Raw genomic sequence first — 144179 nt, 5'->3', positions numbered from 1 at the left:
TGTGAGGAAACAAGAGAGGAGGAAAAAGGGGAGAGAAAAAAGGTGATGGAGAATAAAGTGAAAGGGAGTGTGGCTACATTTTGACAAAGGGTGCGAAATAACATGAATAACAGGTGGATTTGAATGTGCCGTGAATGTACGAACTATACGAATAAATGAAAATATTACCAAAGAGCACAGGGGGAGATATAATAAGAGAAGGAAGGGAGTAATAGGATTGAAGATGCGAAACGGAATATAGAACAAAGGCAGAAGGAATATTAAAAGGCTTATGGAGAGTAGTGTAATATGGAGATGAGAAAGTCTGAATAAGAAGTGAGTGAATAATTAGAAATGGGTTACGCGGATAATGAAATAAGAATGAAGGCGAGAGTATGACTGTGAAGATGAGGGAAATTCGACTGGCGATGGCATAGTGGATGGGATAAAGAGAGAGAGAGAGAGAGAGAGAGAGAGAGAGAGAGAGAGAGAGAGAGAGAGAGAGAGAGAGAGAGAGAGAGAGAGAGAGAGAGAGAGAGAGAGAGAGAGAGAGAGAGAGAGAGAGAGAGAGAGAGAGAGAGAGAGAGAGAGAGAGAGAGAGAGAGAGAGAGAGAGAGAGAGAGAGAGAGAGAGAGAGAGAGAGAGAGAGAGAGAGAGAGAGAGAGAGAGAGAGAGAGAGAGAGAGAGAGAGAGAGAGAGAGAGAGAGAGAGAGAGAGAGAGAGAGAGAGAGAGAGAGAGAGAGAGAGAGAGAGAGAGAGAGAGAGAGAGAGAGAGAGAGAGAGAGAGAGAGAGAGAGAGAGAGAGAGAGAGAGAGAGAGAGAGAGAGAGAGAGAGAGAGAGAGAGAGAGAGAGAGAGAGAGAGAGAGAGAGAGAGAGAGAGATGGGGGAGTCCATCTCTACGGGTTCATATATCTATCTGCCCATGTACCTACCAATCATTGTCTACCCAGCATTCAATCAATCAGACTTATCTATCAATTTGAATCAGTCTACCTAACCATCTATCTATCCATATCTGTTTATCTATCCATCTCTATCTGTATCTGTCTGTCTATCCATCTATCTATCAATATCTACCTATCTGTTTATCTATCATTCTAGCAAACTACCTATGTATTTGTATCTATGTATTTTTTTTGTTTGTCTATATCCTTATGTTTCTATATATCCATTTATTTACTTTTTTTTATCATCCCGGTTTTTTTTTTTAAGTGAGAGGGTTGTTTTAACGGGAAAAAAAGAACCAACAAATATTCACACATTAAGTGCCATAAAATCACAATAATAAGGGCACAATTTCTTAATAACACTAAACCACATTAAAAAAAGGCAATAGTTCCTCTTATTGTGCATGTATTCCAAGCCTCCCCTCGCTGCTCCCAAAGTATAAAGATCATTTCCAGCTTGTCAGTCTTTAGGGAGCACGAGTAACCCTCACCCTCTCTCGCTCCCTCTGCCTCTCTCACTCTTTGCCCTCCTTTTTCAGTTCCCAAAACAGAGCTCGGGGCTGTGTTCAAACCCAGGGCGATTGTGAACCCCCTGAAGCAGCTTAAGAGGGATCACAGTGCCTCTCTTCATGGCCAAGGGGTTCCGATCCTCTCTTCATATATTCCCTTTCGCTGTGTCATGTTCCAGGCCACTCTAACGCCCTTCTCTACATCTTTGTTAACTCCTCCATAGAGCACCTCCGCCTCGGCCTACACTTCACTTCCTCTCACGCTGTTCTCTTTTACATCCCCGTCTTAGTCCTCGTCGTTCTCTTTCTTCTTCAGCTTCGTTCTCTTTGTCCTCGTTATTTCTCCCTTTTTTTTCCTCTTTTCTGCTTTTTCTTGTCTTCGCTCTGTCTTTTGGTCATTTCACGCGTTGGGTAGTTTTTTTTTTTCAAGTAAACCTTTGATTTTATTTCTCACTTGGCATTAAAAAAGATGCTCGTTTTATGTTTACCCTTCAGAACTACTTAATTCTGGGTGCAAACACCCTTATATATCTTGAGAGAGAGAGAGAGAGAGAGAGAGAGAGAGAGAGAGAGAGAGAGAGAGAGAGAGAGAGAGAGAGAGAGAGAGAGAGAGAGAGAGAGAGAGAGAGAGAGAGAGAGAGAGAGAGAGAGAGAGAGAGAGAGAGAGAGAGAGAGAGAGAGAGAGAGAGAGAGAGAGAGAGAGAGAGAGAGAGAGAGAGAGACATGGAAACATGGAAGAACAGGCAGAAAAGAAAGCTTGTTAGCTCCTGACGAGGTGCCTAATTTTAGTGACGTCATGAATTCTTTAGGCGGTTCCTTGACCTGCAGATCAGACTAAATTATTTTATGTACGTGGGGTAACGTTCAGTTAAAACCTCTCGTAATAGAGCCAATGCGATTCTTCATGTGCCCATTAACTATTTCGGCAGGAAGCTTTTTCTAGTGACGGATGATTATTTTCGAGAGGTAGCTCCTCCCGATGTCTGTACTGCATCGCCTAGCTCGTATTGTTTGACCGTGATTTCAAGATATCTGATTAGTGTGGGGTGCAAAAAGCTTGGAGTGATCGACTTAACTGAACTTGTGCAGCCATTTGAAAATCGTATCAGTTACCCCCGCACTCGTTCTCCATTTGATTATACCCTCAACGATAAACGAGGAGGAGGAGGAGGAGGAGGAATTAGACAAAGTTTTCCTCTCCATTTATTTTTCTCCCTTCCAGATTATTTATCGTCTACGGCTCTACGCCCTCCACAGACACACCTCAGAAGAGTGGTAAGTATCGTGTAGTGCTTGGTAGTGTTAGACACAGTGGTATTACTACTACCACTATTACTACTACTACTACTACTACTACTACTAGGTACTGCTACTGGTACTACTTTATTTCCTCCTCCTCCTACTACTACTACTACTACTACTACTACTACTACTACTACTACTAATAATAATAATAATAATAATAATAATAATAATAATAATAATAATAATAATAATAATAATAATAATAATATCTCATGTTGAAAGATCGGGAAGTTTTATCCTGAAAGATGTTAGATAAAAAGAGATTAATCAATACTTTAACTTAAGCAACAAATCACCATTTCAAAAACGCGTTAATCATATGAAGTTCCCCAATCATTGAAGTAATTAGCATGTTTAATTGGATATGACAAAATATATTAAGCGACTAAAATTATGGAGAAATTCTGCACGACAAGGAAAAAAAATGAATGGTGAATGCTGTATAGATTTACACACACACACACACACACACACACACGCACACACACACGCACACGCACACGCACACCCACACACACCGTCAAGTAATTACGTCCGAATTAACCAACATTTGCCTGCCTGTCCGCCTCCCTTTCGTAAACGTACTGAATTATGCGTAATTACTGCGGCCTTCGTTAGCAATGTAAGTGGAACTAATATTAACGGACCACCAATGGGAATACAAGACTCAATCATTGTCACACGAAGTTGACAACAGCGGAAAAAAAAGTAATTCAAGGACTTTCGGAACGTCTCACACATTTCAGAATATATAGAGAGAAATCAAAATTATTCTCTCTCTCTCTCTCTCTCTCTCTCTTTCTATCCATCCTTCCCTCTTTCCGTTCGTCCGTTCCTACCTCCGTTCCTTTGTTATACGTTCCTTTCCTTCGTGTCATCTCATGATCGTTCTATCTTTACATATTACATCCTCTCTCGTATCCTCTTTTTCACCTTTCTTTCCCCTTCTGTCAATTAAAAGAACAACAACCGGAGATAAATAAACAAGATTATCAAATGAACACACACACAAAAAACTGTACATGGGGGAAATTAAATAGGAAATTAATTAAGAGGCAGTAGCAGGTTGGTGGGAGGAGAAAGACTCTGTTGTATGATTTAGACAATACATTAATATCAGTTCATAGCTATATATTGTCTTCAGTAATGTTTTGTTTGTTCATTCACCTCCAATCTAAATGGAGAGTAAAGTTGGCCCCATTCGATGCCGTAATTGTCGGTCTGTTTATCTTTTTGCCAGGAATCCGAACTGAAAGTTAGCTCTCAGACAAGTTAATTCAGGAGGGTTCGACTGTGAATGAGGGATAATGGGGCCGGACGGAAAGGAAGGAAGGAGGAAGACGAGGAGGAGGAGGAAGAAAAGGAGGAGAAGGAAGGGGAATAGGAAGGGAAGGAGATCGTCGCTGAGAACCTGAACAAAGTCTTATCTACACTTTTACTGGCAAACTTAAAGTGCAATGTCAGTTTTAAGGTCCCTGCTGATTGTGACCGCGATATCTGATTTCTCGTGTGTTCGACCTGAAGAGGCTTCCCACGAATGTTTATGGATAGTTACTTCTTCCGAACCCAAAGTAAAAAAAAATATATAAAGGAGGAAAAAGAAGTAGGTAGAGGTGAAGGAACGGACGGAGTAAAGGAAAAGAAAATGATACGGAGAATAAGTTTAGACATAGAGATTTCCTCCTATTGAATATTCATGACAAAACACTGATTAGGATACGGAAGAGAGGGAGAGAGAAAAGGAGAGGAGGAATAAAAAAAATGACGAAGTAAAAGTTTGGAGAGCAGAGAGAGAGAGAGAGAGAGAGAGAGAGAGAGAGAGAGAGAGAGAGAGAGAGAGAGAGAGAGAGAGAGAGAGAGAGAGAGAGAGAGAGAGAGAGAGAGAGAGAGAGAGAGAGAGAGAGAGGAAACAGGGAAAAATTTGACCAAAAAGGGATTAAAAAAATACATAGACGCGCAGAAAAAAAAAAAAAATGTAGTAGACGGAAATAGATTGACTGATAGATACAGGGTGACGCGGGGACTGACAGACTGATAGATTGACGCAGCAACAGATAAACACACACACACACACACACACACACACACACACACACACACACACACACACACACACGCACACACACACACACACACACACTTGTCTATTGGTCTAAATTTAGAATGACAGTGAAAAATGACTCCCTGCTACCTTGTTTTGATGCGTGTTTCTCATTACCAGTGTGTCTGTCTTATTTTTGCTTTTTTATAATATTTTCATGTTTAATGCCACCTATGTTTTCTTCTTCGTCATCGATTTCCTCTTCTCCTTCTTCGTCTTCTGTTTCTGCTTCTGCTTGTTTCCGCTTCTGCCGCTTCTTTCTTTCCACCATCACCACCATCATCATCATCATCATCATCATCATCATCACCACCATCATCATCAACAAGAATGGCGTCGCCCTTATTTTTCTTCTCCTCATTATTATAATTATTTTCATCATCATCTTCATTGCCTTTTCTCTTGAGTCTCATAAAATGTTCTAAGCCTTATGTTGTATGTTTCCCTGATTTCTTTTGTTTTGTACGTTCCCCATTTGTCGCGTTAAATGATCCGTGAATCTCTGTCCATTTTTTTTTCTTTTTTTTTTCATCACCGTGTCCATCTTTGGTACGTCTGGTTTATCTTTCCATTCATCTCTTCCTCATCCTTTTCCTCAAGCTTCCTCATTGTCTGAGATTTATATCACTCATTTCTTTTTTCTTTTTTTTTAGATCAGAGGACACGGCTCAAGGGCAACAAAAAGAGTACAAAAAAAGCCCGCTACTCGCCGCTCCCATAAAAGATAAAAGTAAAGAGTATCCAAAAGAGAGGTCAATGTCGGGTGTCTTCGTCTTCTTCCTCTTCCCGTGTGTTACTGATTTTCCGACTTCTCTTTTCTCATTGTTTTTGCTTACGATTATGTTTTTTCCCTTTTCTTTAATCCTCAATCTGCTTCTACTTCATCTTCCTTAAGCCTATAGTTGGCTCCACTTATCTTCGTCTTTTATTATCCGTCTATATATCATTTCCTTTCCGGCTTTTCTTTTCCTTAAACTTTTTTTTGTTTTTGTTTACGATCATATTTTCACTTTTTTTTAAACCCCCAAGCTGCTTCAACTTCATCCTCCTTAAGCCTTTAGTTAGTGCCTACCTTCATCAATCACTCCATTCTTGTGTTCCTATTGTTATCCTCCTCCTCCTCCGCCTCCTTCTCCTCCCCAGCAACCAACCCTCCATCCGCTTTCCCTGTCTTCCTTCCTTCCTCTCCCTCTCTCCTACACCACTCAGCTAAACTCACTCTTGCTCTCCCTCCCACCCGTCCTGCCTCCCTCTCATCCATCACTTTCCTCCCGTCCCTGTATCTATCACTCAAAAGGTATTAGGCCGATATTCATTCCCTCATATTCTCGATTGTTGCAATAGCGGTAGAAGAAAAAGAAGAAGAAGCAGAAGAAGAAAAATGCGAAAGAAAAAGAAGAAAAGGAAGATTAAGAAGAGAAAATAATAACAATGCATATATTTCTCTCTCTCTCTCTCTCTCTCTCTCTCTCTCTCTCTCTCTCTCTCTCTCTCTCTCTCTCAAACAAGCACACACACACACACACATTCATATACAAGGTCCGTGTTTATTTTCCATTTTTTATTGGGCTTTCCTTCATTTTTTTTGTAATTACGTTTAATAATCCCGAACGATCGTTGCCGTGACGTACAGCGGGGTGGATGATCTATTGAATGCGCCGTTGTGTTATTTGTTTTACATGTTTTATTTATCGTTATTTCTTAGTCACGCGCACTTTTGCTTTCCCCGCCGTGCATTTATCAGGCTTGACTTCAGCTCCGGCCGGTTTGTATCAGTTTTTTTTTTCTTTTTTTCTTTTTTTTGTTTCAGGCTCGTCGTTCAGGTTCAAATGATTCATGAGATTTTTACGGATTAGAGGGATTTATTTCTTGCTGCTTCCATCCCGGTCACTGTTTCGTTTTGTGTATATTTCTATGCTGAGTTATATATGCCCTTGATGCTCTTGCCGAATTTATTAAAAGAAATTCAACTTTTATTCAACATTTTATAATCTCAGATACTATTCTCTTCTCATGGATTCAAACTATATATTCAGATTTTTGTATGAAACCATTTGAATCCATTTTATAAATCGAACTCAATTTATTTTTCTATTCTAAGGCATCTGTTCTGATGGTGTATGTGTTATGTGTATCGCGCGGTGATATACAACTTGTTCATTTCCTGGAAGGTGTTTTTATGAGGCGATGCATTTGTGTGTGTGTAGGGGAGGGGTGGGGGAGGGTGCGTGCGTGCGCGTGTCTCCCCCCCCAACCCCCACCCACCCCTCCGTTCGTCCTTTACCTGATCGCGCGCTGGACTCATGATCACCAGCCATTATCCTCCCGAAGCTGTGACAAAACTTAGGGTGAGGCCCAGTCAGGCAGGAAATCGCACCCGAGACTTCTTGGTCTTGAGCCGAGCGCCCTGACCAGTATATTTCATTGCTCTGTGAAGAAGAAGAAGGAGAAGGAGAAGAAGAAGAAGAAGAAGAAGAAGAAGAAGAAGAAGAAGAAGAAGAAGAAGAAGAAGAAGAAGAAATAGAAAAAAGGATAAAGAGAAGAAGGATGAGGACGAGGAGACGAAGAAAAAGAAAAAAGAAGATAGAAAAAGAAAGGAACAGGAAAAAAAAATAGAATTAAAAAATACAACGAAAAAGTGGAAGACCAATAAGAGGAGGAGGAAAAAAAATAATGAAAAATTAAAAAAAAATAAAGTGGCGGAGGAGGAAAGAGAGGAAGAGAAGGTAGATAAAAAGGAAGAAAAGTGGAACGAGAGGAGAGGAAGGAGGAGGAGTAAGTCAGGAAGTAAAGTTAGTGGTGGTGGTGACGGTGGTGGAGGTGGAGGTGGTGGTGGTGCTAGTGGTGGTGGTGGTGGTCTTGATGGCGGTAGTGAAGCAGGAAAAGGAGGGAGTTAAAGAAGGTGAGGAGGGGAAACTGAGGAGGTGAGAGTGCGCTTTGGAAGAAGAGTGAGGAAACTTGAGAGAGAGAGAGAGAGAGAGAGAGAGAGAGAGAGAGAGAGAGAGAGAGAGAGAGAGAGAGAGAGAGAGAGAGAGAGAGAGAGAGAGAGAGAGAGAGAGAGAGAGAGAGAGAGAGAGAGAGAGAGAGAGAGAGAGAGAGAGAGAGAGAGAGAGAGAGAACAGCAAAGAAGAAAGAGAGAGAGAGGCAAAAAGAGGGTTGAGGAAGAAGGGAAAGATAATCAAGGAGAGTAATCGAGGAACCGAGGTAAAAAGATTTAAGTTGAAAAGACTAATCAGTGCGGGAAGAGGAGCAAAGAAAGTGAATTACATGTGAAAGGCAGACGGAAAGAAAGAAGAGAAGAGGGAGAAACAAAAACATAGACGGGAAAGGAAAATCAAGAGTAACAACATCTCTCACGACTTAAAAATGTACAAAGAAAGAACTAAAATAAAAGATGCAAAAAGGAAAAGATTACCAAACAAGACGACGAAGAAGAAAATGAAAAATAAAAGGAAAAGATGATGGAAACTAAGAAGCAAAATGTAAAAAAATTAAAAATAGAAGAGAAAAAAGAGAAGAAGAAAACCCAGAAGAAGAAAGAAAGAAAGGAAGAAAAACAGAAAGAATGAAGGAAAGAAAGAAAAGAAGAAAGCATAAAACCATTGAAGATGAAAAGAATACGAAAAGGAAAGAAAGTAGATAAAACAATGGAAACTAACAGTGAGGCCAGGGACGAACAGCATGGAAAGAGGGTTGGGAAGGCTGGAGGTCGTTCCAGAAAGTTGTATTCATGGGCGCATTAAAAGAAGAGACGGGCCGGCGGCGGTCCATTCATCGATCTGCCGCCATCCCAAAAACATGCTCCGTCAGGCAGCTAAAGGGCACTCCACTTCACAGAGAGAGACAGACAGACAAACAGAGAGAGAGAGAGAGAGAGAGAGAGAGAGAGAGAGAGAGAGAGAGAGAGAGAGAGAGAGAGAGAGAGAGAGAGAGAGAGAGAGAGAGAGAGAGAGAGAGAGAGAGAGAGAGAGAGAGAGAGAGAGAGAGAGAGAGAGAGAGAGAGAGATACAAATAAACATTAAATTAAAAAAAAAGAGATTGACAAGCAGATAGACAGACACAAACAGACGGACAGGCGGAAATATAGACAGCTCAACGTGAAATAATGAAAGTGAGGCAACAGACAGACAAATAAACAGACAGACACAGACAGACACAGGCAGAAACAGACCACGAATAACACACAAGGAAAGCGAGACAGACAGACAGACAGACAGACAGACAGACAGACGGTAACAGACCACGAATAACAAATAAGAGAAGCAAGCGTGCAGGAGTAGGAGCTTGGAGAAGATGGAGATATATCGTCGGGAGGGAAGTGTGGAAACGAGGGGAATGTGAAAAAATATCAAAGGCGGGAAAAAGAAAGTCGAGGGAGAAGGCAAGAAAGAGATAACCAACGCCGGAATCCTCTCAGAAGCCCAAAGACGCAAAACCAACATGCACAAGCAGATAACAAGCACCGAGACGAAGGAAGAAGCGAAGGAAAGAAACGAGAAAATTTGAAGAAAACGTGAAATAAAGCCGGAAAATAATGATAAATACAGAAATAGAAGCAGAGAGATTAGCCTAGACACGAAGGATGAATGGCGGAATTGAAGAAGATGCAAGAGATGAAAAAAAAGGAAAATTTAGGTTTCTTGGCATATACTGAATAACATAAACATTGATTTCACGTGGAACAGAACTTATCTTCCTCCTCCCCCTTCCCCTGAGGCGCGGCGACCCCCTCCCCTCCTCGTCCCTTTTTCTCCTCCCTCCCTCAAGTCGTCCTCTCCCTTGGGTCTCCCTCCCTCTCCTTCCTTTGGGAATGGGAACAAACCAAAAGCCCTTGAGAGAATGAGCTGTGGAGGCAGGAAGCGAGACGAGAGAGAGAGAGAGAGAGAGAGAGAGAGAGAGAGAGAGAGAGAGAGAGAGAGAGAGAGATAGCGAGAGAGAGAGAGAGAGAGAGAGAGAGAGAGAGAGAGAGAGAGAGAGAGAGAGAGAGAGAGAGAGAGAGAGAGAGAGAGAGAGAGAGAGAGAGAGAGAGAGAGAGAGAGAGAGAGAGAGAGAGAGAGAGAGAGAGAGAGAGAGAGAGAGAGAGAGAGAGAGAGAGAGAGAGAGAGAGAGAGAGAGAGAGAGAGAGAGAGAGAGAGAGAGAGAGAGAGAGAGAGAGAGAGAGAGAGAGAGAGAGAGAGAGAGAGAGAGAGAGAGAGAGAGAGAGAGAGAGAGAGAGAGAGAGAGAGAGAGAGAGAGAGAGAGAGAGAGAGAGAGAGAGAGAGAGAGAGAGAGAGAGAGAGAGAGAGAGAGAGAGAGAGAGAGAGAGAGAGAGAGAGAGAGAGAGAGAGAGAGAGAGAGAGAGAGAGAGAGAGAGAGAGAGAGAGAGAGAGAGAGAGAGAGAGAGAGAGAGAGAGAGAGAGAGAGAGAGAGAGAGAGAGAGAGAGAGAGAGAGAGAGAGAGAGAGAGAGAGAGAGAGAGAGAGAGAGAGAGAGAGAGAGAGAGAGAGAGAGAGAGAGAGAGAGAGAGAGAGAGAGAGAGAGAGAGAGAGAGAGAGAGAGAGAGAGAGAGAGAGAGAGAGAGAGAGAGAGAGAGAGAGAGAGAGAGAGAGAGAGAGAGAGAGAGAGAGAGAGAGAGAGAGAGAGAGAGAGAGAGAGAGAGAGAGAGAGTGGTAAACTCCTGCCACTCTGGTTCGACAGGGCTTTTAGGAACAATAATAAATCACATCTTGAGATTCGGTTGGCTCAGCGCTCCGTCCCGCGTGTTCGAATCCCGCCCACCAGCCGTGCGACCCAGACTGACGGCCTTGTTTCCGCTGCCGCCTCGTCGCAGCGGCTCGGCGGAAAGAGGGACTGAGGAATAATAGTTTTTACATTTATCCCACTGAAAACGTGAGGTTATTTTTATAGTTAGGGAAGCACCTTTAGGCCCCCCAAGAAAGGTTCGCTAAGACACTGATCTAATAAAATAAAACAGAACGAATGGCCAAAAAAGAGATCAATATTAGTGTTTACATTTATACCTTTGAAAATGTGAGTCCTCTAATCAGAAATCAATCTCATTCATGTTAAAATTAATCAAATAAAACTTCCATGCGATATATTTATGCTGTTTCTATTGCCCTTTTTTATTGGTGCACGCAAGTTTTTTTTTTTATAGTAAGGGAATCATCTCAAAGGCAAAAGTAAATAAAAACAAAAATAATGCCCGCCACCACTGCTGCTATGAAAGAAAGCAGAGCGGATAAACGAGAGGGCAATTTCGGATGGAGAGGTGTCTAGTTACTCCCCTATTGCAAGATGATGTATTCGAGGTGAAGTGTCCAAGAGTAATGCATACAACGGCGAATGACAGACAGACACAGATGGGGTTCGGAGGCCATGTGTAGCAGAGACTGATTGCCCGAATGCCTGCCCTTAAGTATGCAAGCGGTGCCGATCATCTCCTGTTTTTTTTTTATTCTCTCTCTCTCTCTCTCTCATTCCTTCACTTGACTTGATTCCAGATTATTGGATTTTCGCCTTTGAGTATTGATTTTTTGCTTTTATTTTTCATCATCCATCAATATTAGCTTTTTCCTTTGCCTTTGTTACTCGTCCCAGATATGAAATTGAAGTCAAGCGGAGGCGATGCAGTTCCTATTTTTTTCTTTGCTTTCTCCTTCACATGATGAGTAAAGTTTTTCGGACCCTGATCTTTGAGTCGAAGATTTTTAGCTCCTGTTCCTCGGCTTCGATCCTTCTTCCACCCGCATGTAGAAATTTCCCTGGAGTAATTTATTAGCGCGTGTGTCAGACCCTTTGCGTGTTATTTTCCCGGAATCTTACGTGGGTGAGTTTTTAAAGTTGCTGAAGGTGAGGGCTCCGGGGGCGTTATTATCGACACACGCACGGACAAACACAAACAAACAAGCAAACAAGCATACTCTCTTTCCCTCTCTCTTGCCCTCTATCTCGCTCGCTCCCTCAATACTTTTTCGTTTCTTTCTCCGGGGATTCGCAGGCTCACTGGGACTTACTGGAGGCGGATCAACAGGTTCACAAAAACAGGTAACTTTTCTCATTAGCTCCGCCGATGGTGCCGACACACAAAGCAGATCACCGGGGACTGCTGGTGGTGTTGGGGGGGGGGGGGGAAGTAGGAGGGGTGATAGTAGGAGTATTCTTGACAATATGTAGGCAGCCGTGGTGGTGGTGGTGGTGATGGTGGTGGTGGTGGTAATGTGGGAAGGTGGTGTATTTTACCTATTGGGAGAACCTAGCAGTCCGTAGTTTCAGTAAGAGACTCGTCGACAAACAGGGAAAGAAAAACCGGTGATTGAGTTACGTGCAGAAGACGAGACCAAATCTGATAACTGGTTGTTGAAAGGAATGTTTTATGGCACCCACACAACTGTATACACACACACACACACACACACACACACACACACACACACACACACACACACACACACACACACACACACACACACACACACACACACACACACATCTACACACACACACACACACACACACACACACACACACACACATACACCTCTCTACAGCAACACACCAGCTGCAGACCTCTACATACACCTCGCTTATGAATTGGAAGTAGATGTTGGTAAGGTAGGTCCTTATTAAGCTGCTACAACAAAGAAAAAAGTCAGGAAATGTACGTTAGTAACGTGCTAAAGAAAGTTTCAAGAATATTATTTTTTTATGGAGTTTAGGAATGTAGGGTGGCGTGACACGATGAAAAGGGGGAAGCGTGGCGTCACAGGTGCCGACCTTTGAAATGTAAAGGGAGACTTATTTACTCAGGTATAAGATATAGTATTTTTGTAACTTTACCAGGAAAAAAAAAATTCTTCCCTGAAGAAGAGGAAATATATCATTTTGACGTAGATACTTTCTCCCTAGAAATGAACAAAAACATTTTTGCTCCATGGATATATATATATATATATATATATATATATATATATATATATATATATATATATATATATATATATATATATATATATATATATATATATATATATATATATATATATAGAGAGAGAGAGAGAGAGAGAGAGAGAGAGAGAGAGAGAGAGAGAGAGAGAGAGAGAGAGAGAGAGAGTGTATCGTTCTTCTTGAATGTCTACTAATTCATAGTGATTGAGATGGATGGTGATGGATTCAGTACCAACCCGTGACTTATATTTGATAGTCTAGCTAGGAATCCACGGACCTGGGTTCGAATCCCCGCGAGTCGGCGCGCGGCTCACCCAGCTGTTCGTCCTCCCATTCAAGCTGATCGATAAATGGGGACCTGGGGAAAATGGGCAGAATAAGCTGTGGTAACCCGGATGGTACACTTGCTCTCTGTCCTTGGAAGCTCAAGGGCCAATTGAACTGAGATGAGCACCGAGGCAACGCGCAGCCATAGCATATACCCCGACTACTTTACCTCACTATTTCATTTTCCTCTTATATTTTTTCCTTCCATTTCTGCGTCCTCTGTATTTTTTTTGTGTGTGTATGTGTATGTTTCCTGTATTAAGTCATTAGAGATATGAATATTTAATACGTTTTGTTTAACAGAGAGAGAGAGAGAGAGAGAGAGAGAGAGAGAGAGAGTACTGGCTTGTGTGACTCAATCTCTCACTCTCTCTCTCTCTCTCTCTCTCTCTCTCTCCTACCATGCGTGCTCCCTTTTAGAATTTTCAATGTGAGTACGAAATGAAAAAAAAATAAGTAAGAAAACCAACTACGAAGGAGAGCAAGGAGAAGAAAGAGGAATTCCCATGGCGTCCCTCCCGCCTAGGAGTGGTCGAGTTGTCGTTCCGCAAAATTAAGTTCTTGGAGAGTAGAAAAAAAAGAAAAAAGGAAAGGAAACAGACTGACGTTCCTTTTCCCATTACTGCGAGTTCGTGTATCTTCTTGGAGGAGCGGAAAAAGGTGTTATCTCATTTACAATTTTTTTTATTTGTTTGAAGCTTTTATTTTGGGATTTTTACTTGCTTGTTTATTTTATTTCCCGTCCATATTTCGTTTTTCAATCATCTCTTTGTGTTACTGATTTCCTCAACTCGTTCATCCATTCATTCATTCAATTATAGATATTTGTTACTATTTTCATATCCATATTTCTTTATTCTTTCCTTTATTATTAGTGTGTTCATTCCTTCCTTCATCCATTTATACATTGTTATAGATATTTGTCCTTTGTTCGCCTGATATTCTATTATGTGTGCGTTGAAATAGAGGATTGAGGGGCGTTGGGAGCTGGAAATGAGACTGTCACGCAAATGATAGGAGAGAAATGGAGGTAAAGGAAGTTGGATAAGATGGAGAATAAAAATAACACTGGCTTAATGATACTGTCGCTCTGTTTTCATGCCGCCTCCTTTCATCCCTTCTCTTGTCTTCCTCACGCAAAACAACTCCTTGGTCTACACTTTTTTTATGAACTATATTTGCACATTGAATCTCCATCACTCACGTTTTCTTATCATATCTACCCCTCTTTACTTCCTTCACATATCCACCTCCACTTCTTTCACATATCCACCTCTTCACATATCCAGCTCTTCACAAATATCCACCTCTTCACTTCCTTCACATATCCACCTCTTCACATATATCCACCTCTTCACCTCCTCCATACCCACCCATATATCACTACCCCTTCCCCACCCCTGCACTCTCTCCTTCACCAACCTACACAAACTACCTCTCCTTCTTCCTTCCCATTTTTTTCTATTAACTTTTTCCACAACTTTTTACTCCTTGCTCTTTGCTTTCCCTCAACCCCACGCACGCAAGTTACCTCTTTCCGTCTTCCTATTGCTTTGCCACCTTTCCGTCAGTTTCAGTCCCTTTCCTTCTCTCTTACCTTTTCCGTCTTTCCATAGAGCCTTTCCTTTAGCTTCAATTCCGTTTCTCCTCTCTTAGCCACCTACGCAAGCTACCTACCAAGCTATCTCCTTCTTCCTATTGTGTTGCACCTTTTATAACAGCTTCATTCACTCTTCTACCTTACTTGCCTTCCTTTCTTACCTACCCACGCAAGCTGCCTCTCTCTCTCTCCGTCTTCCCATTGCGTTACCTCCTCCTACAGCCGTTATCTGCCATGCTCTTCCAAAGGTTTTCATTCCTCCTGCCTACCTTCCCTCCAGTTTCTCCTTCCCCATTGTGTTCTCCTCTCTTACATTCATGCACGCTTCCCTCTTCCTCCTCTCTTACTTGTCCTTGCCACCTTCCTCTCCCTCCTCCTCCTCTTCCTCTCCCTCTTTCCGCAAAATCTTGGTTATAATTATGAAGCGTTTTAATCAAGTCCACGTCACTCAAGGCATACTCATTTGTAGGTAATGATGTGAGGGCTCTTAGTAAGTGTGTGTGTGTGTGTGTGTGTGTGTGTGTGTGTTTGAGAGAGAGAGAGAGAGAGAGAGAGAGAGAGAGAGAGAGAGAGAGAGAGAGAGAGAGAGAGAGAGAGAGAGAGAGAGAGAGAGAGAGAGAGAGAGAGAGAGAGAGAGAGAGAGAGAGAGAGAGAGAGAGAGAGAGAGAGAGAGAGAGAGAGAGAGAGAGAGAGAGAGAGAGAGAGAGAGAGAGAGAGAGAGAGAGAGAGTATAGACAGCTTCCCGACGGCCATTGGAGGATAATATAATCTACGCTTCCTCCTCTCCCCCCCTCCAAATGACGATAATGGCGTTTGAATTGCTAATACTGATGATGGGAATGACGATATGATAGTGATGAAGATGAGGAGGAGGAAGAGACATCCGCAACAACAACAACAACAACAACAACAACAGCGCAACGACAATGAGAGAAAAAAAAGTTGATGACGAAGGTGACGAAGAAGATGACGAATATGAAGAAGAAAAAGAAGAAAAAAAAACAAGAACATGAAGAACGAGAAGCAGAAAAAGAGCAAAAAGCAAGAATAGAACAAGAAAATAAAATGACAAAAAAATGGAGAAACTGAAGGAAGTGTAGCAGGAGGAGGAGCCACATATTCAGCCACAATAACGTTACAATTTTAAGAAGTGACAAAAGGGCCTCTTAATCTATCCCTATTTTCTATCACCGCCGTCTTAACCACCATCACCATCAATGTCATTACCATCACCACCACCAATATCTTCCCCATCATCGTCATCACCAGCATCACCAGTATTATTTTCCCGACAAACAACACCTCCGCCATCATTTGTTAGCGTGTTTTCTTCCTCACGACTGTAATCTAATCAATTACTGACGTGTTTGTCACATTAATATTCATGGCTGCCGGACGGGATGAAATGCATGATGTTACCTCGCTAAGTTGCCAATCAAGGTAACCTATCCCTATTATTATTATTGTCATTGTTATTATTATTAGAGGTAGTAGTGGTAGTAGTAGTAATGGTGGGAGTGGTAGTAGTAGTAGTAGTAGTAGTAGTAGTACTAGTAGTAGGTATATTAGTTGTTATGTTTGTAAGTCATGTTGATATTTCTTTCTCTTCCTTTGACCCCTTCGCCGTTTGCCTCGGGAGCTCTCACCCTGCCCTGACTTCCTGTTACTCCACCTATCGGCGACAATTAGGAGCCGGGGACCAATTTTCTGCCTGGTCCGTTCTGTTCAGTCGCTTCCTCTGTTCGGACCGTTAAAGAGCCAATGTTATTTTCATCAGTAGATTGAATTCCTGTGCCGCCAAAGAGCTGCTATTTACCTGCTGCGTTCCATGTAAAAGTGATAGATATTTTAGGAAGTGATATCTCTGAGTTCGATTTATATAGCTTTTTTTACAGTAGAGGAAACAGCTCAAGGCAAAAACAAAAAGAAAACAAAAAAAGCCCGCTCAGCACTGCTCCCATAAAAGCAACAAAAGAAAAGACCGGTTATATTTTCACCATGTACCCTGCCGAAGTTGTTTTTTTAGTTCATTTGTTTTCGGTAGATAAATACGAAATAAAAGGCACGATAAGAAAAAATAAACGGTGTGTCTGCATGAAGGCAACTCTGACATGAGGCTGTCCAGTAATCCACGGTCCCGGGCAGGTGATATTCATTTACTGTGGCTCCGAAACGTCCATCAAGCACGGCCAGTGTTGAGTGTCCTTGACGTGGCCCGCGCCAGGTGGGTCACGCGGGGCTCCCTCGGTACCCCCCCCCCACACACACACACACACACCGACTGTGTGATGGGTGCAGCCTGTTTCCACCTCACTGTGTTTTTATTTGCTTCGGTGCAGAGAACAGTGATGGCAATGCTGATGTCGATGCAGTTTTTACAATTATTATCTCTTAGTATTATTATCATTGGTACAATAACAAAAAACAACAGCAATATCAACTACTACTACTGCTGCTGCTGCTACTATTACTACTACTACTACTACTACTGCAACTGCTCCTACTACTACAACTGCTCCTGCTACTACTACTACTACTACTACTACTACTACTACTACTACTACTACTATTATTACTACTGCGTGGATATTTAGATAGTCAGAGCAATTAGTAGTCAGGAGTACAAGTAGATGCTGGGTACGGTGTGGAAAGAGGCCTCTCAAGCTAAGGAAATGTCGTGGGGCAAGTTGTGTGAGAAGTTGGACGAAGGAAGGAGAAAAGAAGTTGTTCCTTAAGAGTTTAAATGTTTAGGACCAACTATTTAAAACAACGAGAAATGCGGAAAAGGAGTAAAGAGGAAAGTGCAGGCAGGGGGAGGAACAAGTGAAGAGCCTTAAGAGTGATGTTCGCCAGAGGAGTATACCAGCAAGAGTGAAAGGGAAGAGTCATAAGGGGTAGCGAGACCAGCTATGTAGCGCTGACGACAAGACAGGAAGCGACATGAGTTACTTTGAGAGTGACAAGAACGGACAGGATGGTACACTAGAATATTTTAGAGGGACAGCCCAGGGTAGAAGGTTCGGAGACAAAGTTCGGGAGAATCATTTGGGATGGTTTGGAAATGTGCGGAGGAGAGATTCTAGTATATCAAGAAAAAGGATAATGGAGGTATAAAGCTGCCAGGCAAGAGGAAAAGTGAAAGGCCAAAGGGAGGTTTATGGATGCAGTATTAAAGGGACATGTGGGCGGTTGGCCTGACGGAGAAAGATGCAGAGGACAGGAAGATCCGTTGTGGCGACCCCTGGCGGGAAGAACTGAAAGACTATGATGTTGAAAATAATATAATGATACTAATGATAACAACAATATAATAATAGTAGTAGTAGTAGAACTAGTAGAAGCAGTAGTAGTAGTAGTAGTGATAGGAATAGTAGTAGTAGTAGTAGTAGTAGTAGTAGTAATAATAATAATAATAATAATAATAATAATAATAATAATAATAATAATAATAATAATAATAATAATAATAATAATAATAATAATAATAATAATAATAATAATAATAATAATAATAATAATAATAATAATAATAATAATAATGATAATAGTTAATCATCAACTGTTGCTCATTTACACATCTCAGGCCTAGTTTCCCCAAGGTCATTTCTCTCTCTCTCTCTCTCTCTCTCTCTCTCTCTCTCTCTCTCTCTCTCTCTCTCTCTCTCTCTCTCTCTCTCTCTCTCTCTCTCTCTCTCTCTCTCTCTCTCTCTCTCTCTCTCTCTCTCTCTCTCTCTCTCTCTCTCTCTCTCTCTCTCTCACCAATAATGTTTTTCCTTCTTTTCATGTCCCTTCCTCCCGGCTTCTCTTCCTATATTCCTTTCTCCCTCCATTCTTCCTTCCAGCTAAAAAAAAAAAAAAAAAAAACGTTCATCTTCCCTTTCTCTCCGTTTACGTCTTAATCTTCCCTGTCCTCTGTTCAAGTACGTCAAGACCAGATGCCTCCTCCACCTCCTCCTCCAACTTTTCCTCCTCCTTCTCTTCCTCATATAGCTCCATTCGCTTTCCGTCTTCTCCGTGATAGAGAGAGAACATATTGTATTGCTGAGGCTTGGAGAACTCAGAAAAGGAGAACAGCAGAAATAGTTGGCTTGGATGGTTAAGGTTTTCGGGGGAGGTTGCTTCGCCCGACTTTCATTTGGTAATTTATGCAACTGAAGTTTTGTCGTTGTTGACGGGGTGCTGTAGTAATTGTTTAGATGCTTTTGCTGTATTTTCTTTGGCTATTATCATTGTTGTTACTCATATTGTTTTAATCACTGAAAATTTACCTGTCTTTTTTTTACTGTTTGATTTAACTTTCACGCTAAACAGGAATGCGGGGTCGGGTACATCTGATTCGAGGAACGGAAACATCAGTTAGAAAAAATAAATTCCCCGAGCCCGGCACGTGCCTTTCATCCTCCCACACACCACACATTTCGAAAGCTTTCTCCGTTGTCGTTCTCTTTTTTTCTGCGGCATGTAGCTGCCCCCATTAACCTTGCATCGCTCCGCCAGTCCTCGGCCGTGTAACTAAAAGAATATAATTTCCTGCTCGAGTTTTTTTCCGGTGAGCATGAAAGAAGCTGTTTTAATGTGCTGTTTCCGCCTAAATAGAGAAGGTATTAAGTAGATGAGTTGGTCCCTAATTGATCCTTTCATTCGAGTAAAACAATAACACCGGCATGTGAAAAGTCTACAATGCTATTTTTATTACTTAATTCTCTCAAATTGCCGCCCAAAGTCATTCATTCAATTTGTTTTTCATCCTTTCATCTCACTCATTCGGTCACTTATTCTCGGAAATTTCCAAAATGTAATGGGTCAGGGTTTTTTTCCACGATGCTACACACCACCAGACTTCATAAAAAAAAATGGGCGAATATTTTTTTGGTGTAACGCTGCTAACAGTCAGACAAAGACAGTCGACAAACTGCAGCGAAAACATAATCTCGTCGAACCCCGTTGCCACAAGCTAGCCAGTATGTGAATTTAAAAAAATGGATGTATAAATGCAACTGGTTTTGTTCATACCATAGGGATTTCATTCTGCCTTGAGCGCTGCCAATTTATGCTGCTACACAGTTACAAGTAAGAGCTGCCATGACGACTTTTATATGGTAACGACCTGGTACTCTTCAAACAGAACTCCCCTGCATCCCTGAGAAAGAGTCTGATATAAGTTCACAGGAGGTATAGACAAGCAGTATATACAAGTTGACAGGAGGTTTAGACAAGCAGTATATATAAGTTGACAGGAGCTATAGACAAGCAGTATATATAAGTTCACAGGAGGTATAGACGAGCAGTATATATAAGTTCACAGGAGGTATAGACAAGCAGTATATATGAGTTCACAGGAGATATAGATAAGCAGCATTTATAAGTTCACAGGAGGTATAGACAAGCAGTATATATAAGTTCACAGGAGGTATAGATGAGCAGTATAGAAAGTGGCTTATGAACTATTGAACGAAGCTACACGAACAACCGCCCCTAACTTACACTAACTTAAGCCTCACAGATGCCATACACCCTGAAGACTCGCTCCCTCTCTTCTTAATCCCGCCCTACCAAGCTCTTCCTACCCTCATCACTACCACAAACACCCTCCAAACTTCAACTGTGAGCCGCCGATCCCGTCTCAAGACCTCGTGATTAATTTTCGGCCTACGACACTCCCACTGTGACCTCGATTTCGTTTTTTTTTTCTTTCCTCCTCTTCCTCCTCCTCGTTCTCCTCCTTCTCATTCCATTCTTCTCTCTCTCTTCCTCCTCCTTCTCCTCCTCCTCCTCCGCCTCCTCCTCCTCCATCTGACGGAAAATAAGTAATCATACGCCTGGTGTGAGAGTCCATTCGTCAGCAGAAAGAGACCCCGGAAGAAGAAGCTCCTTACCATAAGAAAGGGAGGCAGGGAGGGAAGGATAATAGGCACAGGGAAGGATAGGAGTCAGTGAAGGAAGCCCGGAAGATATGCATAGGGAGGCTGACAAGAAGTAAGGAAGGTAGGAAGGAAAGAGGTTGACAGGCAAGAAGGAAGGAAAAAAGAGATGAGAAAAAGAAAGGAAGGGATGAAGAAAGAAAGAAAAAGAAAGATAGAAAGAATAAATGAATGAATGAGAGGGAGGGAGGAAAGGAGAAAGCAAACTAGGAAGGAAGGAAGGCAGGAAGAAAGGAAGGAAGGAAGGATTGAATAAGGCAAGAACAGGTGTTTGAGGGAGGGAAAGGAAATAAGCTGTGTGAGGGAGGGTTTTGTAATACGTAGGTAGATAACGAAGAACGTTACGAGAGAGAGAGAGAGAGAGAGAGAGAGAGAATTTACATAGATTTACATAGAAAATCAGACTACATTCTCTCTCTCTCTCTCTCTCTCTTTTTCAGACAATAGGAAAACTTCTATAAACATCAATGAGCGCACTAACAATGGTCCCCGATCTTCACTTGTTTGGCTCGGATCCCACAATGCCGCTCAGACTCCCGACGTTACGAATATCCTGTTGCTTATTGTTATCTTGTTAGATTTCAGTGAATAGCTTTCGTGATCTGTGATGCTTCGTTTTCTATTCTCTGTGATTTGATTTTGCTGTTTTTTTTTTCTTCCGCTTTCTTTCTTTTTTGTTTTTCTTCTTCGTCTTCCTCTACATCTACTTCTTCGTCTTCCTTTTCTTCTTCTTCTTCTAATTCTTATTCTTATTCTTATTATCACCACTAGTTTTATTGTTGTTATCATTATCATATTATTTTTATTAGTATCATTATTTTCATTATCAAACTATTTTTATTATCATTATTTTCTGAGTTATATTATTTACCATTACCATTCTTACTACTGGGCGGACATCCTGACAAGTGTAGGCGGGCGGTGAGGAGGGACACACGGACAGGGGACTCTTTATTCCTGACTACCTCGCTCTCGGGTCTTCTTCAAAGGACGTGGCTCGCAGGCAACCCGTCCAATTAAAGGGACCGTAGAGTTTCTCGGGATGCCTTGGACAGTTCTGATTGGCCCGCGTTCCTGCGCTCACTGCTTGGTTCCTCCGTCGTCATTTCGGAACTGAAGCTGAAGTATGCCTTTGCCGCTGCTACAGGTGGACAGAGGAAGAGTTCAAGGGCAAAACAAAAACAAGAAAAATAGCAGCCTCTCTCAGCACGTGGAATCCTCTCATGTTCTCTCTCGCTCACAACGCTTGGAATCATACACTCTTGCTTGCTTGCTGATCCTCTCATTGTGCCGTTCAGGTTTACAGCTCGTTAGTGTCTGGTGTTCCGTGTGCCGCGCCCGTTAGCCCCGCTCGAACATTGTGCCCCGCTTCCCGCGTTCCAACTTGTGGCATCCTTTGTGTTATGCTTCTAATTGCCGTCAGCTACTATTCAGCCGTAGTGCCTTTGATCTTTCAGTTAAAAACGCTCTTATGACGAAAAAAGTGATGGCCGGGGCAAAAAAAAAATAATAATAATGCGCGCGCGCATGAGTTTGTTTTTGAAAGTTTAGCAGTGACGTGGACAAGATCGAAGAAATTCCAAAACATCATGAGCATGAAAGCAGCCATGAGAGGACTGGGCAATGGCAGACATCAGTTGTTTGTTCTAAAAGATGCAAACGGCATTGTCACAATAATATGGGGAAGGCAGTTAAAATTAGGGAAAAATTCTACACCAAATTATACAGTTATCAGACTGAGTAAGAGGACGGTGGTGAACTAAGTCATGGTCAACACCCCCACAACGAAATAACACCACCACAACACTACCTACAACACAACAGTACCACCACAACACTGGCCACAACACAACAGTACCATCACAACACTACCTACAACACAACAGTACTACCACAACACTACCTACAACACAACAGTACCACCACAACACTGGCCACAACACAACAGTACCATCACAACACTGCCCACAACACAACAGTACCACCACAACACTACCTACAACACAACAGTACCACCACAACACTGCCCACAACACAACAGTACCACCACAACACTGCCCACAACACAACAGTACCACCACAACACTGCCCACAACACAACAGTACCACCACAACACTGCCCACAACACAACAGTACCACCACAACACTGGCCACAACACAACAGTACCATCACAACACTGCCCACAACACAACAGTACCATCACAACACTGCCCACAACACAACAATACCACCACAACACTGCCCACAACACAACAGTACCACCACAACACTACCCACAACACAACAGTATCACCACAACACTGCCCACAACACAACAGTACCACCACAACACTGCCCACAACACAACAGTACCACCACAACACTGCCCACAACACAACAGTACCACCACAACACTGCCCACAACACAACAGTACCACCACAACACAACAGTACCACCACAACACTGCCCACAACACAACAATACCATTACAACACTGCCCACAATTTTACCACAACAATGTCCACAACACATAGCCACAATACCATCACAACATTTCACTCCACACCACGATTCCACAATATGTCCACTACTTTGTCCACGGCATCATTACTTCGCCACCACACCACCACGACACTCCCCACTACGCCAGTTTAACCACACTAACACAGCTTAATCCGAAACCTATTTCTATGTCTTGCTCCTATTTTGTGTTGTGTTTAACATGCCTTGCTAAAAACAGCGGGCCTGTGTTCGAACTGGCCATTTCAGTAACGTTGCATTCCACACCGCGGTTCATACTCTCGACATGGTTGTTTTATGTTTACTTGGGAAAACCTGGGTAAGATAAACTCTGGTAACTGGAATATCACACTTGCCTTGTGTTCAGAGGAAATGGGTTCTTACTCATCACAGGCTCTAGGCATAACGAGACGGAGATGAGCACCGCAGCCACGCGCAGCTATAATGTATGGCCACAACATTAATATTACTATTGCCAAAGTTTCCCTGGGGGCTACGGTGTGTCGAGGATGAGGAGGAGGAAGAGATGGCTAGAACCTCCCCAACCCTACTTAATATTTATTTATAAGCGGCCGTTTAGTCAACGCATTCCTTTGGAGTCACAACTTTGAAGTTCCTAAACCCATTTTCTTTGAACGATAAGGAAATGAGCTACGTTTTCTAAGCCACCACAAAGGATGATGGGAAAGTATTTTTTTCTCATTTTAAACTTCATTCGTATAGTCATACCTTGATTTTTTTGTGTGTGCTGTTAACCTGTGTTTATGCTTTCATTCCAGCTGAAGGTAGAGCATTATTATTTTAAATGTTATTACATGATTTTATTACATCAATGGAACTCGTGCCACGCGCAGATTACGCATTTTTCAGTTAGTTACTTTTTTATCGTTTAGCTGGCTGAATGAGGTCCTTTGTTCGCCTCCACCTGACCGAGGTTACGGCGATTTGGTGTATTTGCATATCGCTGACCATTATTAGTATCAGTATTTGTGATAGTAGTAGTAGTAGTAGTAGTAGTAGTAATAGTAGTAGTAGTAGTAGTAGTAGTAGTAAAAGAATTATCATCAACCCGTAACTGTAACTATTCCTCGCCTTTCTGAGTAAGAGCATTAATATTAACTGATGAAACACGGCAGCAGCAGCAGCGTCAAGTGAACCAGAAACCATTGTGTAAGCAATTGAAATAGTTCGTTTATTAATCCACTGTAGAAATAGTCCATTAAAGGTGAAGTGGCTGTTCAATAGACTTGACACATGTTGAAAGTTCAAAATATAGTGGGCGGAAGGGGTATTTTTATCTATCCGACGCCAGGCACGCGAGAGAGAGAGAATGTTCGAGTTATATTTATTTATTTTTGCCTGTGTGTGTTTGATTTAATGTGTGTGTATGTCAGATTCAATGCATATGTGTGTGTGTGTGTGTGTGTGTGTGTGTGTGTGTGTGTGTGTGTGTACCTCGATCAGACATTTAGCGTGATTGCCTTGACGTCCATTGGTCCATTCCAGGATTAGGGCGCCCAATCCCGTCCAGCGCCTCGCCCGGGCCGGCCAATCAGAGGACGCGTTGCCGCCAGTCATCGCTCACCTCGGAAAGCGTGTGACGAGAGGCGGGTGTTAGCAGAGGCCGAGGTTAGTAATAAAATAAGGTTTACATATCAAGTAGACATTCTCTCTCTCTCTCTCTCTCTCTCTCTCTCTCTCTCTCTCTCTCTCTCTCTCTCTCTCTCTCTCTCTCTCTCTCTCTCTCTCTCTCTCTCTCTCTCTCTCTCTCTCTCTCTCTCTCTCTCTCTCTCTCTCTCTCTCTCTCTCTCTCTCCTCTCTCTCTCTCTCTCTCTCTCTCTCTCTCTCTCTCTCTCTCTCTCTCTCTCTCTCTCTCTCTCTCTCTCTCTCTCTCTCTCTCTCTCTCTCTCTCTCTCTCTCTCTCTCTCTCTCTCTCTCATTTCTGATTCAGCTGTCCCTTTGAGTCAGTGCCGAATAATAATCAAGGTGAGACAGGTGATGCTCCTCCAGCGTACCCTCTCACCTGCTGCTCCAAGGTTGACCTACACTTGGCATGGGACGCAGGCAGTCCAATATCATATTAATGCAGATTTCTTCACACTCATAAGAGGAGAAAAGAAAAACAACGTACATCGATCCTTTGACATACGAAAACGGTGTCGTGACAGAGGATAGACACATCGCCGGATTTCTTAACAGCAGTAATGTCAATTATTCCAATATTCTAAATTACAAATTAACCCCATTCCTAGAAATAATGGTTTACAGATACCGAAGAGGCAAAATGGTCATCCATCATAGAAACAAACTTCCTGATCGTAACTTTAACGTGACGAGCGAATTAAACATTCCAGTACCTACGAAAAGCAAACGCTTCAGTTTGTTATACAGGTCAGGATATTGTGTTTGATGAAAGGAATTAACTATAAAAAGGAGCCTCGTCATAAGCCAACAGGCTTTCTGTTGCCTGCTATTCAGTGTTTCCTTCTGCTCCTCCTCTTCTTCATCCTAAGTCACCTCCTCCTCCTCCTCCTCCTTCACTTCATCATCATCCTTCTCGTCTTTCTTCTCCTCTTACTCCTTCTCCATACATAGCTCTTTCCTTCCCCTTCATGTTGGAAAAGAAAGCCAGCATGCATCAGTCACTCTGGTCTGACAGCGAAAAAGGAATAAGATCAAGTAGGTTAAGAGATCTAGATCAGGATTTTTTTATGAGTCCTTCGGTCAAATCAAATCAAAATGTGATCCATAAGAGGAAAATTTACGACGCATATTCCTGTTGATCTTGTCCCTTCCTCAGTAATGCTTCGTTGGCATTGAAGTCCTCTTTTTTTTTTTATCTATATAGAAAGATCTTAGCGACCTTTTCCCTCCCGTGCCTGAATACGTGTGTCTCCGCTCCAGCCTTCGCCTCGCAATCAAGAGAAGCATTCGAGGAGTTTTTTGGCGAATTTCCGGGGGAGTAAATGCGTGATGTGACTGGCTAGTGTGTAAGGCTGTGAATCCCCCCGCCTCCCCACTCTCTCCCTCTTGCTCTTCCTCTCACTCTCTCTCTCTCTCTCTCTCTCTCTCTCTCTCTCTCTCTCTCTCTCACACACACACACACACACACACACACACACACACACACACACACACACACACACACACGTCTGACCTTTAGACTGTTGTTATGTTTTCTATGATTTTTCACCTTCTCTTTGTTACATTAATTGCTTGACACGTTTTCGTCAACGAGAGGAGAGTGTTGTGTAATAAAGAGGGTGAAGGTAAAATAAAACGCACAATAGAAGTGGTCATCGGCTAGTGATGATTGGCTAAAACTGTTTCCGAGGATGACAATGGAAGACTGATTACTTGTGTGCGAGGCGAGTCTCGGCGCCTCTTAGTGCGCCGGGGAAGAGATGACAGGGCGGCGGGCAGCGCTTTAGTTCACAGCAAAAAAGGTTAGGTATACGATACCTGCGCTACTCAAAAACGTCTTACCTCTCATCCTTAAGAAAAGATACTGCGAAAATGAAATAGAGAGAGAGAGAGAGAGAGAGAGAGAGAGAGAGAGAGAGAGAGAGAGAGAGAGAGAGAGAGAGAGAGAGAGAGAGAGAGAGAGAGAGAGAGAGAGAGAGAGAGAGAGAGAGAGAATGCTGTAAAAAGACGCTTTTATCGGTAAAACCACTGTTCGTTGGCACACATATTGCATATTTTCATTAATAAACGTAACAGTTGCCTGTCAACAGATAAGAGTGAAAATGATTAGTTAAAACAATAAAAAATTATCGGTTTCCACATGTGCTGCGAATGTGTGAAAATACCAATTACCTGGATGCAGAAAATGAATGAATGGAAACACTCCCCATGAAAACAACATTAAACAAAAAGTTGTACTCATTAGCGAGTTTACATTTTCGAAAAGCACAAATACCCAACTAGAATAAAAGAAAATGCAAACAAGTACAACGAGCCTAACACGCAGCCGTAATTTGCATCTGAAAGAAAAATGCGAGTGACACGGAGGTGAAAAAAAAAAAGTTGGTCGTTTACGTTCAACAAGTGGACGCGACATCTTTGAGAAGAAAAATGTACATATAATAAAAGACGAGAGAGAGAGAGAGAGAGAGAGAGAGAGAGAGATAACAAACACAATGCCTTTTTGTTGTCTTTTTGGGAACAACATGCACCAGAAAACAAGAATAGCGAAGACAAGATAAAAGCTGCTCCGTTTATCAGGGGGAAGGGGGAGGAGAAGGGGGTAGGAGGGGGAGGGGGAGGGGGAAGGAGGGGAAAAGAGGGGAAAGGGGAGGAGTTATCCGGCCTCTCGTCATGCACAGGAACGCCGAAGGGGGTAGTGAAAGAAATGTGGAAAGAAATGGAAGAATTGGGATGGAAAGAGACGAAAAAGAAGCGGATTTAAAAGGAAGACAAAGGAGTCTAATGGCAAGAAATGGAAAAAAAATAGGATAAGGAAGAAACTAAAATGAAGCGAATGAAGAAGTGGGGAAAGGAAGTAAAAAAAGAAGATTAGAAGGGAAAAAATTGAGCAGATGATAATGAAAGAGAAAAGAATGAGAAGAAAAGAAGGCATACCAGATGGAAAGGAAGAGAAAGCAGGGAAAGGAAAGGGTATGATGGGATGGGAAAGGAAGAAAATAAAGCAGATGAAAAAGAAGAGAAAAGAGGGGAAAGGAGAGGGGAAAATGGGGTGAGAAGAGAAGAAAATGAAGCAGAAACAAAAGGAAGAGAAAGTAGGGAAAAGGGGGACGAAAGAAAAGGGGAAAGAAAAAGAAAGGACGGGAAAATAAACAAAGTGGAGCTACGAAAATGGAAAGGAAAAGAAAAGGATGGGAAGGGAATGGAAGAGTATGAGAAGGAAAGAGAAGGAAAGGAGAAGGAGGGGAACTGTTTAATATCCTCCCTCATTCCTTCTATCCACTTTTCATTCCCTACCGTCATCTCACTCTTCTTCTTTACGTTAATTTTTGCTTCTTTCCTTTCCTATTCACTCACTTCCTCACTCATTTCACTCCCCTCTTCCTTTTCTTCTCCATCCTCACTCTCCTCTATTCTTTCATCTCTTCCTTCCCGTGGTCCTGCTCCTTATCCATCCTCCTTTTCCCGCCATTCCATTAATTCTTCATCTCCCCTCTTCTTTCCTCCATCCATCTCTTCCTCCATTCTTCCCTTCCTCCTTTAGAACGTAAGCCGCTGCGAGACGGACACAAGGCTGAGAGAGAGAGAGAGAGAGAGAGAGAGAGAGAGAGAGAGATGTGTGTGTCTGCGTTCTTGTATCATATGACAGGACAGGATGGGAAACGCGGCCAGATACGAAAGTGAAATAAATTGTTGAAAGGGTGTATTTATCTCTGAGTGTGTGTGTGTGTGTCTGTGTGTGTCTGTCTGTATGTGTGTGTGTGTGTGTGTGTGTGTGTGTGTGTGTGCAGGCGACAGCAACAGCCGATAAACTTTTCTACGTGGGGTCTGTAAGAGAGAGAGAGAGAGAGAGTTAAAGGTGTGAAGGAGTATTTTTCTTGTTATAGTCACGTTCATGCATTCATTTCTCTCTCTCTCTCTCTCTCTCTCTCTCTCTCTCTCTCTCCTCTCTCTCTCTCTCTCTCTCTCTCTCTCTCTCAGAGCTTTCCTTTGTGGTTGGTCGCTGCTCCTGGTCTTTGTTTTCCCTTCCCTTCCTTGCTTATTCATTGTGTTGTCTTTGGTTATCATTGCTTTTAAATTCCCCTGTTGTCGTGTTGATAGTTTTAATGATATTTTGATAGATAAACATTTTCTTCTTTTCTCACCCCACTTTCCCTTCTCCTCTCCCCTCTTTTCTTTTCCTTTCCATCTGCTTTATTTTCGTCTTTTCCCATCCTATCATAACCTTTCCTTTCACTCCTTTCTCTTCGTTTCCATATGCTTTACCTTCTTTTCTTTGTGTCTGTTTGTATGGTAGCTCTAAAATTCTCAGTTATTATTATTGTTGTTGTTACCCTTCAGTTAATGTTTCCTTTTGTTATTGCTATTGTTATCATTACATATATATAAACAAGGATATAGGGAGACTGTAAGTAGCTAGACGACCTACACATAGCAGTTTTTGAAGATCGGTTATTCACCAAATTTCCTCCCCATTCATAAGTACATCGAACCGCCATTTAAGGCTTTTATTCGTGTTTGCCTCAGCCACATGCCTGCTCTGTTTGTGCCACTCGTCCACCAGTCTGTTGGGTAACCAGTTTTTGCTTGTTTCCTCCCTAATCCTTAATTTATCCAGCTTCTATCCTCTAATGAGTGTTCTCACATCAGTTTTTCATGTGGGTATTTATTTTAAATCGCCCTTGTTAATCCCCTTGTTATTTTATTTAGTATTGGTGTTGGCATTGTTCACCATATGATTGTTAGTTATGGTGCTATTTTATTTATTTTTATGATCATTATTATTATTATTATTATTATTATTATTATTATTATTATTATTATTATTATTATTATTATTATTATTATTATTATTATTATTATTATTATTATTATTATTATTATTATTATTATTATTATTATTATTATTATTATTATTATTATTATTATTATTATTATTATTATTATTATTATTATTATTATTATTATTATTATTATTATTATTATTATTATTATTATTATTATTATTATTATTTTTTTATTATTATTATTATTGTTGTTGTTGTTGTTGTATCATTATTATTATTGATATTAATGTTATACTATTTTATTATTATTATCGACTGCACCACCCGATTGTCATTCATATAAAAAAAGATCAATTCTATTTGATACCAAGCGAATAAACAACGCGGCTTGATGAGACGCTACAGGTAATTTGTGCGCTAATTAAACCCAGCTCAACTTAATATATTTTTGTGTCCCAGACATGAACCTTAAAACTGGCCGCGGCCAGAGACACATTTTGTATGGCGCTGCCCTGAAGTATGGCACGGCGTAATTAGATGACGCGGGGGTCGTCCCTCACCGGCACGGCTGTCAGGGCAATATATATTGGAGCTCCTCACCTTTACTCGGACAATAAATTAAAACGTTAACTAATTATCAAGAGTAATGTGTGTGTGTGTGTGTGTGTGTGTGTGTGTGTGTGTAATTCACCTCTGGGTCTGCTGCTAGTCTCTCTCGAGACAGCCAGCCGTTCCCCTACGGAGGAGCTCAGAGCTCGTAGTACCGATCTTTGGGTAGGACTGAGACCACCCACACACATCACACCGCGACAACGAGGTCACAACTCCTTGCCTGACGTCGCGTACCTACTCACTGCTTGGTGAACAGGGGCTACACGTGAAAGAAGATAAACCCAACTTATCTGTGTGTGTGTGTGTGTGTGTGTGTGTAAGAGAGAGAGAGAGACTTTGTGTATGTGTTTCTGCAAAATAAGAGACACATCAAAGCTAAACTGAGCAAAGCATAGCAGACCAAAGAGGAAGTGAAGGTAAGAGAGGTGCAGTATAGAGAGGGCGAGGCGTAGTGTGTGTGTACCCTGTCTAATCCGTCCGTCTATCTGTGCCGACGCCTGTCTTTGTCTGACTATCCATGCACATGCAGAATTCTTGTCTCTAAGCTTGTATCAACGGTAATCCACTTCCGACGGGGGTCTCTCTCTCTCTCTCTCTCTCTCTCTCTCTCTCTCTCTCTCTCTCTCTCTCTCTCTCTCTCTCTCTCTCTCTCTCTCTCTCTCTCTCTCTCTCTCTCTCTCTCTCTCTCTCTCTCTCTCTCTCTCTCTCTCTCTCTCTCTCTCTCTCTCTCTCTCTCTCTCTCTCTCTCTCTCTCTCTCTCTTTCTCTCTATCTCTATCTCTCTCTCTCTCTCTCTCTCTCTCTCTCTCTCTCTCTCTCTCTCTCTCTCTCTCTCTCTCTCTCTCTCTCTCTCTCTCTCTCTCTCTCTCTCTCTCTCGCTTTGCCTTTCATTCACTCTCTCACTCACACACACACACACTACCCCTCCTTCCCCCACACACACAACCTCCCCCCACGACCCCCCCACCCACACACACACATACACAAACCTCCCCCCTCCCCCCCACCTCACACACTACAGGCAGCAGCAGGAGAATCTAATTGGATTTGCAGGCGGTGGCGAGCGTCCTGGTGATTGGGACGCGACAGTCGGTCTCAATATTGGTGATCCGCCTTGCCGGTGTGTCTGAGGTGCCGGGGCGCTGAAAGGGGCGGGCGTGTGTCTGTGAAGGTTAGCGGATGGGCAGGGACGAGGAATGGGAAGGAGGGGGTGGAAGCTTAGCGAGACTGGCTTTGTTGTGGGTTGTGAAGTGTCTCTGTGGGGGTCGGTGATGGGTGAGGATGAGGTATGGGTGAGTAATGGAATAGGGTGGTTAGAGAAGGTTTAGTGAACAGATAGGTGTAAGATGTTGGGTTGTTCAAGGTTAGTGGAGAGAGAGAGAGAGAGAGAGAGAGAGAGAGAGAGAGAGAGAGAGAGAAAAAAAAAGCGGGGGTGAAGGTTAATGGTGTTGTATCCCTGCCTGGCTCTGTGCCACAGCTCCCTGATTTCGTTGTTCCTTTCTTTATTCAGTTATTGTTCTCTCGCTCAGCAAAGAAATAAAACATATCAAGAGCCAAAACAGAAGCAGAGTACGAAAAAATTTAAAAATACAATAAAAAGTAACTCACCATAAAAAAAAATCCAGTTTTCTTGATATTATCTTTCTTTATTGAATGTAGGAAGGCTGAAAAACGTAGACGGCAGACCATTCCAACGAGATTGCCACTAAAAATAAAGTAAGTAAAGTATTAATTTGAAGCGAATAGGATTAATTCTGGTGAAATGAGCCGTTTTCTGCCGTATCCAAACATGGTTACTCTCCTGTTTTCGGGGCACGGACGTAAAACTGAACATTTCCCATGAAGAATGCAAGCGTGTATCCTCAGCAACACGGAGCATGAACACCATCACCTAAAACTGATTGTAGCATTCGTGTTTGGCAGCGTCGTGCGTGGCAACACATTCAGGCAGAGTTCGCGTTCCCACCCCGCGTAACTTTCGCTCAATGGCTCCGCGTCTGAGATTCACACCGCCTCTCTCTCTCGCTTTCATGTTTATGGCTGAGGTCAAGTGTATATTAGGGCAATCAACCACATTCACTTCTAGAGCTAAACGAGTATAAATTGATAATAGATCGTCAGCCAGACTAGAGATTATTAATTGGGATTGGGATTGCGTTTAGCGTTTGTGGAAGGGCTGTGAGAAGTGAGTGGAGGGTTAAATAGAGTGGAGCTGACAAGATGAGAAAGGCGGAGGGGGAAGTTATAGTGCTTGGGGTGCGCTGGAAGATGCGTGTAAGTGAGATGGAAGGGTCAGTGACAGGAGTGTGGGTGCCGGATGTCCCACAAATCATACGGAGAAAACTTAAAATTGCAAGAAGCTGAAGTAAAATGGTGATTGATATTAACTCTTCAGCGAAAAAGTTGAAAAGGTTGTGGGTGTCGAAGCCAGAACCGTGCTTACAAAAGATGGTCATATGCTACATTCTCTATCAAATTGTTTCTTTCGTTTTTACTTAAATTAGTTTGCGTCTAAGAGGGCACTAAAGGTGTATGGTGGGCTAGAGGGGTGAGTCGAGAATAAGGGGAATGCGAGTAGGAGAGTGAAGGGTACAGATGGTAACGAATGCTGACAAAACGGTGGAAAAAATAGTCAAGCATCAAATTTCTCTTTTTATACAATATCTACGAAACTAGGAAGGTTGAGCAAGTCTTTGAGAGAGAGAGAGAGAGAGAGAGAGAGAGAGAGAGAGAGAGAGAGAGAGACAGACAGACAGACAGACAGACACAAGGAAAGGAGAAAGAGACAGCCAGCAGGAACTCTCTATCAGCCGGACTATCCCCAGCAGTAATAACAGCACTGTCCAAACAGGGAGCAGGGGACGTCAACCCAATATAAAGCTCCGTTGCCTTCCTTTATTGAACGCCTCCTGAATGCTCACAAGCCGCGGCCCCTTTCAGCCCCGGCACCAACACCAACACCGTCCTCCCTCCGTCTGACTCCTGAGACGAATTGACTGGCTCATGAATAGACGGACTTACTGGATTGTCTGCCCAAGTGACTATTACTGAGAGAGGGTGATGTTCAGGCAGGATGAAGAAGGGACAAATTGGCCATGTGTCAACAAACTGCCGGACAGGATTGCTTGACTGATGAGCGAAACGACTTACTGGTTAAAGAAATACCTGACAATAAACTGTTGCCCGACCACGGCTGTTAATAAGAGGGTGATGTTTAGGCAGGATGAGGAAGGGACAAAGTGGCCATGTGTCAACAAACGGCTGGACTGATTGGTAGACTGATGAGCGAAACGACTTACTGGTTAAAGAAATAGCTGTCAATAAACTGTTGCACGACCAAGCGGCTGTTAATAAGAGGGTAATGTTTAGGCAGGATGAGGAAGGGACAAACTGGCCGTGTGTCAACAAACTCGGAGTGGATTGGATGACTGATGAACGAAACTGGTTAACGAAATATCTGTCAATAAACTGATGCCTGACGATCCAGCTGTTGCTAACGATCAGACGGAGGCTTTTAACATAATGCTGATGGACTTGGTGACACAGGGAATAATGGATGAATGATAGACTGACTGACTGACATACCGAGGAGTCCGTGTGACCCAAATATAGGTGTGATGTATCATGGGGTGTGGTTGGGTGTGATGTGTGATGAGGAGTGACTGGGGGTGGAGGCAGGCAGTGACGCCTCTCAAGGTTAAAGCGTCAATACAGGCCTTATAATGCAAAAGTTTTCCTAGATTGCACCACAAAGCCGCTGTTGTGCACAAATTTTCCCAGTTCCTCGGGAAGCCTTGTAAACATACTCCATCACGTGCTACCAGTGTTTGTTGGGTCATTTTCTGTTTCAATACATCACACAAACACCAGAACGTCAGCCGATGCATGGAGATTAAAATGAATAAATGTGGCAGTTTCTAAAAAAAAGTTTGTATCATGTTAACATGAATATTTTTTTCTTTACTACTGTATATATGTTGAGTAATTTTCAGTTCCAACACATCACACAGACACCAGGGAAACACTTTCTATCAACGTCAGCCTATGCATGGCGATTAAATTGAATAAATGTGACAGTTTCTAAAAATAAGTGTATCATATTAACATGCTATGTGGTGTGAGGTGTGATGTGGTTGGGTATGGTGTGAGCCGTGAGGTGTTGAGTGACTGGATGGGATGTATGGTGGGATGCATAGCTGGGCGTTATCGCGATAAGTTATCGCGATACTTTATCGCTGATAACAAAATCGGGTTATCGGCCATCCGCTACTTATTTAAATATATATCGGTATCTTCGTTACTTTTGTAACCAAACTAGGGATAATCGCTACTTTTTTTCCGCCTCTCAGAAAAAAACGTTGTCTCCTTACTGCGCATGTGTGGCCCGGTGTTGTATGAAAAAACTTCGGGGTATGAAATATCTTCGGTGATGAGATTTCATACTTAGATCATGAAAATTAAAACACTAGGTTATTTTTTTTATGCTACTCAAAAATCAATATATCATAGAGAAAAATCATTTAACTTTACCCCAAAAATGATTATTCACTGCCTCAAATTTGATACTCCATATTCGTTTGTGACCATGCCATGATACTGAAGGCACCTGGTGTTGTGTTATTTGGTGTCCCATCGTCAAAAGCTGGCGCTTTTGTTTACAAACACTGGTCTCTCGTGAACTGCGCATGCTCAAACCATTAAGTGTAGACCTGTACAGTCTCACAATGCTTTTTTAACACATTAAGAGTTGCTGGAAAGCTGAATCAAACATACAGTACCACCATCCTTGCTGTTTCTAGAACGACGTACACTCTGTACATATAAATACAACTCGTACAGTGTCGTTCTAGAAACAGCGAGGATGGTGGTAGTGGTACTATATGTCTGATTCATCCTTCCAGCAACTCTTAATTACGGTTTAAAAGCTTTGTGAGACTGTACAGGTCTACGCTTGCTGGTCTGAGCATGCACCGTTCACGAGAGACCAGTGTTTGTAAACAATTTTTGACGGTGGGGACGCCAAATAACACAACACCGGTTCAGGCATTTCTAGTATTACCGTCCATAGGTACGTGTCAACGTGTGGTTTTAAGGTTTTGTAAGTTTCCTAAAATACAGATAATGAAAATTTGAATTCATCAATGTTGTTCTATATGAAATATCAATATAATATCGTTTTCGCCTATCGGACTTATCGCTAGCTAGTATCGGAATTGTGGATTTATATCGGGTATCGGTTATCGGTTATCGCCTATATTTGTGTCTCTAGTTAACGAATATCGGTTATCGCCGTTAAGGTTTTTCATTATCAGTTATCGGTTATCGGGAATAAGGTTTTCTGTTATCGTGCCCAGCTATGCCGAGGACTGAACGGACTGAGTAGATGAGTAGAGGAATGACGAATTGACTGATGGACGGATAGACTGACAAAAATAAAAATAAATAACCAACGTAGCTGACTAGCAAACTGATCGAATGAGTGATTGAAGAACTGAATCAATCAAGCACTCAATTAATCAGTCACTCAGTCGACCTTCCAGTAAATGAATGATGGACATGTTCTAGTTTGTGTTAATGGCTTCCCGGATGTAATTAGAGGCGCTCGTTGACTTAAGAGAAGAATACAAAGGAAAGCTATATATGTTGCTGTTACAGACTCATTTAGGCCAAATACTCCCTTTTTGTTTTGCTTCCCACTAATTTCGTTCATTAATCCCTCTCAGTTTAGTTTCTTTATTTATGTTTTCCTCTTAGCCTTAATTTTACTCGATTTGTTTAACTTTTCCAGTCGCTTAATCGTCTCCTGATATTCTCTCTTCCCACTGCGATTCATGTTTCCAATTTGTGTTTTAGTTGCTTTTTTTCTTTTTCCTGTTATTTTCATCCTCTTTTGTTTAATTATTTCACCTGCTATTTTATTTTCCATTTCAATATTTTCCTTTCCCATTTTTTCTTCTTCCTCCATTTACCGTTTTTTTTATTTTTTATTTAACGTTCATTATTTTCTCTCCCTTGCTCTGTTATTCTGTTAATCTATATTCATCACTCCACAGTTGCCAGATTATCGTACTCGAGAGCCGCGTATTTACCGGTTTATGGCCCAAACTATTGCCAAGAAGCACCAATAATTAAGCATTTAAACGATACCCATATATGGAGGCAATTATTTGGGTGATGGAAGCAGTTTTGGGCAACGTTGCATCCCTCTCCCTTGTTAACCTCCTGATCATCAGACTAATTCCAAATGCGTTCCTCCACTCTTTCCTTTGCTTCCTCTTCTTTCCCTTTTTCTTCCTAAGTCTGCATTTATGTATTCCCGTCCATTCTCCTCTTCTTCACTCTCTTTATATATCTTTTCTGCCTCAGCCTCCTCCTCCTCCTCCTCCTCCTTCCCCCTCTTTCTTAACGACCTCTATTTCACGTCGTTAACACCGTTGATTAAGTTCTTTCAGGAGCAAAGGACTTTTCTTTTTTTTTTTTTTAGCTTTTCTTTTATAATATATTTTTCGAAACCAAGCGCTTGTTAAGAATTTTTCCTCGTCTTTTCTTGTTGGGCGTTTTATTTTTTATTATTTTCTTTGGGAGTTTGCTTTGTTTTGTCTTTCTCTATCTTCGTTTATTTTTTTTTCCTTTATTGTTCAGTTTTTTGTGGAAAGTTTCAAGACGCTTCGTTAGTTAACTGTTCGGGTGGTGGTGTTTTTTTTCTCACCTTCTTTCATATTTTTGTTGTCGTTTTTCCTCCTTTTTTCTGCTGCTTCACCTTAACTGCTTTTTTGTTTTGTTTTTCCCCCTCGTTTGTCTTTGAAAAATCTCTCTCTTTTTTTTCTTCATTTTCGTTTTGTTCGTTTGTTATTTTCCCTCTTCCTCGTTTCTATTTATATTCTTTTCCGTTTTCTCATTCTCCTTTTCCTAAACCCTTTCATTCATTTTTCCTATATTACTTTGTTTCGTTATTTACTGCTTTTTTCCTTTCCTTTTCAACCATCTCTATCTCTCTCTCTCGATTGTATTCTTTGTCGTATATTTATTTTCTTTTAATCGAGAAGTCAGGTGTCAGAATCGTCTTTTTTTTTCTCCCCAATGATTATTTAATGTTTCTTTTATACAGATTTTATTGCTTTATTTTGTAGATGAGTCGTATAATATTTGTTTTTACTTGCACCTGGATCTATAAATCAACCTGTCTGTCGTTTCTCTTTTACCTGTCTGTCAATCTACCTATATTTATCAACCTATATATTTATCTACCTTTCTATCTATATATCTATCCATCTATCTATCTATCTATATTTATCTATCCCTGTCTCTCTACATGTCTACCTACTTATCTATCTATCCATGTATCTACCTTCCTATCTATGTGTCTGTCTGTCCATCTCTGCTTTCTTTCTTTTATTTTATCCACCTTTTATTCTTGGTGTCTATATCTATCCAATTTATGCACTTATATATGTGTGTTTTGGATGTTTATGTATGTATGTAAGTATATCACATGTACGGGTTAGAATATCACTATGTTTTCATGTATGTGTGTAACCGACTCATTGATTCATCCATTCATTCCGCTAATTTAACCATACGTCGATCTATTCCATTCGTCCAACCATCCACCCATCCAAAGAACCATCCATCTATCCAACAGTCCATCTATTCTTGTCGATCTGTTCGCCAGCTTAAAGTTAAAGAGCAATACGTATACAGCTACAGGACAGAAGCTGGTGCGTTCTCTTATGCTCTGAGATAGTAAACAAAGGCAAGGTAGACAATACAAATGTGTCGCGAAGGATAAAAGTGTTCGTGATAAAAAGATCGCAGAGAATGGGCCGACAGATCCTATTAAAAGTAATGCAAAGAGAAAATGAAAGCCAAGACTGGTGAAAATTGGTGCGAGAGAGAGAGAGAGAGAGAGAGAGAGAGAGAAGAGAATAAGAGGGATGATAGTACTGCGAGCGTGGGACAGACCGTTGTATCCCAGATCAGGAGGAAGGGGAAGTTTGAAGGATAAAGAAACGTCTCGAGCTATAATGAGAAAAGGATGGATCTGAAGGAGGCTGATACAGACGAACCAGAAGGAGGAGGAAGAGGAAGAAGAGCAAAAGGAAGAGCAAGAGGAAGAGGAGGAGGAGGAGGAAAGAAAACAGATTGAAGATTAAGAAGAAAAATGACTATGAAAGAGAAAATTCGCCAATGCATTACAGATACCACAAACCTTTACCTTCCTTCCTCCTCCTCCTTCTCCTTCTCCTTCTCTTCATTCTCCCGGATGACGCCAAGAATGAAAAACGAGGAATGGAAAAGATAGAGCTGAAAATATGATAGTTGTAAGCCGCTTGAGGGCAGACTAAAGGACTTGAAATAGCGGCCGTGTTTTGAGCAAAGCCGTTGAACTCCCTGAGGTCACGAAAGGTCATCGCAAATCAGGTCATGTCAGGCTACAGCATTGTGTAATAATAATAATAATAATAATAATAATAATAATAATAATAATAATAATAATAATAATAATAATAATAATAATAATAATAATAATAATAATAATAATAATAATAATAATTGGTTTATTTCGGAGATGGCAGCCGTTAGGCTGAAAATGTACATATTAAGATTAAGAACATAAGAACAAAAGAACATAGGGAAACTGCAAGAGGCCGAGTGACCTACACAGGGCAGCTCCAGAATCCCCCCCACTACTCACGATGGATGAGATGTAGTTTCAGGGGTTACAGGTAGAGGCTTGATCCTCGTTTACCTTCGGTACGGGCGTACGCTCCAGTACCCTGTCTCCTTACTGCACCCACACCTCACTGCCACCTGTCATCCTCGTCCATGTAGTCATCCAGTCTACTCTTAAAACAAGCTATCGTCCCTGCACTAACTATGTGATTGCTGAATCTATTCCATTCCCCCACCACCCTATTACTAAACCAATGCTTGCCTATATCTCTCCTAAATCTATACTTTTCTAATTTAAATCCATTACTGCGTGTTCTATCCAGCTGACTAATTCTCAATACTTTACTTATATCGCCTTTGTTGTGACCCTTGACCCATTTGAATACTTCTATCCAGATCTCCCCGCACTCTTCGTCTTTCAAGTGAATGTAAGTTTAGATGTTTCAGCCTATTTTGATATGGGAGGTTCCTCAGCCCCTGAATCATCTTGGTCATCCTCCTCTGAACTGTATAGATATGAATGGGGTGTGGGAGTAGGTAATTTACAGTAACGGAGGGAAAGTTGTGATGATGTTTGAGGGGTGAGGAGGTGGTGGAGTGCGGTGTGGTAGAGCGATGAGGCGGGAAGGTAATCCTCTTCTGGAAGGCGAGTAGGTGTTAATCCGAGGTCATCCCCAGGTCAAAATGTTGGGTCAGGTAGCAGCAGGTGGCCTGAGAGCAGGTAGAGGCGATATCGGTGGTCACTCAGAAAGGGGCTTATAGGTGGAGCGCTAATCCAATACAGGTGGCGAGGCAGATGTGAAGACTCGCTGCTGTTACTGGGAACAGACTGCGCAGCTTCGGTGGTGAGCAGCCTGCAGGTCAGGTCAGGTGCAGTGCAGTGGAGGCCTAGTCGCTCAGGTGGGGGCCACCTGAGTGACTAAGCCTCCACTGCACTGCACCTGACCAGACTCCAACAGCAGGATGGGCGGGCTGGTGAGCCTGGGGAGACCTCGGGGCGTCAGCAGGGACTTGATGGAAGGCCGCGGCGGCGACACACTCGGCTATCTGTGTCCTCCCGGTATACCATACACGCACTCCACTCACTCTCTTTCAGATTGTCACCATGATTTCACTTAATGTCACAAAATTAACTTGCTAAGTAGTGTTTCTTGAAGTAGGTTTCTTGATGAAAGGGGAGACGGGGATGAAGGGGAAGGGGAGAGGCCAACAGGCTGTCCCCGGACTACTCCTTTCGGAGCGCCGTGACCCACGTCCGACATAGGTCAGGACTGAGTCACAAGTGTGTGTGTGTGTGTGTGTGTGTGTGTGTGTGTGTGTGTGTGTGTGTGTGTGTGTGTGTGTGTGTGTGTGTGTGTGTGTGTGTGTGTGTGTGTGTGTGTGTGTGTGTGTGTGTGTTACTTTACGTTATGGTTTTGCTTGTTTACTAATTCACCTACACTATACTACTACTACTACTACTACTACTACTACTACTACTACTACTACTACTACTACTACTACTACTACTACTACTACTACTACTACTACTACTACTACTACTACTACTACTACTACTACTACTACTACTACTACCACTAATTCCTTTCCTGCTAATAATGTTGATGCTACTCTGAAAAGAAACTAAGTGAGCATTGTCTTCTAAAGTTACGTAGACAATTATTTTCCCATTGTTTAGAAAAGAATTAAAGAAAGGATTCTCTCTCTCTCTCTCTCTCTCTCTCTCTCTCTCTCTCTCTCTCTCTCTCTCTCTCTCTCTCTCTCTCTCTCTCTCTCTCTCTCTCTCTCTCTCTCTCTCTCTCTCTCTCTCTCTCTCTCGCTCTCGCTCTCTTTTTTTTCTTACGTAGTGCAGACTTTTAAAACTTTCTCGCCTCTTTTCTCCGACTTCCTCCTAATTTTCGTCGAATTGTTGCTTATTTGCATTTCCCTGGCCGTCCCATTTTTCTCCATTATCACTTATTCCCTCTGCACCGACTTATTTATTTCCATTTTTCCTTCCTGGCTAACTGAGAAAAGTGCGTCCTTCTTTTGTTCTTTATTCTTTTGCTTTCTTTCTTCCGTGGTCCCTTTGTTCCTGCTCTATTTTATTTTCCGTTTTGTCGCATTTCTTCTTTTTCGGACTTTTTTTTTCTATTTCTTTTGCTTTGTTTTCATTTTTCTTTCGTATTTCCTTTTTTTCAAACTGTTTTTCATTTTTTTTCTTTTAGTTCTTGTTCTTTATTTTTATCTTCCCATCCTTCTACATTTTCTTCCCTCCTAAGATCATTTTCTCTTAACCCACTTCCTCTTTATCACACTTTTTCTTTCTTTCTTTTTCTTTTCCATCCTTCCCTTTTTTACTTTTTTTTTGTATTTATTTTCTCTATATTGCCTGAGTTCCAATTATTGTAAACTTTGCCAAAAAATGAAAAAATGAAAAAATAAAAGCGTGTGTGTCCTTTGCTTTTATCTTTTTTTTTTAACTCCTTTTTGATCTATTTGTCGTTTCTTCCATATTTTTATTTTCGTGTTCCGTATGCCGATGTTTTGCTGGAATTTACAAGTTTGTCGCTTTTTCCAACTTTTCAATAGAATTTCCGTCAGTTTGCGTCTCCCCAATCCCCTCCTTAACACTCTCTCTCTCTCTCTCTCTCTCTCTCTCTCTCTCTCTCTCTCTCTCTCTCTCTCTCTCTCTCTCTCTCTCTCTCTCTCTCTCTCTCTCTCTCTCTCTCTCTCTCTCTCTCTCTCTCTCTCTCTCTCTCTCTCTCTCTCTCTCTCTCTCTCTTCTTCTTCTTCTTCTTCTTCTTCTTCTTCTTCCTCTCTTCTTCTTCTTTATCTTATTATTATTATTCTTTTTTTTCTTCTTTTTCTTTTTCTTTTTTTTTTTCTTCTTTTTCTTTTTCTTCTCCTTCTCCTCATTCTTTCTTTCTTCTTCCTCTCGCTTGACAGTTTCATTTCTTCCCTTCCATCACTTCAGACAGCTCATATTACTCTCTTCCCCTCTACCGGATCTTCCATGCACTCCTAAACTTTTAACTTCATTGTAACACCCTGTGAATTAGCTTCCTATTTATCGTGTCTTTATTAGCGTTGTTTGTGAATGTTTCCTGATGCTAGTAACGTCCCTGCTTTTTTTTATATTTACTTTCACGTGTTTTTTTCGATTGTTGTCTTGGTTTTCTCTATATCACACACTTTTCACATTTTTTTTTAGGGGGTTGCTCCTTTCTCTTTCACAGCGACTCATTGGTTTAGTGGTTCCGTTCTCAGTTGGTACTTAACGATCTCGGTTCGAATCTATAGCGAAGAAATCTACTAATAACACGCACACACACACCTCGTTCTCCACTCTCTCTTGAAGATGGTGAGTGTACATAATAAGTCCGTTAAGTAGTATAGGAAAGGTAAGCTGTGGTAAGTGGTTTGTGCTAGTTAGGAAGATGCATATTTCTCCGACTATATATACCTTTTTTTGTGTTTCCCATATTTTCTCTCTCTCTCTCTCTCTCTCTCTCTCTCTCTCTCTCTCTCTCTCTCTCTCTCTCTCTCTCTCTCTCTCTCTCTCTCTCTCTCTCTCTCTCTCTCTCTCCTTTTCTTTGTAGTACAACTTCATCTCGTTTCTGTTTATCTCGCGTGACAAGGATCGTGATTTCTTCTTTAGTTTGCAGTTTACTTTTCATTAAACTCTTGTCAAGTGTCTGTGTGCATGTGCGAATGTGTGTGTGTGTGTGTGTGTGTGTGTGTGTGTGTGTGTGTGTGTGTGTGTGTGTGTGTGTGTGTGTGTGTGTGTGTGTGTTTATTCGAAAGAAACTCTATTTATTAGTAATTATCTCCATTTTTACTTACAAACTTCCGCCTCATTAGCGAGATGGTATTGTTTTCAGTTAAATGTTTATTTCCTAAAAACAAAATTGCATTCCTAAAAATTTTATCGCGTGAGGATGAATTATTTAATGCCCCTCCGCCTTTCTGCCTGTCTGTCTGTATGTCTGTATGTCTATCTGTCTGTCTGTCTGTATGTATGTATGTATGTATGCATGTATGTATTCATGTATTTAGTACCTATATATGTGTTAATCTGTCGGTTTGTCTGTCAATTCGTGAAATCCGCAACTTTTTCACCGAAGAGTTAATATCAGTTACCATTATATACGTCAGGAATTTGTTTTACATGGATGTTAAATTTATCAAATGTGTTGCACTGAACCGCTGAGATAGATAGATAGACAGATAGATAGATAAACACACACACACACACACACACACACACACACACACACACACACACACACACACACACACACACCATGGTACATGACATGGGAAGGGTGGGCAGAGCGAGGCGGGGCGGAGCGGGGCAGATCAAAACATGGCGGGGCGGGGCTGGTGTGCTGGTGTACTGGTAGATTCCACCGACTTCAAAGCTTATGGTTCTTTTTTAATATCCTTTTTTTTTTCTTTTGCATAAGGAAATATACGCAGGTAAAGGAATTAGGTTAATATTTTGCAAGGAAATGGGGCAGAAATAACTCAAAAACAGATGTCATTTCAGCTTCTGGATGTCTTCATACTCCTCTCTTGAAAATAAAACAGCAGTCGTAGGAAGAAATGGAAAAAAAAATGAAAACTGATTCTTTCACCCGTGGGCTTCGGCTATGGGAAAGCCGAGAAGTGGCCGTGAAACGTCAACATTACACTGCATTTTGAGACTAAGAAAAGAGCATGGAACGTATATCAGAGTACTCCTCTCATAACCATAAAGCCGTTAAAAATATTTACTTTTACTCAAACTCCATTCTTTTAGGGTGGTGTTTGTTACAAAATAAAGTCTCGTGACACGTTGCATCTAGCCGAGACTCGCTTGTTGTCTACTTTAGAGAATTTGGCAAGTGATTACTGTATGGATAGCTAATTCAGTCTGCCATGACCTTACAGCACCACCTATGACAAATAAGCCCACCTCAAGATCACTCACTCACCACAATGACTCAGGGCATGCATGGTGGGCTGCTCTATGCCCCCACCACCTACAATTAGCTCGAATTAGGGGTTTTGAGCCGAGCCCCTAACGGGGTCCGCCGTTTCAGCGGACCGACTCGCGGGAGCCCCAAACGGGGTCCGGCGAAGCTGCCCGGTTCAATAATTACCTGTCAACGCGGGTAAGTAATGCATTATGAGAACATTCCCGATACGTTATACATTAACAAGATTTATGTCACAAACAAGAGAGAGTGGAGTAGAAGATTTTTTACACAGGCGCCGAATAATTAGATTGGAGCGCAGGGAGCATGAAAATAACAAGTTTAAAAGTGTGGTAAACAATTAAATTTCCGTGGGGGACATTTAGAAAGACAACAACACAAATGGACCGTGAGAGGGGGACGACGGAAGAAACGTGGGAGTTGACGAAGCGAATAGGTTTTTTTTTATATCCTCCGTGTTTTCAACAGCTATATTAGTGCAATTAGAGAACCACCACCTCGCATAACAAACGTCCTCCGTGCAGTGTTGGATCCAGTGCCTGCAAGGAGCCCGTGCTTATTTTTTTTTACCTCTCGGCTCGTTACCCTGACGCGGCGAAAAAATAGATAAGTAAATAAAGTGAAGGATGATGAAGGAAATTATATCCTGTGTGGGACGAGGAGCGCAGTGCTAGGATTATTTCAGAGAGAGAGAGAGAGAATAACAGGCAGACGGACAGATAGACAGAGTGGTAGACAGGTAGGCAGGCAGGCATGCAAACATAAAACAGAATATCATTAGGAAGCCATTTCATAATTTAGGACCAAGTATACGTTTAATTTAGAGAGAGAGAGAGAGAGAGAGAGAGAGAGAGAGAGAGAGAGAGAGAGAGAGAGAGAGAGAGAGAGAGAGAGAGAGAGAGAGAGAGAGAGAGAGAGAGAGAGAGAGAGAGAGAGAGAGAAGCATTAGCAGCCACATAACCCGAAACAGGACTAACATTTCGAAAGCGACAATTTGGGAGAACTGCCAAGATAACTCGTCTTTCCTCTCTGCCTTCCCTTTTCCCCTTCCCTCCTCCTCCCTTTCCTTGTCACTCCCTCGCAACCTTTGTCCCGTTCCTTCTCTTACCTCCCGCAATATCTCCATGCCTTCCCTAACTCCCTCACATTTTCCCCTCTCAGTTTCCTTTCTCTCTTTCCTCCCTCTCTCAACGACTTGGGTCAGATAGAAATAGCCATGAATTAATTGACACGGAGGAAGAATTTAGAGTCCGTTTTCTTTCTAATGGTTGAGTTCCCCCTTCGGACCCCACCGGCATCCAACGCTTCAGAGAGAACGGGAAAGGATTGTGTGCCATATTCTTTTATTTTTGCTTTTCGCTGTCGTTTTTCCTCCTTGGTTTGTGTGTATGTGTATGTGTGTGAGGGGGAGGGGGGGAGTTATGTGTGAAGATGTGGTGATGAATGCTTGTGGAGTAGGGTTTAAGGAAGAAAGGAAATAACATCAAAAATAATATAATGAAACTACTACTAATACAACAACAACAGCAACAACAACAACAACAACAACAACAACAACAACAACAACAACAACAACAACAACAGAAACAACAACAACGACAGTGATAATTATGATAATGAGAGTTATGAATAATAAGGACGCTCTCTCGAGTTACACTGATGTTGGAGGTCATTACCATATCCATAAAAACCTGTAATCAGCATGTCAAAAGAGCACTCCAGAATCACCTAATTTACACCTAATGTGTACCGACAGTTACCCCCCCCCCTTTCTCTCTCTCTCTCTCTCTCTCTCTCTCTCTCTCTCTCTCTCTCTCTCTCTCTCTCTCTCTCTCTCTCTCTCCCTCTCTCTCGCTCGCTCTCTCTCTCTCGTCCCCCCCCCCCCCCTATTGCAATAATCTCGGCTGGGGTTTAACATTCCAAAATTCTCCTAATTCGGCTACATTTCAGAAGGAAGTGGAGAGAGGCAAGGAAGAGATGGAGAGGCGAAGGAAGGGAGAATGGGAGGGAGGAAAGGAAGATGGGAGAGGCGAAGGGAGGGTTAATGGAAGAAAGTGAGCAGTAAGGTACAATTAGGAGAGCAACAACAGCAACAGCAACAACAGCAGGCACAGCACCAACTATAACAGTAATATTCTTAAGCTCTCTGTGCTTACTACTACCACTATTACGGCTAACATAAATCATTCTTACAGTGTTACTAGTTCCTCCGTGGTGCAGTGGTTAGAGAGCCTATAGCTACGAATCCTTTGGGCCAGGTTTAGTCCCTTCTTGGGCAGCCGATGTTTACCTCACCCAGCTGTCGGGCTAATCGATGAATGGGCACCTGGGGAAACCTGGGGAAGGATATTATGTAGTAACTCGGACATTACTCTTGCCCGGTGTTCCAAGGCAGCGGGATGGAGATGGTTTGCGCAGCTTGGCGTATGCCCTCACCTTTACCTTTACCTTACAACAACAACAACAACAACAACAACAACAACAACATCTACAACTACTACTACTACTACTACTACTGTTTCTGTTGTAGCTGCTGCTGGTTTTACTATTACTGTTGCCATCACTACCGTTCAGTTTATACACTGGTCTGTGCTAATCACTTTTTTTGCGATGTTTTCACTCACTGCACGTTATCCCGACCCGGCTAAATGAGTTTAAAGCTTTCAACGCTAACATTTATTCGTGCGTTATGAAAAAAATATAAAAAGTGTAATACTCGTGTACCAAACGCTATATATAAAAATGATAGAGGCAGAGAGAGAGAGCTGGCTAGGCAGATAAACACCGATACATAAACAATACCACGCAAGAATTAGAGCGACCATAATCCAGCGCAATAGACGGGCGGGGGAAAATAACGCTAACAACCAGGTCGGCACTGAGCCCGGAATAGCGAATTACAACCATGACCTCGAGTCTTAATGCCCCGGAGACCTCGATCTATGCACGCCTGAATATTTAACTCTGTCTCTAAATATAAGCCGTGAAGCTGACCTCTCTGTCTCTGCTCTCCTTCCCTGGCCTTGCGCACTCTTCCCCTCCCGCCTTTGTCTTTCCCTCCTTTGTCTTTCTTTCCATTTCCTTTTCTTCTCTTTCCTTGCCCTTACGCCTTCCTTCTTTCCCTTTATCTTCTCTCACCTTCCCTTGCCTACGTACCGTTTCTCTCATCTTTTTTTCTCTTCCCTTTCAATGTCTCGTCTCTCCTTCCTTGCCCTTCCGTCCTCCTCCAATCACGCTGTTCTTTCCCTTTCCCTTGCCTCCCTTTCGTTTACTTTCACGTTTCTTGTCTTCAGTTTTCACTCTCTTCTATTTCACTATTTTCCTGTACATGCCTTCACTTCCGTTTTTTATCCTCCCTATTCTCTTAACCTTGTCTTCCGTCCTTCGCTCCTTTTTTTTCTCTCTTCCCCTTCGCTTTTATTGCTTTTTTTCTATTTTCCTTCACATCCCTCCACTTTCCTTCCCCTCCCTTCTCTTCCCTTCCCTCCTTTCACTCTTCTTCCCTTGTCTTCCTTCTTCTTGACCCTCTTTTATCTTTTCTCCTCTTTCTCTTCACTTGCCTTCACTATCGACCTCTTCCTCTACTTCCTTCCCTTTCCTTCGCTTCCCTTTCTTTTCTTTCCTTTCTCTAATCTTTTCTTCACAATCCCTTCCAGTCCGATCCTGTCCTGTCCCTTCCCCTTCCTCATCAACCATTCTCCTGCCCCTCCAACTCTTTTTTTCCTTCTCTGTTTGTTATCTTTTCTTTTCCTCCTGTTCTATTCCAAGTCCTTTCCTTTAGGTGTTTCTTTCTTCCTCTCAACTCCTTTCTCTTTCCTGTATTTACATCTGATCCCTTTTCCTTATACTTTTTTTTCGTATGTGTATTTTCATATTTTACTTTTTTCCATGTCATCTTTTCATCCTTTTCCTGATCTTACCTTTTTTCTCTATTTGCTTTTCATATCTATTACACCTTTCTTTTACTCTCCTTTACGTCCTCTCCTTTTTGGTCGTTTCCTTTCCCCTGCTCATTTATTCCTTCCTTATCCCTCAGCTTTTCTTCTCTCCCCATTCCTTTCATTTATGTTGATTTCTTGATTTCCCATTTTCATTTATTTCCTCTTATCCTTTCCCTTACATTTCTACGTCTTATTTCCTTTCTCTTCGCTATCTCCCTTAATGACGCTTTATAACAACTCCTATAGTTCATTCCCTGCTCCTCTTATTATTATTTTCACTCTTCTTTCTTCTATTTTACAGCCACATCCCTCGTATTTACACACCCTGCCTCTTCCATGCCCCCTCATCATCACCATCTTCATCATCCTATTATCCTTTTCGCTTTTATTTTGCCTCACCCATCATCCTCTTCGCCCGACATTAATTTTCTCTTACATTCATGATTTCACTGCATTATTTTCCTCCTCGTCCTCGTCTTCCTCTTCCTCCTCGTCTCCGTTCTCGTCGTCCTCCTTTTCCTCCTCCTGCTCCTCAATTTCGGCCTTGTCCTCGTCGTTATCGTGGTCGTTCTCGTTTTCTTTCGTCTCCCACAAGGTCAAATGACTCATTATTACGATAGCTTTGGTTTCCACTCACTATGATTACTGTCTGCACGCCCTCATAACCCACAGTGGACTCTCCTTCTCTCCCCTTTCCTCCCTCCCTCCCTCCGCCCCCCCTTCCTCCTCATTAGTCAGTGCTTCCTTCGCCCTGCTCTTCCATTGGTCCATTTGAGCCGCGGCAAAAAACAAAGCTCCAATTCCCCCTTCCATTACGTTATTTTCAGCGCCTTAATTTGTGTTTTTGAACCTTCTTCTTGCTCTTATTTTATCCACTTACCAATTATCCCTCTCTCTCTCTCTCTGTATCTGTCTGTCTATTTGTCTATCTGTCTATCTATCTCTATCTATCTGTCTATCTACCTTCCTCTTCCATTACTGTTTGAAGCCATTATCCATTTATCATCTGCTATTATTTGCCTTTCCGCCACGCATATTTAATGACTTCAATCAAGCATACTTAATCAAGGGATGAGCAACACGGGGGAACAGAAGAAAAATACCGACCAAGGAAGGAACCAAGGAACTAAGACAGCTCGGGAAAAAAAAAATGTTGAGCTCTTTTGTACCTGCCTCCTCCGATACATTTTTTTCTTGGTTTCTTTCCATTATTCGTTCATTCACCCCTTTATTATTTCTTTCCTTCTTTTCTGATAGATGTTAACTTATTATCTGCCGCTTCCGAGGAGTGTAATTATGTTTTCCTCGTTGTCTGTCCGTCTGTCTGTATGTCTGTATATATGTATGTTAGTCAGTCATCTCTTGCCGAAATATCTTGCCAAATATATAAGAACATCATTATCAGCTTCCCTAAGAATGTAAAAAATAAAATTATAAAATTCTTGGGGCTGAAGATTTTTTGGGGGGTGCGTGTGTGTGCGTGTGTATTTTTGCATATATACACAGTGAAATGAGTATGTGTGTTACCTAAGACTTATCTTCAATTATGAATTTTTCTGCTTCAACCCATCAACCGTCCAGCCTTCCACCATAAATATTCTCCTTTTCCCTCCTCTCTCCACACTGTCTAACTTTCCTAATCCTCACCCTCCTTGAAACTTCTTAAACCCTCAACTCCTCCTCTTCGGTCATTCCAGCAAAGGGCGACTCCGAGTGTGGCAGTAGCTGGAAGGGATGGACGGTGGTGGGCCTCGATGAAAACTACAGCGCAGGAACACGTTGGAGACTCTGGCTGTGTCCTTTGCTGGTCCTGGGGTAAGTACGCTGCCCGATGCGGCTCTACACTCATACATCGTACATTATGCAAGCACTTAAATCACTAAGCTTTGTCCTTATACCTTTATGCATCGCTCTTGTACTCTCTAATTATCAATCTGTTTCTTTTTATGTTGTTCTGCACTCACGTACTTCATAGCCTTTTACTTTACGTCTATTTTCATCAACATGTGCCTCATACCCTACCTGCATACTACATATACCCCATACTTCCTTACATATCGTAGATAACTCATACTGTACCGACATGCCGCATACATAACACATAGTACCTTATACCACATATACTTCTTAAAAAAACTAAGTTGAACTATACTGAAGTGAACTGAAGTGAAATTGAATTAGATTAAACTAACTAAGCTGAACTGCAATAATATGAATTGAAAGGATCTAATTGTAAAAAACTAATCTGAACTGAACTACATTGAACTGAACAGAACAGAACTATTTTGAACTTAACTAAACTAAAATTAAAATGCATTGAACAGAAACTAATTGACTGCACTGAACTGAAACGAATAGAACTGACATGACCCGAACTGATCTTTATTTCTCTTCCCGTTTCTCCTCCTCCCTCCCTCCTTGCCACACCACTTCCTTATTTCTGTCTCTCTCCCTCTCTCCATCATCTCCTCCCACGCACTTTCCTCCGCACATTACCGGACTTAATTACGCCTTGAATCATATATATTCGCATTCCTTCGACAAAGTTAAGACAACGTTTTCATATGTCTTCATTTTGCGTTCCAGAAAGTTTGTAAGACGGATCGCAGCAGCTTCCCAACCCCGTCCTTCACTCTTAATAACCCTCTCTTTTATCACTCTTCTTTCCTTCTTCCTTCCTTCCTTTCATCACCGCTTCTTTTTCGTTCCTTCCTTCACTTTCCGTTTCCCTTCCCTTCCTTTCCCTTACCAGACTTCTTATTCCCCGTTCCCAGTGTCCAAGGAAGTCCTGTGTTCATCTTCATTTCGTCTTCCACGTGAGATTAACATATATCATTTTCCCCTCATTTCCTTCCCTTTCCTCCCTTTTAGCTTGTCTGAGTCCATACAGTTCTTCCCTCTCCTCCAATTATGTCGCTTTCCTCTCTTCTACGGCCGTTCAGTATTCCAGTGTGTCTCAGTTATCTCTTCATGTTATCTCTCTCTCTCTCTCTCTCTCTCTCTCTCTCTCTCTCTCTCTCTCTCTCTCTCTCTCTCTCTCTCTCTCTCTCTCTCTGTTTCTTCTTTTTTTATCGCTTTCTCAGTGTTTCTTTTTCGACTTTCTCTCCTTTTTATCTTCAAGTACGAGTATTGCGCTTCTCGCTTGTCTCGTGCGTATATCTCGTTTCTTGCCTTCCACGAGTTTGAATTAGCATGCGTCTCTCTCTCTCTCTCCTTCTTTTATCTGAGATCTAAATTGCTTCTTTTCATTCGTATTCATCAGGTCTTGCAGATGTCGTGTCGGTTTTTCTCTCTCTCTCTCTCTCATTGTTCCGCTTATCGCAATTAATCATCCTCGCTTGTATTATCATTTTTTTCCCTTTATTTTTAGTTGTCTCGCTTTATCCGTGACGCCCACTGGTCTTCTGCTCGTCCATTTTTGTCCCCGTTCATGCTGATGTGTTTTTCTTCTTTTTTCTTCTGCTTTCTTCCTCCTCCTGCTCCTCATTTGTGTCTTGACCCTGAACCCAGCCTTTGAAGAGAACGGCGCCCACGCACGTCCATTCTTCCTTCCCTTTATCATATTTCGCAACGCTCATCGCTCACTCCCTTCACTATCTCTACGTTTTCTTGTTGCATCATCCTTTTAAACTCTCTCTCTCTCTCTCTCTCTCTCTCTCTCTCTCTCTCTCTCTCTCTCTCTCTCTCTCTCTCTCTTCTCCTTTTCCTCCTTCTCTTCATCTTCCTTCACAGACAAGCATTTCAGTCTTCATGAAGCGGAAGAAAGAGAAACAAAGAAGAAAGGAAACAAGAGGGAAAATGACAATAGCCTACTCGAAGATCCTTCCCTCTACCCCTTCTTTGTCCTCTTATGTATTACTCTTGCTCCTCTTACCTCTTCCCACTTCGAGTCTTTTTGGTTTGTGTGTCTTCTCTCTAGAGGGTCACCCACGCCGTAATTATGCATGACGGATTTATATTTGTTTCCCTTATATTATCTTGGGTCCTCCTCCTTCTCCTCTTCCTCCTCCTCCTTCTCTATTCATTCTCCAGTAACCGCCTTCCCCTCTCCCTCCCTTCATATCAACTTATTCTCTTATCTCTTCTATCAACTCCCTCTTTCTTTCGCCTAACCCTTCACCTTTTCCTATCCCTTGCCATTCATTCTCCCTTACCTGACTTCCTTTCCGTCACCCACGCGACCCTCCACATCTCCTTCCCTTCGTTCAGCGCTATGTATCTTTTTTTTTCATGATAACCTTTCTTCCATACCCACTGCTTCTCTTCTCCTTCCTTCCATGTTTATTATTTTTTTTATCTCGCCTACCAGACACTCCTTATCTACTTTGTTTTCCTTCTTAATTAATCGCTTTTACTCTCTTCACCTCCACCTCTTCCTTTTTTTTCCCTTCCTTTCCTTTAATTTTCGTTCTATCCTCTTAACTCTCCCTTACTTGTTTGTCTTCACCTCCCTCCCTGTACCTCACTTTGATATTTTCCTTCGTCTCAGCCACTTTTCTGTGGGCATCTTTTCCTTCGCCTCTTCCTCCACTTTTTTTTCTCTCTCTCTCTCTCTCTCTCTCTCTCTCTCTCTCTCTCTCTCTCTCTCTCTCTCTCTCTCTCTCTCCGAAGGACTCCACTTTCACATATCCTCCATTTTCCTCGGGTTTCCTCCCTTGCTTTGTACTTTCCTTTTTCTCAACTAATTCTTTATCCACCTGTACATCGGTCTCTACGTCATCACCAGCCTCACTCCTCCCATCCAGTGTTTTTCCCCCTTTTTCTTCATATTCCTAAATCTCAAAGTTTTCTCCCTTTTCTTTTTTTTTCTGTCTGCTTGCACGCCATCCGTACAAGCAGTCCTTCCATTTATTCTTTTTCCTCTTGTTCTCTATCCACCGACCTCATTTTTTTTTCCTGTTACCTCTTTTATTCCTCTCCTCTTTACACGTTACAGGAGAGAGAGAGAGAGAGAGAGAGAGAGAGAGAGAGAGAGAGAGAGAGAGAATCTTATATTATTTTATTTTTACCCATTTTCTCCGTTTTCTCCCTCGGCTGCAACACTCGCAGTCCACGTCACCTATAATTTACGACGCAGCGGGAGGGGAAAATGGTGTCACATGCAAATTGTTCCTCAGGTTTGTCTTTCACGGGGCCGCGGAGGAGGAGGAGGAAGAGGAGGAGGATCAGTGGAGATTTATTCTGTCTGCTTGCACGCCATCCGTACAAGCAGTCCTTCCATTTATTCTTTTTTCTCTTGTTCTCTATCCACCGACCTTATTTACATAGAAAATCAGACCACACAGGCCCCATGGTCCAGACTAGGTGATATGTCCCTTAAGCCTAAGTGATTCTACATTAATCAGATGGCTCCAAAACTTTGCATTTCTACTCTAGGTAATATTAAGTTGAAGGAAGTGTCGGTCGAGCTTGTTTTTAAAGGAGTCAATCGTGTTACACTGGACCACTGAAGGCGGGAGCTTATTCCATTCTCGCACCACAACGTTGGTGAAGAAATATTTGGTGCAGTCTGAATTTACTTTTTTTTTTTTTTTAGAGCAACAAAAAGATGTAAAAAAAAAGCGCTAACTGTTGCTCTCACATCCTGCATGATATTTGATGCAGGAAGCAAAACACTGGATTATTTCCTACTACAGTGTCCAGCATACCAAGAGAAGAGGAAAAAATGTGTTGACCTGCAACAGCCCTACAGAGAAGACACAGTGATGACTACAGTAAACCCCCGTGATATCGCGGTTCAGTTTTCGCGGTCCCGGTATTTCGCGTTTTTTTTTCTGTAAGACCTATTAATATTGATATCGCATATATTTTCGCCATTTCGCTGCATTCCGCAGATTTGTTTATGAGTTTAAATCTCGCGCGTCACGATAGAATGGCCGTGAGTACGAATTCTATTGTTTTAAAAGTGTGTTTAAAGACCTTAAAATGGTTTTAAATGTATCATAACAGTTATAAAAAAAAACATGCCTAGGGTGTATTTAAATAGAGTATTTCTATTTCGCGGATTTTCACTTATCGCGGGTGGGTCCGGAACGTAACCTCCGCGATGGAGGGGGTATTACTGTATTGGTGTTTTTCTTTTTAGTGAGGACAATATAGAAAATAAGAAAAAATATTTATGATATATGGAAAATAAGAGACAGACATTTAAGGAACTAAACCTCAAAAATTCAGGCAGAGCCGTTGCAAAGGCCGTCCACCGACCGACCGTCAGTCCGTCACCCACCAGAGCCAGGGCGGCGGCTATCAAAAAATCCTCGGTGTGTGTTTCTCAAGCCTGGGGGCCGCCTTCTCCCTGACAGGTCCTGGCGCCTGGTGAGTTTGCACCATTATTAAATCCTCCTTCGGCCTGTCAGTGTGAGGAAGGTCGGTGAGAGACATTAACCCCTAAATATGCTTTGTTTACCAGCGGGTGTTAAAGGGACAGGCCGGGTGCTGGGTGGTGGTGGTGGTTATTGTTTTTTTGCTTGTATTACAGAATTACATGACGCTGTGTGATGCCTGATAATGCTATGTGATATTTTTTGTTGTCTTGACTGTGATACTCTACATTTAATCACTTTTAATACTTATTTTCCGTATTAGTGCCCTAATATATATCAGTGCATTTGTGATCAGTTTATGTATCATCTATTTTGGGGGGTTTATATCATGGCAAAAATTTGGCCCGTCGCTGGTACACGGTAAAGCCACAAATTTGGCCCATCGCTGCTACCGGGTTAATATAAGAGACAATTGTGAGTGAGGCCATGGGAACACCCACAGAGTTCGTGGCTTGAGCAAATTGATAAATCCTGATGGAAGACACTAAGGATGGGAAGGGGGCCTGCATGAAGACTTGCCCATTGAGACTCCTGAGTTTGCCAAAGTAGGGTGGGTGGGGCGACATGTCCCCCAGTGTATGCCCCCATAGATCCAGCGATTGACTGGGATATCTCATTTTAACTGTATCATTGTTTTGTTTTATTATTAAATGTGCCATTTTCAGAAACAGAATTATATGCACAATATTTGGAGGCAGTGGGGTGAAAGTAACCTTTCGTGGGCAGTAAACTGCTTGTTAAACCCCTACATCCTGTTGTCATGATCCCCAGACGTTGGGGAGGGGGACAATGCACACCCTTGGGAGTGTAAAGTGGATCCAGGAGAGGCATGAAGCTCTCCCCCTCAATTTTTGTTCACTATCATTAAAATAAATAAAAATTCTGGCAAGTAAAAGCTTTTTTTCATGAGAAAATTGTAGATTCATGAGTCTCTACAACCTTACTATTTGTAACTTAATGTTATCAAAATATCTAAGCCAAATTAAATAAACACAATCTTTTTCAGCTTAGGTACAGCCAGGATGAGCCGCAGTTCATCAAGTGATGAGCGTTTCTTTCCAAATGTCTTTCCAAGGGACATTGGAGACAACAAGGACAAGATTATGGACTCTGATAACAAAAAGGTTGAGTTAAATGAAATGGTGGCACATAGTTCTGTCTTGCCAAATTTTTATTAAAAATTTTATCTAGAAGTCATCTTAAATGTCATATGAAGTTCTAAATGGTTCAGGAAATATATCACATGATACTGATGTGAACTGACAGTCAAAAGTTGTAAATCCAAGTTGTGGACATGATATGTTACCTGAGAGGAGCCTCTGACATGAATAATTATGTGAAATTATGTTATTGTGTTCCAGAGGCTCAGGATGGCTAGTACAAATAAAGAAATGCAGTGTACAGTTATAGAGATGGTCAACTCTTTCTTTACATTTAATGACCTTATTTTCCCCAATGGGATTGTTTGGGAGATGGTCAAATACAAAACAAAAAGGGGTTTGCTCTTGTACGAATAAAATTTAAAATTTCTGGCAAGTAAAAACTGTTTTTCCTACCCCAGCTCTCCAAAGAGTATTTGGAACGTACCCAAAAGAGCCTAGAGGTCCTGCAGAAAACCTTGGATGTTGGTGTGGCCAAAGGTGACGGGCGTGGTGACTTCTCCGTTTACACTGGTACCAGTGGATACAGCCTCCTTTATCTGCACCTGGCCCAGCGCAGGAAGGACGATGCCTATCTCAAGGTGAGTCAGTGTAATTGATAGGGAAAAGACCTTGTTTTGCAGTAGACTATAGTCAATTTACCCAATTCTGGGGTGAGCATTATCATGTGCTGGCAACCTGCTGCCCCATGGTCTGTCCGATTAATATATGATAGTCTACGTTTAGGAAACAGTCATCAGTTTCAGTAATATGCAGGTAACAATAACAAATAGTACTGTCATTAATAGTCCATTTTGAGTTAAAAATTATTTGTAATGTCATAAACAGCTGTGTTGTTAATATAAAGCCTACTAATTTTCTTTGTGGCAGACAACACCATGGCTGTTTAATAATTTTAATCAGCAATCTTGTAAATTAACAAAACATCTTTGCATCAGTAGTAATAAATTTTACCTTAAAATCGGCTGTAATCGACAGTATTTCTTATTGTTATCTGCATATTACTGATAATGATGACTGTTTCCTATGCATAGCTATCATTTATTATCCACGCAATCGGATGTGCCATGGGACACCAGGTTGCCAGTGATCGATAATTCACACCTCAGACTCGGGTGAACCGACTATAGTAATGGTTGAAGGAGATATGATGTGATGATGTACCAGTAGCTGCTAAGGAAGGATGACAATATCTTAAGATTGTGGATATGGGATGTGGTGAATATGTCAACAAGTAGGTTTCTTTCTCTTCATATTGATATCAAATGCAAGTATTACAATGCTGTTTGTATACATATTACAGATTATGCTGTTTGTTTAGAACTTGTAGGAAAAATTATAATAAAAACAACCATAAATAATTTTATGATCTATTTATTATTGCACTTACTTGTAATTACTAAGTTATATCTCCCAAATAACACTCATAATTCACATGGATGAATTGGGGCCTGTCTCCTCTCCAAAGAAAGCATCAAACATCTTGAAGAATGCACTGCGTCACCTGAAGGGGCGTCGGCAGTCCTTTTTATGTGGTGACCCGGGACCCCTGGCACTGGCTGCAGTGCTGCACCACAGAGAGGGTGATGATGACATGGCAAACGACTGCATTGCAAGGTGCGTGTGTGTGTGTGTGTGTGTGTGTGTGTGTGTGTGTGTGTGTGTATGTGAAGGTGTAAAGTGCAAGGGTTTTTGTATGAGTCTTAATGCTGCTGATTGTATATGTAGTAGTGAATTCATAGCAACATACAGCATTCCAAATAATTTATGTATCCATCTGTCTATTTCTTTAATTTGTAGAGATGTACTGAACCTTTTTTTTCCTATATTGAAACTCATATCAGTGCCCATTACTGAGTTGCTATTAATAATGAGATTATAATCTATTAGTATTTTGTTATTTGTGCACTGACAGTTCCACATAGAACTGGTGTCCACCAAAATTTCAGTGAGCAGTAAGCCCTCTAGCTTGGCAACTAATTACTCCCAAAATAATCTTGCCACACTCAGAACTGTATAGTCAAAAAAGCTTAATTCATTAGGGAAAAGCCTAATTGGTGCTGAAGGACAATCCAACATAATTTTTCTTTCATTCCTTTCACACGTAATAAATTTTATGTTGGAAAAAATAGTTCATTCTAATTATAGTCGCAGCACATGAGTCTGAAATCTGCATGATCATGCTCTGGCAATCTGCTGTCACATAGCATGTCCAATTTTATGAATAATATATGATATGCACAATAAACAGTTGTCACTATCAATAATAGGCAGGTACCAATGATGAATACAGTCAGGTAAAGTCAAGTTTGCATTTCACATTATTAATAGTGTCTCAGGCAGATGTTTTGTTAATTTATAATTATGGTCGCTGATTAAAATTATTAAACATCCTCTGGCACTGCCTTCCGCAGAGAAAAGTAGTGTGCTTTAAAAATACATAATGATGATAATTATTATAATTGCTATTATTATTATTGTTATTATATAGATATGTAATTTGCTCTGTAGAGCTACAATTTTAATAAACAAAAATAGTTAAGTACTGAATACAATGGTCATTTAAAATTTTATATAAAGCAATATAAGAAGGGACAACGAAAATCTTTTTCAATATGTTGCTTCCTGAGTAACCAATGATATCAGCAGAACAGAAAGGGAGGGAGGGGGGTGGCACCAGTGCACCACTGTCAGGTAAGGAAAGTTGACACTCATTATGCCATGATATTTCTGAATCAGGAAATCATAATGAAATGGTCATTCAGATGGACACCTTCATATTTTGCATTTAATTATCTAGATAAAAGATATTACTACCAATACCAGTGTACTGAAACACTTTGTATTGTGATTCCCAAATTGTGTTATGAGCCACTAGTGTGCTGCATTTGTCTTCCTAGTGTGTCCCTTTTTTTCTGAGTTGTAGATTATAAGATGGGTCTGGAATATGTGGTGTTTGTTACATGTTCTCCTCATAACTTTTTTGGTGTATAGAATCAAGAGGATGAAGGAGGAAATCCTTAATCCAGCCAGTGGTCTCCCGGATGAGATGCTTTATGGCCGCGCTGGCTACCTGTACTCCCTCCTCTTGGTGCAGCGTGAGGTGAGTTGTCCTCACCCCCTCCCTTACAATAAGCTCATGTTAATGGGAGCAAAGGTGTATTTTATTAAGTTATCATTTTGTGTGTGCTGAAATGGTAGTTGTGGGGTGAGGTGAGCTCCATGGTCTCCTGTGACAGGGATGGGCTGTGGACATTACAGGACTCTAATGATGCTGTGGGGCTGCAAGTCTCCTTGCCTGTCAGGCCAGTACAGCTGTGTATGTGTGTCTGGCTACACACAATTAAAAATTTAATCTTTTGTCCATGAGGCCTCGTTCTCCACATTTCAGCTTATTTCTCTCCTAGGTCAGTCCTTCGGCTGTGGACGACTCACTGGTGCGGGGTGTTGTGACTGCCATTCTGGATTCTGGCCGCTCACTGGCTCGGCAAAGGAAAAGCAGTGTTCCCCTCCTCTACCAGTGGCATGATAAAGACTATCTTGGTGCTGCTCATGGCACTGCAGGAATACTCTTCATGTTGATGCAAGTAAGGAATAATAGGAGGAGAGGCAGAAACAGGGAGATGAAGCAACCAAAGAATTTTTTTTGTGAATGGTTGTTTACTGTACTTGTTGGCTTAGTAAGAGAAAGAAGTTATTAAGTGCATTTTTGCAACTGTGTGTGTTTGTGTGTGCATATTTTGTTGTGAATGTGCATTCTGTGTATTCTTATTATCTTTACTCCTATTCCAGGCAAGGAAGCATTTGACTAAAGAGGAGCTGGATGAGGTAGTGAGGCCGACCATTGACTACCTTGCTTCCTTGTTTTTCCGCTCTGGTAACTTTCCATCCTCCCTGGGCAGTGACCGGGACCGTCTGGTGCAATGGTGTCATGGCGCACCTGGGGCAGTATACCTCTTTGGGAAGGCGTATCAGGTACTTATTCAACATGGGACTGTTCAAGATCTTTATGGCAGGATAGAAGGAAGGTTAAGGTGAAGGTATGAATAGACATAGGGTTTGTAGGATAGCTAGTGTGTAAATACATGCTTTGTGTGTTGGCTAAAAGAAATTGGAGGGGAAAGCAGGTAGGTAGCATAAAGCAGTGCATGTATTTGAATTAGATGGGGTAGAAGCAGATAATGTCTGTGGTGGGCAAAGGGAATAGAGTAATAGGCAGAGTTGTAAGCTGCATAGGAAGGTATGGGTGGAAGTAGAGAACATATGTATGGGCAGCAGGGTGAAGACAGAAGTAAGATATTTATTATGGGAAGGCAGTGGCCGAGTGGTTAACATGAATGCAGGACGATGCGGGTTCATGCCCTGCCCAGTGCCACAAGCTGGGATTTTTCAGTTACCGCTGAGTGGCCTAATAAGACTACCCACATGTTGTCCGGTAGACCTCCTATCAATCTGGACTCTAGATTCTCTCTTTGAAAAGAGAGGGTCATTGATGAGCTCCGCGGGGCAGCATGAGCCAAGTAAGATGGCGCCACAACAGGCCGGGGCTGACCATCAGGCTCCACCAAGAAAACCACTGGGGCAATAGGTGGAAATGTAATTAAGAAAAAAAAAATGGAGCAGAAATAAGGTGTGCATGTTTGAGAAGATGCAATAGGGGAATATGTAAATGGTGAGGGGTGTGAACAAGTTGAGAGAGGAGGGTGTGTATGGTGCATGAATGGTATATTAGAAATGGTTAATACATAGGATAATATGATCCTAGAGTACAGGCAACCCCTGCTGTTAGACAAGGTTGCATTCCAATGAAAGTGTTTGAGTAGTGATGTGTCGAATAACAAACTCGGTAAATACAGTATCTGAATTAGTAAAGAAAAGCAGAGAGGCTTTCCAACAACAGAATATTAGTGCATTAGCAAAACTTAGTAAAGATAAAGTAAATGGAACTGTCTTTCCTCAGGTCTTTGGTAATGAGAGCTACCTGGAAGAGGCCAAGAGGAGTGGTGAGTGTGTGTGGGAGAGAGGGATTCTCAGGAAGGGCTATGGCCTCTGTCATGGCACTGCTGGGAATGGATATGCACTGCTTTACTTGTACCAGGTGACTATTACCCTAATGTTGTGAAGTGTTAGTTGGCTTTCTGTGAGTACTGAATTTGCTGACAAGGAAGAGCATAATAATAGTTCATGATAATAAAATCAATGGAAACCTGTGTCTCAATCCACTGAAATAAGTCCATAATTATATATATATATATATATATATATATATATATATATATATATATATATATATATATATATATATATATATATATATATATATATATATATATATATATATATATATATATATATATTAAAAGACAGAGAAATATATTCATAAAAGAAAACTGGTTGCAGGTAATCTTTCAGTTGTTCCCTCCACAGATAACCCATGAGCCCAAGTACCTTTACCAGGCTGCCCAGTTTGGCCTTTGGTGTCAGGATTATGGAACCCACGGTTGCCGCACTGCTGACCGCCCCCTTTCCTTGTATGAAGGACTAGCAGGTACACTGTACTATCTCGTTGATCTGGAGGACCCAGAGAATGCACGCTTTCCTGCATTTGTCTTGGAGTGAGGTAGATAAAAAAAAATCTACATTTGTGTCGTTTATCCTTTGCCATTTTTCTGTATCTCGCTTGGTAAGATATTGTTAAACCCATGGATTGCTATTATTCCAGTTTTTAAGTGCAGTATGAGAAATTGTAATGCTTTCTAAGATATAATCCTGATATTTAAAGTGGAATGAAAATATTCCTATGTTCTTTCATTCAAAATAGGTAGTCCCATGTAGTTTGACCTGATAAGTGTAATGTGAAAGATTTTACTTAGATGTATACTTTTAAGTACAGATTTGCGAAAGTATTTACCCCCCCCCAAAAAAAAATAGTATAATGGTGATGTGGGGGGCAAAGTATTATCTAATAACAAAACACTAACCTCCTCTAGTTATTAATTTAGATGAACATATGACTATTTAAACTCTCATAACATTTAACTCTAACCTCTAGTTATTAATTTAGATGAACATATGACTATTTAAACTCTCATAACATTTAACTCTAACCTCCTCTAGTTATTAATTTAGATGAACATGACTATTTAAACTCTCAAAACATTTAACTTACAGTTTCAGATATGTTCTGCATGCCAAACAAATAGTGTTAGAGAGTATAGTATAGGCACAAGTATACTTTCCTCAGTTGTTATTTCATGGAAAAGTAGAGAGCTTTAATGAAATCAAATAATCATAACCTGATGATCATTTTTAATGTAATGCCCCCAGTAACTTCAGTGATATAAATGTAGCAATACTTGCTACCAGTATTCATAACATGAATGATATGCAAACATATCAGCAATACTATATACATAATACTGAATACTTGCTGGATTTGATTTTCCTGTATGAATAACTATATGCACAGAATTATATGAACTTGTCTTTAATATTATATTACATTGCTGTAGTAATCAATGTCAAATTCTCTTTGCAAATTGGCATTGAAAAATAGTTCTCACCCTTCTGCCCCTTGAAGTTAAGAGAAAATTCAAATTCTGGTTCTGATAGGCCCCTACACACCTCACTGTGAGCAGGAAAATCATCATCATCATCATCATTTCATCGACGCCTGCTCCTAGGAGCTCCCACCAGGGGATGGCCACGGCAGAAGAGCTTCCAACTTTCTCTATTGGGACAATTGGGGGAAATTTCACAAATGTGCAGATCCGCAAGTAATGAACATGCAGATACCAGGGAAAAAGTGAAGTGCTTCATGAGTATTTTGTTGACCCATTCCCCTGTACACTGCCTCAGTGGATGCCTATGTGGCAGCTCTATGTGCCTGCCTGGAATCTTTGCACCTACTGATGACGGCAAACCCAAACCATTGTGTGACAAAGCTTTCCTCACTACTACAGAACAGCTAGACTTTTTGCCAGCAACAAATCCTCCTCACTGCAACTGTTCTCAGTGTTACTGTTCTCCCATGAAGCAGTATCTCTGCTGTAATCTCATCTCACCTCTTTGCTGATATTGCGGTTTGACTGACGAAGTTGGAGTCCTCACCCTCGTCACTGGCTGACAGTCGCACGATTCTGTGCGTGAGGTGCGTCTCACTATTCTAATATTTTCCCATGTAATACACATTATTTATAGTCTCTTTTTTGTTAAATTTAGTGTTTTTTATGTTTGTATATCATTTAAGAGGGAATGTTCAATGGTAAGAGTTTCAGACCTGCTAGAGGAGTACTTTTCAGTCTTCCTTTTCTTCAAATGTTTGGATTTTTCTATTTTTGCCTTTCCACCCACAGAGATCCAAACACAGAATTCTGACACCTTGGCAGTGGTGGTGAGAATGTGGCCTCGAGTATCTCAGCGCCTTTATTTGGCAACCTTACCAAGATGAGGCAATTGTTTCTTTGAGTGAATGGCCATTGTAAATCTCCAGTATCAATCCTTGTAGGATTAATGGTGATTTCAGTCACAGGAATTCCAGAGTGCTGTGATGAAATTAATCAAATGCTTTCTTGAGAATGACATTCCACTAGTATGTGAACCACTACATAATTTGCTGACATGCCAGGTGTGAACCACTTGGAGAGATACAAGAATAACTAGGCTAAATTAGATGCACAGCGGGGATTATATTAATTCATGTTGGGAGGATGTAAGGGGTGTAGAAAGGATGTGAGGAGCGTAGGGAGGGTGTAAAGAAGTGTAAGGGGGTGTAGGAAGGGGTAAGAGGGTGCAGGGAAGATGTAAGGGGGTGTAAGTAAGGGGTTTCGAGATGGTATGGAGAAAATAGAGATGTGTATTAGGTGTCATGGATGTAACATCAAAGGGAGTGGATTGTAGAGTGGTTGAATAGGTAAAACATGAACTCTTGAGATGGCTTGAACAGGTGATGAGAATGAGAGAGGAGTGTGAGTTTGTGAAGAAGGGTATTAGGACAGGACTGAAGGAGAGGGTGTTGGGGGGAGGCCACCAGTGAAATGGAGCAATAGTGGACAATTACTGGAGCGTTGGCAAGTGCGGGATTAAATGTGCTAAGAGGAGTGCCGGAACAGGAAAAGCTGGAGACGTTTATGCTGTTGCCACCACCTCAAGGAGAAGTTTCATTGAGAAGACAGGGTGTTGAGAAATTGATAAAAGTCTGTCAACACAAGAACATGCTGGATATGACCACCAGCGTCCCTCAAGATGATCCAAAGGTATTATAGGCCTGTACATAAAAGAATATAACAATAAAGTGCACAACATATCTTTCTAACTACCCTTTGGAATATGAAAAGCAGGCATTTATTTGTACATGTTCATTTATTTAAAACTTTGGCTTTTCTCCTATAAAGTGTAAAAATTAACTTTTAAAAGGCATTAATCACACTTGACAACCTCAAAACTCACCATTTATTCACCACTAGTACATAAGGTGACTTAGGGTCAGTCACCACATTTTGGAGGCCAATCCAAGGCAACATTCTGCAAGGAACAAACCACATTATTGCAATAAGGATATTTAATGTACATACTTGTTAATATACTATAGTGTTGCAGATGCAAGTTTACCATTGGGTTCTTTATCTATCTATATTTAACTTTATCTTCACAGGAACTTCCCTTAAATGAGTGGCCATGGTTGAAGCTTCTCTTAACTTTCCCTGTTCCTGCACTCCCTCTCAGTGCGCTCGACCCCTCACCTACCAACTCTCCAATACTCGTCCACTCTCATGATCCACTTCCCTGGCGGTTTCCCTCAAACACCCTCTCCCATTACCCAGCCTTTGTACACTCTCTTCACAAAGGTGTCCTCATTCATTCTCATCACACATACAAATCATCTCGGAGCACCACTCAACCCAGTCCGTTTGCTGTTATACCCATGCAGAACCTTTCATACGATGGTGAGGAATTAATTCTCTTGGGTTTTGTGTACCTATCAAGGATTCCTCTTCCCCTATCCACCAGTCCCCTCACCAACCCTTCCTTTATCCACCAGTCCCTTCAGCAACTCCCTTCACCAACCCTTCCCTTATCCACCAGTCCCTTCACTAACCCTTCCCCTATCTGCCAGTTGCCCACAAAATAAAAGAGGGGCTGAGGGTGTTCCCCTCTTGGGGATGCAGGGGTTCCAAAGGCTTTTCTCTGCACCCATCATAGACAGCAGACTTACCTACTGTGGATGAACTGAGGGAGGACTCTGCACTGTCAGGCCCCCTAGCAGAACCAGGGGGGGGGGGGGGGGGGGTCAACCAAGCTGTAAAGGTAACAAATTCTAACCCAAATAGCAATGGTCCTTGTGTCTGCCCATGCATGAAAATTGAAGTCTGCCGGGCCTGCAGTGGTGGATAAGGTCATGAGGTCATGTCAAAGTTGTAGCCCCATAGCATTTATTAAGACCCTGACTTTGATCCTGATCAGAACATCACGGTAGAGATGGCAATATGGTTGCAAATGACTCCAATGGACAAGACAAACACCTTACATTCCGACAAAATCTGGCTAATGTTAACAGTTTGATCTGTAAAAATGGTCATAGTTCAGAAATATGGTGCAAATGACATCTTTTTATGGCAATTAGATAACTGTGACCAATTTTACAGACCAAACAGTTAACATTAGCCAACTGTTGTTGGAATATAAGTTTGTCCATTGGAGTCATTTGCGACCATCCTGCCGTCTCTACCATGATGTTCAGATCAGGACCAAAGTCAGGGTCTTAATAAATGCTATGGGGCTACAACTTTGACACGACCTCATGACCTTGTCCACCACTGCAGGCCCGGCAGACTTCAATTTTCATGCACAGGCTGACACAAGGACCACTGCTATGTGGGTTAGAATTTGTTACCTTTCCAGCAAGGTTGACTCTCCCTGGCTCCCGGTCTATTCATGGCATGAACCAAACTTTGACCTTTACTTCTTATTTTGCTATCTCTGGGATTTGAATGATTTACAGGGAGGGACTGCAGGCCCCAACCCATCCAACTTAGATTAGGGGTTGGAATGACTGCTAGATGCAGACAAGGACACAGAACCTCCAATGGGTTAAATCCCTCCAGCCACTGCTCCACCTTCCCTTGTGGAATAGGCTGCTCTACATTAACCTATACTCCTATACTGGTCACTTCTACTGTTGCTCCCACATTCATTTACAAATTCAAAATGTTTCATACTCTGTTGTCTCGGCATTCCTCTTCACGGGTACCAGCAGTGATACCTGTATCTAGTGTCACTTTCTTTTCCCCATTAAATTATATTAATCAAAAACAAAAAGTATACCTATCAATTTTCCTAATTAAATAAGCAAAAACTACTTTTTTCTCACCTCAACATCCAATGCAATTATGTCCACTTTACAACCTAAGATTTCACCAAGGTTTGGGACAGTGCGGCCCAGGTCACCGTGCACAAATTCCTTTATGTAAGTCCCAGCTTGAGTTGTGAGGTGAAGCTGAAAAACAAATGTTTCATCACATTATCCTGTTGTTGAGTTTTTTCACCAAATAAAAATAGGTTTCACTGGTAATGTTTTACACAACTAAAGCTTTAATGTCTAAGACAGAAACTACAAATGGAAATAAGGCCATAAAAGAATCTCTCACCACTGGAAACACTACAAGAATAATTTACCATCATAACCAATTAATTTTCAAACATACATTATCACCTATAGGTACTAATAACTAGTTACATTACTGAAAAAATATAAATGAGTGTGCAACAAAATCAATGATATAAAAGATTCATAATCTACAAACACATTAAGTAAATTAGGTACAGTTAAATGCTGTTTGAAATGCACACAAAAACTCTTCTTGAAGCCAAGTGGTATATCTAACTACCTTGAAAAAGTGTTGGTCCACTGGCTGAGCCCTGATGCTGAGGATGGTCCTGGGGCGCGTGGCAAGGGGCCGGCGGTGCAGAACACGCAGGGGAGTCTTCTGTTGGATTACCACCTGTGGCATCGTGGACAAGGCCTCCAGGGCAGAGCAATCATAGCCCTTGGAAGCAATACAAAGGGCACAGTAAGCCTTTGTTTTCTCCTCTTCACCTTCTTTGAGATTCTTTAGGTCCTTTCTGTAGGAAAAAACAAAATAATGAAATACATACACACTAATGGAATGCCTGCAATCTAGCAATGAAAATTCTTATTAAGAGCTGGTGTGAGGCTATGAAAGAATGTAAAAGTAAATAACACTTACTGAAACTGTGTGTGTGTGTGTGAGATAAATGAGGATCTGCTGAACACATACATAAGTGCATGTAATGACAAATTAAAAAAAGAAGAGCAACTCTGAAAAGATATTCTGTTTAGAAGAAACTACAAAACCTTTCAGTTGGTCATACTTTTCAACAATCTGCATGTCCCTCACTCTGATTAGCTTGGTTGCATTATTAATAGCAAGTTGCAGGGAAGCAAGCTCTTCCTTGCTCAGCTTTGTCCGCTGAGGGTTGATAAACTCCACCACAAAGGGTCGGCCATTTCCCAAACATCTCACATCAACATCTTCTCTTCCTGATGAAGAGAACTTCATATCTGAAAAGTAAAGATATGTTATTATGACATTTTCTAGCTTGATTTTCTACCCGGCAAACTGACTGACATCTATGAAGCCAAATACATAATGATACTAAACTGAATGTGAGCAAGTTATCAGTGGCCTGTGATGTCAATAGAGTTGCTGTTGATCCAAGAGGAGTACCATCTTAGGGAGGTTGTGATTGCCAGTCATGGATATTACTACAAAATGTAAACCTTCGCTCATATATATTTCCATTCTGGTGAGTTCAATAAACTTGATCACATTTATCATTGTTGTTTGCCATTCCCACCCAACCTGCTTCTCTATATTTTCCATTATTAACTAGCCACATACCAAATAAATTCCACAATGCTTATAATTAACCTCAACTACATGTCATGACTTATTTTACTTTATTTCTATCAATCTAAAGTCACCTGCAACTGTCTGACAATGATGGTAGTGATAATAAGTGATAGGATAATTATTATAAACCAACAAACTTGCCACTATAGATAATATGTCCTCTTCATTGATTTATGATGCTACAGTACATATCTATCTGTTAGGTCTACCTTATCAATAACGTAATAATATCAGCTTACCTTCAGCATGAACAGTTTGGTTGAGTATATCACAGATAAGTTCCTGCACACTGGACCCCATCTTGCGCTCCCCTTCCACAAACCAAGGTGTCTGTGGCAAGTCTCTGCTGTACTTATTATATCTACCTGAGGAAGAACAAGGCATACATATTGATTAATTTATGTATTGGCATCAGACAGTCTATTTAGCTCATTTCTGAAAAGGAAGTATCATGTAAATAGGACAACAGAGTAATTGGAAGACTCTTCTCAAAATCACCTATGAAAAATAGTAATAATAATTTTCCCAATGGATTACTGAATCAACTGAAGGAACCAATAATGGAAGAAAGAAATAACTATAAGCACAAAGTGAATAGGACCACTGGTGAATGGTGTGCACATACCAGCCATGTACATGGGAGCCTGCTGGCACTGAATGGTGGCAAAGGTGATCACCTCACTGGGTGTGCTGGGGGGCTCAGGGCACACCTTCAGCAAGTCTGAATCACTCAGTTTCTTGAAAGCAGTATCAATAGCTTGTTTGGAGTACACATTATTGGCGTGCTTCTTGTGCTGTTTCTGGCGTGTAGCAAACATTGTACGGCACAGTTCATCCCTGCAAATTAATTATTTTGTCGCCATCAGTCATATTCCTGATCCAAAACCATATATAATGTTTTCCCCACATTATCTTACACAGACATATGATTGCAAAATTCCATTGATAAAGTTTGCATATATTAACTGTTTTACATGGCCTAACTAAAAAAAACAGTAATCAAACAATATTCACATTATCTTGCAGTCTTCGAGGTCATTGACATATGAGCAAACAACATTCAGGACAAAATCATGATAGATGCCATGAATGAATGTTTTCCCTGTAGCAGATTCCACCTGTGGACCAATAACATTTTTCCAAATATCTTTCAGCGTGCCGATGTGATCTTCTCGGCCCTGAAAGAATAAAGATACGTGTTAACAAAACTCTTTGATTAGCCATTTTAAAACGGTATAAAAAAGAAATGATTAGCATACAGAAAAAATTGTAATAAAACTGAACCAGGCATTACTTTATATGCAACTGATTACTTAGATAAAAAATTTCTTGAATCTGTATCAATAATAATTAAATGGACATCATGGGTTTTATAAAGTATTTTGCTAAAATTAATACTAATTATTTAGGTAATAACAATGAATCTTTGATCAAAATCAAAATAACTTTTACATGTCAGTCAGATACCACTCAACAAAAAATTACTTGGACTGGAAATTGTGGACAGGCTTTGAGGAGGAGTGACCAGAGGCGGTGAACCCGAAGACTGACGGAGACGGGGAGGGAGAGAGAGAGGCTGAACCCATCAGCATCATGGCCACCATCCTTAATGGCATCACTCAGCTGCAAAGAAGACAAAAAATGCCATATGTAATATTCACTTGGCAGCAGCAATCAGTTTTACAGTTTGGAAAAGGTATCAGCACTAAACATCTCAGTAATGGTACCATAGTGCTTGCCCAGGCCATAGAGAGTGGAACTCAGGGGCAGACACCTCCAAGGCATCTTGTTCAGGTACATAAGGGATGAGTACAGCCTACCATACCAGTACTATTGGTACTGCTGTTTTCATAGCTGGTATCACTGGTACTGAACTTAGTGATACTTGCCCAGACTGAGCCCACGCAATTTAAACAAGCACCGTGCGTGTCACCAAGCGGCAGACATGCAAGTCAGCCTCAGCATGGGTGTCTCAAAATACGTGAATCAACAGTTTAACTTAGCAGAGAATGATTCAGATAATAGCAGTTTTGATACAGGAGGGATTACTGTATTGTGATGCTTTTGCATGTCTCAGTCTCTGTGCAGATAATTTCCCTGAACTAATCACATTTTGTGAGAGTACGCTGATAGGTTTGGAGATTCGAGTCACCATGTGAATAATGTTAAGTTTAAGATAATGCTGATGCAGATAACTGAACCTTTACTGTAATTTCATAAATGTGGTGAGTTGTGAACTTCTGATAGGAATCTGGTGGAAGTGATGCGAAATGTCATCAAGCACTGGACACAATATTTATGCAATGGAAATACAAATCTGGCAGGAGAGCAAAGAGTGGGAATTCCCAGCACTCAGAGACCTGGATCTGAGCAGGAATTCCCATCACCCAATACACGGGTTAAGTGAGAAACTCAAGAGCACCACAGAAGCTAAAACAAAACTGAATCACCATATCATTTCCAAAATATATCATAATGGCAAATACCCCAAAGTGTTCACATACCTAAAACTCCAATGAGGATTAAAAAAAAATATTACATCCTCTGAAACAAATTAAAAAAAAAAAATATTCCTCACCCTTTTTATGGCCTCCTTAGAGCAGCCCCACTGAAGAACACCAATGCAGGCAACACAAGCTTCAAATTTCGGCTTCTTTGAACAATTTCTGGAATCATGAGTCTCCATCCTGACGGGTTCTTCATCTGACACAGTCTTTCCAGTGTCGTCTAAACATTCTTGGACTGCTACAGTTTCTGAGATTTTGGAATGTTGTATTGAGTCCTGTACCTGTAACAGATGATACGATCATTAGAAAACTAAGTATCTTCAAAAATTTCCTGTATGACTAAAGCAGTATCTGAACTATAGTTGCAGTGTACGAGTCTTAGGTGTTCAATATCGTGCTCTGGCAACCTGCTGCCATACGGAGTGTCTGACTGCATGGTAACATATGATAGCCTACACATAAGAAATAGTTATCAGCATAAAAAAGATGCAGACAGCAATGACAAAGACAATCAATTATAGATACAGAGGCGTTTGGTGGCAATACCAGTTCCATAAAGCACATACCGTTAGCACAGTTACCTCACTTTGTCGTATAGAAAGTCTCTTTAGTAAGGAAGCATATATGAATTTTCGGAGTCAAGAGTTCAGACACATGATTTTCAAATACATGATAGGCGGAACTTCTTCTGGGTTAAAACTGACAAAACTTTTGTTGTTGTTTGTGTCTCTCATTAGTCATTAGTAATGGGGGTGGCATGAGCCTTAATAGGTGTAACTTAAACAATCCTGCCTGTGCCACCACTGGGCTAAGGGACATAGAACAACATAAGGAGACTACTGGAAGAGGCCAAATGGCCTACACAGGGCAGCTCCAGAAACCCTCCCACGACCACCTGTCATCCTCGTCCATATAGCTATCAAGTCTACTCTTAAAACAAGCTATCGTCCCTGCACTCACTATGTGATTGCTGAGTCTATTCCATTCCCCTACCACCCTGTTACTAAACCAATGCCTGCCTATTTCTCTCCTAAATCTATACTTTTCTAATTTAAATCCATTACTGTGTGTTCTATCCTGCTGGATAATTCTCAGTAATTTACTTATATCGCCTTTGTTGTAACCCTGGACCAATTTGAATACTTCTATCAAATCTCCCCACACTCTTCATCTTTCTAGTAAATGTAAGTTGAGATGTTTCAGCCTATCTTGATATGGGAGGTTCCTCAGCCCCTGAATCATCTTGGTCATCCTCCTCTGAACTGATTCTAGCAAGTTGATGTCCATTCTGTAGTGTGGGCACCAAAACTGGACAGCATAATCTAAGTGTGGTCTAACTAACACTAAACAGAGTCTGAGGATGACCTCTGCACTTTTGTTGGTTACCGTCCTGTTAATAAAGCCTAATACCCTGTTAGCCCTATTCCTTGCACTAATACATTGCTTCCTTAGTTTTAGGTCAGAGTTCACTAACACTCCCAAATCCCTTTCACACTCTGCTCTGCCTATTGCTGTGGAGTCTAAACTATACCCATGTAATGGGTTGCGTGTTCCTACACTTAGTGCGCTACACTTGATGTTAAAATTCATCTGCCATTTCTCTGACTATGCCGACAGTTTGTTGAGATCCTCCAGCAGTGCTCTATCATCCTCCCCTGTCTTAATAGTGCGTCCTATTTTGGTGTCATCCGCAAATTTACCTATGTCACTAGTTATCCCATTGTCTATGTCATTGATGTAGGTAATGAATAATAGCAGACCTAAAACTGAACCTTGAGGAACCTCACTGGTAACATTACCCCATTCAGATTTTTTACTGTTAATGGTAACCCTCTGTTGCCTGTCACTAATCCATGCCCTGATCCAATCATAAACCTTCCCTCCTATTCCATGAACCCTGACTTTATTTAACAGTCTCAGCTTCATAAAAATGAAGGCCAAAGAGGCAACAATAATCTCAGCTTAAAAAAAAAAAAAAAAAAGCCCAATAAGGTAGCACCTGAGGCAAAAGTAAATTTTTCTCAATTCTCAGTTCCCAAAAATTCCAGAAAATTCCCATGGAAAGCTTCCCAGTTCAAAATTCCAAGGAATTTTACAACCCAACACCTGCTTGTAAAAAGTTCCCAGATTTGTGCCTTATACACATTGAAGTCAAAAGATTATGTTTTGTCATGTATAAATAAGTTTTCCAGTTTAGATAAAAAAAATTACAAATTTTTGAAAAAAAATCGTACAGATCATCCCCAACTCATCCTACGTGCAGAAAACGGGGAAGGTAAATTATGATTACTTGGATGTTACATTGACTGTGTCGGGTTAAAAATTCTCTCCCACCACAGGCTCAAAAGGCCAACGTGACAGAGATGAGCACTGCGGTGGCGGCCAAGTGATCAGTGAGCAGGTGTGGTGAGCCTGTGGATCTAGGTTCAAGTCCCACTGAAACATGCTGATTTTTTCAAACCATTGTTGAGTGGCAAAGGATTACCCATTTGCTGCCCAGATCCTCAGAATCCTTAACTTCAGTGACTTCATTCCAATGGAGCACCGGGGGTCAACATGGGCCAAGTGTAGTACACCACAGCCGCCACTATAAATAAAATTCTCCAGCGCCACCAATGGGCTGGGGTGGTCCAAGAGACTCAAGACAGCCTACCGGCACTACAGGCAACACCTAAAAAAAAAAAAAAAAAAAAAAAAGCTATAGCGTATGCCCACCACTTCACAGATCTTACGACGTACCTCATCACTGTGCCCGTCCAGTTTCTTGACGCACGCCTCAATGGCCTCGTTGACCTTGGGAATGTCCTCGTACAGGGCGTCCGTGCGGTCCCCCATGAAGACCAGCAGGCAGCGGCGGCAGCACCCGGCAGCCTCCAGCAGGGCGAGCGCGGCGCCGCCCATCGCCATCCTGAACCTCACCAATTGGCCTCTAGAATATAACACTAATCCTTGTAGGTGACGGCGAAAAGAACTCCTTGGTTTGGTGTTCTGGTATCAGCGGCACGGCGTGGAGGCAGCACACACTACACACCCCAGCACGTGGCGGGCAGGCGCTCCTCAGCTGGCCAGAGGTAAACAAACCCGCCGCCTGGTCTCGGTCTGGGAATGGCGAGCCTCAAACTGTTATCCCCTTTTCAGTTTCACCTTCTTAGGCATATCTTGATCTTGGTGTTGCAGGTGGCTCATTTTTTTTGCTAGGCCTTTGAATCGGCTGCTCCTGTAAGAAAAAAACAAAGCAAAGCACCCAGAGCTTGTATCTGGCAACACGAGTGCAGCAGGGCGTGTGTGGATCCCGCTTCTAAAGACTTTTCTGGGATTTTACAGATTTTGGTGAGAATCAAGAACACCTGTAGAATGTCTGTGAACGAGTGTGGTGTCACTGGTGTGTGTAAGGGGGAGGTGATCAGGCGCCTCCGTGGTGCAGTGATGACTAACTACGAATCCGCGGATCCGGGTTCGAATCCCGGCCCGAGAAATCGGCGTGCAGCTCACCCAGCTGTTCATCCTCCCTTATGGAATACCTGGGGAAAGTAAACTGTGGTAACTCGAATGTTACACTGGCCTTGTGTCCCGAGAAAATGGGTTCTTATATAGTTCTTACCCACTATACGGGCTTAAATGTCCAGTGCTACGGAAATGGTCATCGCAGCCACGCGCAGCTGCGGCGTGTGCCCCCAACTTTACAGTTAAGTGCACAACCTTGTCTTACTTACCCTGGTTTCTTCTGAGCCTGTCCTCCAGCAAGGCGGTAACATATGGCTACCGACGAAGTGATGCCGACTGCGCTAAATACCTTTATGGCTGTTCAGACACGTGACTTGTAAGTATCGCAACGTGTGTCTGTAGAAAAGCTCACTAACGCCTTATTGTCCTCGAAGAAAAGGTATGTGGGGCATCCACGGATATAATATTCAGTATTTATTAGCCTGCCAAGTTCATCTTGAAAGCAACCGTACCGAAAATGATTATGAAGCTCCGAAAATAACGAATCAGTCGAGAAATCTTGCAGTCTGATTCGAGTCTCACTCGCTACTGGTTTATTAGGTTGTGCTGTCCTATTATCCTGTACATTAATCATCAAACTGTCAATTTACAGTTTCACCCAACATTCACTTCACTACATGTATCACCAGAAAAAGATAAAGAACATGAGAAAATCGTTGCTTTCGCCAAGTTCAGGAAATTAAAACCACAACAACGGCATTACCTTGCTGGCCAGATGTTGATGGTTTTGGTAGCGCTACTGCTGCTGCTGCCTCTCCTCCCTATAAATACAGAGAAGTTTACAGTCTGGACACTGTACTTCTAAAGGAAGGATACCATGACTTCTTAAAAGATATTTACTGCAGCTTTGTCGTCCAGATAAAATTGTTTAATAAACTCCCAGTAGTTGTCCGTACAACCAGCACACACCGTGGCCATCTTTAACTGACTGGCAAACACTAAATCGTACTGCTCGAGTGGACCGCAGTTTCGATACACCAAACACGGTATTTCTTTACAACTACCGCTTCCCCCCCCCCCACACACACACACACACACTCCGTCTCGCGCTGGGTATTCCAATGGCCCACACCGAATGTCGAATATATTTAAACTACCCCAACCCAACTTTACATAACCTAACCTCTAACTGAAGGGGGCTTCGCCCCCTTCGATCCCCCTCTTAGCCAAGGGGGCTTCGCCCCCCTGGACCCCCCTCACATTATAACGATCTTAGGGGACCCGTGATAATTCGTTATTTTTTGGTGGGGGAGCATATTTAGATTATTCCAACCGAACTCAATAAAAGGATAAGGAGGGAGGAGGAGGACTGGAAAGGACGTGACTGATTTTAGAATGTCATGAGCGTGCTAGGTTGTTAAGTGGAGATTGTGAAGGCAACGAGTGTGAGAAATTTTGGTTACAGAATATGATGCTTATAATATTATACACGAATGCGTACTTGATTTTTGTGCTGAAGAGGTTTGTGAAGTTAAGATTATATTGACAAAACGGGCAATAAAAGATGTATGTGAGAAGGAAAGAGCGAGGGATTTGGAAATTGGAGGGGACACTTATATATCTGTACGTGTCATAAATGAAGGGTACAGCAGGCGCGACGGATGAACTGATTTTATTTATTATGCTCATGATTATTATTTTGACGTTATTTTGAGGCATTACAGTAGTATTTGAATAGCAAGAGAGCAGACCATTAGTTTTCCAAAGCCATGCAAAGTTAGAGCAGGAGTACGACCAAGTGTAATATCAGGCTTGGGGAAGAAAAGATGGAGGAAGGGATTGAATTTATATATTTAACGACGATTCCATAGAAGGAGCGGTGAGGGAGAGAGCAGTGAAGGACAGACAGTAATTGTTGGGCTGGACGCGGTGGAAATTAACTACGTAAGATGTACATGTGGTGTGTGAATAGTGAATGGAGAAAGTAGTGAAGATATATATGAGAATGTTGGTATAGGTGTAGCATTAAAGTGAGTGGATTGTGGAGTAGTTGACTGGGTTAAGCGTGGTACGCTGAGATGGCTCGAACAAATGATACAAATGAATGAGGATGACTTCTTGAAGAGGGCTGTGGAGGGCAAGACGGAGGCAAAACAAAACATTCAAAATTCCTACAAGGGATAGCAATACAATCTTTGAATGGATTATCTTTATTTTGTCATATTTTTATGTATTTATTTTTTTGTTAGTCAAATATTGTGATACACTATTGATGGTATGGGAAATGTTTCCTGAAACTTGTGTAATTGAGATTTCAGCTTCGGAAACAGACATATGTATAAATACCACATAAAGTAGTTGCATGGCATATCCATGGACTTGGCAGCACCAAACATCAGGCAGAGGAGGGTGTGTTACTGATGGATGTGTTGGGCTGCAAGAATACTTCCAAATTTGTGGCCAGTATACATGCATGCAGCTGTGCCTTGTATTCCTCCAGCATTACTCCGGCGGGCACACGCACATCACAGTCTGCACGTCACTCATGCCACAGTAACACACCTGTGGTGCTGCTTCGTCATCATTCAGTCACACGCCTTCCCTTGCGTCATGGAGGCAGCGCTCGCCCTCCAGGTGTACCCTTTCGCAGTTATTTGCAACTGGTGTGTGATTTGGGCCACAAAGTATCATACCATGAAATTCTTAACAAGCATAAATGAGCTACAGGATGAAGTTTCGTACGAATCAAGCTCACTTGAGCTTCATGAAAATTTTACGTAATTTAAAACCTAAATATTTTACATAGTATAATATTTAAGTATATTACAGAAATGGAAAAAAAATCAGATCGCGTTAATGAGTGGTTTTGCTCAGATAATTAGACAGTAACCGGACATGTCCAGCTAGGAAAACAATATATTTCCCATGAATGTTTCTCTGGTATTGCGAGTTTACCTTGTCAAGAACTCTAGCAAAATTTATCCATGTATATTCAGATTTTTTCCTGCTGCACACTTGCTCACTAGTGAGCACTCATGATGAAGAAGGCGAGTAGGCCTGGTTAGGAGGATACATTTTCAGTGGCTTCATCATGTTTTGGAAATATTATCTATCACAAATCATGGGGATCATAATTATTAGGAAAGGTTTTTAAAGTTCAGTGACATCTGTTCCATTACTGAGCCGTACGTTTCATGCTGATGTGATTAAAGTGTCATTCAGACGTGATTGGAAGGGGCAAACCACAACATACGGAGATTTTTTTAGCTCATTGAAATGGAGAAATGCATTCTCTTTGACAACTGGCTTACAACTACTTCATAATGGCACTTCAAAATAAAATTTGATGAATATTGAGCATGCCTTTGATTTCGAGATTTATCAATTAGTATTGTGGTGGAAGGTCCGTGACAGCCACAGACAGCAACGCTGCCACCACCAACGAGGACAACATTGCAATACTGAGTGGCTGCCAACCTTATCAACAGCTTGCTTGGAAACAAAATGTTATCGTGAATTTAATTTTGAATATTAATCATCTAAGGGATTGGATTTTAAATGGAGATTGATAAAAAAAACTAAAGATTTTTTCTTTTCCTATAAACTGACAAGGGAATACTTTGTCCCTGTTCCTGGCCGCTCCTGCCACCCTCACGATCTGAAGGTTGGCAGAAAACTGCCAGTAGTGGTGAGTCAGGCCAGCTCACCTTTACGTAATACTGAGTCTCGGCAAGGCCTGTTAAGAGAATGAATGTTTTGGCATTTGTGGAGCAAAATAACGAGTTCAGTGAAGCGCATGTATTATCAGGTAACAAAATATAATTAAAGTGGTTGGTTCTTACCATATAATTATGATGCTGTGTGTCATTTCAGTGAAAAATACATTTTTCATTCAAGATGAGAAATATAATGATTCAAATTTTTGATCGTGATAGTGGCTTCCATTTGTGTTACTGAAAATTACTAGTACAGAATGAGACTAAAAGTATGTGGATGAGGGACTGAAAGTAAAGAGATAGGGCCGGAGAGGGAAAGTGTGAGTAGACAGTTAACTCAGGTCAGTTCAGCTTTTATTAGGCATGTCCAAGGCTTGCACTGTGCTGTACGGAGAGGGAGCAGCTGTGCAGCAGCAGCGGAATTTGTTGCACCACTGCCTTACTAGGCACTGAAAGGCACAGACTGGAGACAGCTGATTGTGACAGCAAAAAGAAAATGAGTAGGAAGTATCAACGTAGTGTTAGAATGAGGAGAAAGATATAAAAGTAAAAACAGGGAAAAATAAACATTTGTTGAATATTTTTTGTGCGATAGTCAAAATGAAGGAGAGAAAAAAGGTATTACTGAAGAATTGAAAGATAATATTAATTTATGAAACTAATCAGAATGATTGCAATAATAGAAAAGGTAAAATAGGAAATAGGGGAGTAATTTTTTTCACTAGAAGAGATGAGACTAACGCACACAAATGTTTTAATAATAATAAAAAAAACATTGGGAACTTTGAATGCCCAAGTAACCATGCGAGATAAGAAAAAAATAAAGAAGAGTGAAAGGAAACGTTAAAATGACCAATATTAGCCCAGCATGACAAATTACAACTCTGAATGTGTGACCGTTAAAGTTTGAGGTTTACTGAGAGATGACGGATTCTCTTGAGAGTGGCGAGAACAGAATGGAAATGAAACTGTTATGGGTCGAAACAGCTAAAAAGAATTCCGTGGCAGCATCACTCCTCGGATCAGCATTGACAATACTTAGTAATAATACCACATGTTATTCGAGATTTTGAATTAAGATAAACGATTTGAAAGTTCGACGACACGTGAAACGGACCTGCAAAAAATACTGAATGATGAATACTTAGTGTAACAGGGTCGTTATTGCTCCTTTTTGCTTTTACAGTTGATTCGTCCTTGATTCATGATGGTAGGAAACATGTATTTAGTTATGCATGTGCACTCCATATAGGGGTTGCGCCTGAGTATATTATAACCATATTTACAGTAATATCACTAGAGATGACGGTGAACATGCATGCCAAGAATATCCAACTGACATCTCATCATGCAAGATAATACTTCATCTTTCTTGCCGCCAAATCAGGAGTTCCTGAACTTACAAAGAAGTTTCAATACTTTATAGAAACAGCTTTTAAGTCAAGGGCAGTCTAACATTAATATATTATTGTATACATAAAAAGAGAAAACGTGGGAAATACAGCACGGTATACATATTCACAAACATACATCAGCCTCATCGCTCGTCGGGGAGAGGGTATTAACCTAGTGTTGGAGTCCTTCGTGTCAACCGGGAGAGAGAGAGAGAGAGAGATTCACACACACACACACACACACACACACACACACACACACACACACACACACACACACGTTCAATCATGTACACAGCATCAGGTTGGGAAGGGGAGCAAGATAAACTGTTGGCTTCAAATAAAAATGGTCAGATAAAGGAAAAGAGAGGTGAGGTGAGGATAGGTTAGGTTAGGTTAGGCAAGGTTTAAGTTCGGTTTGGTTAAGTTTGGTTTGGCTTGATTTGGTTTGGTTTGGAAAGCTAGGGACCACTAACCTTACACGACGCTTCGGTCCATACAACGAAGTATAGTAGACTTTTAATTCGACAAAACCAAATGAGCGTTTTACTTCACTTAAACAAAAACGATGTCATACGGTAAGCCCCACAGAAAAAAAAAAATGCACGACGAAATAATAAAAAATCTCTCTCTCTCTCTCTCTCTCTCTCTCTCTCTCTCTCTCTCTCTCTCTCTCTCTCTCTCTCTCTCTCTCTCTCTCTCTCTCTCTCTCTCTCATAATTTGGCTTCGTGTTGACACCACATCTTCACTTACAATTTCCCTTCAAAGGAACAATTTAAAACCATCTCCAATTCAGTGTATGGAAGAGAACAATCCACTTCATTACAGACAGATAGGTAGATAGAGAGAAATAGAGAGAAATAGATAGATAACAATACTTTTTGATTTCGTATTTGTGAATTTGCAGGCATTAATTTCATTCACTTGAACCCGTGGATGCTGAATACCTGCTGTTAATCTGTACTCTTAATGAGCATTGATAGTTTGCTTTTTATGATGTTTAGCCTTATTACGTGATGCTAGTTTTCAGTATTTGGAGCCTTGCAAAGTTGTATCTAACTTTTTTTGTCTAGAAACCTAAAATATCACTCTTATTAGTCAGGAATTGGAAGTGTGTTTTGTATCGAGGCTCAAGGCATGGTATATGTTCGTGCTTAGAGGCCGGGTGATCTTTTAGCCCCTGAAAGGCACTGATTCCATTGGCTTGCACAGTGCAGTTGGCTCACCGGCAGACGTTATGTGCCTATGAACCTACGCGCCACTCTCTAGAGCAGTTACGTTGACTTACCTTGGTGACATACCCCACTCAACGACTGTACATGATTGCGGTTTAATCCTACATTCACTTCGTATCGTGTGTTGTCTTGTTGCACTGGTCAGCATTAACGACGGGGTGTTTTGCTCTATGGTCTGTTTTTGTTTTATTTACGAAACTCTGGTGGTGTTACGAGGCTTCACATTAATGCACTGCCTGCCATGGATGAAGATGATCTGTTAGCAGGAGGACAAAAAGAGTCTGTGGGTGTTACTTCCGCGGTCGAGGTCATGAAGTGGATGTTATCTTGGAGAAGTTGCAAGGAGAAACAGGTATGGAGTAGTTGTTCTCAAGCCAAGTGGTGTTACTGGCCGAATGGTGTCTGCGAACTGGCCTGAAGGGTTAGGGCAATACGCGAGAGTTATCACAGTTGCCATCTTGCCTTGCCCATATCCCAGAGCCTGCTGGGACGCCATTTCCCTGGAGTGATGAGTGGGTGATGGCCTTGGTGGTGGTCGGTGGGGGTATTTTTTTTTTCAGTGGTGCCAGTCCGCCAACACCACAGGAGGTCAGCTGGTCATTTCGTATGTTCTCGTGTACCTTAATTTTCACTTGGAAATTTTGTGTTGTGTTATTCATCTTGCACGTTACTGTTTTGAGTTGCCCACACGAAGGGAAGGGGGTCACCGGGCTCTGAGGTGCACGATTTAGCTGCAGTAGGAGGGAGGGGGAGGGGGAGTGGTCGACTTGGCAAAGAGTTCGAATCGTCACACAGCGGATCCTGAGAAGACAGCGCGGTTCCTCCTCCTCCCAGCTTTGCGTTGCCATCGGTCAGTCTCACTATAATACAATACTCGCCCACACAGTATCACCGTTTGATTGTACTTTTCTATAAAATGTGTCCCTTCTCTCGATCGTTCAAACCAGCATAAATACTGTCCACTGATCTGATTTGACCTTCACACGAGAAGCGAATGAAAGAGAGGTATACAAAAAGCTATAAAGAGTATTGTATTGTCCCCTCATCGTGTCCGTGCTGGGGCCGCCGCCTCAGTCGACGCCGCCCTCCAGCGTGGCGGGGTTCAGAACGATCTCGGGGTCTTTTTGGCCGGCGGTGTGGATGTCCGGCAGGCAGGGAACCTTGGACGCCTGGAGGAGGGACAGCATTATTATCATCATTATTGTTATTGATATTATTATGATATTACCATTGTTATTATCATTGTAAGGACATTTTCGAGAAGTTAGATGTAGGAGGATTGCATGATCCTTGTGCTAGTGATGGAAAAGACATTGTTTAAGTGGCAATGTATTTGTGTTGAGCTGGTAATCAAAATTCATCCACAGTGAAACTACTAGTGACAGAAGTGCCGTTGCAAAGGCTATACTTCGCCCTATCAACTGAACTGAACTGGAGATAAGTACTTTAGTCGAGGAGGTGGTGGAGGAAGCTGTAGGGATGAAGATGAAAGTGATGAGTGGCCATGATGTGTGGGAGGGGCGGGATCAAGAGTTACTCACCACGGAGCTCTGGCTTTGTGCCGAGGCCGCCCTGGAGCTGCTGACGGAGCCGCCGCCCTGCTGCTTGGCGCTGAGTGTGCGGCTCACCTCGTCCATGTACTCGACATGTAGGCCCAGCTCCGCGTCGTCGTCGAACTCGTCCTCGATAAGGTTGGGGATGGTCGACTGGACCCGACGCGCAGACTTTGAGGTGATCCTTAGCGCCTCTTGGTGGTCGTTCTCCTCGTGGGTTTCAAGCCGCTGTGGCACATCGCTCTCGCTGTCCTGCGCCTCCTGCTCCTGTTGCTGCCGCTGAGCTTGCTGCTGGGACTCACCGGACTCTTCAGCCAGGGTCTCACGTGACGGCGAGAGTAGGGACTTTTCATCCAAGGGTTTGGTTTTGCTGTGGAGGGAAAGAAGGCGAGGTGTCATGACTGCTGCCGACACACCCACACCCACCCTCCTCCCGCCACCCCCTCAGCTGACACCCTCGCGTGGGGATCAGCGTTGACAGCCCCAGATAAAGATTCTTTTTATAACACTAACCCAGCGTTTTAATCAGATAATTTTTGGTTATGAGTTAATTTGCACTAATGCGTTTGTCCCTGTTTGCGTGTTTGCGTTCATTAAAGCTGCGATGTAGTGTGTGTGTGTGTGTGTGTGTGTGTGTGTGTGTGTGTGTATTCAGTGAGTGTTCGTGTACGTGCATGTCAAAACTGAATATTATGTACAACTCCCAGTAATATTCCGCTCTAAACAGCAACAAAGGATGGCCGAAATAAGATATTATATGTAGATAATTCCTAATGCGACTTAATCAGTATGGTGACTTTGGACTATTTCTTTCATATTTCATTAATTTCGTGTTTCCCTTTCTTCTGATATATTCATCCCATAATCACCTGAGAGACAAAGGACATATAATTGAGCGACTTTAGACTGCTTTTACATATATATTTTATTAATTTTGTGTGTCCTTTCCATCTTGTAAATTCATCCCATAATCAACAGCGAGACAAAGGAGACATGCAACTGAGCTAAACCTTTCTCTACGCACCCGCAGCAGATGGCGCAGCAGGCGGGCGTGGAGCAGAAGAAGAGGCGCAGGAGGCAGAAGAGGAAGCCGCACCCGATGAGGCTGGGCCCGATGAGGCGCAGCTCCGGGGACTTGAAGCCGTGCTCGCCCATCCCGACGAAGGTGATGATGAGTCCTGCCGGGGTGTGAAGGGGTCAGAGGAGGGGGTAAGAAGATAAGAGCTAACCTTTTGCCAGTTCGTACGCATCCTTCCAATTAGTACTCACAGTAGGAAAAAAAAAGAATCTGAAGAATTGCAGGAGATATGGAGATTAACTATCGTGTAAAAAGAACAATAAACATTAGTAGTTCCTTTTTAAACCAGAAATTTCCCAGGTAGATTATTTTCCTGGTGTCATTAGTATTTGGAATAGTGTGTGCTTGTTTACGAACTTACTCTAATTGAGTTTGGAATGCCTGGAAATGTGTCACTTTGCTTTGTACTAAAGGGTTAAGGAGTGTAGGCTGTGATTTATTTGGGTAGGGTTAGGGTAGGGTTAGGGTAAAGGCAGGTGTTGGTAAGGGAAAATGGAGATATGGATGACAATAAAATATGGATTAGGAAAGGAATAGGAGTGCTGAGGAGAGGAGGACAAAAGGAAGAAACTAAAGAGAACGAACAGGGATATAAAACAAGGGATTCTGAATTTGCTGCAGGTGGAAGAGAAGGAGGAAGAAAAGAAGGAGGAGGAGCAGGAGGAGGAGGAGGAGGAGAAAGGCGATGCTCAGGTTTGGCAAAGGAAGGAAAGAAGCAAATAAGTTAAGGCCAAATGGATAGGATAACAAAACTGATATCTGGCGAAATGGAAAAACAGAGCGCCGAATTGGATCCGAGTCACTGTAATTTGATTTTTCTCCATTATTACCTTTTTCTTTCAGTCTTTTCCAGTCCCACCCTCCTCCTTCCTCCTCGTATTCCTCCCTCTATGCTTTTCTGACCTCCTTGCTCCTCCACTCTGTCTCTCTTCTTATCTCTGTCTTCGTATCCATTTCCAACTCTCCCCTCCTTAGTCTCACGCCTACTTTCTTCTTTTCATGTTCCTTTCACCCACCAGCAAAGAGTTACATTATTTTTTGACGAAGCCCCATCTTTTCCATCCTCATATCTTCTTCCAATCTTCTTCCCATCTTCCCATCTTCTTCCCATCTTCTCCATCCTTATATTATTGTCCCTCTCCCCTCCTATAAATCCAATAATCTCTAAGTCAGTTTCTTTTCCTTTCATTTTTCTCCTCCCCTTCATCCTACTTCCTTTGCCTTCCCATTTTCTTTCTCCGTATTACAACAACCAACACCGCCTCTCCTACAAATATCCTATAATCTTTACTTCAGTTTCTTTCCCTGTAATATTCCTCTTGCTTCTCCTCACTCTTATTCTTCCTTCGCCTTCTTATTTTCTTTCCTCGTCTTACATCAACCAGAACTTAACACATTCCAGTTCAAATTAGGCCTCCTCAATGCGGACAAGAGCAGGTCAAACTAGGTTACCGCAGAGTCCAGCCTGGGAAAGAGGAATGGAAGGGCAGTGGTCAGGAGAAAGACGCCGAGGAGAAAGCTTTTGTTCAGGAAAAAAAAAAAAGATACGTTAAGGAAGCTATATCTGAGGTGGAAAAAGGTTGGTAGGAATGAAGGGGGGATGAGAGAGAAGAAAATAAATTAAAATAAGGACGGACAAGGTGAAGAGACATGCGTTAAGAGAAGATAAAACGAGAAATAAAAGAATAAGAAGAATATTAAGCTACATTATTAATTTTTCATACAGTTAATATTCTTACCAATCCTTAAATATCCATATACTTTTTTTCTGATATGAGTACTGATTGGAATGGTGCATGTATACGAATTGGCGACCATACCGTACATGCCTATGCATACGAATTGGCGACCATACCGTACATGTCTATGCATACGAATTGGCAACCATACCGTACATGTCTATGCATACGAATTGGCGACCATACCGTACATGTCTATGCATACGAATTGGCGACCATACCGTACATATCTAAGTAATCCCTTGCAAGCCGAGCCTCACCTAAGGAGATGAGACCAAGACCGACGTACAGGACGATGTTGACGACCCCGGTCTGGCGGTATTTGCCGTCGGGCCGTTTCTCCAGGCTCCCACCGCCAGAATCCCCGACCTGCGGGAGGAAAGGGATGAGTCAGGGGCTAGAAACTTTACGGTGGCTGAGAAATAGAGAAAAAAAAAAATCCTACAAAACTCTGCTCGCATGCAAAGTTATAGATGGTCGTAGATTTTCGTTGTCGTTCCTGCCATGCTTTTTATTTCCATATTTTGTCCCCCACTCAGTCTCCATTTTTCTCACTACTGTTAAGGGTATTATTGCATCATCCTTCTAATTAATGTTTTTTCGAAGATATTTGAATTTTCTTGGTTGGCTATCTTTATTGTTATTATTTTCATTTTTATTCTTTTTAGTATTATTGTGATTAACCTCACTATTATCCTTGCTCTCCTTATTTATACTTCATTAATCTTCATTATCATATTACCACAATCACGGTTATAATTGCCATACTCCATATCAACGCACTACCATCAACATACTATCAGCAGCATAACGTTGGTTATCAAACAAAATAAATTAGTCTGGGCTACCTACCCTTCCTTCCTGTCCTACACACACACACACACACACACACACATACACACCACGAATAGCCTATTATAAGTTACCTATACAACGTTTATGTTCTTTTCTGATACCATAACGCGAAACAGTAGGCTATAGGTATCCAAAGAGCTCATTATATCACTTTTGCATCCGTAAATCAGCAATAAATCGGAAGATGGGAGAGTAAACAAGCATAAAAAAAATGGCAGGATATTTGAATGGTAACACCACACTTGCGTTAAGTATTAATTTTCATTGTTATGGATGCCTTCCGAAAATATAATACAATAAAGCTAAAATTATCTCACGAAAGTTAATCTAATCTGCATGGCTGGTGAGAACATAAAATCATTAAACAAGGAAGGCGCCGTATCAAACACTTAACTACAGCGTTATCAGACGTACGATAATTATTTCAAAGTACAAGTGTAGCGTGCAAAAGAGAAAATAAATTAAAGCTACATCCCCTTTTGACGACCACTAGGGTGGTGATGGTATGTAGTAGCGTGGTAGTCGTCGAGCGCTGGTCCCGGACGTTAAGGCCTCAGGACAAGTGAACACTCGTTCCGAAGTTTGTGACCAGAAGGGCGATACTTGTGATGAATTATGGAAGGTGGGAAGATTTCCGTGGGAACCACTTTTGAGACAGCATTAAGAAACTGGATGGTGATAATGTACTATGGGAGAGGGATGTGTGCATGGTTCAGTAATCTCAAATGAGCAGCAAAACAGGCTCCAAATGAAGTAAGTTTGTCCAAATGATAAAGTAAGGTCGTATATAAATATGTATTTGGTTTCATTTTTCAAAGGTTAGCGGAGTACTAATAAAAAAAAAATGACTGACAGGCTGTAGGCCTCTAACCTAGCTAGCTAGCTACCGGCACAAGGGAGATTTGGGAATACACAGAATGCTTAGCTCTAGTTGCTAGATGCGGAGAAGGAGGAGCTGGCGTGAGTGTCTGGCTCGGCAGGGGACGTTCACGATGGGAATAGGCGGTCCTGGTGATGGACAGACGGGCGCCGCTTGATGTAGAGATGGAGCGGCTCGGGCGGTGTGAAGAGGCGGGCGCCCTTTGATGTAGAGCAGCTTGGGGCAGTGGTATTTCGGCCCCCAGGACAGTCGAGGGGCAGGTTACCCCGCCATACAAGTTCCCATCCTGTAGTCAGTCTCACCCCGCAGGCCGTGGGTGGTTTTTCGGGGGTGGGGGCTGAGTGGAGAGATGGACACCTCTCTCAACTCCAACTTGGTGCCTTTCCTGGCTAGGGCTGCTGCTAGTCTCCTGACTAGCCCGCCTCACACAGCAGGCCGTGGGTGGGGTGTTCGTCTCCTCGGGTCTCCCAAGCTTCTGGCTTGCTGCAGTGGTGCTTGTCTCCTTACTACCCCGTGAGTCTCCTTGCCCTCGTCTTCTCGCCTCTGCGACTCGCTAAGCTCCTCCCCCTTCTTCAAGTGACTCCCTCTCGGCATTACAATCAAACCCTACCTAACTAACTATTTATTAGTTTCTTGGAGGTGTTCGAGGCTTTGAGATGAGGGATTTCAGTAACTCGTTCATATATTCGCTCATTCGCTAGCAGTGTTATCTTCTCATAACCTTTTTACGCACTTAACATTCCTCAGCCACCCATTCACTCTTTCACTCTTTCACGCTCCCACTCGCTCACACTTCCTCTCATTCTCGTTCACTCACATTCGGACCGTTACACGGCTCCCTCCTTCCTGAGACTGAAATCCTTTCTCAAAGTCTAACCCATGGGTAACATGTCTAAAAACAATCACATTTCTACTCACTCCAAATAAAACATTGTTACATCATATAAAACATCCTACTAAAAAAAAAAAAATGACTGACATGCTGTAGGCCTCTAATCTAGCTAGCTACCGGCACAAGGGAGATTTGGGGAATACACAGAATGCTTAGCTCTAGTTGCTGGATGCGGAGGAGGAGGAGCTGGCGTGAGTCTGGCTCGGCAGGGGATGTTCACGATGGGAATGGGCGTTCCTGGTGATGGACAGACGGGCGCCGCTTGATGTGGAGATGGAGCGGCTCGGGCGGTGTGAAGAGTTGGGCGCCCTTTGATGTATGGAGCAGCTTGCTGCAGTGATGCTTGTCTCCTCACTAACTCGTGGGTCTCCTTGCCCTTGCCTTCTCGCCTCTGCTCCTCGCTAAGCTCCTCCCCCTTCTTCACGTGACTCCCTCTCGGCATTACAATCAAACCCTACCTAACTAACTAGTTATTGGTTTCTTGGAGGGGTTCGAGGCTTTGAGATGAGGGATTTCAGTAACTCTCGTTCATATAATCGTTCATTCGCTCGCCGTGTTATCTTCTCATAACCTTTTTACGCACTTACATTCCTCAGCCACTCATTCACTCATTCACTCACTCATTCACGCTCCCACTCGCTCACACACTCTCATTCTCGTTCACTCACATTCGGACCGTTACACAAGAATCAAAATAGCCTCAGGACTGTCATTTTATCTTTTCCGTTCATGTAAAATATATCACTAATCAAGATTCTGACTATAAGCTTGACTGAATTCCGTTATTTGTGTGGGGAAGACAATTTTAGGTTACACTGACATGCTGCGTACGAGAATCTGGCAGCGGTTATCAGTATCAGTGTCCATTCAAATCGTGAGCGGCGGGACGAGTGAGCAGTCGTGACGTCACTATAGTGTTTTCCTCCTCAAAAGTGTCCTTAGATAACAAAACAGGACACGGAGGACATCAACGGTGACACAAGGACATACGGTGAGTAAAATTATGCGTGAGGGACCTGTGATAATGACAGTGGGGGGAGTAAACACTTATTATCAAGGTTGGCGGGGATGGGCTGGTCACTGGCCCGCCATGACACTCAGGTTTTGGCGGTGGGTAAGAAAAGCGTCCACATTATTATCTTTATTATCTTTTAAATCGTGTAGTTCTTTCTCTCTGATTGCCTTCACATCTTTTGAGTGGGACTTGTGTGAGTAGGCCCGAGCATTTTGTGGATGGGAATAATGATAAGTTATTTTCCAAGGTCTCCGCGAACTGCAGTACTGATTCAACTACTGTGCTAAGGTTCTGTAATGGTGCACTAACATTATTATCTTTTAAATCGTGTAGTTTTCTCTCCGCTCGCATTTACATCTTCAGGACTCCGGTCGATAGGGCCAAGTATTTCATGAATAGGAATAATGATAATCAATTTTTTCGGTAAGTGTGGAGCAGTAATTGTGCATATGAACCGACAGGAGTACGGAGTGCCCACTGAATGTACACTTAATTAAGCCATTAGGTTGAAGGTTCATGCCATAACCCAAGACAGACGAGACAGGGAAGCTTCGGCTGGCATCTCCTCCCTTCCCTTGGCAGGCTACTCAATCCACCCCAGCCCCATGCTCCAAGGATCCCCCGACTCTCTTATTATAGTAGGGCTGAGCTAGCCTCGTCTGTTTTCAAGTGCTGGTTACGGCAATGATAACGTGTTGTGTTTTTAGTCTTTGAATGCAGTGCAGTAACTTACAGCCCTCGGGAAATTAAAGAAACTTCCAATATACTGCCGTGAAAATTTATCAGCGCAGCCTAGCACATCGTATTTTGGCAGGGGAGGGGGGTGAGGTTAAGTAAAGTTAGATTGTTCGGGCAGGTTAGGTTTGATTTAGTTTGGTTAGATTTGTTAAGCTAAAGCTAAATAGGCTACGTGTGATACGCTTTGCGCTGCGCCGTTATTGTCACTGGCAGCGGAGTAGGCTATGGTGATCTCAATAATCCCCGAGTAAAAGGTAGTCTACTTTTTATTTATTATTGTTAATGAATGCATTTATTTATATATGTATGCATGCATGTGTTTATGATCTTAATAATATTCGTTTTTAAATAACAAATTTAGGCTTGTATGAATGTTAATGTATATGTATATATGTTTTTAAAGTAGAGCTGTTCATATAATTTTCTTTAAATATTAGGTTAGTATGAATTACTATAAAAAATAATAATTGATTATGTATGTATGTATGTATGTATGTATGTGTGGGTGTATATTAATGTTAAAGTAAGGTATATGAATGTATGTGTGTCTGTCTGTCTGTTTATGTATGTATGCATGCATGTGTGTCTGTACGTATACAAGGGCGGATCCAGCCTTGAGTTTTGGGGGGGGCCAACTGTTCATCGACGACGGACTGTACACATGGAATTAAGTCACATCGGATTGCATTGTGCTTTTCAGGCCGAAGAGGCCTTCCTTCTCAGCGCTTAATTCCGATTCGCTTGTGCATTGAGGCCATAGAATTGGATTTTGTTTTATGTAGTAGAGCGATGCAGTATCGACTATCGAGTTCTACATGATATGTATATGATTGAGGGAGGCTGACAGTATCTGTAACGAATTTCTTTGGGGGGGGCCAAAACATACTCTCAGAGCGTTTGGGGGGGGCCATGGCCCCGTGGCCCCCCCCCTGGATCCGCCTATGTACGTATATATGTATATGTGTTGGAGTTAGGCGTTTCGATATCGGATGGTGGCGTATAATTTTCCCGAGAAGCACACGTTGATGCCTTTGGTGTGTTCTGGCGTGAGGCGGTGACGGCTGCATTAAGCCAGGCTATTATAGTGGGAAATAGCGTGGAATATGTGCGTGTCCGTAAAACAAATCGGCTGTTTTTATATCGGATCTACTGTTCAATAATTTAAATGCTTTCAGTGCACTTTTCTTGCTTGTTCTCTCTCTCTCTCTCTCTCTCTCTCTCTCTCTCTCTCTCTCTCTCTCTCTCTCTCTCTCTCTCTCTCTCACACACACACACACACACAGTTTCAGTCATCGGAGTAGAGTCACATTTCATTCATCTTTATCCTCCCCCTCCAAGTCTAATGCACCGATGATCAACCTTTAATGTATTAGCTTATTTAGTGTCTTGGTATCGATTACTTATTACTATTTCATCTTGCTAATCTCTTGTTCTCTTCAACAGCTAGTGACACCAAGCGCAGACGGATGTTGAGTCAGGGGGGTGACACGGGGTCTGTGACAAGCAGTCTAGTAGCGCCTGTGTGCCTGGGCAGGATGGGCTGAACCAAAATTGAACCCCTTCGGAGGCAGCCCATCCACGCACCGCCACCACCACTACTAGTCGCTAACGTCAGCCAGGGTAAGTGGAGTGAACCTATCTGTTTAAAGCGTCCCTATCGTCCTAATGAAACGAAAGGGGAAAGAAGCTCCACACTTTATTTTGCGTGTATGGAGTGTGTTAAAGCAGACATTTCGTTAAGGGGACTGTGTGTCTGCAATACGTGCTTCCTATCTTGTTGCACCACCCAATGAATATACTGCGGTCGTAGCTGCTAGACTTGTGTTCACAGAAAGTAAATTAGAATACAGTGCGTTGTGTGAAATAGGTCCTGCGTAGCTATAACAGTCGTGGGGTGGAGGGGGACCAAGGGCTGACATTGGGAGTGGAATGAAATGGGCAGGAAGCGAAAAGATATATGATCCAGACTCGCTAACATGCAGCTTTTCCTCGAACTCATGTGTATGTAGTGTGTCGCATTCGTTGGGGGTGTTGTTTCAGTTATTTCGAGAATTTGCAAGTGACATAAGCGACCCCTGACCTTTCTCGCTCTGGTGAATGTGGGCTTTGTCTCGGGTGTGGCAGTCTTTTATAGCCAGCCAGTGTCAGTCAGTCAATATTTCCTTTTGCTGCTCTGTCTGTCTGTTCGATGACCTGCTTGCGTGCCTGTCTACCAGTCTGTCTCTCGATCGGTTCTATTTTTCATCTATTCTCGCTTGTATCAATTGTACGTCACCATAAGGAGTTGATAGTCATATCGACTGTGGTGTATTTTGTAATGAATGAGGGAACTTTGTCAATTTCTTGGGTGATTTGGTGTTTTCTGTATGTGTGTGTGTGTGTGTGTGTGTGGATGGGTGGGTGGGTGGGTGGAGGGGTTGAGCTGACTGGTTGGAACTTGTAGAAGAGAGAGAGAGAGAGAGAGAGAGAGAGAGAGAGAGAGAGAGAGAGAGAGAGAGAGAGAGAGAGAGAGAGAGAGAGACCTCCTCACCTCGGCTCGCTGCCTCACATTCCATCAGTATCTAATAAAGAGGGCACCGTGTATATACCTACGTGTGTATTTACCTGCCGCGTGCCCCGGAATTAATTAAAACACGTCTTGAGATTCCATGCGCGACTCACAACCTCGAGCAATGTCACCACCACCACCACCATCACCACCACCACCACCACTGCCACTATCGTCATCATCATAATCATCACCATTTTTATCACCATCATTATCAGGTGCGAGAAAACTTGATGAAGAACGACGAGCAGTATACTACAAAGGGTATTAGCACATTCTTTCCCTCTCGCCTCCCTGATAAAAAATGCACTTACTGACATGCATACACGCTGCGCATTACCCTCACTGCGACACACACACACACACACACACACACACACACACACATACACAGACACACACACACAGCAGGCGCGGGTGTGCAAGAAAATGGTGCCCAGATATTTTACGTGCACTCTCCCCCTATATTAAAATGTGTGTGTGTGTGTGTGTGTGTGTGTGTGTGTGTGTGTGTGTGTGTGTAGGCGTCTAAATACCACTTCCGGGGCAGGAGTCGTGACCCCATAAATTTGACCTTTGTCCTGCGGCGCGATTATATAATGATCAATGATACTTATGTACAGGGTGGTGGGCAGGCTTACACACACACACACACACACACACACACACACACACACACACACACACACATTTGCGTGCTCGCGTGCCCGGCAGTCTCGCCATCATGCAGCGTCAGTAGGTAACGTTGGGCCTGACGAGGGGAAAGAGGAAGAAGAGGAGGAGGAGAAGGAGGAGGAGGAGGAGGAGGAGGAGGAGAAGAATTAGGAGGTCCGCTTGCATATTTCCGATTTCGCTTACTGTCTCGCTCTATAGTAATGCAATGTAAAACGATAAATCATACTTATTAAAATTACATAAGGTTTACTTAATCGCATCGTAAGGTTTCAACACACACACACACACACACACACACACACACACACACACACACACACACACACACAGAGCTGCCTTAGTTTAATCCGGAAGCTTTTTCAATTATTCGTTATTATAGATTGTTTATCGGTTGGATTATTAGCAATGCCGTTGGCTGGAAAATTTTTATTGTACGTTGATTTATTGACTTATTTGTGGGCTTTTTATGCTATTATTGATTATTATATTTATTTATATATTTATTTATCATATGTTGACTTTTTATATTTTCGTTGTTAGTTTGTGAAGATCTGTGTGTGTGTGTGTGTGTGTGTGTGTGTGTGTGTGTGTGTGTGTGTGTGTGTGTGTGTGTATGTTTTTTTTATTTATTTTGTTTATCCATCGTGCATGTTCGTGACGGGTGACTGAGTTGCTGAATGATGTGTGCGTGTGGCTGTTTTTACGTTTGTTTGTTTGTTTGTTTGTGTGTATGAGGCATGAGAGAGAGAGAGAGAGAGAGAGAGAGAGAGAGAGAGAGAGAGAGAGAGAGAGAGAGAGAGAGAGAGAGAGAGAGAGAGAGAGCAAATTATCAAACATTTAAAACACCAGGTATATAACTGAACACACACACACACACACACACACACACACACACACACACACACACACAAACACACACACACACAGTCCTTACTTTGTTTTTGTTCATCCATCTTTTCTGAGCGTCCGACGCCCGTTTGGTCTCGCCGTTTTTCCCTCCCCAAGCGTTCTTCCCGTTGGGTAGCTGCAAGTAGACAGAGGAACGGCGTTAGTGGGATCAGAAGGGCGGACTTACTCTATGGCGCGGACAAGTCTTGTATATCGTCACCTTCATAAACAAACCGCCTGTCATTATTTTCTACTTTACAGGAAATCAGAAAAGAACTGTCATTATCTTATTTGACTTAAGATTTAGGCAGAAATGAAAAGGTCAATTCTAGAACACTCAAACCCTGAATGATGAAGGCAACTATACAAAAATGGGCGTCACATGATGAAAAATTGATGTAAACAAAAACTTGGAAACCACTGAAAAATGACTTAGGCAATTATTTTATGAGGGTGACGATATGTAGCATGATGTTGCTCGAGAGAAGAACAGATTCACCTCGTTACAGGGTCGTTAAGTTATACCTGAGAGCTTGATTTGAAGTAGAAAGTTTTGGATTGAGAGGTAGATGGTGTCTGTAATGGAAAGGTTAGTTTGGGCCGGCAGAGGACATAACAGAAGGGCGGAATTTATTCTATGGCGTGGAAAAATCTTATATGTTATTTTTTTTTTTTTTACAGTAAAGGAAAAAGCTCAAGGGTAGTAAAGAAAGATAGAACTAACAAAAAAGTCCTCCAATCGATGTTCCTGCAAAAGTAAACAGCAGTGGCAAAAAGAACGGTCATTGCGAAAGAATAAAAATAATGGAATGTCTGATAATAATTGTGGTGTGATTTTTCTCGATAGAAGGACAGATTTTTATGGTTTGAGGCTCGTTGAATTTTGCTCTGGAGATTGATTTGACGTAGGAAGTTTTAGACTGAGAGGTAGATGGTGTCTGTGGATAGAAAGGTTAGTTCCGTTCGGTAGAGGGCAAAATAATGAAACGGAGGTTGAAGAACGGCAGGTATGGTGAGGTATGTGTGCGTTAGGATGTGGCGACCAGTAACGTTATTGAGCTGACGGGGCACGTGGGTTAAATTATGGGGAAAAGAAAAGGAAAATAGGAAAATGAAAGAGGGCATCGCTATAGTGATTAGAATACCAGCAATGTTATAGGGTTAGAGGTGGACTGCATTAAGAAAAAACACAAGTAAAGAAAGTATAAATAGCTTAGCGTTAGGGCAAGTAAAAGTAATGATAAGAGGTGGACTCCATTAAGAGAATAAAAAAGAATAAAGAAAATAGGAAAGGATAAATAGGGTGAGTAAAGACCAGCAACGTCGGGGTGAGTCGCCACGTCGTGGTGTTGCGTGCGTGCCGGAGGGGTGTGGCCGGAGCTTCATTCTTCGGTACACGTTTTTTTTTCTTCCAGTAAAAGCACCTGTGGCTGTGTGGCGTGTTTGTACTAATGAAAAATCTTTGTGTCTACCCATCTAGGGAACACCTGGGGGCCAGTATTTACCTGCTGAGAAATTTGTTCCAGTTAGCTCATGAAAAAGACGGGCAAGGTAGGAATGTGTGTATATAGGAGACAGGAAGAGCTAAATGGATGGACTAAATATTTCCTAGTATTTTTTTTGCTTCCAGGAGTTTATATTCAATCTTTCTGCATCCGGTAAACCATTGCCGTTAACTGGAGGGAGATTTATGCTTGTCTGTGAAACAATTGTGCAGAAAGTGATGAGTTGCAAGGGGTCGGATTCATGGGAAGTCGCAAATAACCGGAAAGAAATTTCAGTACATTTTAAAGGGACATACCCCACTTAGGCTCGCTACTACACGTCTGGGCCTTGTCGACCTACTTGTGCATTCACGAACGACAACCTTTATGCCGTTATTATCTTCATCTATATTTAGCGAGAATCAGTTACTTACAAGAAACCGAGGTAGCGCGTAAATTTCAGGAGTTCGTGTACATAAACTACATTGGAATGACTGTCATTTGAGTCTTTTGTACACTGGGTGTCTAGGCAACGTCCAGGTGCAGTTTTCTGCTGTCTTCGGGACTATTTAACCTCTCGTGACTCCAGTTCCTGTCATGAGTCAAGCTTCGTAACACTCTGTTGAAGGACATGTGTTTCTTGGGTTGCTGCAGCATGATGGCACTGTCAAAGGCCACCACGTACTCCCCGTTGGCAATGCGCGTGTCAGTGATCTGCTCGTGCTCAAGGGCGTGCACGTGCCAGTAGAGGAGCCTGGAGGGGCTGCGAGAGGGCTGTGGCTCGTCCATCCACACGGCCCGCAGGTGCAGCAGCAACCGCTCCCACCACGGCGAACGGTTCCTCTCCTGGGACACCTTGTCCAGGGTCACTGCGGCCTCCTCGATGTATTGCAGGAAGGCTTCTGCAGGAGCCTCCTGCTCCCCCGGGCTGGCGGCGCGATGTTTTTGGAACGACGGCGTTTTTTCGATAGCGGAGCTGACTCGACGCATCCTAATGGATTCTGTTTTTGCCGTTTGATCTTGTTGCTCGTCTGTCAGGTCTAGTGTCGGAGTAACTGTGGCTCGGTGCTGTATCCGCCGCAGCAGGGAGCGAGATGGGGCATCTTTGGGCGGCCACGCCTCGGTGGGCTGCAGTTCCGTCACGCCCATCGGCGAGGTTTGGACGAGGTCAGCAAACTGCCAGTCCTGGGTTTGGTCTGAGTCCTCTGTGCTGCTCTCTGCGTCAAAGGTCGGAAGTTGTTGAGTACACCAGTGTCGCCGGCAGAGAGAGTACATGGCGTGGAGCCGAACTTAGCCTCACCACCGAAGGGGCGATGACCCCCGCCTGCCATAACAAAGGCGGCACACTTAGCCGTCCCTCGTGCCAATAAGAATATAATTGTGTCAGCTCCTGTTTTTTTGACTCGGTAATTGGCAGGTTAAGATGGGCCACCTTCACGACACCAGACACCGATTTTACATGATAAGGTTACGGTCTTGCAGAGTCCTGTTTCATGACTTTCACCGGGTCATGACACACACGGGTTTCCGTTACACTGGTAGGGGAGGCGGCCGCCGGTGTTCAGGTGTTCACCCTAAAACTGACACACGAAGAACTGAAGGTGGACGAGCGCCGCGAGGAGTCACCGCTCAGGTAATGGGAAGGTGCCAGGAAACGTGGCGTGAGTGGCACCCTCGTGTTGGAATGCTGATGCAGTGTTTGTAGGCGAGCTTGAGGGTAGCTAAGCGGTAGTCAGGGCGGTGGTGGTAGACAGCTTGTGTTTGTCGCGTGACCTCTGGAGTAGATGAGCCGGCCTGTTGACAGGGGGTGTACGAGGTGGCGTAGTAGCTGTATGGCACGGCACCAAGAAATGTGTGCATATCTTAAGGAATTAAGAACAACTAGGCCATGCTTGCAGTTGAGGTAGATAAGATGGAGGCATATGATGACTTGTGAGGGCTAATGCGGATAAGCTCCACAGCATTGTGCAGATAATACATTCTATCGCTACAACAAATGAATTTTCTTGTGAGTGCGATCAATGGGACGCACAAGTAGTCCTTGATAAATCTTGTTTGTTCAAGAGGTGGAGGCAGGCGTTGACAGGTAGAATATGTTGAACTCATCAGTAGTGTGTGTCAAGGCAACATTAGACAAATATATATAATCAGGCACTTCATGTATGGCTTGTGCAGTTAAACCCATAATTAATATCTGCTTCTTGCTTTGGTGAAATTAGTTATCGACAAGCAAGGTGTATGACTTCATCTGTACGAAATACCGAAGTGACATGCAACAGATTTACTTCATCGGGCACTTGCTCAATATAAGGAATAGCTAATTAATAAAGAAGTTGAGTGCCTTGAGGCGGACACTATAGCAAGTCGGGTACTACAGGGCGTGCGATCAATACCCACACGCCTTACCCCACCAACACAACAACGCACCCACACACCCTAGGGCCGCCACTCTGCCTCAGAAGAGAATACAAGGAGGGTGAGGAATAGGAGCACAGAGGAAGGCCTTTAACTCATGGGGAAGGGAAGGAGGGAAGGACTGAGAGGGGACAAAGTAAAACACGAGACACAAAGATTCATAAACATAGATTCTTCCACAGCTGAGCGAGGGACAGGGAAGGAAGGGAGGGCACGCAGGAGACACAAAGGCAAAGAGAGCTATTACGACTTAAGTAGGTGGTTCAAGGGAGGGAGGAAAGGGTCGAGGGATGGGTAATGCTATAGAAACACATGCAGTGGAGAGACACTTAAAAAGGACAGAGAGAGGGAGAGGGAAAGAGGGAGTTGTAGGTAGGTGGATTGGTGGATTAGTGGATTGTCTTCAGGGATCGGGAAGGGAAGCCGGAGGAATTTATCTTTGAGGAATTTGAAGGGTCCCCGGAAGCTCAGAGTGAACGTAAGAGGGTTAGGAGCGAGGAGGAAGGAGGTACACGGATGGACGGGGCGAAGCGAATACCGAGAGTAGCTAAGGAGAGGGTTCAGAGCGAGTCTCGTATGCAGGGGCAATTTCCCGTGTTTGGGGGATTGGTTGTCTGTGTGTGTGTGTGTGTGTGTGTGTGTGTGTGTGTGTGTTAGAGAGAGAGAGAGAGAGTGTCCAGTGTCTCATAATTTTGGACAGTTTGAGCTTTTGAAGGACGAAATACAACCGTCCAATTTACCAACGGACTGACCGGACCAGAAAAACAAACAAATTAATCAAGGAAAAAAAAAAAAAAACATCCGGAAACAAACAAACACTCAAACACAAATAATAATTATAAAACGAGGCCAAACAGAGCAAGTAGGTAAATAGGTAGGCTGGTGGGTAGGCAGGTAGATTCATGTCTATCGATCATCACACCGTGGCGCAGCGCAATTTATGGCCGACAGGTATGGCTGAGGCTCCGTTATTAGCCTGCGATACCTGGCGGCCGCTCGATGGTGGCGTAGCAGCTGGTTCTGTTTGTGGTGTGGAGAGAGAATGACGCAGATGTGTGTTTTGTTTCCTTTACTGTCATTTTGTCCCGTGTTGCAATGACCGCTATACACTTTGGGGACTGAAGTAAGAGAGATGGATTGTTTTAACTAATATCTTACTCTTTACTGGCGCAGAGGGGCGTTTTATTTCCTTTACCGTACTTTTGTCCCGTGTTGCAATGACCGCTATACACTTTGGGGACTGAAGTAAGAGAGATGGATTGTTTTAGCTAATATCTTACTCTTTACTGGCGCAGAGGGGCGTTTTATTTCCTTTACCGTACTTTTGTCCCGTGTTTCAATGACCTCTATAAACTGTGGGGACTGAAGTAAGAGAGATGGATTGTTTTAGCTAATATCTTACTCTTTACTGGCACAGAGGGACGTTTTATTCCCTATACTGTACTTTTGTCCCGAGTTACAAAGGCTACTGCGTATATATTGGGGGCACTAAAGTATGAGATAGTTGTATTTTCCATTGTACTCTTTCCCATGATATAATGACTAATATAAACTGTCAGCACTAAGATTAAGGAGATGGGTTACTATAATTTCCATCGTGCTATTTCTCATGTTACAATGAATACTATGAACTGAACTAAGGGCAATAACGTAAGGTTGATTGTTTTAGAGAGAGAGAGAGAGAGAGAGAGAGAGAGAGAGAGAGAGAGAGAGAGAGAGAGAGAGAGAGAGAGAGAGAGAGAGAGAGAGAGAGAGAGAGAGAGAGAGAGAGAGAGAGAGAGAGAGAGAGAGAGAGAGAGAGAGTACATATCATAATAAGGAATAGAAACCAACCTCCATTTCCATATAACATCATTCCGAATCCAGCACCACTACCACCACACACACCACCACCGTCACCCCCCCCCCCCACCCCCACACCACCATCACCACCACCACTATCACCCCCACCGCCATCACCATCAATACGCTACAGCTTCCGTTTGTTCGGGGCCTTTGTTGTGCCTTGTGTTGACAGCATGTGTAATCAAAAGAAATCGTAGATCATCCAACAAAACATATTTCCCTTTTGTCCGCCGCTCGCTCTCTTCTCTCTCTCTCTCTCTCTCTCTCTCTCTCTCTCTCTCTCTCTCTCTCTCTCTCTCTCTCTCTCTCTCTCTCTCTCTCTCTGTGTGTGTGTGTGTGTGTGTGTGTGTGTGTGTTTGTGTCCATATGTGGTGTTTTTTTCTTTATGTCTCTCTCTTTGACTGTCCGTATTTGCCTTTGTATCTGTCTGTCTCGCTTTTTTCCCTCCTCTTAGAAGCTAAAATGACTCCCTACTTAGTATATAAACGAGATGAAGGCAACCTGTATTTCCTCCTTCCTATGACTTAAACGCTTTCAACAGGGGAGTATCGACACACATGGGACTAATATGATCATTGTTTTTCGAATTCTTCCTACTTTATTTTTTTGATCTGATGGTAAGGGTATTATTTTCTTAGTTTTTTGTTTTGTTTTGTTTGTCTCCATTACCTTATGCCAAAAGTGGCGTTTGAATGTTTTTAAAGGTAATTCAAAGGTGAAAATGCAGTCTTGTCGCTCAGAAAAAAACTGCCAGTCATTCTAAATATAATGCAGGGAGGAAACATTTTGTCATTGTATTACTATTTACTTATGGTGACCCACTGACGTTGGAACTTGCTAAACAATGTGGGTCTATTTGTCTCTTTAGGCTCATACCTGGAATAGCAAACCAAAAGGCGAGAACTACGCGGCTGCAAAAAAAAATGTAGAAGAGAAAGTAGCGTGAACTTTTATGCTCCGCCTCACGGAATAACAAAACACAAATAACAACGGAATAATAAATGAGTTCGTGGAGTCCGAAAATAAAATAATGCATCAAAACGTGGGGCGTGTAAAGGTTTTAAAGGGGCCGTACTTTGCGTGTTCTTCGCTTCCCTTGCTACCCCTTTAATTCGGGTACATTATTAAGTAGAAGTTTTATGAGTCAGTGGCGGACGCGAGACGAAAGGACAATGTTGGTTAATAAAGAAAGTGTAGGAAGGAATTTTATCAAGTTAGATTAAATTTTCAGGGTATTCAGAAGTTTGTTTATTGTGGACATTATTCTCCAGCCAAATTTTCTTCGTAGTATAATGCATGTGTAGTGAACGCCGGCGGTGAAATGGATACTTTAGACTTGGATGGAGGGAACGTGTGTGTGTGTGTGTGTGTGTGTGTGTGTGTGTGTGTGTGTGTGTGTGTGTGTGTGTGTGTGTGTGTGTGTGTGTGTGTGTGTGTGTGTGTGTGTGTGTGTGTGTGTGTGTGTGTGTGTGTGTGTGTGTGTGTGTGTGTGTGTGTGTGTGTGTGTGTGGTGATTTTTATCCATTAGACTTGCATGGAAGGAACATGTGTGTGTGTGTGTGTGTGTGTGTGTGTGTGTGTGTGTGTGTGTGTGTGTGTGTGTGTGTGTGTGACATTAGACTTGCATGGAAGGAACATATGTGTGTGTGTGTGTGTGTGTGTGTGTGTGTGTGTGTGTGTGTGTGTGTGTGTGTGTGTGTGTGTGTGTGTGTGTGTGTGGCGATATACATCCATTAGACTTGCTTGGAAGGAACAAGTGTGTGTGTGTGTGTGTGTGTGTGTGTGTGTGTGTGTGTGTGTGTGTGTGTGTTTGCATTAATGCGTGCGTGTTAGTGCCTAGATCACTAAGTGTGCTTTCTTTCTCTTTAAAAAAAAAATATTGGCAAGTAATTGATAGTTCAGTTAGCGTACACACACACAAAAAAAAAAATAGTAAGAGAATTATAAATGAAGAAAGTAGGAGCATGGAAGTGCGAAGCCAATACGTGTATCAAAAGTTTTCATGGAACCAGAAAAAAAATGAGACGGCAATAATTTTCAGGGCTTCGCTAATTCTAGGAAACGGCTGCGATATATTTTTTTCCAACTCCGGAATAATAACACAGCGGGAACTCCATCAACGCACCAACAAAACAACTAACTACAATAGATTTTTCGTAATTTCGTTAAATGCAACAGATTGAAACCAGCTATGAAATTATCAGGAATGAAGAAATAATTGTTTACTTCACGAGCCTGCTTCCACAACCCTCTGATAAAATGAAAAAAAAAATAAAAAATGCCATCAATTCACTAACGGAACAAATAACTACAATAGATATTCATAATTTCGTTAGATTCTACAAATTGAAAACAGTTATGAAATTATCAGCAATGAAGATATAATAATTTTCTCCACGAGCCTCTTTCCACAACCCTCTGATAAAATGAAAACACGCCTTGCATTAACCTGAAAAGGACTTGCGAGAAAGCGTTGACAGTAACACGCGGCCACACGAGGCGTAAATGTCAGGGTATTGGCACACTGCTGATCGATTTCAAGGTGGCTTTTAAGGATTTGGGGGGCAGGTATGTTTCAGGTATGAACTTCGATTCGGGTGTGATTTTATACTTTTGTGAGAGATTGTAGCCTAAAAGTATCGGAGGAGGAGGAGAAGGAGGAGGAGGAGGAGGACGAGGGGGACCTACAATATCAAAAGGAAAAATTCATATAAGCAAAAAAAGAAAAATATCAGAAGAACAATCACGAACACGAAAAAAAAAAACGTGCTGAAATACCGTTACAAAGACGCATATATTTAAAATGTAAAGTAAAAAGGAAATAAAACCAAAACCAATCAAAGCCGCAAACGAAACTGAAAGGCAAAACAGGATAAAAAATGAGACGAAATTAAATTAAATTCCAGAAAAGAAAGAAACAAACAAACAAGCAGAAAATTAGTGTTACCAAGGGAGACGAGACAAGACAAGAACAAGGACAAGGACGGAGAGAGAGAGAGAGAGAGAGAGAGAGAGAGAGAGAGAGAGAGAGAGAGAGAGAGAGAGAGAGAGAGAGAGAGAGAGAGAGAGAGAGAGAGAGAGAGAGAGAGAGAGAGAGAGAGAGAGAGAGAGAGAGAGAGAGAGAGAGAGAGAGAGAGAGAGAGAGAGAGAGAGAGAGAGAGAGAGAGAGAGAGAGAGAGAGAGAGAGAGAGAGAGAGAGAGAGAGAGAGAGAGAGAGGAGAAAAAATGAATAAAAAGAAATATAAAGGAGAGATCAGAAAAAAAGTGGAAGAGAAGAAAACGGAAGACAAGAAGAAAACGACAAGACAAAGGGGGAGAGGGGGGCAAGGAATGGAGAGAAAGAGATAGAGAGAAGTGAACGAGAAGATAAAGAAGAGCAAAGAATGACAAAAAAGACAAAAAAAAAAAGGAAACCCAGCAGGAGAAGGACGGGAGGAGAGGCAGGAGCGGACCAAGGGGGGCGGGAGGGGGCGGGAGGAATAGGGGGGCGGGAGGACAATAGAGCGATCACATGTCAGCCGCCAGTCTCAGGACGGGAGGAAGAAACCCAAGGCGATCCCCAGGTCTTCCCGCCCCCCTCCCTCCCTCTCCTCCCCCCCTCCCCTCTGAGCAGCAGCCTTATACTGTGGAAGGAAGGGAGGGAGAGAGGGAGGGAGAGAGGGAGAAGATATTGGCGTGGTGAAGACGGCTGGTAGAGGAGCAACAAGAAGAGAATGATAATAAATGATGATAATAATGGTAATAATGATGATAGTAATGATTGTGATGATAATAATGATGGGTTTGTTTTTAATGTTACTGTTTGATTTTTGTTTCCTTTTTTTTTCGTTTCTATTTAATAATTTTGGGATTCGTATGTTTGGGATTCTTCTTTTTTCCTTGTTTCTTTATATCTTTATCATCATTTTCGTTATCCCTGTTATCATCATCATCATCATTACCGCGGTCTTTATTTTCTTTTCTCCTTTTTTTCTTTTAATTTTCGTGTTTTTCTTTCTTTTTCTTTTTCTTCGTCATCATTATTATCATTATCATCGGCATCTTCTTCTTCTTCTTCTTCATCTTCTTCTTCTTCTTCTTCTTCTTCTTCTTCTTCTTCTTCTTCTTCTTCTTCCTCCACCTCTTTTCCTACTTACGAGCCGCAGTTTCCACATCAAAGAATCTTATGCCTGCTTTTACCCTCTTAAAGTATATATTTTTTTTACCGTCTTCTAATATTTTCCTTTTCTTCCCTGATTTTTTTTTTGTGTGTGTTCGATTCATGGTCGTCTCTCCATGGTCCTGAGTTGTTGTTGTTGTTGTTGTTGTTAATAGTAGCAGTAGGTGGTGGTGGTGTTTTTCGATTTTTCCTCCTCCTCCTCCTCCTCCTCCTCCTCCTCCTCCTCCTCCTCCTCCTCCTCCTCCTCCTCCTCGTTCTCATCCTTTTCCTTCACCTCCTCCTATTTTCTTTTTTTCCTCTCCTTCTCTTCCTCCTTTTCCTCCTTCTTGTCCTCTTCGTCCTCCTCCTCCTCCTTCTCCTCTTCCTTCTTCTCTTTTTCCTTCACCTCCTACTTTTCTTCTTATTCTCCTCCTCCTCTTCCTCCTCTTCGCCTGTTTCCTGCCTCCTCCCTCGCCGCTGACCTTTGGAGTCCACTACGTAATCACTGCCACCTCACGCCACCCTCCTTCCTTCCCTCCCTCCTTCATCCCTTCCTTCCTTCTGTCCTTCAGCGCTTCCTTCCTTCCCTCTATCCTTTCCTGCCTGCCCTCCAATTTTCTTGTCTTCCTTCCCTTCTTCATCCCTTCCCTCCTTTTGTCCTTCATCGCTTCCTCCCTTCCGTCCTCCATCCCTTCCTTTCTTTCCTTCTATATCCCTTTCTTTCCTTTCCTCCACTTTCCATCCATTCTTTCCGTCGTTCCTTCTTCCTTCCTTTCTTTGTCCCTCCTTTCTTCACTTCCTCTATCGTCCCTTCCTTTCTTCTGTCCTTCATCCACATCTTCCTATCCTCCTTTTTTTCCATCCCTCCTTCCCTTCTTCTCATTTCCTTACTTTCCTTACCTACCTCACCTTAGTAACTTATATATCTTGCTTCCTTCGCTCCTTTTTATTTTTTTCTCTTTTTCTCCATTACTTTCTTACTCATCCTTTTACTTTTAATCTCCTTTTCTCCTCCCTTTATTCACCTTCTCTCCCTCCATTCTTCCTTCTTTCTTTTTTTCCTTCCTTCCTCTCCATCCTTCCCTCTGTTCCTCTCACGCCTGACATCACCATCTTCCTCCTTCAGTCTTTCTTCCTTCCCTTCTTCCTTCCTCCCTCAATCCTTTTTTACTATCCCTCCCATATCTCTGCTTTCTCCTCACTCTCACCTTTTCTCTTTCCTCTCTCCTGTATCCCTCCGCCCATCTATCCAGCCCTTTCCTCCTTGCTATCCTTCAATTTTCTCCCTCCCTCCCTTCCTCTCTCCTTCCCTCCCTCAACAGCCGGGGAAATATTCGTCATCATCAAAGGCTGAGACCCCGAATGTATTTGTGTGTGTTTGTGCGTATTGGGGAAGGCCATCTCGGTTGTTGTTGTTGTTGTTGTTGTTGTTGTTGTTGTTGTTGTTGTTGTTGTTGTTGTTGTTGTTGTTGTTGTTGCTTTTGATTTTTCTTCTTTGCGGTCATCTTTATCTTCATCATTAATATTGTTTTATGATTTTCTTCAACATCATCTTCAACATTCTTCTTTTTCCTTATCTTTTTCTTCTTTTGTTCTTGTTCTTGTTTTTGTTCTTCTTGTTCTTGTTCTTGTTCTTCTTGTTCTTGTTTTTCGTCTTCTTCATCTTTATCGTCATCTTAACTTTTTTGCATTTATTATTATTATTATTATTATTATTATTATTATTATTATTATTATTATTATTATTATTATTATTATTATTATCATTATTATCATCACTATTACCATCATTATTATTACCATTATTATTACCAATATCATTTTCGTCTCTCCCCTTCTAATCACCACCACCACCACCACCTCCCACATAATTACACGTATACTCCACGCCCCACGTCAGACATACAGGAGTGTTTGGCAATCATGACGTCACCTGGAACCCTGGACACTCGTTTACCTGGCAGTCACGTGTGCCTGGGCGTGAGGGTTCCGTAGTAGTGGTGACAGTAGTAGTAGTAGTAGTAGTAGTAGTAGTAGTAGTAGTGGTAATGATCGTTTCTGTGTCCTTGTCTCGAGTGTTATATTGGTCTTGTTTGATTCTCTGAGTCAGTCTCGATTGATCCGCGTGGAGTAAGGTGGTTCTATATCCCTCCATGCAGTCTCTCTCTCTCTCTCTCTCTCTCTCTCTCTCTCTCTCTCTCTCTCTCTCTCTCTCTCTCTCTCTCTCTCTCTCTCTCTCTCTCTCTCTCTCTCTCTCTCTCTCTCTCTCTCTCTCTCTCTCTCTCTCTCTCTCTCTCTCTCTCTCTCTCTCTCTCTCTCTCTCTCTCTCTCTCTCTCTCTCTCTCTCTCTCTCTCTCTCTCTATCTCTCTCTCTCTCTCTCTCTCTCTCTCTCTCTCTCTCTCTCTCTCTCTCTCTCTCTCTCTCTCTCTCTCTCTCTCTCTCTCTCTCTCTCTCTCTCTCTCTCTCTCTCTCTCTATCTCTATCTCTCTCTCTCTCTCTCTCTCTCTCTCTCTCTCTCTCTCTCTCTCTCTCTCTCTCTCTCTCTCTCTCTCTCTCTCTCTCTCTCTCTCTCTCTCTCTCTCTCTCTCTTTGTATTCTCCTCCTCCATTTTTTATTTCCGTTTCTCTTGATCCCCTTCTTATCCTTCCTTCTCTCTTTTTTCTCTCTTATTTCCTTTCTCAGTTTTCTTATTATCCCTCTCTTTCTTTATTCATTTTCTCCTTTCTTTCTTCTCTTCTTTTTCTTTCTTCCTTCCTTCCTTCCTTCTCTCCTCTCCCTCTCTTTCCTACATCCCTCTATTTTTCTCCCTCACCTTATTATTTTGCTCGCTTTCCTTCTCTCTTTCTATCCTCTGGTCCATATTCTAAAACGTATCGGGCTCGCATTACGATTATTTCCCAAGGCCACAGAGAAGATTAACCGGGTTCCCATGGGTGTTCTTTCCTTTCAAGATGCAGAGGTCGTGTAAAACTATCACTAGGATCACCAAAGAGTCCATGAAAATCCCAGCAACTTCTACGAGAGGCATTTCAAAGAGACGAACTGAGTGGCCGAGACGGTTAATAACAATGACTTTTGCCCTTTCGTTCCTATCCTCCTCCTTCTTCTCTACTATCGCCACCGCCACCTTTTTCCTCTTAGTTTTCTTTGGCCTGCCGCTTCTTCTTTCTCCCTCCACGTGACGGACGAGGCCCCGGGGTGCTGCAAGGCTCCTCCGCGGCCTTGACACGCGTACTCGCCGTAGCGTTGGGCCTGGCAGCTACGGAGTCGTCAGTGAACCTTAATTTGTCTCGTTTGGCACGTGAATGTGTACTGAGCGTCGAGGGGGAAGTGTGAAAGTGAGAGGAAGGAGGTCAGGGAGAGGGAGGAGGTATGAAACTGAGAGGGGAAGAGACTAGAGTTAGGGAGGAGTTTTATAAGTGAGAGGAAGGAGACTAGAGGAAGGGAGATTAAAGGATGGACACTATAGGAAGGGAGGAGGAATAGAAGTGAGAGAGGAAGGGAGAAGGTATGGAAAATGGGAGACTAGAGGAAGGGAGATTAAGGAAGGAGACTAGAGGAAGAAGATCAGAGGAAGAAAAAAGGATGGGAAGGAAGACTAGAGAATGGAAAGTGATAAAAAAAGTGGGAGAGGGGGGAGACTAAAGAAATACATAAAAGAAAGGGAAACTATAGGAAAAATACTAGAGTAAGCGAGGAGGTATAAAAGTGAGAGGAAGGAGACCAGAGGGAGGAGGTACTGCCAGACTAGTGTTGGTCTGTCCTTAATAATTTTTACATTAATCAGAAGACTCCAAAACGTTGCATTTCTACTCTAGTTGATATTAAGTTGAAGGAAGTGACGGTCGAGCTTATTTTTGAAGGAGTCAATCGTGTTACACTGGACCACTGACGGTGGAAGCTTATTCCATTCTCGCACTACAACGTTGGTGAAGAAAAATTTGTAGTCTGAATTTACTTGTCTACATCTGAGTTTTACGCCATTGTTCCTCGTGCGCAAAGTGTCATCGATCAAAAACAATGTTGATCTGTCTACATTCGTGAAACCATTAAGTATTTTAAAACATTCGATCTCATTCGATCAGTTTTCCGGAGGCGACGTTTCTCAAGAGAACATGTTAAGGGCCTTTCTTCGTAGGATTTGTTGCGCAAGGAAGGATCATTTCGTTGCCCGACGCTGAACACCTTCTAATTTAGCAATATCCTTTGCATGGTGGGAGACCAAACTGCCCGCATATTCCAAGTGGGGTCTGACTAAACTGTTGTAGAGCGGGAGTATTACATCTTTTTATTTGAATACAAAGTTTTTTTTTAATGAAGCCCAACTTGTTCGCTTTATTTGCTGCATCGATGCATTGCTGTGAGAATTTGAGTTTGACGATTTTTTGACCCCAAAGTCTTTGACGCATTGAACGTCTGCAAATTTACTAATGCGGTTATTGAGTCCAACATCCACGTCGTTGATGTAAATAATGAAGAGCACAGGGGCCAAGACCCCAGAGGACGCCACGCCACACAGGCGCCCACTCTGAGTTAAATCCGTCGATCACTACTCTTTGTTGTCTGTGCTCAACCAAATTCGCGATCCCATTGTTTACTTGACCGTCAATACCTATTTTGCTTAATTTGTAAAGTAATTTATGATGCGGGGACTTATACGCTTTCTTCTGGAAATCAAGATAGACTACAGTCAGTGATTTTACGTCATAAACAGTGAAGAGGTCGTTATTTTAAAAAATAATTTAGGTTTAGAGGATCTTTTGTTTCGGAAGCCATGTTGTGAGTCCCCAATCAATGAGTGGCTTTCAAGGTAATTCACATTTTGTCTCTAATTATGCCCTCAAAAGTTAGACTAATGGGCCTGTAATTACCTGGTACTTTTTTGTCTCCTTTCTGAAAATCGGTGTCACGTTTAGCTTTTTTCAATCTGGACGACGATGCCTTGTCGGCAATACATAATAATTACGGTGAGGAGGGAGAGAGTTCTTCGCCTTTTTTTTCTTTCAGAGTTCAGGTACTTTATACTTTGTCAGGTCAGGACTTTTATTTGTTTTAAGTGAATGGAGAGACTTTATCGGTTGTTATTTTAAATATTAGCAATGCATGCTCGAGATTTACAGTATTACTGTTGTACTGGGTAGTGTGAGGAAGACTGAGGATTAAATAAATAAAAATAATTGTTTGAAAGTAATTGTGGTTTGCCGTGCTAGTGTTAAAAGGACAGTGTCGTGAATAATTTTTTGTATGTACCCAACACCACGGGGGACTGGGGAGGCATGAGGGAGGGACAGAAGGCTTGATGAAGGAAGGAAATATTATAAGGTCAGACGTCGGGCTTGTGTGTTCGGGCCGGGTGCTTCGGGAAGGGGAGCTCCTCATTACCTGATTGACGGCCGGCCAGAGCAGATCAGTAGGAAAGCTGAGACGTAAATTGATGATGACCAGGTTGCCTCACCCGTAAGACATCGTTGTAGGAGGACCTTCCACCATGCGTAGACCATTACATAATTACATACACATGAAATCAATCAGCTTAAAGGTAGAATAACTATTTACTAGGTTTTAAATGCAGTGATCTTACCTTACATCGTAGAGACAAAGTGAAGGTGTGGTGTTTAGTCTGAAAGGTAACTACTATGAAGGTACTACAAGGTTACTCATGCACGACCACATATCAGGCCGCTGTGAGGTGTGCGGGGCGCGGCAGACGCAGACATGACACATATACGGTAAGAGAACATGAGACAAGTGCAGCACATGTATACATTGACACTGAGACATTGAGGTGCTGGTCTGATGCATTACAGAGTGTACACGGTGGGACAGACTGACGGTTAGGCTGACAAGGACACCAACAAGAGGATTTTTGTTGGCCGCACTAGGTCGTGTCGAGTGAGAGGAGTCTAGTGCCGCGTCCTTCATGGTGGGTACTGATGCTGCGGACGCATTTGAAGGTAGATGTTAAGGGGTGTTTAGGGGAGTTTATTGCTGTTAGTGAGGGTCGTGGTCGCCGTGCTGTGTCTGCCTCGTCTGGACGGTCTGCCTTGTCCCGCACCATCACAGGAGGTCCGCACACTCACGCCGCGGGGCTGCCACGAGCCGGTGCACAATTACTAATACACTACAGAAGAGATCATGACACACAGCTCTTCGTCTAGTTGTGGTGAGGTGTATGTGAAGCCGTTCTACATCTTACTAGGCTTGGCTAGGGCAGGCACTATGGGGCGGCGGACGGGGCCGGCCGCCCCGTACTGGAGCATAACCACCGCCCCCACGGGCCGCTAGAAGCTACAGAGACACATCTAAGCTCTACTAACTACAGGTTACTTGCCTCGCTGGGATCAAAAGGTAGCTTCTGCTGCTGTCGTTTGTTACGAAGAGCAACGGCTACAGCGGCCATAGCAGCAGCAGCAGCAGCAGTGCGGGGCTCGTGTGGGGCGCCAGCCTACCATCCCCCTGCTTGAGGTATGCTGCTGCGGCTCCAATGTGCGGCGGACACAGGCTTTTCTGAAGGTCCTTCACAGTTACTTTAAGGGACCGTCAACCCTCTCATGGGTACAGCGAATGATCTGACACTTTTTAAATTCGCCTCGACGGTCGCTTTGCTCGGGGCGTGAAACTGACCCGCGGCGCTACGCTGTCCTGGTCCGGCCCGGGGCGCAGCGAGCTGGACCGACACCCACACATGGCTGGCCACCGTCCCCTTCTGACCGATAGTTTCAAAAAGTCATCGTGCTTTTTATAATATGAAGTCTTACAAATCTGAAAACATTTCATACACTCGTTCACCAACTTTTGTCCAAGAAATAAGTCTTTGTGGCTCAGAAGTGTTTCATCACATCGTCAGGAGTTTGCCCTGATGGGCGCCTGCAAGGATCACCTGCCGCAGCCTAGAAGCACAACACACGTCTCAGCTTGACAGACGGATGACACCAAGCATAAAACATCTAGGTGGGAATGACGTAAACGGAAGTTGACTGTAGGTAAGCCTGTGATGAAACAAAGAGAACGTGACGAAGACGAGGAACGACAGGACAGTCTTCTCACAAAAGCTGCGTCAGCCTTGGGGCACAAAACAGTGACTGGCGAACAAGATAAAACTTCACATTAAGATCACGAAGGATACTTGGAAAACATTTGCTCAATGCGAGGCAAATTTTAAACACTGAAATATTGTAACTGAAATTTTGTGACAACTAATGTTTTCTGCTGTAAGAGCGGGACAACACTCGCCGATAGTATTGACTGTAGTGAGGGATTTAAGATTATATATATAGCAATGGGGTCTGGAAAGAGTTGTGGTGTCGTTGTGCCCAGGGAGGGTCATTTGTCAGTCAGGTGACTGTACAGTGCGGGGCCTCGAGCTCAGCGACATGGGTTAGAAATAGACACTTAAGTGCAAGAGCCAAAGATTTAGATGAAGTGGCTTTTGAGAACGTGTGAAGCCGGAGTGCCGGAGCTGCAGCCTGTACAGTGCGGAGGAACTGAGGCCCTGCGCTCCAGGAGGTGCGTGGTGGGGAGAGAGAACACCAAGAGCCTCTTGCTGCCGGTGCTGGAAGGAGGCCGAGGCCAACCCCACATTCCTACCTCATCCGCAAAGGACACCTGATGGTTGGCTTTGGTCGTTCCAGCATCACCATTTGCCTCTGGCTGGGCAGCTCCCTTGCCCTTGGACCACAGACGTGTTTGGATATTGTTCCAAGTATTCATGCCGGCGAACAGCCCCGCCACGTCAGAAAAGAAGCCATTCTTGCCGCCGCCGCCGCTCTCCTCCTCCTCCTCCTCCTCCTGCTGCTGTTGTTGTTGGCGCACCACCACACCTCCCTGCCGGAAGGGGGGACCCGGCCACCACTCACGGGAGGGCCGGGCTGTCCCACCTGCATGATCTGCCCTGGCGGTGGGTGGGCTGAGCGGCACCTGGCCCGGTATGACCACGTTCCGCCCGCTGGGTTCACCAACGGCGCCGCCATCGCCGCTGCCTTTCACTGGGGCACTCTGGCTCGATCCCACCGAGCTCTTGCGTTGCTGGTGGCGGTTGTAGAAGTGCTGGTAGTTGTCGGTGCGGACGTGATGGTGATGCACTCGGTCCCCTGCCACGGAGGAGCGGCGGTGGCGGCGGTTCCTCTCCCTCCTAATGGCAAGGGCGCCGTGGCCCACGCCGTAGCGGCCCATTTTGCTAGTCTGCTGCTCGTGGCCGCGTTTCCTACTGGGTGTCCCCGCGTCGCGCCGCCATCACTTGCGAGAGGATGAGCATCGCCGCGGGGCACCTCAAAGACCACTGTGTCATGTTCACCTTTTCCCGCACACTCGCTCCTACACTTTTATTACTCCAATAGAACACGTAACCGGCGACCTTGCGGTGCATAGACACTAGCACAGTGTTTTTCTATTTCGTCGGGTACCGTAACAAGGTGGTGCAGGTATCATATCTCAGGTGCGGCGGTGATGTGGGCGGTCCGGGGGTCTGTGGCTCATAAGGACTCATTTGCGGCACACCATGTTTGGTAAATACTTAACACTATCCTTAGGCGGTCAAAGATCATTAGAAGAAAATAAGTATCGGAGCAGGAGTGGGATACGCGCTTCGACTGGTGGATCGACGTGGCGTGAAGTGGATGGGGTGACGCAGACAGAGGGCACTGCTGAATGGATTTAGCGGATCAATATTTTTTTCTTATAACTAATGTAATAATATAAACGGGTGAATAGAAGAGTCTGGAACGCAACGCGAGTACGAGTCAGGCGGTTGGAAGTCTGGATATGTAAGTTGGTGACACGATGAAGATTGTAAATGAGGGGCGAGGAAGTTGGAAGGAAAGTGAGGGGAGGGGGAAAAAATGTGCGGTAAAGTTAGATGCAGGGGAATGGCGGACTGAGTGGAGTATGTTAGGTGGAATGTGATGAGAAAGGGAATTATGTAAGATGAAGGTGACGGTAGAGAGACAGACGGAGTAAAATGGTAGACTAAATGGAGCAGGGAGAGAATGATATGTGTCTGTATTGTGTGTGTGTGTGTGTGTGTGTGTGTGTGTGTGTGTGTGTGTGGACGAGTTTATACCGTGCCCAGAACCTTCCCCAACAAGCGAGTCTCTGAACTGCACGCCACCATCATCGTTTCTCGTGGCTCGACCCTTACTCTTCCCCTTCCCTTCCCCCCCTTCCTCTTCCCCTTCCCTTCCCGCTCCCTTCCTCCCCCTCTCTCGCGTTCCCCACTCTTCCTCTCCTTCCCTAGTCCCATCACCTCTGACGACGACACACACACACACACACACACACACACACACACACACACACACACACACACACACATGGCGAGGGTCACACACGCCGCGTATATAAATCCATTTCTCTCGCTGATTCATGTTTTTTTACTGTTATTTTTTACATATATTTATAAAACTAAACTCGTAACCTGGCGACGGGGACAGGTGTGCGTGCATCAGAGGACAGGTAGAGTTTGTTTTGCCAGGTGTTACTAATGAACCAGGTATCCAAGGGCGACATCGCTATCGGTATGCGTCAACGGCAGTGTCCTTGACGTCAGCTGTGCCATCGCGTTCACTCCCATGCTCGCTCTGGCTATTTTCATCCTTTTTATCGTGTTAGCGGCAAATATAATTGACCCATTTTTCCTTAAGGAGCGCTATCAGGGGGGGTCGATTTGAACTGGCTGACGTAAGTAAAGGGTATTGCGTTATTGGGCTTCCCTCGGCTGGCTGGGGGATATAATACGGTTTTCAAGAGTCATAAGGGAAGATTACTTACACGTGGGCGAACTTTCTACGCTCTCAAGTGGTTTTCACCGTCATAGTTATTTTGGGCATATTTGGTGTAATTAACCTTTAAGACTCGTTAAGAGAGATTGCTGACATGCGGGGCCGTGTGCTATGATGCGTTCCTCTTACGTTCTACGAGTAGGAGCTCTTTTGGCAAGGGGTACCCAGTGTGTGTTCAAGGTTACTGTGTTACGTTGGAGTTTTGGAGACAGCTAAGGCTCGTACTCTCACTTTGGGCTCTCTCAACATATATTTACAAAGGCCAGAAATGAGATTATTCGGGTGGGATATGATGCCAACAATAAGAAGACGACAAATGAGATGTGATGAGGAGGAATGAGACGGAGGCTGTGGTGTTGACTGGGACGGTGGAAGGCAGAAGAGCAAGAGGAAGACAGAGAGAAATTTATGGACGGTATGACGAGAGTGGCGGGAGGACATCTTAAGCCTGCTGATTTGTTGCAGCTAACAAGATACATAATTAGGTGGCGCTCCATGGTTGCCGAAGTCCTGGTGGGTACGGCACGTCGGTGAGGTGAGGTGGTGCGGGTTCTCATGAGTTTATTCGAGTTCATGGAGCAGAAGCCTTACCAAACTATCAGTACTAGTCTTATAAAACTACTCATGGATATACCAACAACATTTACGAAAACTTATCAAATGTGGGTGTGAAAGCCCCGAGACTATGGACCTTAGTCTTTTACTTCTCTACTGTGGCTAGCTCGCGTGCTGTTGGTCATGGTGTTATGGTGTTATGCTGGAAACAGGTGGGGGCTTGTTACTTTACTGGGGCTTATTGTAACGTATTGGGGCGTGTTTTCTCGGGGTCTGTCACTCTTTATTGGGTTTTATGTCGAGAAGATAAGGTTTTCCTGCTTGTGGCGGGTTTGCCGGGTTTGAGTTTGCTGGGGCGTGCTTGACATCCCCTCGGCACCGCGTCAATAAATCAACTACAAGTGCCGTTGGTGTGCTGGAGGTCGTGCCCCCTCCCCCACCGCTCACCTGCCTTTCCCAGGTCAGCGGACATATAGTGGTTCTCCACTTTACGATTATAACTTGCGACTCTGAAGGGTGCGGTAATAACTTCTCTCAATAACTTGCGACAGTTGTATAGTATTAACACAAATCGACAGCGTGGTGGTATATTTTGAGTATGGTACGGTAGAGCTTATGGCTCAGCTGCACGGTCGTCATTTGTGGTAATGGCCTGCAGGATAGTAACGTGAAGTTTTAAAAGATAACAGTAACGATAACAACTTTTACCTCTCCGCCACACGACATTACCAGAAGTTTTCTCCGCCGGCACGTGACAGCAACGCACGACTATCACTAACAGCGGTAACGACGTGCCGCAAGGCCGCGCGGGGACGTGACGGGAGTATGAAAAAACATTCTTACAGACAGACGGACGGACTGGCCGGCAGCGCCATGACTGCAGCGCCACGAAACTCGACTTCCTCAGGAGGTTACGAGGTCAGGCGGCGCTCACGTGGAACACTTCGATCAGAGGGAGACGATGGGGGTCAGTCTCCTACCAGCCAGCCAGCCAACCAGCCAGTGAGCCAGACATACACATATACAAACATACATACATACAGATAGACAGACAGACAGACAGACAGCCGCACTGCTTTATATCACGTGAACATTCACCCGTAATACTGTTTCCAGAGTTCCTCTTCACCCAAATAGCCCCAGTGTTGCCCCTCACCACATTCCTCACGACAGTCCCACGACTCTCACTTCTGCCTTCCGAGTTCGACGCCCTCCCTCCACTGGTATGATCCACATGTCGAAAAGGAGTCGTATTAGTGAATAAAACAGCATAATGACGAGGATAAAGATGAGGATGATGATGATAAGGAGGGAAATGAGAATATGGAAGAGGAGGAGGAGCAACAGCAGGAGGAAGAGCAGTCGGAATATACTACTACAGAGGCTAGCAGTCAAGTCCGGGCCACATAGTTCCCTCGCACATGCCCTTTAGTAATCCCGCCTCACGTCTCTATATTTAACATTCCCCGGACGAGCAGGAGTCATTCACGAAGGAAATTCTAGCACGAAGAATCTCACCTCCCCCGGAAACGATGGGCGGTATGCAAGCTGACCCCGCCACCCGCTTAAAACTCTTACCTCCCTTTTATATCTCAAGCCCCGAGGTGTCTGTGTGTGTGTGTGTGTGTGTGTGTGTGTGTGTGTGTGTGTGTGTGTGTGTGTGTGTGTGTGTGTGTGTGTGTGTGTGTGTGTGTGTGTGTATTTGTGTGTGTGCGGTTACGTGTTTCCGTGTATGTGTGATCACGCGAAGGGAAAGAAAGCAAAAAGAAAAAAAAAACTTCAAGGAGGGGAAAATGTTGTGCAAGGAGGAAGTGGAGGAGAAGGAGGTGGAGGTGAAGGAGGTTGAGGTGAGTAGCGTGCTAAGGAGCAGGAAGGAGGGAGAGAGAAAGAGGGAGAGAGAGGGAGAGAAGAGGTCAGGCGAGGTAAGGGAGGAAAGCGCGGAGCAAGACTTTGATTTCCCTTGCCGTGATGCAGAGTGAGGGGGATGATGAAGGGCAGGGGGAAGGGGAGGAAGGTTAAAGGGAGCAGGGTTATGTAGGCTAGGGAAGGGCAGGGTATTGAAGTCACGTGGGGTGGAGCAGGGGTAAAGAATGATATGTTGGGGGAAAAGGAGCTGTTTACTGTGTTTTGGAGAGGAGGAGAGAAAGGGGAGCATAGAGAATACATAGGAATACATAGGAATACATAGGAGAGAAAGGGGAGCATAGAGAAGGTGGGGGAGATGAGGAGGTGTAGGGCAGGGGGAGTCACGTGGAGGGGAGCAGGGGTGAAGAATGGGATATTGGGGGAAAGGAACTGTTTTCTTCTGTGTTTTGGGAAGGGGAGTTGTGAAAGGGAAGCATGGAGAAGGTGGGGGAGGTGAGGAGGTATAGGGCAGGGAAGTCACGTGGAGGGGAGCAGGGGTGAAGAATGGGATGCTTGGGAATAGAAGGGAGATTTAGTCCTGTGTTATGAGAAGAGGGGGAGGGAAAGAGGAGTAAGCAGGAGATAGGGGCAGTGAGGAAGCGTGCTGCAGTCTGTAAGGAGTAGGGTGAGGGAGAAAGGGTGAGGTAGTGCGGACTTAGGGATCTGTAGTGTGTTATATAATAGAGGGGATGTTAGTAGTATGGGACTGTGGTAAGGGGGTGTAAGGGGATGTTAAGATGTGAAAGGCAGGGAAAGGCCGGGAAATATGGTTAAAATGTAGGGCAAGGTTAAAGGAAGGGGATAAAGTGGGTCGTTGATCTATGGAAAAGGGAGACATGGGGGTGTGTTGGGTGTGGGGTGTGTGAAAGGGTGGGAAAGGCCGGGAAATATGGTTGAAATGTAGGGCAAGGTCAAAGAGGGGGATAAAGTCTGCCGTTGATCTATGGAAAAGGGAGACATGGGGGTGTGTGGGGTGAAGAATGGGAAATATGAGGGGAGGAGTCAGTGGTTAGCCTTGCGTGACCTTGTACAGCAGAAGGAGACACAGACGGAGCGCTCTTTTTTTTTCAGTAGTATAGTAAGAAGAGGAAGTGGGTTAGTGGAGAAGGTACAGGTGGGGGAGAAGAAAAGACAGGAGTGCACAGTTACATGGCGATTTCGTTCCCCTCATCCACCCCTGACCACCTCAATTTCTACCATTCCCCATTTACTCATCCTACTCCTTCACCAACCATAGCCCCAGTTCCCGACTCTTCCTCTTTACCCATCTTCTCATACTAACTCATCTGCCCATCCTACCCCCTCGCCAACCGCATTCCCATTACCCACCACTTCACCCATCGCCCTTTCCTCTCTTACACATTCAAGTCGTTACCCTCACTCATAACCAACCCTCCCTCTACCCACACTGCGTCCATGTCCCCCTCCCAGTGAAGGAATAACATAGAACTTGCAGGGTTGTGTCTGGCTGGGGAGAAATGACTGTGTGGGGAAGGGAAGGGAGGAAGGGAGGAGGAGGAGAATGAGGGAGCGGCGTGCCCCATCCAAGGACACCCACACGAACACACCAGCTCACCAGACACGCAAGCCAATCACCAGCACCACCACCACCACCACCAGCAGAGCGAACCACTGACCTAATGATCATGGAATTGGAACGATGGTGATTTGAAGGGGGGAGGGGGGGCAGGATGTGAGAGAGAGAGAGAGAGAGAGAGAGAGAGAGAGAGAGAGAGAGAGAGAGAGAGAGAGAGAGAGAGAGAGAGAGAGAGAGAGAGAGAGAGAGAGAGAGAGAGAGAGAGAGAGAGAGAGAGAGAGAACCGTATAATATAATGCTATCAATATTATACAAGGATGATTGGTGGTCAATAAGGAAGAAAGACGATGATGAGGTAGGGAATCATGGGGAGGAGGAGGAGGAGGAGGAAGAAGAGGAGGAGGAGGAGGAGGAGGAGTTAACGGTCACGAGAATTCCGCAGGACAGAAGGTGCTACCGTGTATGTGTGTGTGTGTGTGTGTGTGTGTGTGTGTGTCTGTGTGTGTGTGTGTGTGTGTGCGTACCTACATTTTTCATTAATCAGTATTCCTATCGTATTATTAATTTTCCCTATAACGAATTTTTGATCGGTGGACGTAGTGGAATGCAAGAGGCGCAGTGATTAAACGTTGACCCTCTGCGCTTTACCATGCAGTTAATTAATACCAGACGAGTTTTACCTTTTTTTTATGGCTATTTTTCTTCCTTGGAATTGTTTGGGTCTGCCACGGATTTTGTTGGACGTAGGAGGAGAAGAATGGTAAGGAGAAAGATTGGGGCGGTAGGCAGCATGGAGATGAATGTGGGAATTGGTAGGAGGGGCGCTCAGGGTAATATTCAGAGGAGGTCGTAGAAGGGAAGTGAAAGGGAAAATATAAGGAGATGAAATTTAGAAGAAGAGTAGTAGTAGGAACAAGGAGTAATGCTGGGCGAAAGAGAGAGAGATGAAGAGAAGGAAGGAGGAAGAGTAGGGAGAACAAGGAGTATTTCTGGATAAAAGGAAGAAGAGGAAGAGAAGGAAGGAGGTAGAGTAGGAAGAGAAAAAATATATATCTGGGTAAAGGGAAGAACAGGTAGAGAAGAAAGGGGAGACTGAAAAATAAGGAGAAGAAAGAGGAATCGAGTAGGAGTTGGAAGAAAAGGATGGAGAGTAAGATAATGTGATAAAGATGAATAAGAGGGAGGAAAAGACTGGAAGGAAAAGACTGAAGGAGAAGGAGAAGAAACATAAACTGAGTAGGGGAGGGAACAAAAGGAGAGAGCAAGATAACGTGATAAAGGTCAGTGAAAGGAGAAACTAGAATGAAAATGGGAGGAGGAAGAGGAAGAAGAAGGGATGAGAAAAAGGGAGTGATGGGAGGGAAGAGGAAGAAGCCCAACGATGTACTGATTGGTTACCTGTGTTCTGTCTCGCTCAGGTATGCTAATTTCTCCACCTGGAAATGAGCAACCCTTGAAGAATATGAATTACCTTTAAGAGAGAGAGAGAGAGAGAGAGAGAGAGAGAGAGAGAGAGAGAGAGAGAGAGAGAGAGAGAGAGAGAGAGAGAGAGAGAGAGAGAGAGTAATGAGGGTGTTGGTTATGATTGAGATGGAGATGTTGATGGTGGCGTTGATGATTGACATAGTGGTGGTGGTTGTGGAAACGATGATGTTGCATGTGAAAATGGTATTGGCGGTGGTATTGGTGATGATGATGAAGATTGCGATGGAAGTGAAAGTGGTGATGATGGTGGTGGTGGTGGTGATGATGGATTAGGAGGAGAACACTTTGGCTCTGTTTACTGAGGGGACACTTATTGCCTAACCCTTGTGTGTGTGTGTGTGTGTGTGTGTGTGTGTGTGTGGGTCAAGGATGGCCATAGTAAAGCAATAAAGTGTTAAGATGACCACTACCACCACCACCACCACCACCACCACCACCTCCACTACCACCTCCACCACCACCACCACCACCACCTCCACTACAACACCAACAGGAAGAGCAAAAGCAAAAGCCACATCATCAGAACCTCCCCTCCCCCCCACCCCCCCACCCTGAAAATTGACCCCTATCACATCTCCCCAAACGCCTTCTTGACACCGCTGCCTTCGCTCCTTCCCTCGCTTCTTCCCTTCCCTCCTTCCCTTCCTCCCTTCCAGCGTGCAGTCATCACCCGCGGGGTCTTAATAACAGTCATCAAGGCGGGAGTGATGAAGCACTTTGGACCGGACGATAATTAGTGATGTCCAGCACGCGAGGGAAGGAAGGGAGGAAGGAAGGATGGTGTGTGTGTGTGTGTGAGGGGGGGGTTCTGTGTGTGTGTGTGTGTGTGTGTGTGTGTGTGTGTGTGTGTGTGTGTGTGTGTGTGTGTGTGTGTGTTTCTTAATGTTTGTCTCTTCTTTTCCCTCTTTTCTCCTAACAACTTGACCTCTCTTTGAATGATGGAGTACCACACACACTTCTGCCCCAACTACTCTCTATATAACTGTCAACTATCATCTATTTTCTATTAACTATTTTTGGAGTAATTTTGGAGTACTATTCTTCCCGCGTTAACATATACTTGTCCTTTTTTTATTTATGTATCTATCTATTTCACTATTTATTCATCCATTCCCTCACTTAATCGACTATATTATTGGTCCTCGTCATATAAAACACCAGGGGGTCAATAACGTCACCACTGCCACCTGCTGTTCCTCTCTCACTCTTCCTCCCACTAGCTCACGACACCGCCATCACGCGTCGACTTGCATTATCGCCGAACACTATATCTTGCGTGCAGGTGGTGGTGGTGGTGATGGGGTTGGAGGTGGTGGTGGTGTTTGCAGTTGTGGCGGTAGTGTCTGTAATGTCCACCCTCCCTCACCACCATCCCTCCCTCCCTCCTTCTTGTCCTCTCTCTCCTCGTCTTTCTCCTCCTCCTATTCCAGATCCTCTCTTTGTCGGTCGTTCTTCCTTCCTCCGTGTCAGACAGTTTCAGTTTTCGTCCGAATTTTTTCTTCCCTTCCCTCATTTCACGTGTCTCGTCTCGCCGCGAAGTCTCGACCCCGCCAAAATGCTTCCCCCGCAACACACGCTCTCTCACCTTGACTTGCCGGGTTATTTTAGTGTTGTGTTTCGTGGTGTCAGGCGTTGTGTGTTGTGTGCATGCATTGCCCCGGGCCTTCTTTGTGTTGCAGATGTGTGTGTGTGTGTGTGTGTGTGTGTGTGTGTGTGTGTGTGTGTGTGTGTGTGTGTGTGTGTGTGTGTGTGTGTGTGTGTGTGTGTGTGTGTGTGTGTGTGTGTGTTCCAGTTGCTGTCTCGAAATTATGTTGGGGAATATTTTACTTGGTGTCTTGCGGAGTGGTACATTTTCAGTTATACTTTTTTTTGTTGTCTTGTTTTGTGTTGCGCAATTTATGTATCCTCGTTTTTAACATCTCGCGTTGTGTTCAGAATTTATAACTGTTTGTGTTCTTTCCTCCTGCCGTAAATATAAACTTATAATTCAGTTCGTATCGAGTGTCGCGCTGCATAGCTACCCTGTAGTTTGTTTGGTCTCTAAATATACAAATATAGTATACCGCGTTCTTATGTCACCATTCGGCCTGACGCAGCTGATCGATCCTTCTGGGAAATATATGAAGGAGAGGCACGATAGCTGTCTTGTTTTATTAAGGCAAGAAGAGACGAGCCGGGGCATGTCGCTGTCTGCCGTGTTTATAGAGACACACACGACTTTCTTTTCTGTGCCATCATTCAGTCAAGAGGAACACGATGGCTGTCTTGGTCTATTGAAGTTGGAACAGTTAGTCGAGTTAAGGGGAAGCTACTGGACACAACACTAAAAGACATAGACTCCACACATCCTCTATCAAGAAAGACATACACGAACTTTCCTTCTCTACCATCATTCAGTCAAGAGGAACGTGATGGCTGTCTTGGTCTATTAAAGTCGCAACAGTCAGTCGAGTTAAGGGGAAGCTACTGGATACTACACTAATAGATATCGACTCCACACATCCGCTATCAAGAAAGACACACGCGGTCCTCCATACTGTGCCATCACTCAGTCAGGAGGAACGTGATGGCTGGCTTGGTGTCTTAAAGTAGGTTCAGTCAGTCGGGTTTAAGGGAAAGTACTGGACACTCCTCATAGCTCTTAGCCATCCCCTATCAAGAAAGACACACGCGGCCTTACGTTCTGTACCATCACCCAGTCAGGAGGAACGTGATGGCTGGCTTGGTGTCTTAAAGTAGGTTCAGTCAGTCGGGTTTAAGGGAGAGTACTGGACACTCCTCATAGCTCTTAGCCATCCCCTATCAAGAAAGACACACGCGGCCTTACGTTCTGTACCATCACCCAGTCAAGAGGAACGTGATGGCTGGCTTGGTCTGGTAAAGTTGGAAGAGTCAGTCGAGTTAGGGGAAAGTACTAGACACTCCTCATTGCTATCCCCTATCAAGAAAGACACACGAGGCCTTCCATACTGTTCCATCACTCAGTCAGGGGGAACGCGATGGCTGGCTTGATGGCTTAAAGTAGGAACGGTCAGTCGAGTTAAGGGAAAGTACTGGACACTACTCTGATAGACTCTACATATCTCTTACCCAACCTCTATCAGTAAAGACTCACACGTCCTTCTCTGTATATCATCATTCAGTCAGGAGGAACGCAATGGCTGTCTAAGCGTATTAAAGTAGGAACAATCAGTCGAGCTAAGGGGAAAGTCCTCGACTCTGCGTTGATATAGACTCCACATATCTCTTTTACCCGTCCTCTATAACTCATCGACGCAGCGCAAGATATAGTGAAGAAATGTAAGTTAAGACGTACTGAGGAGGGAGGATTACATATGCGTTGTAATATGTTCTAATGTCCTCTTTGCAGATAAGTTATTGTAAGTTATTTCATATAGCTTTTGGTCCTGTCTCTTCGTGCCTCGTGTGAATGGCCTGATAACGTGATTGTTTGGTGAGAAGAGAAACGAGAGAGGAACATTACAGGTGACATCACGAGTACCTTAGGAAAAAAACACGAAGAAGGAAATATGGGGATGATAAATGAAATATAAACCCGTGATGGAGGTTGTGATGATTACATAGGGAAGGCAGAGGGTAAAGGGACATTGGTGGCAGTAAACGGTAGCATAATGGGTTGTATGATGATTACAGAGGGAAGGGGTAGGGGAAGGGGTGGCACTGATGGGAAAGGGTAATATAAAATGCAATGTTTTTTATGTAGATAATGGAGAATGTACGTGACTAGCCATATAACGTAGATTACCGAGCCTTGTCTTTATAACTACTCTTCCTCCCCTGTAACCCTTCCTCGTCATCATTGTTCCCTCTTCCCTCCACTCCTTCACGTTATCATCATTCCTCCTGTCGCCATCATTCCCTCTCTCTTTCCTCTAATCCATCTCTTTTCTCTCCAATCCCTTCTCGTCACTATCGTTTCTCTCCCCTACACCATCATTCCCTCCCCTCTCCATTCTCTCACGTTGCCATATTTCCTCCTCCTTCCATTCCCTCCTCGTTATCATTGTTCCTTCTGTCTTCCTTGCCCTCCCCGTCACCATCATTCCTCCTCTCTCCATTCCCTTCCTCTCACTATCACACACTCTCTCCTTCATCTCCTCCCGTACTTCTAATTTCTCTCTATTCCACTCCCTTTCGCCACCAGCCCTCCCCCTCCATTCCCTTCCTCTCACTATTACACACTCTCCCCTTCATCCCCTCCCGTACTTCTAATTTCTCTCTATTCCACTCCCTTTCGCCACCATCCCTCCCCCTCCATTCCCTCCCCGTCAGTATCTTTGCCTCCCCCATACATTATCTTCCGTTACTATCATTCCCTCTCCCCTCCATTCCCTCCCCGTCACATCATCCCTTCATCACTCACGTTACCTCAACCTCAGCGCACCTGTGTCCTTCAGCGGAAGTGTTTAATTAAGGTAATGGCGCTGCCTCACCTGGCTGACGGACAGGTGTGCGGACGGCCGTCATATTGTGTGTGTGTGTGTGTGTGTGTGTGTGTGTGTGTGTGTGTGTGTGTGTTTGTTTCAACGTAGATACGATGTGGAAATGAAATGTCAATTCGAGGAAATGTACGTTATTCACCGTTTTTTCATTCATTCGTGGTTTTTTGGTGTTTTTTTTCTTTACCGTGAAAATCTACAATAATGCTTTTGATTGATGGATAGTCATGAGCTTTATAATGTTTTTTTTTTAATATTTGAAATGATGGAGAATGTCAAGGTCAGGCATTTAATAATTCAGGGTCTTTTGCATTGTGTGTGTGTGTGTGTGTGTGTGTGTGTGTGTGTGTGTGTGTGTGTGTGTGTGTGTGTGTGTGAGAATGGGCAGTAGTATGTTCTCGAAGTAGCATGTTCTTTTTTGTGTGTGTGTTTGCGTATATTTGCTTTTATTTGCATTGTTTCGGCAAAGGCAGCAATTTCTTACTTTTTATATCTTTCTATTGTTGGCATTACTGGCTGAATATTGACTGACTATTCGTGAAATATACACAGGAGTATAAGTAATGAAGAAAAAAATTAATACGTAGTGCACTAGAAGGAACAAGAAAGAACTAAACTACTGCACGGATTTACATTGAGTCGGATGATGAGTCAGGCGATCTTCCTATAAAATCAAAGCAAAAATAAAAGATACAGTGTGTGTGGGAACCTTGGATACAGATAACGGTAGCTTGTGGTTTACAGTGTAGTGGTATGTACAGTGAAGTCGTTAGGGGTATATTAATGGATTGCAGGTGAGCGTTAATAAAAAAGCGAGTAGTAGTAGTAGTAGTAGTAGTAGTAGTAGTAGTAGTAATTGTAGTAGTAGTAGTAGTAGTAGTAGTAGTAGTAGTAGAGTTGAGTTAGTTACGCCCTGTGCCGAGAAACCATGACAAACCAAAACAAACAACGTCAAGATAGTTCCTGCATAAGTAAATGAATTGCATGTCAGTGTAGGATTTAATAGTAAAGGCAACAACAGCACTGACGTTAATCATGAAATTTGCAAGATAATTAAAGAGTGAGATACGTACGGTTCAGGGTAAAAAATAATATACTACTTCTACTGCTACTACAAAGAAAAAAAAAAATCGTACGGAATTTAAGCAAAGGTCGAGGTCTTGAAATTGTGTGTTAGTTATATGGAAGTGAAGTAGCGGCTTTACAATTGCAGTCATGGGTGGTAGAGAGAAGGGAGTTAGGAGTAGTTTAAGAAAGTGGTCCAGATCTTGAAATTCAGTGACAGTAATATGGAAATAGAGAAATATTGGCCGTGTAGTAGAAGGCATAGTGGTGGTAGAATGAACGAGTTTATGAATTGTTAAGGAAGTGTTTGAAATTGCTAAATTCAGTGTAAATAATGAAGTGGTAGTAGTCATGGTGGTGGAGAAGGGAAGGAAGTTATACATAGTTGAGAAAGTCTTTGAGAACTTTAAATACAGTGTAAATAATGAAGTAGGGAGGAATTAGTAGCATAGTGGTAGTGGACTTAGTGGCGTCGGAGGGAAGGAAGTCATGAATAGATAAAGAACTATTTGAGATCGGTAAATTCAGTGTTAATAATGAAATAGTGAAGAAGTAGTATCATTATAGCAGTAGAAGTAATGGTAAAAGCAAGTTATGAGTAGCCCCCCCCCAAAAAAAGGAGTTAAAAGGGAAGTACAATACAGGTAATGGATCCAACGTGGTCCGGGATAATAGCCGCTGGAGGGAAGAAGGGTAGAGAGGGAGGGAAGGAGGGGAAGAGAGAGAAAGAGAGGAAGGTAGTGAAAGAGGATGAGGTAAAACCGTAGACTGGAGGCAGGAGTGAGTGGGTACATAGAAGGGAAGTGAAGGGGGGTAATGGAAGTGATGGAGATTGAGGAAGGTAAAAAAAAAAACATGTGGAGCTGAAAGAGACAAAGTAGGTAGATATAGGTGGGCAAGTTAGTAGGTAGATAGGTAAAAAAGTAATTGTGATGAACCAGGAAAGCAGAAAGTTTAGTAGATGAGCAGGTAGATATATAAATAGGTAGGTAAGTGGGTAGATAATTTAATAGGTGAGTTCGTAGAAAAGAAAAAAAAGTAAATTAGAAAAGAAATATAAAAAAAGAAAATTATGTGAAGCCAGAACAGCAGATTTGTAAGTAGACAGACTGGTGTAGATAAGTAGGTAGGTAGTCATGTAGGTAAGTTAGTAGATGAGTTGGCAGAGGGGTAGAAAGTAGATAGGCAGGTGTAGGTAAGTACGTAGGTATAAAGGTAAGTAGTTCATAGCGTCCCCTAATGACCCACTAACAACCTGGGGGTCATTTTACGTCACTTGATCCTGAGTGATGGAAATTTCGCTATTGTCTCGCTCTTTATCTTTCGTTGTATCATTATAACGAAGCTTTTAAGAACCGCTTTGTACCTAGAGAGCGACGCCATTTTGTGTACGGTGTGTGTGTGTGTGTGTGTGTGTGTGTGTGTGTGTGTGTGTGTGTGTGTGTGTGTGTGTTGTCTCTGTCGTCTTGGTAGTTCTTTTTTTCTTTTTTTCTTTCTTTTTATCTTCCTTGCTATTATTTTCTTTTCCTTTTCTTTCTTCTTCTTGTTATTGTTCTTGCTCTTGTTATTGGTTTTGTTTTTGTTCTTCTTTTTCTTCTTCTTCCTCTTCTTTCGCATGTTCATACTCTTCTTTTTTTTATCCCTCCTTCTCTTATCAATCTTCTCCCTCTCCTCCTCCTCCTCCTCCACATTCCTCTTCATACACCATTTTTCTTCTGTTCCTCCCTTCTCTTCCTAATCATTTCCTCTTCCCTTTTCTCTTTGTTCTCTTCTACATTCTCCTCCTCTTCTTTGCTCGCTCTCTTAGTCCTCCTTTTCTTTTCACGTATTTTTCCTCTCCGTCTTTTATTTCCCTCTTTGTGTCTCCACCACCACTAACACACCACCACCACCACCACCACATCTCTTGTAGTTTATTTTCCTTTTTTTGACGCTTTTTCACTCCTATTTCTATTCCGTTGCCACCACTACCACCACCATCACCACCACCACCACCACTACTACCACCACTACCACTACCCTCTCCTTCTCGTGTTTGGGTATAGCCTTTGTAACGACTCCCTTCGCTCTACTCGGCCTGGTAAGAGTTCATATTTTTGCTCCGCCTTCCCTTTTCTTCCTCACACACACACAAAAAAAAAAAAGAAAACGTGAAACTTGAGTCATATATATAAACAATGCAGAAAGAAGAGGAAAGGGGTGTAGAGAAAAAGGGAACGAACAGAAAGATATGAATGGAGAAATAGTAACAGGTAGAAGATAGGTAGGTAGATAAATAGATAGATGGATGGGTAGATATACAGATAAAGAGAAAGATAAAAAAAACTACCTCTCCCATTTCTCTACCACGGCGATGAGATTTTTTTCTATCAATTTCAAGTTTTCTTTTTCTACTCTCTCAATATACATTCCTTCCTTCTCTTTCTACCTTTATTTTATCTCGTTCCCCGTGTTGCTTTATGTCATTAACTTCTTTATTATCTCCTCCTTATTTTGGAAACACGTTCGGTTAGTCATTGAGTGCTTCATCGGTAGGGGCAGCTTTTCCTTTCTCTGTTGTTTTTATCGCTGTGTTTATGATGGTCGCCTCTTTCATCTATCTTTTGTTTTCTCATTCAACACTTCTTACTCTTTTTTGGAAACATATTCAGTTCGTCATTGAGTGTTTCATCGGTAGTGGCGCCGTTTCCTTCCTCTCTCCATTATTTTCATCCCTATGTTTATGATGGTCGCCCCTTTTACCTCCTTTTGTTTTCTCATTCAACACTTCTTTCTCTTTTTTGGAGACACATTCAGTTCGTCATTGAGTGTTTCATCGGTAGAGGCGCCTTTTCCTATATCTATTTTTCTCATCCAACGTTTATGGTGGCCGCTCCTTTTTCCTTTTTTTGTTTCCTCATTCAACACTTCCTGCTTTTTTTTTTTCAGCATCGCGCCGCCTAAGTTATTCACCATTCCCGGAACTCTGCACCGTCTATATTTTTTTCTTCCTTCCCCTTCCTTTTCTTCTTCCATGTTTCTTTTTTTCTTTTACCTGTTCCCGCCCTCTACCTGCTTTGGGCTTTTTGCATTCTTTTTCTCTCTTTTTTTTTCCCATGCCCGAACCTCCTCGTAAGTTATTTTCCATCCCTCGAAACTTCACGCTGGACATTTTACTTTTGCTTTCTTTTTTTCTTCTTTCCGCTTCCTCTTTTCTCCTTCCTTGCTCATCCGTGTTTCGCAGTGCTTATTTTTTTTCCTTTTTACCTTTTTTACCATTCCTGCTCCTCCAACTTACAAACTGCGCAGTGTCGCCTCTTTCCTCGTTCTCTTGTGTTCTCTTCTTTTTGTTTTCCTTTTATTCAACATCAAAGGAGTCAGCGATAAGGTGAAACAAAGACAAATTAAAAGACGCCCGCTATACACTCACAGCTCCTGCTTTCTTTTATATATTTCCTTTGTTTTGCTCATTGTTTATATTTCTTACTCTTTTTTTACTTTTTCCCTTTTATGTATGTAGCAACGGCGATGTCATGGTGTGTGTGTGTGTGTGTGTGTGTGTGTGTGTGTGTGTGTGTGTGACCAGGTCGTTGGGGGCATAAGCGAACCTCTGTGCGGGGAAAGTTTTGAGTCGTGGGATCCCAAAGTCCACATGATTTTCGTCTAACATTTTCCGCCGCGCACAAAGACGACCGATGGCGGCAAGTTTGGGAGGATTTGTGTTATAATTACCTGGTCATGGGAAAGCTGTTGTCCTCCCACCTGTTGTGATGTATGTGGGGGTGGGGTAGTGTGGGGGGAAGTGTATGCGAAGGGGGGATAGTGTGGAGGTTTAATGTTTGTGTGTGTGTGCGTGTGTGTTTGTGTGTGTGATAGACAGATAGACATACAGAATGACAAACAGAACGATAGACAGATAGATAGATAGATAGCTTGAGGGAAGGAAAAGATATAGAAAGAGTGAGAGAAAAGCCTAACTCATCCCCCAAAAAACTAGTAAAAAAAACCTACAAAGAAAATTCCGGGAAAGTTTTTATGATTACTTTTCACACGAAGTTTAAACACAAAGGATATAAACTTTTTACCTGTGTGTGTGTGGCGCCCTCTATTCTATTTATTTTTCCTACGTATCTCCTGGATGTGCGTGAGGCTGGTAAAGGTGAAGGGTTGAGTCGCGCAGGTGAGCTTGTACCAGGTGTGAAAAAGCTTGAGGTGTGGGGTATAGGAGAGGCGGGGTGTTTGGGGTTGGAATAAAGAGGAAGAGGAGGGTCAAGGGGTGGAAGGAAGGTCAGGGTGAGATTGTGAAGTGGTGGATTTATTGGGGGTAAGTGGAGTGAAGGGAATTTGTCGGTAGGAGAGAAGGGGTGTCTATGGTAGATATAAGGAGGAGGAGGAGGAGGGGGAACAAAAAATGGAGGGGTTAGGAGTCGAGAAGATGGTTGGGGAGTTAATGAAGTGGTGTAGGAGGTGAGAGAAAAAGACGATGAGGGTGAAAGATGGCTAGTAGGGAAAGTGGTCTAAAGAGGTGATAGGAAAAGATGAAATGGCGAAAGCAATGGAAACGAGAAGAGGGGAATTTTGAAGGAAGGGAAAACAGTGAGGCACGGAATGGGGGAGTAGAGAGCAATGATTTGAGGAGGTAAAAGTATAGTTCAGGGCAAGTTAAGAAGCAGTAAGGAGGTAGGACAGGTGAGTAAGAGAAAGCTGAGGGTGGTGGGAAGGGGAAGAAGGGTATGGGGAAAAGGGAAAGTGGAGGAGGTGAGGACAGGTATGTGACGGGAAGGGGTAGAAAGGTGTGGGGATGTGAGGAAGAGTGAGGAGGTGAAGACAGGTACGTTAAGAGAGAGAGGTGAGGGTGGTTGGGGGAAGGGGTACAGGGAATGGGGGGAGGGGGGACGGAAAGGAGAGTGAGTGAGCGCGTGTCAGCGGGGCGGCCGATATATTGGACACACACATCTGGCCACACCTTTGCCGAGAGTGGTGCAGGTGTTTCGCTGGTGTCTAATTAGGCCTTGTTTACGGGTGTCCCAGGTGATCGCGGGGCCTTGTTTTGATCCTTCTACCTCACTGCGCTGCTTCTCGTGTTTTTTTTTTGTCTCTGTGTCTTCCGTGTTAACTTATTTTTCTGGTTTTCCCTTTCCTATATTCTTCAAAGTGTTTTCCCTTACTATTCCTGCTTTCCTTCCTTCCCTCATTTTGTCCTCCTTTCTATAGGCTTCCTTCTTTCCTTCATATTGTTCTTTCTCCCTTACTTTCTTGGTTTACTTTCTCCCCTCATTTTGTTCTCCCTTCCCATCTTTCTAGGCTTTCACATTTTCTTCTTCTCCCTTACTCTCTAGCATTCCTCCCTTCCTTCATCTCCTTCTCCTTTTTCTAACCCTATTCCCGTCCTTCATAGTGTTCTCCCTTACTTTCCTCCCTTCCCCTTGTTCTTGTTCTTCTTCTTCTTTCTAGTCTTCCTCTTTTTATTAAGCTTGTTCTCCCTCTCTTCTTTCTAGCATTCTTCCCTTTCTTCACCTTGTTCTTCTTCCTTCTCTTTCTAGTCTTCCTCTTTTTCTTTACCTCGTTCTTCCTCTCCTCTTTCTTCTTTTCCTTCATCTTGTTCTCCCTCTTTTTCTTTGTAGCTTTCCTCTTTTCCTTTTCCTCGTTCTCCCTCCCTTCTTTCTAGCATTCATCCCTTCCTTCACCTTATTCTCCCTCTTTTTCTTTCTTGCCTTCCTCTTTTTCTTTACCTCGTTCTTCCTTTCTTTGTATCCTTCATCCTGTAAACTTTTCTCCGGCACTCTCCTAGTACCCTCCCTCTCTTCCTTCGCATTAATCTACCACTCTGTTTTCCTTCTTTCTCCACTTTTATTATCCATCCCCTATTCTGTTCTTTTACCATTATGCATCGTTTTATATCCTTGACATTTTTATCTTCATTCAGCTCCTTGCAATCACTAACTAATTCAACCTTTGTCTAATTACCCTCATTGTCCTATTAAACATTTTACGTCCACACTCATTCACTCTACGTCTCCATTATGCAGCCCATTAACAGTACTTTACATTGCTTCTCTCTCTCTCTCTCTCCCCCACACTCGTTAATTATTACTTATTCATATTTCTCCTTTCTTCCTTTAGTTCATTTCTTCACACAAATTCTCCCTTCATAATTATATTCGTTTTAACTCTTACGTACCTCACCGCATACCATCCACACCCCTTTATGTCTTATTATGTCTTTTTTACTCCTCACATCTCCATCATTTATCACTATCTCTCACGCCCTTAACCTTCTCCTACTTCAGTTATCCCTTCAAATCCCCTTCATCCCCTCATCCTAAGAAACCCTTAACCCCTTAACTTTACCTCTCATCCCCTCTTATCCCTGCCAATCCCTTCCCCCCCTCACCCCTTTCAACCCTCCTTCCTTCCTTCCTTCCCCACAAAATAAAAAGGAAAGGATCGAGAGACGCAGGAAAGTTTTGGACAGGAAAAAAAAGGATAAAAAAGAAATACACGAAAAGTTTATACGGAGAAAATGACGAATGGTTTGGTGCTGGACGACACGTGTACGGCCTCTTAAAACGTGTGTGTGTGTGTGTGTGTGTGTGTGTGTGTGTGTGTGCGCGTGTGCGTGTGCATGTCCGCTGGGGAGCGAATTTTGTTACCGCAGCTGAGAAATAATTCATTGGACGGAGGTGTAACGTTTGAGGAGAGGGCGTGAGGTGGGGAGGGCAAGGAAAGGGAGGGGAAGGGGGGAAGGGGGAAGGGAGGGGATCGATGTTAAGAAAGGGGGGAGAAGAGGGAGGGTCGGTGGAATGTTAGTGTGTAGTGTTGAAGGAGAAGAAAATAAAGAAAGAATAGGAGGAGGAGCAGGAAGAGGAGGGAGAAGAAGAAGACGTAGAAGAAGAAGAAGAAGAAGAAGAAGAAGAAGAAGAAGAAGAAGAAGAAGAAGTTGAAGTAGAAGACAGAAAAGTAAAAAAAAAAAAAGAAAGAAAGACAAAAGAAAGAAAAGTTGAAAGAGGAAAGCAAAAGAAAAGAAAAATAATATAAATGAGGAAAGCGAAGTAGGAGCGAAGAAAGAAAATAAGAGAAAAGGAGATTAAAAATACAAGACGGCTTTTATAATGGAACAACAAAGCAAGAGAAGCGGCAAGAAAACCACAAAGAGAAGAAGACACAAAGAAGATAAAAGAAATTAGCAAAAAAACAAAGAAAAAGTAAAAAAAAAAAAAATAAAAGGAATAGTTCTCGGAAAGGACGTCGATTCAAGATACAACTGGACGGTATGGATGTTATTGATGGTGATGGGCATTGTCGTGAAGGTGAATGCTGCTTGTTGGAAAAAAAAAAGAACGAAGCAGAAAATAAATGGAAAGGCGAAAATGACAACAAAAAATATATCCACTACTAATAAAATGCAAATAAAAAAAGAAAGAAAAACGACTAAGCAAAGACGAGGAGACAGAAAAAGTGAACAGCTATATTTTGGATCCGTGTAGAGTATGGGTAAAAATGATGGCAGATTTACTTGGTTGGAACATAAAGGTGGCGTAAGAAAAGGTAAATCATCAGTCGCAGGTGTAAAAAAACAGTTAGCTGAGTTTGAGAGAGAGAAAACCCCCCCCAGCAGTAACACCAGCATTAGAAGTAGTGATAGTTGTAGTAGTAGTAATAGCAGAAGTAGTAGTAGTAGTAGTAGTAGTAGTAGTAGTAAGACCAGCAGTTACTTTTAATGTTTTTATTTTTGTTTCTATTGTTGTTGTAGAGGTCATCGTGGTTGCAGAAGCCAGGTTGAAGTGTCTAGTATTGATAATAGGGATAAGTATGTAAGTAACCATGTTTATAGGTAGTTTATATCTTAGTAGTGATATGATAGTGCACAGCTTTGTATACCCTAAGCAGTGGTGGCAGTAGTGGAGGTAGGCGATGGGAGAAGAGAGAGCAAGTGGAAAGGGGAGAAGGTGTTGAGTCATCTTCAGCGTGGTGACATGTCCGAACGAGGCGGTGAAAAGCTCATATAGAAAACAGGTAAAGGTGATGCTTAAGATGGGAAAGGCAGTGAAGATGGGAGGGAGGTAAAGGAGGGTCTGTAAAGGTGACGGCGGTAGTGAGGGGTAGTTTGCGTGGTGATGACGTGGCTGAACGAGGTGGTGAATAGCTAGCTTGTGGACATAAAGGTGAAGATGGAAAGGTGTGGTGATGAGAGGCAGGTAAGAGCAGAGGTAGTGGAAGGTCGTTAATGTGGTAATGACATGGTGCTGTGAGGTGATGACTAGCTTGTATAGTGGTGAAGATGGCAAAGGGGGTGACAGATGGAAGAGTGGTACGAGGTAGTGGTTGTGGGCAGTGGTAGTTAGGTAAGTAAGTGGGTAGTTTGTAGATGGCTGTGGTGATAAGGAAGATGGCGAAGGGAAAAATGGTGATAATGATAGTAATTGGTCGTTTTTCATTGGTAGGTGAAGATGGTGAAGATGAAGAAAAGAAAGATGGTGAAGATGGAAGGTATTCGATTGTTCGTTGATATCTATATAGAGGAAGAAGAAACCGAGGAATAATAGGAGAGAAGGAAGAAGAAAGAAGAGAAGGGGAAGATGGGAAAGATAGGGATAATGGAAAGCAGTTGATGGTGAAGGTGATGTAGGGAAAGATGGTAATGAAGATGAAAGATACTGGATGCTGGTCGGAGATGGTAGTAGATAGACAAGTAGGTATTCAGTAAGTGGGTGGTGGATAGTATTGGGGATCGTTGGAGTGGCAATGAACTGGTCTTGCGAGGTGGCGCGTAGCTCTTTACTGCCCCGGCGAGAGGCAGCAAACGAGCCCGGCAGCGCGGCCCCTATAAAACATTAACGGAGTGCCGACATTCCGCTCTGCGCCATTTGCCTCCCTTCCTTCCTTCGCCTTCCTCCTTGACTCCACCTCCGAAGGACTTGCGTGGATTATTATTGTTATTGTTTTTCTTATTCTTCTTACTACTACTACTACTACTACTACTTCTACTATTACGACTACTACGATTTTCCTTCTCGTTTCGTAGATAAGCGTTCATTTATTATATTCTCAGCAGTTATTTTTACCCATTTTTCCTCGTTTTTGCACTTTTCTCGCCACTTATAATAATGTTGACGGTTATGACACCTCTTTATCTTTCTCCTGCCTTGCGTTATAATTATCATACATGTATTATGTGAGCCATTTACTGTGCGGTGTGTGTGTGTGTGTGTGTGTGTGTGTGTGTGTGTAACAAGTTAATCACACACACACACACACACACACACACACACACACACACACACACACACACACACACACACTCAGTCACCGCTGGCAACCTCTCCCTCTCTCTCTCTCTCTCTCTCTTCCCTTTCCCAACTCATTTACACACAAATATTTACATCAACATTATTTACCTTTCATGAAAATTAAATGCAAACAGAGTCGACTGTACAGGGAATGAAGATGCTGCTTCCTCTTCCGCGCCCCCGACTCTCTCCTCGCCCCCTCTCGCCCCCCCCAAAAAGTGTTATTAATATTCATAGTCTGAGCGCACAAATTTACCTGCGATATACCTCCTGCTTTAGTGTAACCTGCCTGCCTGCCTTTAATTATGATAGAGCTGTACAGGGATTATGAAGTGTATGAAAAAAGGGGGTAATATGAGTATGATAATGAAGATGATGATGATGAGGAGGAGGAGGAAAAGGAGGCTAAAGAGGATGATGGTGATGTTCATGAGGAGATGGAGAATGATAAGGATGGTGAAGACGATAATGAGGACGATAAGGAGAGTCGAGCAGGAGGAGGAGGAGGAGGAGGAGGGGTGGGAGAAGGAGAAAGCGAAGGAGGAGGAAAATAAGTCACAAGTAAAAAATATCAAAGAATGAGACAAAAATGAAAATGAACGGAAAGGTGAAAACAACAACAACAAAAATCAACAGTTAATAAAATACAAATAAGGAAGGGAAGAAAAACGACTAAGCAAAGACAAGGAGACAGAAAAAGTGAACCGCTATTATTTTGCAGCCGCATAGAGTATGAGTATATTAAACCTCCATCGCTTACGAGAATCCGGATCCTCTTCACCTCCCCCCCCCCCTACCACTTACTCTCTTACTCCCCCTTCCTACTCGTCCTTCCTCCTCTGCCGCTGCTGCGTGGGCGGCCTCGTACTACATAATTATAATGATGATGCTACAACGTCCTTCAGGTAATTGTCTCTCTCTCTCTCTCTCTCTCTCTCTCTCTCTCTCTCTCTCTCTCTCTCTCTCTCTCTCTCTCTCTCTCTCTCTCTCTCTCTCTCTCTCTCTCTCTCTCTCTCTCTCTCTCTCTCTCTCTCTCTCTCTCTCTCTCTCTCTCTCTCTCTCTCTCTCTCTCTCTCTCTCTCTCTCTCTCTCTCTCTCTCTCTCTCTCTCTCTCTCTCTCTCTCTCTCTTTTTTCTCGCCGCATGAATTATTATAGGCCATCGCGGGTAATATTTCTTCTTTTCCTTTTCCATGATGATGTGAATGATGAATTACGATGATGAATGATGATGACGCCGTGCTCGGAGTGGTGGGGTAGTTATGCGTTGGTGTTTTATGGTGCAGATTGTTCGTTATCATTATCTCCTCATTATTATTATCATCAATAACTTCGTCTTCACTATCATCATCTCTAGTGCTGAGTTGTGACGGATTGTTGTTGTTGTAGTTGTTGTTGTTGTTGTTTTTCTCCTCGTGGCTCTCATTGACGTCCTCTTATTAGCTTCATTATTTTAGAGGTGACGTCGTGCTGGAATGTCTTTGTCTCTATACCTTGATTTATTGGGATTTTCTTTTATTTCTCCTGATTTTGAAGTATGTCTTTAATTTTCCATTGATTCTGAGGCATTTCGTTGATTTTCTCCTGATATTGGTGCATTCCGTTGATTTTCTCCTGATACTGGTGAGTGTCGTTAATTTTCTTCTGATTTTGGTGCTTGTCGTTGGTTTTCTCCTGATTTTGGTGCGTGGCGGTAATTTTCTCTTGATTCTAATGCATTTCGTTGATTTTCTTCTGATTTTGGTGCAAGTCGTTCTTTTCCTCACGCATTATTGTTACACTCAGTTTCTTTCCTCCTGAGTGTTTGGCGCATTGTATCCCTTTTCCTCAAAGTATCTCCGCAATTAATTCCTTTCCTCCAGAGATTTTGGTGCATTCAATTCTTTTCCTCTTTAGTTTTGGCGCATTCCATTTCATTCCTTCTTTTCATCATATCGAGGAACTGACTGACTTTTTCTTACTTACAAGGTGAATTCGGACTAACGGCATCATATATTATTATCTTTTCTTCTTGTCGCAATATTATTTTTATTTTATGATTTATTTTATCAGCCTTTTAAACCCTCTAGAACCATGTAACTCAAGAACAAGTAAAGGTGAGGCACGCATATTCTTAAACAAACACTCTACTTAGACGTCTCCCTTGTAAATGTTTTGTTAATGGCGTGATATATAAGCGGGCAAACAAACAAACAAATAAACAAACAATCAAACAAAAATATCAAGCGGTAGGATACGGTGAACACGGATAATTTAATTCCACGGAGGTCGCCGCCTTGTTTCGTTTATTCAGCTCCGTCGCGGCGGCCTCGATCTGATCTCCCTAAAAGCCTGGGACCGGAAAACTTGCGTCCCAATACACACTCAAGGAGGTTGGTCCTCGTGTGTACATCTCTATTGCTTTCCTTTGCTCTTTTCTCTTTTCTGTTACTCTCTTTTGCTCTTTTCTATTTTTTCCTGCTCCTTTCTCTTTTCCCTCGCTGTCTTTTGCCCTTTTTTCTCTCGCTGTCTTTTCCTCTTTTCTTTTTTTTTTGCTTGTTCTCTTTTGCTCTTTTCTCTTTTTCTTGCTCTTTTGCCTTTTTTTCTTTTTTTTGCTCTCTTTTGCTCTTCTCTCTTTTCACTTGCTGTCTTTTTCTTTCTTTTCCCCACAAATCGCTCTTGCAGGCTTTCCTTTCACCTTGCCTGTCTTCATGTGTAGTTCTCTATATCTTTTTCCTTTTCTCTTTTTCCCCTTTTCACCCCTACTCGTTCCTTCAGGCTTTCCTTTCTCCTTGGCTGTCTTCGTGTGTGCTTCTCTATTGCTCTTTCCTCTTCCCTTTTCTTCTTCTTTACAACTCACTCCTCTAGGCTGCCCTTTCTTCTCCTTGCCGCCCTTTGTTTTCATCCTGGCGGGTTATTCTTTCATTTTTCTTTTCGTTTTAATTTTTCACGCATCTGCTTTTCTTTCATTCTGCTGCTCTTCTTTCTCACCACCGCCTCCTCTTGTTTTTCATTCCGGCGGGTTGTTCTTCCATCTTTCTTTTTTTTCTTCTTCTCATGTATCTGTTATGCTTCCATTCTGGTGCTCTTCTTTCTCACCGACGCTGCTTGTTTTTATCCAGGCGATTTATCTTTCCATCTTCCTGCTTCTCTTTCAAACATTTTAAATTTTTCTCTCACTGTCTGTTATTTTTCCGTGCTCAAGGTTTCCCCACTCACTCATTTCCTATTTTCAGTGCTTCTTTCGTATACTCCGAGGTCCTTTCATCAACACACCCTTTTTTCTTTTTATATTTCCCTATATCGAAAGCCACATCCCTCCTGTCCCTCTCCTCAAAGAACCGCGTAAAATTATATAAATATGGGACTATCCTTTTATTCAGTGCTCCACCTTTTCTATTATTACAAAAGTGTTACATTTTTCCCTCCGTTGTCGCCTTTAGACTCAAGCAAAACTCACCTCAACTCTATTTCACATCCTATCCATCCTGCCAGCATCCTTACCACCCTGTCCGGTCCACTCACATCACCACCACCCTGCCGGCTCCCTTTCCGCCCTGTCAGGCTCACCGTTACCCTACCCGATCCTCTTACATACTGTCGACGCACTCTTTTTTTTTCCCTTTATGCGATCAAGAGTCTTTTCCCTTACTGAATCCACTCCGCGCGCCTCACAAAGCTCTTTCTCTGTACACGGCTCGGGGCTGCCTTCCCTCGTGTGTGTGTGGAATAAAACTTTAACGTTGGTGTATGGTATAGAGAGCACAGGTAAAAGGTTCTTATATGCTTTTTAGTTGCAGTTTTATTCTTACTTATCCTTCTCATTGCACGTCTTTTTTTGTATTCTCTCATTCATGGTTTTCTTCCCTCACATTTATTCTTTATTTTTTTGTCCGTGTTCTCTTCGTCCTTTTGTTCTCGTCTTCATTCTTTTGTTTTTAGTCGTCGTCGTCCTCTTCCTTTCCTTTGTTTTCCTTGTTTTCGTTCTCGTTCTCCTCCATGTTCTTATATTCTTTTCTTTCTTTCCTTGTTCTCGCCCTCGTTCTCGGCATCCTCCTCGTCCTCCTCCTCCTCCTCCCTCTCTTCCGCCATCAGCACGAAATCCCCCCTTGCTCAATTTGTCCGTGTATCTGATGGAGGGTCGCGACAAAGGCGGTGTGCAAATTTGTGCGCGGGACGAGGAAGGGCGACCGAGGGGAAGAAAGGATGCTGTGGTTTTACACTGAGGATGCCCGATGGGTTGGCGGGGATGAGAGAGAGAGAGAGAGAGAGAGAGAGAGAGAGAGAGAGAGAGAGAGATCTGTAGTCATGATTTCCGCGAATAATTGTTTTAATGAGGAAACTTGTCAAAAAAGAAGACTTAAGAGAGGCAGATTTTGATGGGAAGCTTTTAATTAATATGCATACACGCACGTACACACACACACACACACACACACACACACACACACACACACACACACACACACACACACACACACACACACACACACACACACATGCGCACACACACAGCTTACCGTTTTTTCCTTCCTATATTCCCCATACATAAAATGGCTTCCTTTCCGCCCCTAACTTCACCGAGCTGTGGCAAATTTACATGAAGATGGCGCCGTCCTTTCATTCCGCGAAAAATAATTGACAGAATACGAGAAATCCGGAAAATAATATCCATAAAATAATCACGATGGATAGATGCGACACGAGACTTTGAACTATGATGAAAAATGGATAAAGTGTATTTTCTCTTGTTATTTAAATGCGACACTGGAAAATCAAAAGCTTCAAAAAATATAACCTCTCGAAGCTTTACGTCAGCGATAGATGGATTACGATGATACACGTTAGATAAAACACCACCTGACCCTTCCTCATAAAAAAAAATAATCCAATGACATTTTTTGTTTGTTTTGCTTTTATATAGTGACAGGTATTTTACGACCGGGTCCATGGGTTCGCTAGGATACATGGTGCTGCCGGGGGTGGTGCTGGTGCTGCGGGTGGTGTGCTCCTGACGGGGAAAGAAAGAGCGTGGGTATGACAGGCGTTCACGGGCGAGCTGTCTTGATGATGGGACTTGATCGGGCGGGAAAAAATGATGGTGGCCTTGGGAACATACGGACAAGTCTTCATTTACATGCATAATATTTTGTGTGGGGCGATAATGGAATCCTGGGCGTGAAGGTTTTAGGAAGGGTAAGGGATTAGAGGAATGAAGGATGAGGAAGAGAGGGAAGGATAAGTGAGGGAGGGGTGGGCCATGGAAGGCGGGAGGGAATGTACAGGGAAGGAAGGGGAGAGGGAGTAAAGAAATGAAGGATGAGGAAGAGAGGGAAGGATAAGTCAAGGGAGTCGTGGAGTATGGGAAGGGCAGGGTATGTGTAGGGTGGGAAGGGGAGAGAGAGTGAAGAAAGAAAGGAATGCGGGAGAGAAAGAATGGTAAGTGAGGGAGGGACAGATAGAAGAGGGAGTTTAGTCGAGAGAAGGAAGGGGTGGAGTTTTAAAGGAGCTGCAGCTTTGAGGGAGAGAAAGAAAGGGTAAGTCTTGTAGAGGAATAAGGGAGAGATGCCCTTCCTAGATTATGACGGGAGATAAAACTTTGCTCGGGCGGGAGGAAAGATCTTCAAGCTTTTAAATACAGGGAAATGAAGAGTTTTGAGGGAGGGAGAGGAACAAGAGAGAGGAGAAACCAGAGGAAGTTGGTAAAGAAAAGAAAAGGAGTTGTATTGAGGAAGGAAATGGATTTTGAAGAGGAGGAGAAAGAAGATGATGGAAAAGAGAGCCACAAAGGTAGGTAGGGAGACGCTGTGTGGTGGAATATAATCTGAACCTGCAGTGAGGGGAAGAACGAACAGAGAGAGAGAGAGAGAATGGGGTGGAGGAAGGAAAACCAGATTACATGGAGACGATGGAAGGATGGAACACTACATTTAAGGGAGGAAGGGACCCATTCGTAAGCTGGAAGAACGGAGATGAGTATTAAGGGAGAAAGGTGATGAAGGTATGACAAAGAAAGGGAGTGACGGAGGGGAGACTTTGACGGATGGGAGAGGGAAAGGGATGAATGAGGGAGTGACTGAGTGAACGAAGAAGGAAGGGAAAAAGAGAGGGTGATGAGGGTGTGACAGAGGGGGGCAAAGGGTTGAAATAGGAAGTGAGGGAGTGAAGAAGTGAGGGAAAAAGGGAGTGAAGAAGGGAGGAAGAAAGGGAGGGGATGAGGAAGTGACAGACTGATGTTCTTTGATGTATGGGAAAGGCAAAGAGAGTGAGGGAAGGGAAGGGAGAGAAGGGAGGGAAGGGTTGAGGAAAAGAGGGGCTGAGGGGGGGAAAGGGAAGCGGTAACCTTGTTTAAAGTGGACCATTTACCTCGAGGGTCCGCCACCAGGTGAATCCCTCTCCCGTCAGCATCAGCATCATCAGCATCCCCCTACATCTCTTCTCTATCCCTCCCTTTCACTTCCTCAATCCTTTCATTTTTTTTCACCCTCTATTCACCTTTTTTTAACCCTCAATTTTTTCTCCCCTCCCTTGCTTTTTCGTCTTCCACTTTTTCATTTCTTCCTCCCTTTGACTCCCTCCATCCTCTTATTTCTTTTATCATCCATCCATCTTTTTTTCATCCCTCTAAACTTTTTCTCCCTAGCCCTATTTTTTTTTTCGTCATCTACCTCTTCATTTCTTCCTCTCCGCCACTCCTTTTCATTTTTTTTTTATCCTCTACCCATCTTTTCCCTTCCACCCTCTCAACTCTTCTCCCTACCCTGTTTTTTCCTCTTCCACCTTTTCATTTCTTTCTCCCCGCTACTTTTTCCTCTCTCTCCCTCCACTCTCTTAATATCTTTCTTATCCGCCCCTTCCTTTCTCTCCCTCTATGCCCCTTCTTCTCTTTCTCTACGTTATATTCCCTTGCCTTTCCCTCAATCCCTTTATTTCTCCCTCGCCACCGTCCTTTCCTTGCTATTCCTTTCTCTTTTCACTAGCTGCAGTTCCCCCCACTCCATCATTTCCCTTTTGTTCTTTGGTAGCCGTTTATGTCCCCCTCTCCCCTTCCCCCTAATTCCTGTTTTTCTCTTGTCGTCCATCCATCATTTGCTTTCTCTTCCTCATCTAATTCTTCTCTTTTACCTCGCCCTTGAACTCCACTGTTATGCACTCTCCATTTCTCTATATTTTATGTCTTTGTTCATTCTCTTCTCTCCCTCCTCTCATCACTTTCCTCAACTGCTCCCCTTACACATCGCTCGCTTTCTCTCTTCCTTTTCCTTCTCGTTCGTTCCATCCTTTCTTTCTTCTCTTATTCCCTTCTAGCTTCGTCTCTATTTTTTCTTTCCTTTGCCTGTCTGTAATTTCTTTTCCATCTCCCCCCTCCCCTCCATCACTTAAAGCAGGGATAATATTTTCTTTTCATTATTGCTGTGCATGGCGGGTCGCTGGGGTTCCTGGAGTAGGGGGTCTGGGTGGAGGGGAATGATGAGGGGCGGGGTGTGATGGATGGCTGCCCGGCGGCCCTCGATTTGCCGAGACGCTGGGGGACGGAAGTTGCTGTGCCGCGAGGGTCGTGGATTGCCTCAGGATCAGACGGATTACACATATTGCTTATTAGGTGATGGTGACAGGGCCGCCGCGAGGAGCCTACACTGTGGGGGAATGTCACCTTCCCCTTATTCGGGGGGACCGCGAGCTGCCCTCTGCCGCGTGACTGGCTGGTGGCTTGGGCGTGATGGCAGGCAGGGTACGCTTAGTTCCCATCAGACAAAGGTTTTTGAGCACGGCTTTTCAGGAAGGAAGACTTTTACCCTGAAAGTTGAATGACAAAGGTCTTTCCAGCTTTAAAAGCCAGTGCGTTACAGTCATTATGAAGCTAAACTGTGAACCGCCTGAGCGTGGCCGCTGGAGGCGATGAGCCGCCGGGCGCGCGGCTTCAAATCAATGCAAGAAGGAGCAGCAGCGGGCGGCAGCGTCAAGGAGGAGGGCCTGCCTGCCACGGCCACCTACCTGGCGGGCACGTGCCAATAATCAATATGCAATACACAGAACATGCCACTTTTAGGATCCCGCCCCCACTTCTGCCACTGGGCAACCCCGCCGGCTTGTGGCGCTGCCCAGAGCAGCAGAGGCGACGAGATCCGCTAAGCTTTGTGACGACAAGCGTTCTTCCCTGACCACCAAACGAAAGTAGCTGAGCACATCGTTCAGGTTCATTCCACTTCACATTCACCAATGAAGTGTGGAAGTTTCAGAAGTTTTGGCATCTGAAACAGCTGCAATGGCCGACGCAACTTCGTCGCACACAGCGACAAGAACGTGGACAAAGTTTCTTGGCGCGGCGCCGGCGGCCACGACGCACCAAACTTGAGCACACGCCGGCGACAGCAAAGTTTTGGGCGTTGATGAGTGTAACATTGTAGTTTCTGGTGCCGTCTTTGCGAACCATTCACAATACTCCACGGGGCACTCCACTTGTAAACTGAACACTAACCACTCAATACTTTGAACACTGCCAACGGGTCATGTGGCCATGGCGGGGGTCAGGTCGCGAATGACAGGTGTACCTGAGACGTGCCTCGACGCACAGGGGCCCGGGACGGGGCGCGGCGGGAGCTGCGAAGAAAGCTCAGGACACTGCGACCCGCGGCTGAGGACTAGCCGGGCCGGGCCGCGGGGAGTACGATGGAGGGGTCTGGTGCGCCCCGGCATTGACTGTGGCGCAACAGTCCCGGCCCCCAACTCACCTCACCTGGCAACCCCCCTCACCTTCACCCTGGCCCTCGCTCTCGCCGACCGCCCCTTACCTGCTGGATTCCAGAGGCCAGAATTACTCCTTGCCTGCCTCCCTGCCTCCCCGCCCGCCTCGACGCCCACCGCCGCCCGCTGCCCGCACGCCCCTCATGGGTTATGCATTCCCTTCCCTCATTCCAGCCAAACTTGCCTGAATCCAGCGAACTACATTCATACACTCTTAACTTTGTCCATCCTGGCCGGCCAGATTCTCCTAACTGTATCTCTGTTTCCGTCTGTCTGTCTTGTCTGTATGTTTGTCTGTATCTCTGCCTGCCCGTCCGTCTGTCCGCCTGTCTGTCTGTCTGTTTGTCTGCCTGTGCTTTCTCATTTCCTCCATTCCACATTCCCTCCAACCCGGCTGTCCTCTCCCCCCATTTCCTCCAACCCTCATTCGCTCCAACCCTTCTTTCATTTCCTTTTTCCTTCCTGTCACCTTTTCCTCCTTCCTTCCGTCTCTCCCCTCCTCCTCCTCCTCCTCACCAGGTTTACTTGCATAATCTCTCCCACTTCCTCCACTTCATGGCACGACTCTTGCAAATCTGTTATCCCCGGCTCCTCTAATTTTCTCTCTTATCATCATTATTCTGCTATCTACTCCATGCATCACCGGAATGACCTCGCATTTATCCATCTCTTAACACGTCTTGCTCGGCTCTTTTCTCTCCTTACCTGTACCTGTTTGTTTATCTTTTACCTGGACTTTTATTATCTTTCTATCATTCATATTTTATCTATCATTTTTATTCCTCATTACCTCATTTTGTTGGTTTATTTTTTGTATCCTATTGTCATTTTTATCTCCTTTTTAATGTCGCCTCGTTTTGCGCTTCCCATCCTGCCCTCCAAAATCTTAACATTTCTTCCCTATATCTCATTTATCTTTGTTTTGCTTTACTTTTTCTTCTGTATCCGTTATTCGCCCAAGAACCTGCATTTTTTTCCTGTTTTGCTTTCTACCTTGTTTCGTCAGCCCTTACCTCCCCGCCTTTCAGAATCTTCATATTTCTTCTTAACATAATTTATCTTTCTCTTACTTAACTCTTTTTTCCTTCTGTATCTGTTTTTCGCTCCAGAATCTCCATGTTTTCTTGCCTTGTTTTCTCTATAGTTTCGTCTGCCCTTACCTCCCCGCCTTTCAGAATCTCCATATATCTTCCCTACCTCATTCATCTTTGTTTTGCTGTACATTTTCTTTTTTTATATCTTTTTCTGCTCAAAATCTCCATGTTTTCCTCTTTTGTTTGCTTTGCCTCCGCCACGCCACAGAGAAAACACACACACACAAGCATCTCAGTTATTTTTCGTATGCAGAGACATCCCTCGCGAGGACGACGATGCATAATGTACACAGAAACCGAAACAAAGAGAGGGATAGAATAGTGTATGAGTTTGGAGAAGACCTGAAACCCCGCACACCATTACTTTAATATTTGCACTGGAATTAACAAAGGGTATATTCAAGTTTCATGATCTAAAGCGTGGGTGTAAGTGGAGTGTCAGTGGGTGTAAGTGCAGTAAGTAGAAGACAGTGAGGGATGGTTAGTAACATGGGACCAGGTGTAACTAATTGAGGTAACCCTTAAACCTCAAGCAGGTCATTCCAATTATATCTTAAGTGTAAATGACTACATAGATGTGTGAGCAAATTAAGGAAACGGGAATTAGTTCATAGACGAGTATATCTAAATAGAAATGAGAAAAATGTGCCAAAAAAAAAGCTTAAAACACAGAAGTAAGTTTATAGAAAAAACAAATAAGTGTAAATGATTAAATGAATATGTGAGAAAACTATATAAAAAAAACCCATTGTAATAACTTTCTAGGCAAGGATAAAAAAGCGTGTTCCTAAATTAAATACAGGTGTAAATAATCATAAATGAGTGAAAGAACATAAAAAAAATACAGGAATAAGCTTAAAGGCAAGTTCATCTAAATGCAAATAATAAAATAAATATGTAAAAAAATAAAAGAAAAAATACAGCAATAAATTAACACAGATAAAAAAAAGTGTGGTTCCTAATGGAAATGCTGGTGTAAATATAATCATAAATATGTGAAGTAATGCAAAAAATAAAATAATGCAGCAATAAGTTCATAGACGAGTGTATCTAAATGCAAATGATTAAATAAACGAGTGAAAAAAAACATAGCAATAAGTTAATAGACAAAGATAAAAAAGTCTTTCTAAATTCAAATACATTTTTTTTGCCATTGTTTTTAATGTTTGCCCTATTTTTGCCCTTGTTTTTTTGCCCTTTTTTTGCCCTTTTTCTGTCCTTTTTCCCCCTTTGCTTTTTTGCCCTTGTTTTTTTTTGGCCCTTTTTTTTGCCCTTTTTTGCCCTTTTTCTGCCCTTTTTTCCCCTTTGTTTTTTTTCCTTTTTTGGCCCTTTTTGGCCCTTTTTTGCCCTTTTTCTGCCCTTTTTTCCCCCTTGTCTTTTTGCCCTTGTTTTTTTTGTTTGCCCTTTTTTTGCCCTTTTTTGTTTGCCCTTGAGCTGTTTCCTTTGCTGTAAATAAATAAATAGATAAAAAAATATAGGTGTGAAAAAGTACAATAATGGAGCAAATCGAGTTTTAGACAAGTATATCTGAATGTAAGTAATAAATCAAAAAAAAAAAAAAAAAGAAATTTACATAAAAAAAATTATGGACAGGGTTAAAAAGAGCGTGTTTCCAAATGCAAATGCAGGTGTAAATAATTAGCCAAAGCAGCACGGGCCAGCGAAGCGAGGCCGCGTGCGAGACTATTTGCCAAGCCTTTGACGTCAGGGCGAGGACTGTGATATACATGTTAATTGGCTCCAGATGCAAGGATAAAGAAGAGCCATTTTTATTCTGCCTCTCTCTCTCTTTATCTCTCTTTCTCTCTCACTCACTCCCGCAGTCTCTCCTATTTGCTTGTTTCTTTGTTTGTATTTATTTGTTCGTTTGTTTGTGTGTGTGTGTGTGTATGTGTGTGTGTGTGTGTGTGTGTGTGTATGTGTGTGTGTGTGTGTGTGTGTGTGTGTGTGTGTGTGTGTGTGTGTGTGTGTAATTATGAAGCAGTACAAGAATAAGCACATTTCCCAGTTTTGTCTGAGTGTTGAAAATTTTACTTACATTGCAGAAAGGAAATGGATGTGGGAGGAAAGGAGAGTGATGTGTGTATGTGTGTGAGCGGGGAGGGGGTGCTGTTAGAGAG

At 43.0% G+C, this 144179-nt stretch overlaps 3 protein-coding genes across 7 annotated transcripts; 1 reads left to right on the top strand and 2 right to left on the bottom strand.

The window, feature by feature from the left end:
* The first annotated feature begins 24656 nt into the window (after nucleotides 1-24656).
* Nucleotides 24657-63518, top strand: LOC126986028 (lanC-like protein 2). Its single transcript, XM_050841741.1, has 11 exons — nucleotides 24657-24746; nucleotides 49432-49549; nucleotides 55069-55181; nucleotides 55619-55798; nucleotides 56686-56834; nucleotides 58212-58320; nucleotides 58625-58804; nucleotides 59010-59192; nucleotides 60178-60315; nucleotides 60645-60765; nucleotides 62180-63518. Exons 2-11 carry the CDS (start codon nucleotides 49489-49491, stop codon nucleotides 62290-62292), a joined length of 1347 nt encoding a protein of 448 aa, XP_050697698.1. The 5' UTR covers nucleotides 24657-24746; nucleotides 49432-49488; the 3' UTR covers nucleotides 62293-63518.
* Nucleotides 63519-63559: 41 nt separating this feature from the next.
* Nucleotides 63560-74023, bottom strand: LOC126985759 (tRNA pseudouridine synthase Pus10-like). 2 transcript variants are annotated; one of them, XM_050841131.1, is made up of 11 exons: nucleotides 73865-74023; nucleotides 72397-72874; nucleotides 69729-69938; nucleotides 68636-68773; nucleotides 68165-68328; nucleotides 67776-67987; nucleotides 67390-67515; nucleotides 66609-66798; nucleotides 66104-66338; nucleotides 65587-65712; nucleotides 63560-63740 (listed from the first exon to the last, which is right to left on the bottom strand). In XM_050841131.1, exons 2-11 carry the CDS (start codon nucleotides 72562-72564, stop codon nucleotides 63702-63704), a joined length of 1608 nt encoding a protein of 535 aa, XP_050697088.1. In that variant the 5' UTR covers nucleotides 72565-72874; nucleotides 73865-74023; the 3' UTR covers nucleotides 63560-63701. The 2 variants fall into 2 exon arrangements, with proteins under 2 accessions (XP_050697088.1, XP_050697152.1); XM_050841195.1 differs by lacking the exon at nucleotides 73865-74023 and having other exon boundaries at nucleotides 72397-72937.
* Nucleotides 74024-75295: 1272 nt separating this feature from the next.
* LOC126985602 (uncharacterized) lies at nucleotides 75296-140911 on the bottom strand. 4 transcript variants are annotated; one of them, XM_050840982.1, is made up of 7 exons: nucleotides 140773-140911; nucleotides 108523-108953; nucleotides 92355-92444; nucleotides 84078-84186; nucleotides 82025-82178; nucleotides 80989-81370; nucleotides 75296-80616 (listed from the first exon to the last, which is right to left on the bottom strand). In XM_050840982.1, exons 2-7 carry the CDS (start codon nucleotides 108589-108591, stop codon nucleotides 80518-80520), a joined length of 903 nt encoding a protein of 300 aa, XP_050696939.1. In that variant the 5' UTR covers nucleotides 108592-108953; nucleotides 140773-140911; the 3' UTR covers nucleotides 75296-80517. The 4 variants fall into 4 exon arrangements, with proteins under 4 accessions (XP_050696939.1, XP_050696792.1, XP_050696846.1 ...); XM_050840835.1 differs by having other exon boundaries at nucleotides 108523-109081; nucleotides 140773-140883; XM_050840889.1 differs by having other exon boundaries at nucleotides 108523-109180; nucleotides 140773-140856.
* Nucleotides 140912-144179: the final 3268 nt, after the last annotated feature.

Source organism: Eriocheir sinensis, chromosome 1 (assembly GCF_024679095.1).
Source record: "Eriocheir sinensis breed Jianghai 21 chromosome 1, ASM2467909v1, whole genome shotgun sequence".
Classification (NCBI taxonomy): Eukaryota; Metazoa; Arthropoda; class Malacostraca; order Decapoda; family Varunidae; genus Eriocheir; species Eriocheir sinensis.
Note: the sequence above shows the minus strand (reverse complement) of the source record. Positions and strands in the feature narration are given on the sequence as shown.

Coding starts and splice junctions, on each gene's coding strand:
- LOC126986028 (XM_050841741.1), top strand. CDS start 49,489: ATGAAAACTACAGCGCAGGAACACGTTGGAGACTCTGGCTGTGTCCTT. Junction 55,799..56,685: donor AGGACGATGCCTATCTCAAG/GTGAGTCAGTGT, acceptor TCCTCTCCAAAG/AAAGCATCAAACATCTTGAA. Junction 56,835..58,211: donor GCAAACGACTGCATTGCAAG/GTGCGTGTGTGT, acceptor TTTGGTGTATAG/AATCAAGAGGATGAAGGAGG.
- LOC126985759 (XM_050841131.1), bottom strand. CDS start 72,564: ATGGCGATGGGCGGCGCCGCGCTCGCCCTGCTGGAGGCTGCCGGGTGC. Junction 68,774..69,728: donor CTAAGGAGGCCATAAAAAGG/GTGAGGAATATT, acceptor TCTTCTTTGCAG/CTGAGTGATGCCATTAAGGA. Junction 66,339..66,608: donor GACATGCAGATTGTTGAAAA/GTATGACCAACT, acceptor TTTTTCCTACAG/AAAGGACCTAAAGAATCTCA.
- LOC126985602 (XM_050840791.1), bottom strand. CDS start 110,363: ATGGGCCGCTACGGCGTGGGCCACGGCGCCCTTGCCATTAGGAGGGAG. Junction 82,179..84,077: donor TCTTGGTCTCATCTCCTTAG/GTGAGGCTCGGC, acceptor ACACCCCGGCAG/GACTCATCATCACCTTCGTC. Junction 81,371..82,024: donor TGCTGCGCCATCTGCTGCGG/GTGCGTAGAGAA, acceptor TTCCCTCCACAG/CAAAACCAAACCCTTGGATG.